Consider the following 144,179-nt stretch of genomic DNA (forward strand, 5'->3'; position numbering starts at 1 on the left):
ATTGGTTTGCGCAAAAGTTATAGTGTCTACAAAATAGGGGATAGATTTATAGCATTTTTATTATTTATTTATTTTTTACTAGTAATGGCGGCGATCTGCAATTTTTATTGTGACTACGATATTGCGGCGGACATATCGGACACTTTTGACACATTTTTGGGACCATTCACATTTATACAGCGATCAATGCTATAAAATTGCATTGATTACTGTGTAAATGTGACTGGCAGGGAAGGGGTTAACACTAGGGGGCGCTCGAGGGGTTAATGTATGACCTAAGGAGGTGATTCTAACTGTGGGGGGAGGGGACTGACTGGGGGAGGTGACCGATCGCTGTCCCTATGTACAAGGGACACGCCATCGGTCTCCTCTCCTCTCTGACAGGACGTGGATCTGTGTTTACATGCACAGATCCACGCTCCTGCTCTGTTACCCGGCAATCGCGGGTGCCCGGCGGACATCGCGGCCGCCGGGCACGCGCATCGGGTCCCGAGTGACGCAGCGGGCACGCGCGCGCCCCCTAGTGGCTCGGGAGGGCGAGGACGTCATATGACGTCCTCCCAGAACAACAGAAGCCTCGTCCAGCCGTCATATGACAGTGGGCGGTGGCTTAGCGGTTAATGGGATAATAATGAAGCTGCTTTGCTGGTGATACTGGTGGAGTTATGGCAAACGTATTTTAAAAGGCTTTTATTTTCTAGCGATATCAAGAGTAATATTATTATGCTTTTTTTTTTTTTTTTTTTGGGCAAGTTACCATAACACCATTATCCCATATATGTTGGTGTTCCTTGTCAATTTTACATTGTATTTTTTTTAATGTAACTGCCTACTTCCAAACTGTCATTTGAAGTAAAACACATAGCCAAGTATGACTCTACACATTTTTTTTATTGTGCATTAAAAAAAGAAAACAAATAAAATTAGACATGCTATGTGCCAATAGAAATTAACCAAAAAGTGCATTCTATGCATCCAAAAATATAGAAAATATACCAAATCAAATCATTATTCAACCAAAAAATAAAATAAAAGCCTCATGCATGTGTGTCCTGATTCTTAATATAGGGGGTCAATGCCAAGAATTGGTGAAAGCAGGGGTCCGTCATCTGGAGATAATTCCAAAAATCATCCGGATTATTCTCCTGGAGCTCCCGCAGCAAAGTATGACATAATTGGTCACGATTAATAAAGCAAGGTCCAAGAAATCCTCCTCCTTTGTTCCTGGACTGGACTTGGGTCAAAGCAATAACTCCAAGGCCAATAATAAATAACACATTATCTCCTCCCATTCCCCAAAAAAACACAAGGAAAGAGGCGCCTCTGGGTGTAGAAGGAAAAACAATTTAATCACAGAATAATGTTTACAGGCAACTCACATTATGGAAGTGATAGATAAGCCTTGAGTAAAGGGTAGTCCCAAACGTGGGGATGGTCATCAGATATGCCACATCCTCCTGCTAGCTGAAGCGCTGTTGCTGCTGGGTACAGAGAACTGCTTTAGGATGGAAAAAGGCCAGCCGCAGTGGAGCTGGATGCAGAGCGAGGTCTGAGGCGCAGATGTCATGCAGGCGGAGGATGATGACGTCACTGGTAAGCGACCAGTTTAACGAGTGTACAGGCTGGGATGTCGAGACAGCCGCGCTCCTTCATCAAGCTAGTGGTTGGTGTTTGAGGACTAGGCATATAGCATGGACAAGGGGGAGTGGCCGGGGCGGGGGAACAGCACTTTAATTAGTGAATATATGGTGTAGAATGCACAGTGGCCAATTAAACACTAAAAGGGGATGTAATGATGAAATAAACTAATGGGGACATGACAGCTTAAAATACACAAATGTTAAAAGACACAATACGCAATATGCAAAATGTGAAACCACTTAAAATAACAATGATAAAAACAATGATAAAAACAATGATAAAAACGAGATAAGATTACAAATAAATTGACAAATAAATTGATAGAGCAACAATCATGATCATAAACACGTTTATAAACACTATTGTGCCCTAATGAACAATGAGGTTGGTGGTAACCCTATCTGGAGAGAAAAAAAGAATATATGATATGTAAAAGGTATGTCGATCGAATACATCGATCAAAACAGGCTGGGGGGGGGGGATTGAAGGGGGGGTTATGTAGGGAAGGGAAGGAGGAAGGATATATTATTATTTCAGGAAGATGGGTCGATCAGTGAAAACGATCGACAGATTGGCAGGAAATAGATAAGTTTATTGATTGATTCATTGAAGTGTTGATTCTCCAACATGTCTGGTTGACGAATGGCCGTTCAGAAATGAACTGAAAGGCACGAAATGAAAAGCGCGAACTGAAAAGCACTAAATGAAAAGCGCAAAATGAAAAGCATGAATCAACACTCACCAAACTTCTACTAACACGAAATTAGCAGAAGGATCCCAAAGGGTGGCGCTAAAGAGCTGAAACCCACTTAGTACGTCACTACGTTCGTGTTTGTTGGCCGACAATTCCTTGCCGTTTGTATGCAAGACAAAATCCAGGCACACGCCTTCGGACAAAAGTCAGAGGTTTTGTCGGCGGAAAATCCGATCTTTAAAATCCGAGGCTTTAAGTGAGTAACGCCTGAACTAGGCTACATAAAAAAAAGAGAAACCAATATGTCCTTAATAATGAAAAAGACACCAAGAAAGAAAATACTATTCCAGAGCTGGACAATAAACTGCACCACTAAGGGGAGACTGCAACTTAAAATAATGATGGACCTCAACATAAATACGGAGGGCAATCAACCATGGAAAAAAACAGAGAAAACATACCAACAGTCAAAGTGAGCAACAAAACAATCATTTTCAGTCTGGGATACACCTAAGGCTGTAACGCTACTCTGAAAACTGATATAGTGCACTGTGACTACTGATAAGCATCCACACTTCCACAATGTTGAGTTGGATGTGCAGATACCACTTGCCAAGGCACAGGGCTTTTTTTCTTAGAGATTAGGTGCAGGAACTCAACCCTTCCCCCCCACCAAACAATATCAAATGGTGGGTGTTGCCAAATTGCACAGTGCAAGGCTCTTAAAGAGTCATTAGATACCAGGAGTGCATTATGCACAAAGTGCAGAGTTTAGGAGTGTGCTGCATACAGAGTGCAGAGTGTGGCGGTGCACTACATTTTAGAATACAGAATTGAGGAGTGTGTTACATACAGGGTGCAGGGTTCAGGAGTGCACTTCATACTGAGTGCAGGGTTCAAGAATGCACTTTATACAGAGTAAAGAACTGCGCTACGTACAGAGTTCAGAGTTTAGGAGTGAACTACATATAGAGCTCAGAATTCAGGGGTGCACTGCACACAGAGTGCAGAGTTCAGGGGTATGTTACGTACAGAGTGCAGATTTTAGTGGCGCACTATGTATAGAGTGCAAAGTAAGGCCTCGTGTACACTACAGATTCTAAACTGAAGTGTAGGAGCATTTGTTCAGCAGCCCCTGAACCCCCCTTTATGTTATCTTATGTGTACATGTACATTCAGTCGTTTATAGTAGTTTAGAGGCAGTTGAGGTTACAGGCATTTTTTTTAAAGCAGAAAAATTGCGTTCAGGACTGTAGTTTACTGGCATTTCAAAAGCCAAATGCTTGTAACCGCGGTAAACTGATTATGAGCATTTGTGTTTATAAGAATTTTTAAAAGGGAAAAAAATTCAGATAATTCCGATATAAAAATGTTGAAAAAAACACAAATTTCACCACATGCTGTTGCCTGCATCAATGGATGAGTCTAGTAGCGACAAACTCTGGTCCTCTTCTGCAATTTTCTACATCTTCTGAGCCTCAGCAACATCAGTAGCATTTCCTCATGCTCATGATGGGATCCATAGTGAAAACATAAAAATAAGACAGCTATCTATCTACAAGCACACTGCTCTGTCTGCTGTTGCTCTCTCTTCTCTCACATAATGACTGAAATAGGTTTTCTTTAAAAAGCGCTTCTAATCTCAAATGCTCATAACTGCTGCTAAACTCACATAAACTCTGTATTCAAAAGCTGTAAAATGGACGTTTTTTAACTGTCTGTTTCCAGCTGTCAGTTTCCAGCGTTCAAAAAAGGTTTTCAACTGCCCTGTGTACATGAGCCCTTAAAGTTCCAATTTTTTTTCACTTAAAAATAACAAACATGTTATACTTACCTGCTCTGTGTAGTGGGTTTGCACAGAACAGCCCAGATCCTCCTCATCTCGGGTCCCTGGCTGGCTCTCCTGGCCCCTCCCTCCTGCCGAGTGCCCCCCACAGCAAGCAGCTTGTTATAGGGGCACCCGAGCCGAGGTGCTGCTCTGTATGTCCATTCAGACACAGAGCCGTGGTTCGGCCCCACCCCCATCTCCCCTCATTGGCTCACTGACTTTGATTGACAGCAGCGTGAGCCAATGGCGCCGCTGTCTCAGCCAATCAGGAGGGAGAGTCCAACATCCCTGGATCGAGATTGGGGCTCAGATAAGCATCAGCGTGGCCAGGGGGGATACTGCACACAGAAGGTTTTTTCAGCTTAATGCATAGATTGCATTAAGATAAAAAAAACTTCTGACTTTACAACCACCTTAAGGTGTGCACTACGTATAAAGTACGAGTTCAGAAGTATGCTATGTACAGAGTTCTTCCACATGTCTTACATTTCTTGCTGTATGAAGCCAGTTCTAGTACCTCCCTGCACACTATAGGAGGCTCTGGCTCTGTGCAGTGAGATCATCCAGTGGGGGCCTCAGCATCCAGACATATGGCAACAGATTGGGATCACATAGGGGGCAGCCTACCAGGCAACACCATCTTTTCACTCATGACTGCACTGCACCCAGGGCACCTGTATCTCCCTTTTCAAAGCCCTGCACTCTGTGGGAGCTGCTCAGGAGATCAGATCTGTGGGAGCCCCTGGGAGACAAGCTGTCACTTGTAAACACAGAAGCTGGGCATCTGTTTTTATAAGTGACAGTGGTGAGCGGGGAGCAGAGGGAAGAACTGGAGGTGGTGAAATGCTGGTGATACTACTTTTTAAAGACTGAGTACAAGTACCGATACTTTTTTTCAAGTACCTGGCGATACCGATTACGATACTTTTTTTAATGTCTGTGACAGAGGCACTGATATGCAGCACTGTTGGGCACTGATGGGTGGCACTAATGGGCACTGATGAGGCATGGACTGTGTCAGTATTTTTTTATTTTATTTTATTTTTTACAATTTTTTTATTTTTATTTTTATTTTACAAGTTTATATTTTTTTGTTATTTTTTTTTTTACAATGCTTTCTCTTTTTTGGGGATTGGACGGTGTCAGTGTTTTTTTTTTATTTTCTATTTTATTTTTTTTACATTTTAGCTTTGAAATATTGATTACAATTTTTTATTTTTTTTATTATTATTATTATTTTTTTATCAGCCCCATTGGGGGGCCTTTGGTGAGATATCGAGGGTCTAAACAGACCCCCAATATCTCCACTTTGAGACTTGGAAAGGAACTGAGGATAGAGATTCCCCAATCCCTTTCTCTGCAGCCTCAGCTGCACTGAAGATGAATGGCTAGGAGACAGAGGCTCCTCTCCATTTATAAACTGAAGCATTGTAAACTGTGTTTACAATGCTCAGTGACAGTTATGAATGGACAGTCAGTGATCACTCACTCTGTGCATTTGGAGAATGAAGAAGCTGGTAAAGTAACAGATTAACCGGCTCCTTCCTCCACTCTCCTTCCTGAAGGATCCAGGACATGGGGAACCCGGAAGAGGACACGGAGAGCCGGGGAGGACGCAGGGGGACCCGGAGCATGACACAGAGGGGGACCCAGAGGATGACACAGAGGGGGACCCAGAGGATGACACAGAGAGGGATCTAGAGGAGGAAACCGATGGGGACCCGGAGGAGGACACAGGGAGCACAGAGGGGGAGCACAGAGGAGGAGAAGCGGCTGTTAGAAAAGCTATACAGGGAGATTGGTGCTTGTAACTCCCCCTCATTGCTGTACTGATCATCTCTGAGGCTGCCCAAGTATCGGGTCACGAATTGGAACATTTGCAGATGTCCAAGTACTCATGCAAATGCTCGGTATCGGCACCGATACGAGTATCGTATCAGTGCAACCCTATGAAACGCTGTTCTGCCATGTTCTGGCTGAAAAAAGTCTTAGTCCATAGGGTTCAATACTGGGTTGGCCCACCCTTTGCGGCTATAAGAGGTTCAGCTCTTCTGGGAAGGCTCTCCACAAGGATTAGGAGTGTGTCTATGGGAATGTTTGACCATTCTACCAGAAGCGCATTTGTGAGGTCAGGTAGTGATGTTGGAAGAGAAGGCCTGGTTTGCAGTCTCCGCTTTAATTCATCCCAAAGGTGTTCTATTAGGTTAAGGTCAGGACTCTGTGCAGGCCAGTCAAGGTCCTCCGCCCCAAACTTGCTCATCCATGTCTTTATGGACCTTGCTTTGTGCACTGGTTCAAATGAATTGGTGGAGGGGGGATTATGATGTGGGGTTGTTTTTCAGCGGTTGGCCCTTTAGTTCCAGTGAAGGGAAGTCTAAGGCATCAGCGTACCAAGACATTTTGGACAATTTCATGCTCCCAAATTTGTGGGAACAATTTGGGGATGGCCCCTTCCTGTTCCAACATGACTGCGCATCAGTGCACAAACCAAGGTCCATAAAGACATGGATGAGCGAGTTTGTGGTAAAGAAACTTGACTGACCTGCACCTCAACCCGACAAAACACCTTTGGGATGAATTCAAGCGGAGACTTGAGCCAGGCCTTCTTGATCAACATCAATGCCTGACCTGGCAAATGCCTTTCTGGAAGAATGGTCAAAGATTCCAATAGACACACTCCTAAACCTTGTCGACAGCCTTCCCAGGAGAGTTGAAGCTATCAGAGCTGCAAAGTGTGGGCCAGCTCAATATTGAACCCTACGGACTACGACTGGGATGCCATTAAAGTTCATGTGCGAGTAAAGGGAGGTGTCCCAATACTATTGACAATATAGTGTATCTGCATTACATACAAAGCTTGTACTAGTGCTTTGAACTTGGACAGCTCTGTGCAGGTAACTGATACAGTACTCACAGTTTGTGTTGGGCGAACGGTTCGGGCCGAGCAAAAGTTCGGCCCAAACATCACCTGTTCGCCCCTTCGGTGAACACCGAATTTGCGGATGAGCGCCCCCGCCGAGGGCCCAACGTTGCACTGCGCGCTGCACATAATTGAATGAAGGAGGGCCAATTAGGGCACAGAGCTCTGTCAGAGCCCTGATTGGACAAGGTGACGATGTCTTTGTCCAATCACGGCTCAGTGCTCATAGTCTCACCCCACACTATAAAAGGTTCCTTCCCATAGGAAGCTTTTGCAGTGTGTTGCTGGAGTGAAGATAGCTAGAGCAGGGCTCAGTTTGCTACTAGCAATTTAGTGTGTTCACTTGTGTGAGTGCAGAGTGTTAGTGTAGTGTGAGTATAGTGTGTCAATATGGTGTAGTGTGTCAGTATAGTGTAGTGCAGTGTTTCACACATTACATAACATTTAGTGCTGTATACAGAGCTGTATACTCTTTTTTTTTTTTGGTTGCTGCTTGTTTTTTTTTTTGTCCCCTGACTGCCTCCTTTTTTTTTAAATTGTCAGCCGCAGTTTTTCTGACTGCGACACTGGTGTTCCCCTTAATTTTTTTTATAGATTCTACATTTCTGTCAGTGTCAGTCCTCAATTTAAAGCACACCAAACACCACTTTTCATTCAATAAAGTGCATCCGATCACACATTTTCCAGTTTCTATTCAATTTGGGTAATAAGCCCCCCATCCTGGGAAGCCAACAAAGAGAGGCAGACGTTCGCATGCCACTATGAGGGGGCCAGCAGTGTCTGTGTCCACAGGCAAAGGTGGATGTGGGCACATTTGTCTTGTTTAGTGATGTTGCCCGTGCTATCCAGCCACTGCATTCAGAGGTGTTGGACTAGTTTACTAAACCATACACCATAGCCCCAGCATCATGCATGGAGGAGTCAGCTGAATTTTTTGAACACAGCATCAGCCACTTGCTTCTTGAGAATGCACAGCCATTACTTGATTCTGATGTTGGTTCTGACGTAGAGGAAGGGAGTAACATGAGCCTACGGAGAGGGAAGAACACTGATAAACAACAAATTGGCAGTCATGTTCCCCCAGCAGCAGTGTATTGCTAAGTTGGCTCCAGTGCTGATGAGGATGGAGGGGGTGATGATGAGCAGGTCACCGACGTGACTTGGGTGCCAGAAAGAGCAGAGGATGAAAGTGATGGGGAGAAACAACCCCAGTGAGGCAGGATGTCCCCCAGAGGCAGCCATCATGGAAGAGTAGAGAGCAGCCATCCTATTCCATTACATTGTGGAGCTGTTATCTCCCAGCCCACTTCCCACAGCTCAGCTGCCGCAAGCAAATCAAGCATGGCAAAAACACTAGCTATTTGGTTACCCCAAGAAGATGACAACTTTCAGGTAAGTAAAATGGGGGGCTGGGGGGCTGCAGCACTAAAGAAGGTTTTTCGCCTTAATGCATTCAAAGACCATGAGGGTTTACAACCCCTTTAACCTCCCCCCACTTAGCCCGTTGGCAAGAGCACATGAAAGCCACATACATCGCAAAAAATAAAAATACACTCCCTGCCACCCACATGCCCAGCGTCTAAATTCCAGCCTGTCCAAATAAAGAAAGCTTGCAGGGAAAATCAATCTAAATGTAATTTTTTTCTTCATAAGTGTCAGTTTTGCTGCAGCAGGTTCTATACATGTTATAGATGCGCTAATTTACAGACAGACTAAGGGGACCCCCGGGCACTATATTTAAATGAATTTTTCATTTTTATTGTTTCACTTTAAGCATCATTAAAATTGCTGCTCCTTTAAAAAATGATCTTTCTTGAAGTTTTTTTGTACATGTCCCCCAGGGCAGTACCCAGGCCCCCGTACCCTTTTTTTTGCCATTAACTTGCATATAAGTCTTCAAAATGGGGACTTTTGATTTTACAAGTTTGGGTCCCATAGACTTCAATAGGGTTCGCGGTTCGGGTTCAAACTTTTGCAATGTTTGAGAGTTCTGGTGCGAACCACACGGGGGGGGGGGGTGTTCGGCCTATCTCTACTTACAGTTCTTGAAAATTCAGAACTCAGAGCCTGAAGGTTGCCTTGCATGAATCTTCACTATCTCTATGGGCTAACGAAAAGAGTAAGTCATCAGAGATTGGGTCACAACAAAGGTTGCGCCACATCCCTATAGCTGGAGAGCGCATTGCTGCTAACAATACCCAAGGGTCCATGAAAGCACCACAGGTAGAGCCCAGTGCCAAAGGTCACATTAAGGACAGGGTCTGCAAACTTCAGTCCAGCAGGTTCTGCGTACAAAGAAAAGCTGATACAGGTATATGCTGTGCAAAGACAATTTTAGCAGTATTTTTGATGTAGAAGAAAAATAAAAAATAAAGGAAAACATTAGGGAGATTTTTTTTGTCAGCCAAGCTGAGGAAAATGCATTCAGAGGTTGATTTACTAAAGGCGAATAGATTGTGCCCTTTGCAAAGTGCAGTTGTACTCTGCAAGTGCAGTTGCTCCAGAGCTTAGTACATGAGCAGAAGCTCTGCTGACTTCCGTCATCCAAACATGTGCAAACAAAAATGTTTTTTTTTGTTTTTTTTTATTTCCCTTGCATGTGATTGGGTATTCTTTGCAAAGTAAAGGTTTATTTGACCTCATTTACTAAGCTGCACTTTGCACAGTGTCTGAGGCATTTACTAAGCTGCACTGGCAAAAAACTGAGGCATAACCATTAGGGACATAGTTATGGGGCTCTCCTTCTGAAGGCAGCGTCTACCTCCTGAAGGCAGCTGCATATAACCTATATATCCAAGAATTTCTACATTCCTCTGTCCTTCAATGGACAATAAAGAAATTAAAGAGATTATATAGACCTTCTGTAGACCTCTAAAAATTAAAATTAAAGAAGTAGTAAAAAAAAAAATTACAATTAAAGAAGTAGTGGGCAGCTGTAATCTAGACTGGAATTACACAGCAGTGTTGTCTAAAAATCAAGCGAACTGGAAGACTCTTTGCAAACTTTCAAAACCACAAGTTACAGGACAATGGAATAAGATGCGTAAATGCCAGAGACGTAATTAGAACCTTCAGGGCCCTGGTGCAAGAAATCATGAAAGAACCCCCTGACCCCCAACCAGAGCCCTTCCTACTGATCCCGGGGCCCTTTACTCCCATTATAGGGCCTTTTAATATGGTCCCGCAGTGGACCGCCTTCCTGCCACCTTGGGGTCCCCCCATGGTGGCAGAACGGCAGAGCCCAGTCGCAAGTGTGACCCTGGTAGTTCTGCCACTGGTGTCAGTCTTTTTTATCATTTTTTTTATCATTTTTTTACCATTTAATTTATTTATTTTGATTTACAATTTTATTTTATTTATTTTTTACGAATTTGGACAGATTCATCAGTCCCTTGATCTGCAGACTCAGCTGCACAGAATGAATGAACAGGAATAGCTCTGCACAGAGCTTCCTGATCATTCATAAACTGAGGCATAGCTATGAATGAATTAAAAAAAATAAAAATAAATAAAACAGAGTCCGTGATCGGTAACGGTAATCGGTATTCATTAAAACAAGAAAGGAGCCAGTAAATGACACATTTACCAGCTCCTTCCCCACTCTCCATCCTGACAGATGCCCTGCAGCAATTGGCAGGAGGTGGGAGGGGGAAACCAAACAGCACTGTGGGGGTCAAGGGGGGCCAGGGAAGGACACAGGAGCCCCAGAGCAGCAGGACAGGGATGGGGCGGCGGTGGGAGCGGCATGTGGAGGAGCCAATGCTCTCCATTTCCCTCCTGCAGCCACTGTATGTCTGCAGGAGAGAGGGGGGGGGTCCAGCGGCTGCATGGAGGGATCGGTTCCTCTACATTCTGCTGCCCTCCTATCCAGGTGTATGGGGGGTGGCACATGGGCCCCCTTAAGCAGGGGGCTGGGTTGCAATGGGGACCCCTGTGGCTCCTGTATGTATGCCCCTGGTAAATATAGAACTATATCTAAAATGTATATTTTAGTCATTGTCCTTGAAAAAAAGCCTGCTGAACAGCAACTGGCCTAAGAAAAGGGTAAAACTGTAGAATTTATTTTTCCAAATCACACTATTGAAAGCCATAGAGGAATGCAAAAGGCCAACACTGCCAAACAAGTAAAGCAAAAAAAGACAACATGATTTTTCACAAATGCTTATTTATTATAGTAACTTATATAGCACTGACAATTTATGCTGCACTTTACATATATATTGTGCATTCACATCAATCCCTACCCTAAAGGAGCTTACAGTCTAAGGTCCCTAACTCACATTCATACATACTAAGGCCAATTTAGACACCGTGTCCTTGAAATGTGGGAGGAAACTGGAGTATCCATGCAGACACAGAGACAGCATACAAACTCCAGGCAGGCGGTGCTGTCGTTGGGATTTGAACTGATGACCCCAGTGCTGCCAGGTGGGAATATTAAACACTTAGCCACTGCACTGCAGAGTCCCCCTCTTCTATGAGTGAGTGCATATTGGTATCATACACATAATGACATCCTGAATTATTCTTTTGGACTCCAAGATTATCTGTTTAGTGCTCTTTCTGGTGCAAATACAGAACATGACATGCTTATATGAAGGGAATGGATAGGAACTGCCTGATTTGCATCAAACTCTGATTCATGAGAATTGGTTTGTTCATTCATAGTGACCAATTTCTTTTAAAGTGGTCAAAATTTTAAATCATATACTTTTTTCCATATTGTATTTCAATTATTTTTAACCTATTCATTTTAATCTGAATGATCATGAAGTTTGAAATCGTACTTTGTGAAGATCGCCACACATTTACTTCCTTGAATACAGAGCTCTCTCAACTGTTCCTCTTTTGGGAGCACTATTTCTGTTTTGAGACCAAATCCCTCTGTCCCTCGTGCAGTTTTGGTTGTTTCTTTTTTTGGATTGTTGTGTACATCTCTTTAAAAAAACGTACTATTTTACCACCAAATGTGTTATGCTGCACTAAACATTTTATATTACTGCAATGGTTATTTTGAAAAAACAATATAAAGAAAAAAGTAGAGGTCAAAAAAGTGTGGCTTGGCCAATAATTTTCTGCATTTTAGATTTTTGTGGTCCATGTGACCTGGGCTGTGGCAGGGATTTGTCATTTGCCTACATACTGTGTGCTAAAAAGTGTCCCTCCATCTAATTTCAGAAAGTTGGGAGGATGGTTGAATACATTGACACACTTTCACTATGCCTTATGAATATGCACTGCTTGTGTCACATATTTCACAGAGCCTGCTGCTGTCTTAACTACAGAGATGATGAAAGGAAAGTTTGAGGAGGTCGAGTCAGTACAGAAATGTAGGAAGCAAGGTACCATGGGACAGTGGTTCTCAACCTCAGTCATCAAGTACCCCACAACAGGCCATGTATGCAGGGTTTTTTTTTACCTTGCACAGGATCAGAGTAAATGGCTTGGTATTTTGGACTGCTGTTTTATCTAAGGGAAATTCCTAAAACATGGCATGTTGGGGGTACTTGAAGACTGAGGTTGAGAACCACTGCCATGAGATATGTAGTCCTTAGAAATTGACAGGAAACAGGAGAGGAGGGAATCCCAGAAGTTGTGGAAAGAGATGGCCAGCAGACAGGCACAACATGAAAGGGAATTTTTCATTTAAGCTTATATTGATTTGTCAAAATTAACAATTTTTTGTACTAAACAAAAGTGTGTGCTGTGACCACAGATCTCCTTTAAAACTGAACACCAAACCAGTTTTTGCTGTAACGTTCAATTTCAATCCAGAAAGTTCCTGTACTTATTTCTAAGCCCAGGTCATCCTGGACCCCCCCCCCCCCCCCATCCTGTGACTGGACAATGAAAAGAGAAGTAGCACAGTAATTAGCCCATCTCTCAGCTGATTGGCTCCTTGTACTGTTTCTTCCTCTCATACCCCATCCCTGCTGTATAGGGAGGCTTCAGGTACTTACACTGCTTGCAAATAAAAGGTAAATGTAGAAAATGTTTAAATTATTACAGAGCTGCATTAATGTATGTCTTTTCTACCTTCCTGGAGTTCAGCTTTACAGTAGAAGCTGGCAGCTGACGTTACAATCATCAGTAATAGTTTTACTCATTTCTGGTGACTAAAACCCTTCAATACATATAGAAGCAGGTAGATAACATTATTTTTACTTGTAATATTCAAGCAAAATGCAATTCTTTGCAATACATGCCCTGTGGACTAAATCCTGTGAGAATTTGGTGCTTATAAATTCCTCCGTCAATGAGATGAATAGATCACATCAACCTTTCACTCTACCAGGGAAGGAATAATGAACAAACACTTGGCAGACAGATGTTTCCTGTTATTAAATGTATCAGCTGCTTCTTTTATACATTTTGCAGAGTTCTGTATTCTTTTTAGCAAGTATATTTATAGCTGAAAATCTCATGTTTCACAGGTGAATCAGAAATCCCTTTTAGTAAAGACAAACATTGCCAAAAAAAGAAAGCACAATGGAACTCGGTTAAATAGTAAAGATGATCTAGAGGACATAAGGACCCCCCTGAGAAATAGTTTTAGCAAAATAAACACAAATCGCTTTGGTATTAAATTATGACAGGCCTCACTGAAGCTAGTTAAAATGTGTTATAATACAAATAAATACAAGAATAAAATATATTTATTTTTATTCTACAGAGTAAAAATATTCATAGACATTAAAATGTGAACATGCAGAAATATAATTAGGAGCTCATAAAAATTGGTACCATAAAACATTAAAGTAAGAGTTAAGGCAAACTTTTTTTGGATAGAGAATAAGGTAGGTCTATTTTTTCTTAGCCATCTGTGTCCCATTGGGGAGATTTCCCTTCACTTCCCTTTTCATATCCAAAACAGGAGTTTAGCTTAAAACACAGATTTATGTGAAAAGTAAATTAATTTGTTGTTAAGAAATGTGATATTAACAAATTTATTTTACCTCTTTTCTTCTAATTTTAATGAGTGGCCATGTCTCTTGTTAAACTCCCTTCCGCAAAAAAGTTTTATCCCTATTGTGGGGTCACCAGTATGGTATTTGTAAATTGAAATCATATCCGCTCTCAAGCACCTCTTCTCCAGAGAGAATAAGTTCAGTGATCGTAATCTTTCCTCATAACTAATATCCTCAAGACCCTTTATTAGCTTTGTTGCCCTTCTTTGTACTCGCTCCATTTCCAGTACATCCTTCCTGAGGACTGGTGCCCAGAACTGGACAGCATACTCTAGGTGCGACCGGACCAGAGTCTTGTAGAGCGGGAGAATTATCATTTTATTTCTGGAGTTGATCTCCTTTTTAATGCATGCCAATATTCTATTTACTTTGTTAGCAGCAGCTTGGCATTGCATGCCATTGCTGAGCCTATCATCTACTAGGACCCCCCAGGTCCTTTTCCATCCTAGATTTGAAGTATGTCTTTTAGGTTTTTTAGTTTTGTACACTTTAGACAAAACCTTAGGTTTTTATGTATATCTTTTACATATATTTAGCCAAAATGTTTAGGTTTTATGGCTTTGCATGCACATACAGCATTTTTACCGAAATGTAAAAGCGCTGTGTTTGGGAAAATATGCCATACATGCATGTGCGGGTAAAAGTATGGCCACATACAGCCATTCATTTGTATTGACAGCTGTACACAGAAGGTGCGGCTCCCCGCACATAGAAATGTGCATGAGATTTTACACTTAAAGACTTGTACTGGAAGAAATATGTAGTTTGCTATTGCTAGCCTCCTAAAAAGTACAGTTATTTTGCTGTCTCTTGCATTAATAATTTGGGGTTAATTTACTAAGGCTTTTTGCTTTGCAAGTGAATTTTAACTGTGGAAGAGAATTTTCATTTTGCACATGCATTTTCCCTTATCTTAGTGAATGCAGTGAAAATTCACTTTGCAAAGAATACTCAGTCAGGGGCAATACAAAAAAAAATTTAAATAAATAAAAACAATAATGTTTGTTTGTACATAATTGGAAAATTGAAGTCAGCAGCACTTTACCTAGCTTTCACTAAGCTAAGCACAAGTTTCCTTGCAAAGAAAAAAATTCTGTTGCAAAGTAAACAGCCATTTTGCCTTTAGCAATTCAGCCTTACTGAGTCACTAACCAATCATAAGTAGCTTATGAAGTCAAGGCAAAGCCATATTTATTTATGTGCATATTTGTACTTCATTTGCATGGAAATCAGGCAATGATAATCTGTTGTTGTAAAAAAAAAAAAAAGAAGAAGAGATTAGCAAGAGTAATCTGCTTGTTTCCTTGTTACATATTTTCTTTAAGACTCAAAAAGCATTATTTTACCAGATTAAGGGAAAGTTAGAACGCCTGTCAAACTTGTTATTGCTGGTTGCATCCCCATTTGGGGAGTTTTTTTATTTCTTGTGTGGTAGCAAGACAGAAAGTAAAAGGAAATATCTCAAGCAGGGACACTAAAAATAAAAAAAAGATCTAACAACGGTTCTAACCCTTCCTCACTCTCCCCCAAAAAAATACCATTTGGGTGGAGCTGGTCCTTAAAGAGACACTGGGGTTTATTTACTAAAAATGGAGAGTGCAAAATATGTTGCAGCTGTGCATGGTAGTCAAACAGCTTCTAACTTTAGTATGTTCAATTAAGCTTTGACCAAAAACAAAAAAAATGGAAGCTGATGGGTTTCGATGTAGAGCTGCACCAGATTTTGCACTCTCTTGGCTGTAGTAAATTAACTCCACTGTAACTTTGCCCATGCTTGGGCTTGAGCAGCCAATCAGCAGGCCTGAACACTTTTGGGGGGGGTGGTAAAATTGTTATTTACAGGACTAGTCTCCTTCACAACATTAGAACTTTCCCAGGATGAACTCTTGCGGTGGGAAGCTTGGACCAGTGAGTAAATAATACATGGGCAAAGTGACAGTGTTTCCATAAAGGCTAAGTTTACTATTAGTAAAAAATATATATACCGTATTTATCGGCGTATAACACGCACCCCAATTTAAGGGGGAAGTTTCAGGAAAAAATACTTTTTTTTTTTTAAAATAAACCACTTTGAAGCAAAATAATGGTCAGTGAGCATCAATGCAGCCTGATTAGTGCCCATCTGCAGCCTCAATGCAGCCTGAACTGTGCCCATCTGCAGCCTGATCTGCTCCCATCTCCCCCATCAATGCAGTTGCCTGATTAAGCCTCACCATCTCTCGCAGGAAATCACTGAGCCGTCATCTCCTGTTTACTCGGCTCTCAGTCGGCAGTCACATACACAGTCCCACCTCCGCCATCGGCAATGGACTAGCTCCTGTGATAAACAGAACACTGGTCCAATGCCGGTGGTGGAGACGGGACTGTGTGTGTGATGTGAGAGCCGAGTTAGAACCGAGTGAGAGCTGAGTGGAGAGGAGATGATGGCTTGGTGAATTCCAGTGGCACTCGTCCCCCTCCTTCACCTCCGAGGTACGCTGTCGGCATATAACACGCACCCGTTATTTTTCCCCTATTTTCAAGGGAAAATAGTGCGTATTATACGCCGATAAATACGGTATATATATTTGCACATGACTTTTTAGGTGCAACATACATTTATTTATTTTTTATACACTGGATCCTGCAAAGCAATCTCAGGCTTTTGCGGAAACTGCTGACAGCTTTAAAGTGGTTCTTCATTCATCTTTGTAAAAATTAAAAGTCAACGGCTACAAAAACTGGAGCTGCTGACTTAACAGCCACTCACCTGTCCCAGGATCCAGCGCTGTCCTGGATAGCCCAGTTTTTTAGGTTCCCGGCACCCACATCTTAACTGTGGGCAACCAGCTGTGATTGCTTGTGGCTTAACAGCCGGATGCTCGCTGCTCCATGTGAATAATCCCACAGTCTTCTGGGACCTGTGAGATGTCTCAGAGGACTGCGAGCAGGGAGAGCTGCAGGAAGTGTCAGTGAACTGTAAGGGTGTTGATGAGTGGGCTTGTAGCTCATTAGGAACTACAATCCGTCTGCCTGGTGGCAAATGGGACTCATAGGGGTTGATTCAAAGAACGTGCAATTTGCAAAATGCAGTTGCACTTAGCAAGTGCAGTTGCTCCAGAGCTTAGTAAATTAGGTAAAGTTTCACTATATACAACGAATACCCAATCAAATGCAAGGAAAATTTAAAAAACAGCATTTTTTGCTTGCACATAATTGGATGATGGAAGTCAGCAAAGCGTCTACTGATTTGCTAAGCTCTGGAGTGCACAATCTATTTGCCTTTAGTAAATCAACCCCATAGTGGCTGTGCAGGTGGAGCCGTTTTTACAATGATACCATGGCTGTGGGGAGAAGAACCCCTGTAACAGGGAAGGGGGGTGAGGAGGGTTAGTGAACATGTTAAATGTTACATCATAAATATGACCAGAAGGATAACTTAGCCTTTAGATTTTGCGATTTGCTTTATTGTATAAACCCATTTCTGATAGTAACTAATAATATTTCATTTATTTCTCGGTCAAAGGAAATGTAAAACATTATGACTCCTGTGGATGAAATGAATTATGGAAACCACAGCAGGTTAATTGAATTTTTAATTATAGGTTTTTCTGACTTCCCAAGCCTGAAAACTCCCTTGCTATTGTGTTTCCTCTGTGTTTATATATTCACATTTGCTGGAAATTCAATTCTTACCATCTTAATAAGTTGGAGCCCCTCACTTAGCAGTCCCATGTACTTCTTCTTGTGTAACCTCTCATCCCTTGATGTTCTATATACATCTACTACTTGCCCACATCTGATTGGTATCTCCATCACCCAGGAAGGGCAAATTTCTTTTGTGGGATGTATGTTTCAGCTTTACTTCTTTATTGCCTTTGGAAGTACTGAATATTTCCTATTGACTGTGATGTCTTTTGATCGTTATGTGGCCATATGCAAACCTTTACATTACACCCTAATGATGAACAAGCAGGTATGTTTGTATGGAGCTATGGGTTCCTGGCTGGGTGGCTTAATTGCTTCAATCCCAATCACAACTGTTGCAAGCACCTTGGATTATTGTAACTCCAACATCGTCAATCACTTCTTTTGTGACATCACTGCCCTTATAACCCTGGCATGCAGCAATGCAACAATTATACATACTATTATACTTATTCAAGGAGTGTTGCTGGTAATGACATCATTTTTTCTCACTCTGGTATCTTATATTAATATTGTATGGACAATAATGATGATCCAGACATCAAAGGGAAAATACAAGACATTCTCTACTTGTGCTTCTCACCTCACCACTGTGAGCTTTTTCTATATTATTGTGTTTGTACTGTACATGAGACCATCAGCAGCAGTTTCACTGAGACAGGGCAAAATACTAACTGCACTCTATATGTATGCTATCCCAATGCTTAACCCCATAGTGTATAGTTTTCGAAATAAAAATGTCAAAATGGCTTTAAAACAATTCATCAAGATAGGCCATTATTAGTAGAAGATATATTATTAGTAATGTGTCTAATGTCTAAGTATGATAAAAATAAGAACTTTTTGGATTATTGTCGATTTTTTTATTATTGCCAAATATGACTCTAAAATGTTGTCTTTTGTTTTTCTAAAGACATGTGAGTCAAACACTGACAGCTTGAATATACAGTATATGAGTTTTGAAAAATATCAAAATATCAAAATATCAAAATAAACCAAAGAGTAGAAAAGTTAAAATATTTTTTTTTGGTTAATTTTGATAAGACATTGAGGGGTTATAACTCTTGTCAGGTTTTCATTGGTGTCTGTGCTCTCATTAGGGATATTCACTCTCTCTATGTGTAAGGGGAAACCAGCTTATTTCCACATGGCTGATACGCTCAGCTAGGCTCTGTCTATACATATAGGGTTGAAGGGTGTTACATGTAGATCAGACCAAACAACATACTGTCATGTGCATGGGTTGTTGATCCTAGACCTCTTCTCATCCTCCTGATCACTTTCACACCTGGAGTACTCGCAAACATAGGCCTATGTTTGACAAGTGGTCTAGACAGAAGCCAAACTGTTCACCCGGGGCCCATATAACATAGGGGCCTGCGCCACCTAACACATGGTTGCAATAACACTTCTATACTTGCTTTGACAGGCATAACAAAACAGTTTATATACGTGTTTTAGATATTCTAAATGATAGCTCTCAACGGGTACCTTCAATTATGTCAGTGTTATACAGAAAGTCTTGTAAGAACAGTGCAGCACTTGGACTCAAGATAAAGCTTATAATAAATTTCCACCCAACATAAGCCTGTAGTTTGCCAACCACGCCTTCCCTGGAGGGGAGAGGACACGGGAGTCTTCTCTAGAACCTCTCCTCAGAAATCCACTAAGCCCAGCCCTCTAAACTCTGGCTCCTCCCACCTTGTAAAGGGCAGTAAGCATCACTAACAGGAGAAGCAACCTATAAGAACAACTCTACCTGACTACGTATGTGTTTTGGTGACCACAGTCACAAGGACTGAAAGTAAGTGAAGATCCAAAAATTTGAGCAGCAGTAGAGGGGAAATCTGTCCATGGGGACAATTGTCCCAGAATACAAAAAAACTGTCTATGGGGACATCTCCCTCACTTTAAAGTTTTTTTTTCTTACTCCCTGTTATGTATAAAGAAAAAGGAAGTGTAGGGAAAAAATGACAGGTGTTTTAGGCATTATCTAATCTATTCAAAATAAAAGAAAGTGCTAGCTTTACATACTTTAACCATTCTGTTTACTGAAGAGTTACCTGCTACAAGATTGTAGGATTAGTTGGTAGTAAGGAAAATGAGGGATACCATCGTTATAAATAGTACTGCTAGGCATAATAACTGTTTGGTACATTCAGCAAGGAAATAATATGCCTCTATTTCAATAAAATTGTGAACTATGTGGATGATTGTATTCTGTTTTCTGGTAGGACAACCATGGGAGCAGTAGCTGTGCCCCTGGTCAAGGTATCAACTCAAAAGCTATACGAGATTGTACTTACAATAATTATTTATATATATATACAGTGGGGAGAACAAGTATTTGATACACTGCCGATTTTGCAGGTTTTCCTACTTACAAAGCATGTAGAGGTCTGTAATTTTTATCAGAGAGCTGTGTAAGGACATCAGGGATACAATTGTAGACCTGCACAAGGCTGGGATGGGCTACAGGACAATAGGCAAGCAGCTTTGTGAGAAGGCAACAACTGTTGGCGCAATTATTAGAAAATGGAAGAAGTTCAAGATGACGTTCAAACTCCCTCGGTCTGGGGCTCCATGCAAGGTCTGACCTCGTGGGGCATCAATGATCAAGAGGAAGGTGAGGGATCAGCCCAGAACTACATGGCAGGACCTGGTCAATGACCTGAAGAGAGCTGGGACCACAGTCTCAAAGAAAACCATTAGTAACACACTACTACGTCATGGATTAAAATCATGCAGCGCATGCAAGGTCCCCCTTCTTAAGCCAGCGCATGTCCAGGCCCACCTGAAGTTTGGCAATGACCATCTGGATGATCCAGGGGAGGTATGGGAGAAGGTCATGTGGTCTAATGAGACAAAAATAGAGTTTTTTTTTCTAAACTCAACTCGCCGTGTTTGAAGGAAGAAGAAGGATGAGTACAACCCCAAGAACACCATCCCAACCGTGAAGCATGGAGGTGGAAACATCATTCTTTGGGGCTGCTTTTCTGCAAAGGGGACAGGACGACTGCACCGTATTGAGGGGAGGATGGATGGGGCCATGTATCGCAAGATCTTGGCCAACAACCTCCTTCCCTCAGTAAGAGCACTGAAAATGGGTCGTGGCTGGGTCTTCTAACATGACAACGACCCGAAACACACAGCCAGGGCAACTAAGGAGTGGCTCTGTACGAAGCATCTCAAGGTCCTGGAGTGGCCTAGACAGTATTCAGACCTGAACCCATTAGAAAATCTTTGGAGGGAGCTGAAAGTCCGTATTGCCCAGCGACAGCCCCAAAACCTGAAGGATCTGGAGAAGGTCTGTATGGAGGAGTAGGCCAAAATCCCTGCTGAAGTGTGTGCAAACATGGTCAAGAACTACAGGAAACGTATGAACTCTGTAATTGCAAACAAAGGTTTCTGTACCAAATATTAAGTTCTGCTTTTCTGATGTATCAAATACTTATGTCATGAAATAAAATGCAAATTAATTACTTAAAAATCTTACAATGTGATTTTCTGGATTTTTGCTTTAGATTCCGTCTCTCATGCTGCATACACACGGTCGGAATTTCCATCAGAAAAAGTCAGATGGGAGCTTTTCATCGTATATTCTGACCGTGTGTATGCCCCATTGGACTTTTTCCATCAAAAATTCAGATGGACTTAGATAGAGAACATGTTCTATATTTTTCCGAACAAATTACTATCGGAAAAAACGTTCATCTGTATGCTCTTCCGTCGAGATTAGCAGGAGGAGCACAAAAGAGTGGTGCACTGGCTATTGAACTTCCTTTTTCTAGTGCCGTCGTACGTGTTGTATGTCACCGCGTTCTTAACGGTTGGAATTTGGTGTGACCGTGTGTATGCAAGATAGCTTGAGCGGATTTCCGTCGGAAAAACCTTCAGAGTTTATTCCGACGGCAAAACCGGTCGTGTGTACGCGGCATCACAGTTGAAGAGAACCTATGATAATAATTACAGACCTCTACATGCTTTTAAGTAGGAAAACCTGCAAAATCGGCAGTGCATCAAATACTTGTTCTCCCCACTGTATATACATCTAACAAAATACTTTTTATTCAAATAATTATTAACAAAAATTAAATTCATCCACTATAAATGATAAAGCTATAAAAAGTGTTTTGTCTCAAATGTCAACAGTACTAAAAAAATGCTATTAAAATGCATCATCTTGTGTCATTCAGAGTCACATCACTTATACATTGTGTGACATAATGTATATTGTTCATATTAAGTCCCGAGATATTCATTTGTCCATTTTCAGGTAAGTAAATATGATTTCTCTTTGCCAGAAAATCCACTTTGTCCTCTATCAGGGAAAAATGAAAATCAATTAAAAACCCAATTTCAGTTTAGAACTCATAAGCAGGACTTCATATTAACACTTACTAGTTAATCCAAAGTAGGTGAATAGGCCAGATTGCTGGGTGATTTGATTCCAAGATCTCAAAGTCTCCAGAAGTCTAAGCTTCTCCCGCATTTTCTCTCTGATAACCATAAGACGTTTTGTTGCCATTTTCAGGTTTTCCTCCCTCAAAATAATAAAAAAAAAGAAAATGGCAAGGAGTTGTGAAACATATTGTATTAACATTTTTTAATCACAGCTGCTTTTCACTTTATAAGGGTTTATAAAAACTGTTGATTTATTAGAGACGGTTGTAGGGGATATAAAGTAGTTTTATCACACTAGAACGTCACCTATTATTGCAAACTGTTCTATAATAGGGGAATTGGCGCTGTTCAACCACATGTGCAGTGGATATTAATCATAAATGTAAAGATAAATAAAAAGTAATAATAACTATATATAAGTGAAATTATCCCAAAACAATACACTATACAATAAAGTGCAAAGTGCTATACCATATGTAGCCTAACATATATCAATAAATAATAATCCACAAACAGTTTGGACAGTGGTAAAAAACAACATGTAGCAAAAAATCATTTAAAACCACTCTGAACCACTATGATAGAGTCCTGTAAATAAGCTGCGCTAAAAGTTAAATAATAATCCATATAGATAACATCAAAAAAGAAATCTTTATGAATCCTTCCAGAGTAAAAACACCACCACCGTGCACTTAAAAGCAATAGTGTCAATCCACCGTAGTAGTTGATCCTGCTTACCAGATGGCAAGCATAAAAGGGCGAGTGGCTTTAGCCCAGCCAAGGCCTTTTAGCTTGATGGCACTCCCGGTGTTCTGGTGGGGGAACGTTCCCCATTGACAAGGTCAGATGATGACGAAACGCGCCTGGGAGGGTACGCATTGACGTCACCACGCTTTCGGAGTGAGAGAACGGGCTCCGTTTTGTTTGTATGCCGGCCGGCTTTTCGTACACGCAACTCTGCAAATTTTAATGTAAGTGACTACTTGTTTTTTAAATAAAATATCTGGAGGATTTTACACTATGGCAAGTCTTTCATTCCTCCGAGTTATCCGGGTTTTCCTTTGCAAAATGGGGATACGTGGACATCTTATGTGAACCTGGAGTTTTACCCCCCCTCCGGAACACCGGGAGTGCCAGCAAGCTAAAAGGCCTTGGCTGGGCTAAAGCCACTCGCCCTTTTATGCTTGCCATCTGGTAAGCAGGATCAACTACTACGGTAGATTGACACTATTGCTTTTAAGTGCACGGTGGTGGTGTTTTTACTCTGGAAGGATTCATAAAGATTTCTTTTTTGATGTTATCTATATGGACTATTATTTAACTTTTAGCGCAGCTTATTTACAGGACTTTAGAATTTTGGTGTAATCGCACTATATGCTGCTGCTTATTTATATTTTCTGTTAGCGCGGTTCTCTCCATTTTTATACACTATGATAGAGTGTCCAACAGTGGCGTGCAAAGTGTCCAATTAGTGTACGAAGTGATAATGAAAAAAACAGTGTCCTAAAAAACTCAATATAGTTTGAAAAGACTGTGATGTATCAATCCAATGAAATGACAAGATTCTTGATGTGGCAAGTGCTCCCCGTCTTCCACTGCACCCCCAATTGTGCCCTCACTCACCAGAGTGCCCAACCCCTGCAGGGGTAACAGGCGCGTAGGTTAAGATCCAGCAAAGATGTTCCTTGGCGATAATCCTCAGCCTGGTTGCCGTACTTCCCTTCTCCAATGCCGCGATGTCCTCTTATTAATCCCCAATGTTAAGCATCCATTGACAATCTTCATTTGTTCTCTTCTAAGAGCAAACCCTTTGCATAGTACCATAGAGGATCATCTATGGTACTATGCAAAGGGTTTGCTCTTAGAAGAAAACAAATGAAGATTGTCAATGGATGCTTAACTTCGGGGATTAATAAGAGGACATTGCGGCATTGGAGAAGGGAAGTACGGCAACCGGGCTGAGGATTATCGCCAAGGAACATCATTGCTGGATCATAACCTACACGCCTGTTACCCCTGCAGGGGTTGGGCACTCTGGTGAGTGAGGGCACAATTGGGGGTGCAGTGGAAGACGGGGAGCACTTGCCACATCAAGAATCTTGTCATTTCATTGGATTGATACATCACAGTCTTTTCAGACTATATTGAGTTTTTTTAGGACATTGATTTTTTCATTATCACTTTGCACACTAATTGGACACTTTGCACGCCACTGTTGGACACTCTATCATAGTGGTTCAGAGTGGTTTTAAATGATTTTTTTGCTACATGTTGTTTTTTACCACTGTCCAAACTGTTTGTGGATTATTATTTATTGATATATGTTAGGCTACACATGGTATAGCACTTTGAACATTATTGTATAGTGTATTGTTTTGAGATAATTTCACTTATATATAGTTCTTATTACTTTTTATTTATTTTTACATTTATGATTAATATCCACTGCACATGTGGTTGAACAGCGCCAATTCCCCCATTATAGAATGTTGTTTGTTTTAATTTCACTCAGGTGATATTCTATGTCGGGGGGGCTGCAGTTCTTTTTATCCTCCTAAGCGCGGAACAATTGCTTTTCATTATTGCAAACTGTTGACTAACTAGGTTAGCTCCTCCTTTCATAATTTTCCTTCATAATAGAAACCCTTGTTACTCAATCAAAACAAGAAAAAAGTAGCTATCAACCAACCAAAAAGTAACAGCCCAACCATGAAAAAATTCTTTAACCAAAAAAAAAAAAATAAAAAAAATAAGAAAAAGCAATCTTCCAAAAAAAAAAAAAAAATCTATGTGTAAAAAAATAAAAATGATTACAGATAAAATAGTCATTGTTATGCGAGTGTGTCTTTATTGTTTAGCTGGATACAACAAGCAGGGCAAAGGACAGCCAACACATTTCAGGGCCACGCAATCCCCCTTCATACAGTAGCACCGATTTCCTAGTCTTCACAAAAGCTGAAGTCTTCTAAGGGCTGGGATAAGGTAAGAAACTTCTCTCATGCTCGAAGGCACCATACAAACTCACCATTCTTCATGAAGAGTTGGATTATTAAGAACTGTTGCTACCACTCGTGCTCCAGTAGATGGCGGTGAAGACCATTTTCTAAGCACAAGACATTCCAACTGGGAGCGAACACTGATCAAAGCTCCATTATTTCTCATAACCATTAGCAGGCACCCAACACTTTCACCTGCAGGAGAGACAAGAATCAGTAACAGAAACATACAAATGTAACATCTAGATCTAGGACAAGAATTGTTAAAGTCTATACAAAGCTAGAATTTTGTATTTTTTATTTATTTTTTTTAGTTTGTTGGGGGGAGGGGGGTTGTTTAGAACCCCTGTCAGCTTTTGTTGCTGTCTGTGTTCCCACTGAGGAGATTCATCCTTTCTGCACAGAAAGTGATGGCAAATCCAAAATAATATGGTTTTCTGCCAGATATCATTTTTAGTTTGAACCCTGATTCTAGTAACAACTGTCTAAAAGGAAATTTCTCCTCACTTTAGAAAAACTTCTATGTGACCTTCCATAGTGTCTCAAGGACAGGAAGTGAAGGCAAATTGCAATGGGACACAGCAAAGAGAAAACATTTTTAAAACTGTCCGTAGTGTCCCTAAAAATGTATAATGTCACATAAACAGACCATGTGGTTTTACTTTACACTCTAAACACCATCCAAAATGATATATAATATTAAATAAAATATAACCATGTATAGCATTAAAGGTAAAATTACTCAGCAGTTGCATATAGTGCAATATCACAATCCACATGGAAAAATAAACAGCATCAATCAAAAATGTAAAATTTTACATATAAAAAAAAGTATATATATATATATATATATATATATACACACACATACACAGTATCTCACAAAAGTGAGTACACCCCTCACATTTTTGTAAATATTTTATTATATCTTTTTTATGTGACAACACTAAAGAAATGACACTTTGCTACAATGTAAAGTAGTGAGTGTACAGCTTGTATAACAGTGTGAATTTGTTGTCCGCTCAAAATAACTCAGCACATAGCCATTAATGTCTAAACCGCTGGCAACAAAAGTGAGTACACCCCTAAGTGAAAATGTCCAAATTGGGCCCAAAGTGTTAATATTTTGTGTGGCCACCATTATTTTCCAGCACTGCCTTAACCTTTTTTGACATGGAGTTCACCAGAGCTTGACAGATTGCCACTGGAGTCCTCTTCCACTCCTGCATGAGGACATCACGGAGCTGGTGGATGTTAGAGACCTTGCGCTCCTCCATCTTCCATTTGAGAATGCCCCACAGATGCTCAATAGGGTTTAGGTTGTGGTGACATGCTTGGCCAGTTCATCACCTTTACCCTCAGCTTCTTTAGCAAGGCAGTGGTCGTCTTGCAGGTGTGTTTGGGGCCGTTATCATGTTGGAATACTGCCCTGCGGCCCAGTCTCCGAAGGGAGGGGATCATGCTCTGCCTCAGTAGATCATGCTCTGCCTCAGTATGTCACAGTACATGTTGACATTCATGGTTCAATGAACTGTAGCTCCCCAATGCCAGCAGCACTCATGCAGCCCCAGACCATGACTCCTACCACCATGCTTGACTGTAGGCAAGTTACACTTGTCTTTGTACTCCTCACCTGGTTGCTGCCACACACGCTTAACACCATCTGAACCAAATAAATTTATCTTGGTCTCATCAGACCACAGGACATGGTTCCAGTAATCCATGTCTTTAGTCTGCTTGTCTTCAACAAATTGTTTGCGGGCATTCTTGTGCATCAGCTTTAGAAGAGGCTTCCTTCTGGGACGACAGCCACGCTGACCAATTTGATGCAGTGTGCGACGTATGGTCTGAGCACTGACAGGCCGTTCCCCAACCCCTTCAACCTCTGCAGCAATACTGGCAGCACTCATACATATATTTTCCAAAGACAACCTCTGGATATGACGCTGAGCACGTGCACTCAACTCCCTTGGTCAACCACAGCGAGGCCTGTTCTGAGTGGAACCTGTCCTGTTAAACCGCTGTATGGTCTTGGCCACCATGCTGCAGCTCAGTTTCAGGGTCTTGGCAATCTTCTTATAGCCTAGGCCATCTTTATTTAGAGCAACATTTTTTTTCAGATCCTCAGAGATTTCTTTGCCATGAGGTGCCATGTTGAACTTCCAGTGAAATTCTTGCCTATGGAAAATATCGGGGACCAAAGTTTGTCGCTGTTTCACAGGTGCACGCAAGTTTAAATTTTGATATGTTATCTATTTACTTGGCACAATGTCATCTTTTATATTAGTATCATCATCAGAGCCTTCTAAACACTGGGCATCCTCCTGGAGCATGTACCCAACACTGTGGTCAAACAGTTCGAGGGACTCCTCAGGAGGACATGGTGAGGCTAGGGAAGGAGTCACTGATGCCATTGAGCCGAGGGAAGAGGCCGTGTTGGCAGCTGCTTTGCCAGACAAAGTACCCTGAGCATGGGTAAGAGAGGATGAGGAGGATGAGGACGGCTTGGTCATCCACTCGACCAAGTCTTCCGCATGTTGCGGCTCAACACGGCCAGCTGCCGAAAAAAAGGCCAAGTGTGTCCCACGGCCACGTGCTGATGAGGATGCACCGTCTCCACGACCAGCACTGTTGCCTCTAATCACAGATCCTGCTTGCCCTCTTTTATTGGCTTGTGACTGTCTGCCTCTCCTTGTTGGCCTTCCAGACATACTAATGGCCTGTAGCTACACTAAGCTGGGATATATATATATATATATATATATATATATATATATATATATATATATATATATATATATATATATATATATATATATATATATATATATATATATATATATATATATATATATATATACTCTGATACTGCAGCTAGCAAAATCAACTGCCTGCCTGTAGTATGAGAACACCACCAACCTTCTACAGGTAGCTTTAGGTGAACACTGTGCAGAGCTCGCAAAAAACTAACTTGTAGCTTATTTAGCTGCCTGCGTTAGTGATAAGATCAGGAAAACACCACCAACCTTCGACAGGTAGCTTTAGGTGAACACTGTGCAGAGCTCGCAAAAAACTAACTTGTAGCTTATTTAGCTGCCTGCGGTAGTGATAGGATCAGGAAAACACCACCAACCTTCTACAGGTAGCTTTAGCTGAACACTGTGCAGAGCTCGCAAAAAACTAACTTGTAGCTTATTTAGCTGCCTGCGGTAGTGATAGGATCAGGAAAACACCACCAACCTTCTACAGGTAGCTTTAGCTCAACACTGTGCAGAGCTCACAAAAAACTAACTTGTAGTTTTAGCTGAACACTGTGAGGAGGACGCACTACACTAACTTGTAGCTTTAGCTGAACACTGTGAGGAGGACGCACTACCCTAACTTGTAGCTTTAGCTGAACACTGTGCAGAGGTCACACTAAACTAACCTGTAGCTTTAGCTGAACACTGTGAGGAGGACGCACTACACTAACTTGTAGTTTTAGCTGAACACTGTGCAGAGGTCACACTAAACTAACCTGTAGCTTTAACTGAACACTGTGAGGAGGACGCACTACACTAACTGTAAATAGTCTATCTGCCTGACTGTGGTACTAATAGGATCAAAAGAACACCAGCAATTTTCTTCAGGTAGCTGTAAATACTGTAACAAAACAAGCCTGCCTGTCAGTAGGAAGATAACAGGAACGGATCTAGCTAAACTGAATACAGTGTATATATATATATATATATATATATATATATATATATATATATATATATATATATATATATATATATACATATACATATATACAACACCTGGGATGCATATATTCAGAAATAGATATTATTTTACATCTCCTGTTTACACACCGTATAGTCCAAAAGCGGCTGAAAATGATTGAGCACAAAACAGCTCAAAATCTTCTGAAACAAAGTGCCGCAGAGGCCAGGCATCGGTGTCTACATCTCCAGAGGACAGTCCTTGACCGTTGAGGTTGAAAAATGGGAAGATGTTCTTTTTCTAAAGTCAACATAAAGAATATATAACATGATAAAGCATAAGTTAAAGATATTGGAATAAAATTCAAACTGAACGTTCAGTTTGTCAGTTAAATACATTCCAGGTGCATTACAACACAAATGGGGTTGATTTACTAATCCAATCACCAAGAAAAAAATAAAACAGTATTTTTGTTTACACATGATTGGATGATGGGAGTCAGCAGAGCTTCTATACTACGCCATGTTTGGAGGAAGAAAAATGCTGACTATGACCCTAAGAACACCATCCCTGCAGTCAAGCATGAAGGTGGAAACATGATGCTTTGGGGCTGTTTCTCTGCTAAAGGTACAGACCGACTTTTCTGCATTGAGGGGCCAATGGACGAAGCCATGTATTGCAAAATCTTGGATGAAAACCTTCTTCCCTTAGCCAGAACACTGAAGATGGGTCATGGATGGGTCTTCTAGCATGACAGTGACCCAAAACATACCACCGAGGCAACAAAGGAGTGGCTCAAGAAGAAGCACATTAAGGTCATGGAGTGGCCTACTCAAGTCTCCAGACCTTAATACTATAGAAAATGTATGGAGGGAGCTAAAACAGTCATGTTTTCCTTGGGGATCAAATACTTATTTTAGTCACTGAACTGTAACTTAATTTATAACATTTGTATCATGTGTTTTTTCTGGATTTTTGGTTGATATGTTGTCTCTATCATTTAACGTACACCTATGATAAAAATTATAGGCGGGCAAACTTACAAATTGTGCAGGGAATCAAATAATTATTTTCCCCACTGTATATACTATATCTATCTATCTATCTATCTATCTATCTATCTATCTATCTATCTATCTATCTACACACACACACACACACACACACACATACACACGTGTGTTTGACTCCTTTGGGGTGCACATCCAAATGCAATAGGCTGCGCACACCTATGGCTATAATAGAGTCTAGGTGGGTGGGAGGAACTACTAAACACTGTAAGGGACACAGGATGACAAGGCTCCAGGTAGTTTGGTTTCTCTAAAGACCTCAGAACAAGATTTATTTTGATTGATTCTGTGATTGACTCTGTGTTCTGCAGGGTATGTAGCAGGATAGGTAAGTAGTTACAATCTTGTTTGCAAGGACAGCTTTGTGCAAACCTAAGTGGGTCCCTTTATACCAGCAAAAATGCTGGGAAAACAATAAAATATAATTATCTGTTGGCTGTATTAGAAGCAGAGAGTTTACAAAATGACCTCTTACCTTCAATAAAGTTGCAATTTGTTTCCACTCACTCTTGTTGAATTGTATTCCAGTCGCAGTACAGGATATTGGAAGCACAACAATGGAATAATCAGGAAAAGTCTGAAAAAGGACGAAGACAAAGAAAGGGAAGAATAAAGATGTGTCCTGACGGGTAAATCATTGTTTGACTCAAAGTCTACAATGTTCCTTAACTCATTCTTCTTTTAAAACCATTTTAGATCACTACCTATTCCTCTTCTATTTATATCAATAGTAGAAGTTTTCATAAGTAGTTGCTGGCATTTAAAAAAAATGCCATCTTATGTCATGCACAGATCTCATAAAATTATTGAGATGCCTCTGCAATAAATTCTTCCAAAGAACTAAGCATTCTCATAACAAGAGGCCTGGTTCTTTTTTATATTTTAGATTAAGGAAGCATTAAAAATGCTGTCAGTTTTTTTTCCATGTTTTCATTAGGAAGATCTCCTTTACTGCATGCCCTGTAGATTCATTAGGAAGCGAGAGGATATAGGGGTTGATTTTCTAAAACTGGATAGTGTGAAATCTGGTGCAGCTGTGCATGGTAGCCAATCAGCTTCTAACTTCAGCTTGTTCAATTAGGCTTTGACAAAAAGAACACTGGAAGCCGATTGGTTTCTATGTAGAGCTGCACCAGATTTTGCACTCTCCAGTTTTAGTAAATCAACCCCATATTTTCAATGTTAGGGAAAACTCGTCTAAGGCTCGATTCACACCTATGCATGTTGCTTTTGAGCGTTTTTGGAGGGTTTTTTTTCATGCTTGGCACGTTTTTGAGCAGCGTTTTTGTAGCGTTTTTGCCGCGTTTTTGCCGCGATTTGCGTTTTGCGGTTTTTTTTTTTTTTTTTTCATTTTTTTTACAGTCTTAAAAAAAAATTACAAAAAAAAAAAAACGGCAAAAACGCACCAAAAACGCACCAAAAACGCTGCAAAAACGCTGCAAAAACGGTGCACTTGCATTTTTGATGCTTGTCCATTGAAATCCATTACATGCAAAACGCTGCTTTTTGCATGAAAAAAAGTCCCCGACCCTTTCCAAAAACGCAGAGATACAAAAAAGCATTGATGTGAACATGTTCCATAGGAACCCATGTTAAAAAATTCCCATGCATTTCTGCAAAATGCAAAATGCATCAAAAAACGCGCTAGTGTGAATGGAGCCTTAGGCTCCATTCACACCTATGCATGTAGCTTTTGAGCGTTTTTGGAGGTTTTTTTTTCATGCTTGCCACGTTTTTGAGCAGCGTTTTTGCGGCGTTTTTGCGGCGTTTTTGCCGCGATTTGCGTTTTGCGTTTTGTTTTTTTTTTTTTACAGTTTTTTTTTACAGTCTAAAAAAAATTTAAAAAAAATAAAAAAAAAAAAAAACGGCAAAAACGCATCAAAAACGCATCAAAAACGCTGCAAAAACGGTGCACCTGCGTTTTTGATGCTTGTCCATTGAAATCCATTACATGCAAAACGCTGCTTTTTGCATGAAAAAAAGTCCCCGACCCTTTCCAAAAATGCAGAGAAACAAAAAGGCATTGATGTGAACATGTTCCATAGGAACCCATGTTAAAAAATTCCCGTGCATTTCTGCAAAATGCAAAATGCATCAAAAAACGCGCTAGTGTGAATGGAGCCTTAGACTGTTCTCATAGGAACAGATGCCCCCTATGTAAGATTTCCCCTCTATTCCTGTTCTGATGGCAACTCAAAATTGTGGATTTACCCTTCACTTTTATTTCCAGTGACATTGGTGATCAGGACAGTTAGACAAAGTGAATCTTCTTAATAGCAAAGACAGCAATAAAAACCTTGTGTAGTCCTACCAATAAAAGTACGAAACAACTGTCTTTAGAGTCTAAATGATTTTATAATATCCATATCCATGTATACATATATACATACATACATACACTGGGGGAGATTTAGTAAAATTGGTGCACTCAGAATCTGGTGCAGCTGTGCATGGTAGCCAATCAATAGGGATGAGCCGAACACCCCCTGGTTCGCATCCAGAACATGCGAACAGGCAAAAAATTTGTTTGAACACGCGAACACCGTTAAAGTCTATGGGACATGAACATGAATAATCAAAAGTGCTAATTTGAAAGGCTTATATGCAAGTTATTGTCAAAAAAAGTGTTTGGGGACCTGGGTCCTGCCCCAGGGGACATGTATCAATGCAAAAAGAAGTTTTAAAAATGGACGTTTTTTCGGGAGCAGTGATTTTATTAATGCTTAAAGTGAAACAATAAAAGTGTAATATTCCTTTAAATTTCGTACCTGGGGAGTGTCTATAGTATGCCTGTAAAGGGGCACATGTTTCCCATGTTTAGAACAGTCTGACAGTAAAATGACATTTCTAAAGGAAAAAAAGTAATGTAAAACTACTATCGCTAGCGCCAGCTATACAGGGGAACCCAGAACCAAAATTTAAAAAAAAATGTGTGGGGGTCCCCCTAAATTCCATGACAGGCCCTACAGGTCCGGTATGGATATTAAGGGGAACCCCGCACCAAAATTAAAAAAAAATTGGCGTGGGGTCCCCCCAAAAATCCATACCAGACCCTTATCCGAGCACGCAACCTGGCAGGCCACAGGAAAAGAGGGGGGGACGAGAGAGCGCCCCCCCTCCTGCACCATACCAGGCCACATGCCCTCAACATTTGGAGGGTGCTTTGGGGTAGCCCCCCAAAGCACCTTGTCCCCATGTTGATGGGGAGAAGGGCCTCATCCCCACAACCCTTGCCCGGTGGTTGTGTGGGTCTGCGGGCGGGGGGCTTATCGGACTCTGGAAGCCCCCTTTAACAAGGGGACCCCCAGATCCAGGCCCCCCCTGTGTGAATTGGTAATGGGGTACAAATGTTTTTGACAAGTCCTTTATTAATTTCTTCTTCTTCCATCTTCTTTCTTCTGGTCTTCCTTCGGTGTTCTTCTTTTTCCTCCATCTTCTTCTTCTCCATCTTCTTCTTCTCCATCTTCTTCTTCCGCTCTTCTCGTCCCGCATCTTCCTCCAACTTCTTCTTTGCTCCGTCTGCACGATCCGCCTCAGTGGGAGTCTTCCGCCATGTGACGCTTCGGTTCTTCTGACACTTCTTATATAACGGAGGGCGGGGCCATCCGGTGACCATAAAATTAGCACTTTTGATTTCTCCCATAGACTTTTAAAGGGTGTTCCGCGGCTTTCGAATTTGCCGCAAACACCCCAAATTGTTCGCTGTTCGGCGAACGGGCGAACAGCCAATGTTCGAGTCGAACTCATGTTCGACTCGAACATAAAGCCCATCCCTACCAATCAACTTTTAACTTCAGCTTGTTCAGTTAGGCTTTGTCAATAAAACCTGGAAGCTGATTGGTTTCTATGCAGAGATGCACCAGATTTTGCACTCCCCAGTTTTAATAAATAATCCCCCCCCCCCCCCCGGTTATATACACACACAGTATCTCACAAAAGGAAGTACACCCCTCACATTTTTGTAAATATTTTATTATATCTTTTCATGTGACAACACTGAAGAAATTACACTTTTCTACAATGCAAAGTAGTGAGTGTACAGCTTGTATAACAGTGTAAATTTGCTGTCCCCTCAAAATATCTCAACACACAGCCATTAATGTCTAAACCTCTGGCAACAAAAGTGAGTACACCCCTAATGCTGCGTACGCATAAGTAGACTTTTCGACTGGACTAGTCCGACGGACTTTAACGGACCTTCGACAGACTTTCCGACGGACTTTCCCAATGAACGGACTTGCCTACACACGATCACACCAAAGTCCGACGGATTTGTACGTGATGACGTACGACCGGACTAAAATAAGGAAGTTCATAGCCAGTAGCCAATAGTTGCCCTAGCGCCAGTTTTCGTCTGTCGGACTAGCATACAGACGAGCGGATTTTTCTATAGAAACTGGGTCCGACGGAGTTCCGACGTAAAGATTTGTTCCAAATCTAGAGTCCGTCAGATTTTCGACCGAAAAAGTCCGCTGCAAGTCCGATGAAGCCCACACACAGTAGAATTGTCCGCTGTACTCGGTCCGTCGGACCAGTGCGGTCGAAAAGTCCGCTCGTGTGTACGTGGCATAAGTGTAAATGTCCAAATTGGGCCAAATTAGCTATTTTCCCTCCCCGGTGTCTTGTGACTCGTTATTGTTATAAGGTCTCAGGTGTGAATGGGGATTAGGTGTGTTAAATTTGGTGTTATCACTCTCACTCTCTCATACTGGTCACTGGAAGTTCAACATGAAACCTCATGGCAAAGAACTCTCTTAGGATCTGAAGAAAATAATTTTTGCTCTACATAAAGATGGCCTAGGCTATGAGAAGATTACCAAGATCCTGAAACTGAGCTGCAGCATGGTGGCCAAGACCATACAGCGGTTTAACAGGACAGGTTCCACTCAGAACAGGCCTCGCTGTGGTTGACCAAGGGAGTTGAGTGCATGTGCTCAGCGTCATATCCAGAGGTTGTCTTTGGGAAATATATGTATGAGTGCTGCCAGTATTGCTGCAGAGGTTGAAGGGGTGGGGGAACGGCCTGTCAGTGCTCAGACCATACGTCGCACACTGCATCAAATTGGTCTGCGTGGCTGTCGTCCCAGAAGGAAGCCTCTTCTAAAGCTGATGCACAAGAATGCCCGCAAACAATTTGTTGAAGACAAGCAGACTAAGGACATGGATTACTGGAACCATGTTCTGTGGTCTGATGAGACCAAGCTAAACTGATTTGGTTCAGATGGTGTCACGCATGTGTGGCGGCAACCAGGTGAGGAGTACAAAGACAAATGTGTCTTGCCTACAGTCAAGCATGGTGGTGGGAGTGTTATGGTCTGGGGTTGCATGAGTGCTGCCGGCACTGGGGAGCTACAGTTCATTGAGGGGACCATGAATGCCAATATGTACTGTGACATACTGAAGCTGAGCATGATCCCCTCCCTTCGGAGACTGAGCCATAGGGCAGTATTCCAACATAACGACCCCAAATATACCTCCAAGACAACCACTGCCTTGCTAAAGAAGCTGAGGATAAAGGTGATGGACTGGCCAAGCATGTCTCCAGACCTAAACCCTATTGAGCATCTGTGGGGCATCCTCAAATGAAAGGTGGAGGAGTGCAAGGTCTCTAACATCCACCAGCTCCGAGATGTCGTCATGGAGGAGTGGAAGAGGACCCCAGTGGCAACCTGTGAAGCTCTGGTGAACTCCATGCCCAAGAGGGTTAAGGCAATGCTGGAAAATAATGGTGGCCACACAAAATATTGACACTTTGGGCCCAATTTGGACTTTTTCACTTAGGGGTGTACTCACTTTTGTTGCCAGCGGTTTAGACATTAATGGCTGTGTGTTGAGTTATTTTGAGGGGACAGCAAATTTACACTGTTATACAAGCTGTACACTCACTACTTTACATTGTAGCAACGTGTCATTTCTTCAGTTTTGTCACATGAAAAGATATAATGAAATATATAAAAAAATGTGAGGGGTGTTCTCACTTTTGCGAGATACTGTATATATATATATATATATATATATATATATATATATATATATATATATATATATATATATATATATATAGACAATTTCATTGTCTCTTTACCCTGATCGGGGTTGAGCTGTGTCAGAGGGACACACCTCATCTCCAATTGTCGCAGGACCAAAGAGAACCGGAGAACGTCACATGTCTATAGCTTGGTATGGAAACGTTTAATCCTGCCCATACTGTATAATCTGTGTGTGTGTGTGAGTGTGTGTGTGTGTAATATATATATATATATATATATATATATATATATATATATATATATATATATATATATATATATATATATATATATATATATATATATATTATTATTGTGTAATATATATATATATATATAAAAAAAAAAAAATATATATATATATATATATATATATATATATATATTACACACACACACACAGATTATACAGTATGGGCAGGATTAAACATTTCCATACCAAGCTATAGACATGTGACGTTCTCCGGTTCTCTTTGGTCCTGCGGCAATTGGGGATGAGGTGTGTCCCTCTGACACAGCTCAACCCCGATCACGGTAAAGAGACAATGAAATTGGCTCTTTACCATGTGACCGGCTATGTCCAATCACAGCCGGTCACAAATGTAAACAAACGGCTTTAGTGCCGTTTCCGGGTTCTCCTCATCAGTGTGTGAGGAGGAGACTTGGCTATAGTAAAGTACAGTGCCCGATTGCCCCCCCCTAAATAAAGATTACCTGTCACAGCCCATCAAAGTACCTGTCACTAGCCCCAGAGTACCTGTCACCAGCCCACTAAGTACCCGAGTACCTGTCACCAGCCCATCAAAGTATCTGAGTACCTGTCACCAGCCCATCAGAGTACCTGTCTCCAGCCCATCAGAGTACCCGAGTACCTGTCACAAGCCTATCAGAGTACCCGAGTACCTGTCACCAGCCCATCAGAGTACCTGTCACCAGTCCATCAGAGTAACCTAGTACCTGTCACCACCCCATCAGAGTACCTGAGTACCTGTCAGCAGCCCACCAGAGTACCCGAGTACCTGTCACCAGCCCATCAAAGTACCTGTCACCAGTCCATCAGATTAACCTAGTACCTGTCACCAGCCCATCAGAGTACCTGTCAGCAGCCCACCAGAGTACCCGAGTACCTGTCACCAGCCCATCAGAGCATTTGGCACCCAGGGCGGATCCTATATCTGGCACCCCCCAAACTGGCACCTCCCTTCACTGATCATGTCTGTACACACTCAGCCCCTCTCACACCTGTACACACTCAGCCCCTTCATAACACCTCTACGCACTCAGTCCCCCTCACACCTCTATATACTCAGTCCCCCTCACACCCCTATGTACTCAGCCCCCCTCACACCTCTACGCATTCAGTCCCCCTCACACCTCTATGCACTCAGTCCCCCTCACACCTCTACGCACTCAGTCCCCCTCACACCTCTACGCATTCAGTCCCCCTCACACCTCTATGCACTCAGTCCCCCTCACACCTCTATGCACTCAGTCCCCCTCACACCTCTACGCACTCAGTCCCCCTCACACCTCTATGCACTCAGCTGCCCCCCACACCTGTACACACTCAGCTTCTCCACCACACACACACAACCATACACACTCAGCTGCCCCCCCCCCACACACACCTGTACACACTCTGCTGCCCCCCCACACTTACACACCTGTACACACTCAGCTGCCCCCCCCACACACACCTGTACACACTCTGCTGCCCCCCCACACTTACACACCTGTACACACTCAGCTGCCCCCCCCCACACACACACCTGTACACACTCAGCTGCCCCCCCACACACACATGTACACACTCAGCTGCCCCCCCCCCCACACACACACACCTGTACACACTCAGCTCCCCCACACACACACACACACACACACCTGTACACACTCAGCTGCCCCCCCTACACACACACACATAAACACTCAGCTTCCCCCCACACACACACCTGTACACATTCAGCTGCCCCCCCAATGCACACACACACCTGTACACACTCAGCTGCCCCCCACACACACACCTGTATACACTCAGCTCCCCCCCCACACACACACACCTGTACACACTCAGCTGCCCCCCCTACACACACACACACACACACACCTGTACACACTCAGCTGCCCCCCCTACACACACACACACACACACACCTGTACACACTCAGCTGCCCCCCCACACACACACACACACACACACACCTGTACACACTCAGCTGCTCCCCCCACACACACACACGTAAACACTCAGCTGCCCCCCCACGCACACACACACACACCTGTACACACTCAGCTCCCCCTCCCACACACACACACACCTGTACACACTCAGCTCCCCCTCCCACACACACACACACCTGTACACACTCAGCTCCCCCTCCCACACACACACACCTGTACACACTCAGCTGCCCCCCCTACACACACACACACACACACACACACGTAAACACTCAGCTGCCCCCCCCACAGACACACCTGTACACACTCAGCTGCCCCCCCCACACACACACACACACCTGTACACACTCAGCTGCCCCCCCCCACACACCTGTACACATTCAGCTGCCCCCCCACACACACACCTGTACACACTCAGCTGCCCCCCCCACACACCTGTACACATTCAGCTGCCCCCCTGTAGACAAACCTTCCTTCACTTGTACTCACAGCCCCCACTTGAAAGGTGGTCTTCCTAGTCCCAGGTACTGTTTCTACATATCCCTGTGAGACACGAGAGGAGCTGTAATCCAAAATATAGTACTGGCAGAAAACACGAAGGGTACACATGCAGGAAGCAGCCAGAGGTGGCAGTAAAGAGCCCGACTGTGAGCTGAATAACACAGAGCAGCAGCTCCTGACTCGCACGAATATAGAGAGCCAACGCAGCTACAGAGCACCCGTCCTGCCTTGTCCTGTCCCTGATAGCTGGCCTGACACCCCCAATGTGTGGCTCCGGGGCTGGCCCACCCCCCCTGCCCCCCATAGGTACGCCACCAGCCCATGTCTCATAGAATATACATTGGGGTGTTTCCATTGTCCTGGTGCTCCAGGACCTTCAAAAGTGTGATAGGTAGTCAGGAAACTAAATGTGTAATTTATGCTCCTAGAGTGTCTGATGGCGCTCCCTGCATGTTGGGCTTCTCTATGTGGCCAGGTTGTGTAAAAATCTCACACATGTGGTATCGCCATACTCAGGAGGAGTAGCAGAATCTATTTTGGGGTGTAATTTTTGCTATGTACATGCTATGTGTTTTCATTTTCTTTCCACGTTTTCCAAAAACTTTTGGGAAAAAAATGACATGTTCAAAACACATATAATGCCTCATAGAATATATTCACTTATGGTTAGTGTTTGGCTGAAGCCATTTATCATCAATCAACTGTGTTTACTCTTTTTAAATCACAATGACATCAGAAACTACCCAAATGACCCTGGTCAAAAGTTTACATACCCTGGTGATTTTGGCCTGATAACATACACACAAGTTGACACAAAGGGGTTTGAATGGCTATTAAAGGTAACCATCCTCACCTGTGATCTGTTTGCTTGTAATTAGTGCGTGTTATAAAAGGTTAATGAGTTTCTAGACTCCTGACAGACTCTTGCATCTTTCATCCAGTGCTGCACTGATGTTTCTGGATTCTGAGTCATGGGGAAAGCAAAAGAATTGTCAAGGGGATCTGCGGGAAAAGGTAGTTGAACTGTATAAAACAGGAAAAGACCAACTAAACTTTCAGCCACAACTGCCAGGAAAATTGTTCGGGATGCAAATAAAAACCCACAAATATCTTCAGGTGAAATACAGGACTCTCTGAAAACATGTGGTGTGGCTGTTTCAAGATGCACAATAAGGAGGCACTTGAAGAATAAAGCCATTACTACGCAAATGCCACAAAGTATCCCGTTTACAATATGCCAAACAGCACAGAGACAAGCCTCAAACCTTCTGGCACAAAGTCATTTGGAGTGATGAGACCAAAATTTAGCTTTTTGGCCACAACCATAAACGCTACATTTGGAGAAGAGTCAACAAGACCTATGATGAAAGGTACGGAGGGGGATTGTTGATGTTTGGGGTTGTGTGAGCTACAAAGGCACAAGAAATTTGGTCAAAATTGATGGCAAGATGAATGCAGTATGTTATCAAAAAAATACAGGAGGAACATTTGCATTCATCAGCCAGGAAGCTGCGCATGGGACATACTTGGACATTCCAACATGACTATGATCCAAAAGACAAGGCCAAGTCGACCTGTCATTGGCTACAGCAGAATAAAGTGAAGGTTCTGGAGTGGCCATCTCAATCTCCTGACCTCAATATCATTGAGCCACTCTGGGGAGATCTCAAAACGTACAGTTCATGCAAGACAGCCCAAGAATTTACAGGAATTAGAGGCTTTTTGCCAAGAGGAATGGGCAGCTTTACCATCTGAGAAGATAAAGAGCCTCATTCACAAATACCACAAAAGACTTCAAGCTGTCATCGATGTTAAAGGGGGCAATACACGGTATTAGAACTGGAGCATATAAACTTTTGATCAGGGTCATTTGGGTTGTTTCTGTTGTCATTAAGACTTAAAAAGTGTAAACACAGTTGATTGATAATAAATGGTTTCAGCCAAACACTAACCATGAGTGAAAGAAAAGTTTTTGTGTTATCATTTATATTCTCTGAAAAATGGCCAAGAAATCATTAATTCTGCCAGGGTATGTAAACATATGAGCACAACTGTATGTGGCCAGGCTGTGTAAAAGTCTCACACATGTGGTATTGCCATACTCAGGACGAGTAGCAGAATATATTTTGGGGTGTAATTTTTGCTATGTACATGCAATGTGTTGGAAATATCTTATAAATTAACAACTTTGTGTAAGAAAAAATATGTTTTCTTTTTCTTTCCACATTTTCCAAAAACTTGTGGAAAAAAAATGACATTTTCAAAAGACTCACAATGCCTCATAGATTATACATTGGGGTGTGTCTGCTTTCCAAAATGGGGTCATTTTGTGGGTAATTCTATTGTCCTGGTCCTCCAGGACCTTCAAAAGTGTGATAGGTAGGAATGAAGTAATGCCCTGTACACACGATAGGATTTTCCGATGGAAAATGCGTGATAGGACCTTGTTGTCGGAAATTCCGACCGTGTGTAGGCTCCATCACACATTCCATAGGAATTTCCAGCACACAAAGTTTGAGAGCTTGCTATAAAATTTTCCGACAACAAAATCGGTTGTCGGAAATTCCGATCGTGTGTACACAATTCCGACTCACAAAGTTCCACGCATGCTCAGAATAAATTAAGAGACGAAAGCTATTGGCTACTGCCCCGTTTATAGTCCTGATGTATGTGTTTTACGTCACTGCGTTCAGAACGATCGGATTTTCCGACAACTTTGTGTGACCGTGTGTATGCAAGACAAGTTTGAGCCAACATCCGTTGGAAAAAATCCATGGATTTTGTTGTCGGAATGTCTGATCAATGTCCGACCGTGTGTACAGGGCATTAGATGTATAATTTATGCTCCTAGAACACCTGATGGCGCTCCCTGCTAAGGATGAGCTGAACACCCCCCCAGTTCAGTTCGCACCAGAACATGCGAACAGGCAAAAAATGCGGACGAACACGCGATCACTGTTAAAGTCTATGGGGCACGAACATGAAAAATAAAAATGCTCATTTTAAAAGCTTCTATGTAAGTTATTGTCATAAAAAGTGTTTAGGGACCCGGGTCCTGCCCCAGGGGACATGTATCAATGCAAAAAAAAAGTTTTAAAAACGGCCGTTTTTTTGGGAGCAGTGATTTTATTAATGCTTAAAGTGAAACAATAAAAATTAAATATTCCTTTAAATATCGTGCCTGGGGGGTGTCTATAGTATGCCTGTAAAGTAGCGCAGTTTTCCCATGTTTAGAACAGTACCCCAGCAAAATGACATTTCTAAAGGATAAAAGTCATTTAAAACTGATTGCGGCTGTAATGAATTGTCGGGTCTTGGCAATATAGATAAAACTCAATGAAAAAAAATGGCATGAGTTCTCCCTCAGTCCATTACCAGGCCCTTTGTGTCTGGTATGAATATTAAGGGGAACCTCGAACCAAAAATTTTAAAAAAAATTGCGTGGGGGTTCCCCCAAAATCCATACCAGACCCTTCAGGTCTGGTATGGATTTTAAGGGGAACCCTGCACCAAAATTTTAAAAAAATGGCACAGGGGTCCCCCCATAATCCATACCAGACCCTTATCCAAGCACGCAACCTGGCAGGCCGCAGGAAAAGGGGTGGACGAGAATACGCCCCCCTCCTGAACCGTACCAGGCCACATGCCCTCAATATGGGGAGGGTGCTTTGGAGTAGCCCCCCAAAGCACCTTGTCCCCATGTTGATGGGGACAAGGGCCTCATCCCCACAACCCTTGGGTCGGCGGGCGGGGGCCTTATCAGAATCTGGAAGCCCCCTTTAACAAGGAGACCCCCATATATATATATATATATATATATATATATATATATATATATATATATATATATCTTTGGGTTCTTCTTTACCTCTCTCACCAAGACTCTTCTCCCCCGATAGCTCAGTTTGGCCGGACGGCCAGCTCTTGGAAGGGTTCTGGTCGTCCCAAACGTCTTCCATTCAAGGATTATGGAGGCCACTGTGCTCTTAGGAACCTTAAGTGCAGCAGAAATGTTTTTGTAACCTTGGCCAGATCTGTGCCTTGCCACAATTCTGTCTCTGAGCTCTTCAGGCAGTTCCTTTGACCTCATGATTCTCATTTGCTCTGACATGCACTGTGAGCTGTAAGGTCTTATATAGACAGGTGTGTGGCTTTTCTAATCAAGTCCAATCAGTATAATCAAACACAGCTGGACTCAAATGAAGATGTAGAACCATCTCAAGGATGATCAGAAGAAATGGACAGCACCTGAGTTAAATATACGAGTGTCACAGGAAAGGGTCTGAATACTTTGGATTATGTGATATTTCAGTTTTTCTTTTTTAATAAATCTGCAAAAATGTCAACAATTCTGTGTTTTTCTGTCAATATGGGGTGCTGTGTATACATTAAAGCGGTTGTATACCCGCTGACATATTTGCCTGTAAGGCAAAAGGCATAATGAGCTAGTATGCACCGCATACTAGCTCATTATGAAATACTTACCTTAGAACGAGGCGTCGGTATCTTACCTGGTCCACGCCGAGGTAGCTGACAAGCTGCCTCGGCGTGTCTTCCGGGTATCGCAGCTCCAGCGCTGTGAGTGGCCGGAGCCACGATGTCGTCACATTTCTTTCCCGGCAAGGTCCGGCAGTTGCCGGGCCTTCAGCCGAGAATCCCCTGTGCGCATGCGCCACTGCAGTCAGCGGCTCATAGCAAGGGGAATATCTCCTAAACCGTACAGGTTTAGGAGATATTTTTTTTTACCTACAGGTAAGCCTTATTATAGACTTACCTGTAGGTAAAAGTTAAAAAAAAACTATACAACCGCTTTAAGGAGGAAAAAAATTAACTTAAATGATTTTAGCAAATAGCTGCAATATAACAAAGAGTGAAAAATTTAAGGAGGTCTGAATACTTTCCGCCCCCACTGTATATCTATATATATCTATATCTATATATATAGATATATATAGATATAGATATAGATATATCTATATCTACATCTATATCTATAGATATAGATATAGATATAGATATATATATATATATATATATAGATACAGTAGATATATAATGAAAGAGCTAGGTTTTTGTATTTTTGTATATAGATGTCCAGTGTATGTGTGTGTGTGTGTATGTATATATATTTATATGCACATACATACACACACACACACACACACATACACTGTATATCTATATACAAAAACCTAACTCTTTAGATAGATAGATAGATAGATAGATAGATAGATAGATAGATAGATAGATAGATAGTGAAAGGGCAAGGTTTTTGTATTAGTTGCAGGAATAATATTGAGTTTATTATGTTTTATAATGCAGACATATTAAAGTGTTACTAAACCCACAACAGTAAAATCAGTCTGTATATGCAGTAAAGCATGCTTGTTATACTAACTGTGAAACCTAATGTGTAAAAAGGCTAGTCGATCCTGTCTTCTCTGATCCTCCCCTTCTTCCACAGTCCCCAATACATCAGCTGATAGAACAGAGCCTCTGCACATGCTCAGTTTGGTGTGTATTGCTAGAGAGTTCTTTTTCTTGTGAGAGTGCATGTGATTGGCACAGGGCCAATCAGCATTGTCCAGACAGAAAGTCAGAGATCATGCAGCCAGTCAGGCCAGTCGGAGGAGAATGAGCGTTAACCAGTGCTCGGCCGGACACTGATAGAAGTCACAAGACTGCTATATACTGCTGATGAGAAAAGGTATTTAGCAGTTTATATTTCATTTGTTTATTCCTTGAAAAACCTTCATTGACACTGTGGAACCACAAGTCAGATAAAAATGATTTAATGCTTGCAGTCGGAGTGCCTGATTTGCCACCAATGGGTGGTAGAAGGAGCTTTTAGAAGGTATTGAGCTGGGGCTAGCAGTCCTGATTTTCAAAAGTACCCACCTTTGTTGACAGTTGAATCACACTACTCTAAAATATGTCATGTGACATAAACAGCCTCATTCTGGCCCACAAATATATAGCATTTTTTACAGGTGTCACTGAGCAGATACAAAAAAAATGTAATGTATTGCTATTAAGGAGTCAATATTAACATAACCAAAACATTTAAAAGATTACAATTGAAAGTGTAAAGGATGTAAGCATTAATGTGTTTATAAGTGTATAACACAAACACATACTGTACTGTATTTCATTGCAAAATATAATGTTACTGTGAATTTTCTACAGAAGAGCATTCCCTAAAATGCCAGGTTCTAATGTTAGCAGTCATCAGGAAATACCAGCACATCGGACCTTCAGCAACATTAGACATGGTGTTGACAGGCCTTTGGTGGTCTATATCAATTTTTTCACCTGAGATTCACCCCACGTTTGCCCAAGATTCACATGAGATTCTATAAGAACGTGTGAATCTCGGGAAAAAGTTTGGTAAAAAATATAATTATAATTATAATTATAAATGGACTTCTTAGTCTCTCTCTACCCAAAAGGTGGGGTATGTTCCCAGATAAAAGGTATACCTGTTTACTTCAACATATTAACGTATAGATAAAAACACACAGGTGTAAATAATAACCTAAATAAAAAACCCAAGCCCATTCTCCAGTTAAGGATAAAGATTCACTCATCCAAAAAAATGTTCTGTCTTCTGTTTCCACCTGACCAATGAATAAAGCTATGACCAAAACTCCAGCTTCTAAAGATGACATCTTCATGATTCAGTTTTCATGACACTGGGACTCCTAGAATGAAGATCTGGGAAGCTTTTGCTAAATGAAAGGTTCTCTCTCCTCCCCTCTAATCTTCACCCAGCTATCTCTTCACTTTGGTTCACCTGCCACCTTTTTCCTTAGGGAGCCTCGTGGTCCTGTGTCTCCTCGGGGGTGCCTGTGTTTGTCGCCGCGGCGGGGGTGCCCGCCTCAGCTCCCGGTCGCAGTGTTGTTGGACGGCTTGCCATTTCCGGCCTTTCACTATCTACCTATGCTTTTAGTGAGTATTCTTTATTGTCTGGGGGACTATCTGCCCTCCTGTACCCACTCTAACTGTTTACCCATTTTTGTATCTTTAAATTTCAGCAACATGACGTGTCCGCTCCTGATGAGTGGTCGTGAACCACGAAATGCGTCGAGCTACCAGTCCCTCCTATCTACATCTTGAGTATACACACGTTGTTTTTAACAGGATTTGGAGGCCAGAAATCAGGCAGACTTTACCCCAATACTAATTGTTTACCCACCCCGACACTGGTGGTCCTTTGTTTTTACTCAGCAAGGTTTGTTTGTACCATTGTTATTATCTACCTTATTTGATATAACAATGTATGTTAGTAACTACTATGCTGGTTTACGGTATCAGTGATATTTTACCCAGTGTTAACCATACATTGTTGGATACCCATGTTTGTATTCTTATTTTTAATAAAGTGTATTGAACCACCGCTCATGTGTCGGTTTGCAAACCATTGGCTTCATCTAAAGTCCCAACCTCTTTCCCTTTACTCACTCGCTCTCTGCTTGTGGGTTCTTTTAGCAAATTAAAGAATATGTTGTGGGAGGGAGAAGACTGAAGAACTCAATCATAAGGGGGCAATCAGCCCCCCTTAAAGCAGTAATCACTCTAGTATCCATGGCCAGATTTAAGTGATAAGACCCTCAGAAACATTTGTGTCATCTTTTGTTCCTGGTATTCAAATAAGTATATTCCACAAGCAACTAAAACAACAAAACATAATAATATTTGCAAGTTTATGTAATGAAGGTAATAAAAGTGACAGTAAAATATTTAGTTTTCCTACCTCCAGATCTTCCAGCATGTCAGATATTGCTAGGTTCCCTTGTTTGCTGTCCCATACCCGATAAGTATATATGTTTGTTATACCTGCAGCTTCCAATGTTTCTTTGTACCCATCTATCAAACAAATACACAATAAATAAAAAAAAGTGTAAATACTGAAAATAGAAATATTTAATTCACAAAAGGTTTATAAGTACATATATTTCAGAAGGGGACTCAAAGGGTAACGCTAATTTTGTGGAAAAAATATAGCAAATAAAAAAAAATATAGCATATACAATTGCTACACAAGCCATATTGTAAGGTAATGCTACACAGCCATATTGCTGTAATTTTATGTAAAATTCAATGCAACGTGGCAACCTGAAGCATCCTGTACACCTTTGGCATACAGAAAGGCTCCAAAATTGTAAATTCCTGCTTGTGTGATTGACTCACTGATTTTCCCAGAAGTCTGCACTAAGATACAAGTCAGATCTTAGGCTTCCTCTGCAACAGAAATTTCACTTTTGGTGACATACTCTCTACGGGTTAAAGAGATGCAGACACTACAACTTTTCTCTTTAGAACACTGAGAATGCACCAGCACTCTCTATTTATTCCCACCTTTATACATCCACAATTTGAGATTAATCAAAGTCCTATATAACCTGGAAAGATCTGTACATGAATTCAATCATTTGACTCTCACTTTCAGTGTAATGCCCCGTACACACGGTCGGATTTTCCCATGGAAAATGTCCGATCGGAGCATGTTGTCGGAAATTCCGACCGTGTGTGGGCTCCATCGGACATTTTCCATCGGATTTTCCGACACACAAAGTTGGAGAGCAGGAGATAAAATTTTCCGACAACAACATCCGTTGTCGGAAATTCCGATCGTGTGTACACAAATCCGACGGACAAAGTGCCACGCATGCTCAGAATAAATAAAGAGATGAAAGCTATTGGCTACTGCCCCGTTTATAGTCCCGACGTACGTGTTTTACGTCACCGCGTTCAGAACGATCGGATTTTCCGACAACTTTGTGTGACCGTGTGTATGCAAGACAAGTTTGAGCCAACATCCGTCGGAAAAAATCCTAGGATTTTGTTGTCGGAATGTCCGAACAAAGTCCGACCGTGTGTACGCCCTATAACACAAATGTCCAGGGCTCTACTCTGTATATAGGACTTACCCATTTATCAATGAATACCACACAGTCTCTATATTTCAAATATCAATTAAATATCCTAAAACACACACACATTGTACATATAGTTCACATATAGTAGGCGAGGTTGAAAAAAGACACAAGTCCGTCAAGTCCAACCTATGTGTGTGATTATATGTCAGTATTACATTGTATATTCCTGTATGTTGTGGTCGTTCAGGTACTTATCTAATCGTTTTTTGAAACTATCGATGCTCCCAGCTGAAACCACTGCCTGTGGAAGTGAATTCCACAACCTTATCACTCTCACAGTAAAGAACAGAACGTTAAGTGCCGGTTCACACAGGGGCGACTTGTCAGGCGACCTAGTCGTCTGACAAGTCGCCTCCCGTTCTGTACAATGGAACCGTTCTAATAGGAGCGAGGCAAGTCGCTCCGACTTAGAAAAAGGTTCCTGTACTTCTTTTGGGGCGACTTGAGGCGACTTGCATAGACTTCTATACAGAAGTCGTTTTGCAAGTCGCCGTGGATGTCGTGTGCAGGTCGCCTCGGTGAGGCGACCTGCAAGTCGTGCCGCCCCTAGTGTGAACCGAGCCTTAGGGTTAAACCGCTTTTCTTCTAATTTTAGTGACTTTTCCCTGAAAAGTTTTATCCCTATTGTGGGATCACCAGTACGGTATTTGTACATTGAAATCATATCCCCTCTCAAGCGTCTCTACTCCATATAGAATAAGTTCAGTGCTCGTAACCTTTCCTCATAACTAATATCTTCCAGACCCTTTATTAGTTTTGTTGCCCTTCTCTGGACTCTCTCCAGTTCCAGCACATCCTTCCTGAGGACTGGTGCCCAGAACTGAACAGCATACTCTAGGTGTGACCAGAGTCTTGTAGAGCGGGAGAATTATCATTTTATTTCTGGAGTTAATCCCCTTTTTAATGTATGACAATTTTCTGTTTGCTTTGCTTGCAGCAGCTTGGCATTGCATGCCATCGCTGAGCCTATCATCTACTAGGACCCCCAGGTCCTTTTCCATCCTAAATTCCCTAAGAGATTCTCCCCCTAGTGAGTAGATTGCATTCATATTTTAGCCAACCAAATGCATTATTTAAAAATTTTCTACATTAAACCTCATTTGTCATGTAGTTGCCCACCCCATTCATTTGTTCAGATCTTCTTGCAAAGTTTCCACATCCTGCGGAGAAGTTATTGCCCTGCTTAGCTTAGTATCGTCCACAAATACAGAGATTGAGCTGTTTATCCCATCCACCAGGTCGTGTATCAATAAATTAAACAGGATTGGTCCCAGCACAGAACCCTGGGAGACCCCACTTTCCACTCCTGACAATTCCGAGTACTCCCCATTTATCACTACCCTCTGAACTCGCCCTTGTAGCCAGTTTTTAATCCATGTACTCACCCTAGGGTCCATGCCAACTGACCTTACTTTGTACAGTAAACACTTATTGGGGAATTGTGTCAAATGCTTTTGCAAAAGCCAGATATGTCTACGGGCCTAGTAGGCTCTGAGGAAGAAGGTATCCCTTCGAAATGCGTCAACCAGCAGTGGTCCTCATGTCCTCTCCTCTATCACCTGGAGACTGTTGTCATCAGACCAATTGCCTCCAGTTAAAGGCCTTCACATTTTCTTTCACATGCTTGTGAGTAGTTTTTAATTCATTCTTTTAATAAAACTTATCAAAGGATAAAGCACAAGGCTGGTGCGCCTTCTTTTCTTTATTTCTTTTTTACTCACAATACTCAGGTTAGTCTTAGTTAGTGTTAGTTGTTAGTGGTCTTTGCATTCACAGTAGATAACAAGGGCATCAAAGGCCAGCATAAAAATTAGCTGCATGACAAAATTCAACATGAAAATGAATTGCTTGTCCCTGCGATGCGTGTGTTAAGTCCTGTAACATCTTCAAAGATCTACATACACTATATTGTCAAAAGTATTGGGGCGCCTGCCTTTCCATGCACATGACCATTAATGGCATCTCAGTCTTAGCCCGTAGGGTTCAATATTGCGGTGGCCCACCCTTTGCAGCTAGAACAGCTTCAACTCTTCTTGGGTAGGTCAACTCTTCCACAAGGTTTAGGAGTGTGTCTATGGGATTGTTTGACCATTCTTCCAGAAGTGCATTTGTAAGGGCAGGCACTGATATTGGACAAGAAGGCCTGGCTCACAGTCTCCGCTCTAATTCATCAGGTTGAGGTCAGGACTCTGTGCAGGCCAGTCAAGTACCTCCACCCCAAACTCGCTCATCTATGTCTTTATGGACCTTGCTTTGTGCACTGGTGCACAGTCATGTTGGAATAGAAAGGGGCCATCCCCAAACTGTTCGCACAAAGTTAGGAGCCAAAATTTCTTGGTATGCTGACGCCTTAGACAGGGATATGCAATTAGCGGACCTCCCGCTGTTGCAGAACTACAAGTCCCATGAGGCATAGCAAGACTCTGACAGCCACAAGCATGACAATCAGAGGCAGAGGCATGATGGGACTTGTAGTTTTGCAACAGCTGGAGGTCGGCTAATTGCATATCCCTGTCTTAGGAGATCCCTTCACTGGAACTAAGAAGCCAAGCTCAACCCCTGAAAAACAACCCCACACCATGATCCCCCCTCCACCAAATGATTTGGACCAGTGCACAAAGCAAGGTCCATAAAGACATGGATGAGCCAATTTGGGGTAGAAGAACTTGACTGACCTCAACCCAATAGAACACCTTTGGGATGAATTAGAGCAGAGACTGTGAGCCAGGCCTTGTCGTCCAACATCAGTGCCTGACCTCACAAATGCTCTTCTGGAAGAATGGTTGAACATTCCCATAGACACACTCCTAAACCTTGTGGACAGCCTTCCCAGAAGAGTTGAAGCTGTTGTAGCTGCAAAGGGTGGTCCAACTCAATATTGAACCCTACGGACTAAAACTGGGATAGCATTCAATTTTTTTGTGCATGTATAGGCATGTGTCCCATTACTTTTTGAAAAGTATATTACATGAAACCACAAATATGAGTAAACTCTAAGCGAATGTATTAAAGGCCCCTTTCACACGATCGGCCCGCTAGGATCATCCTGTCCATTTTTCAGGCGGATCCGACCAGGCCACCCATTGACTTCTACGGGCAGGCAGATGTCAGTGGAGATGTGTCCGCTGAAACGCGCCTGCCATCCGATCCGACGAGATCTGCTAAAACAGATGGATGGCGATACGTTCACCATCCGTCCAGCGGATCGGATGAAAAACGGATAGGCTGTCCGTTTTCATCCGATCTCCCCATAGAGAACAGTGGGGCTCTGACAGGTCTGTCCCTACACAGTGAGCAGAGACGGACCTGTCACCCGCCTGCTCAGCGGGGATTAACAGAGCGATCCCCCGCTGAACTAGCGGAGTCTGTCCAGTGGATCCACCCCGTGTGAAAGGGGCTTAAGCTCTTAATTTAACCCTTTGGTGTTTTACTGTATCAGGCTTACACATCTTGTTTTTCAATGACAAAATATTATTATTTAAGATTTATATAGCAACAACAGTTTGCACAGTACATACAAAGTACAGTTACAATACAATTTAATACAAGTGGAATCAGAGGGCCCTGCTCATTAGGGCTTACAATCTAAAAAAGAAGATCAAGTGATACCAAAAGGTAAAAATCGTGGGCAAAGAGCTGATGGAGAAAATTAAAAAAAAGTATTTATTTGTTAGGTGGAGGTAGGATAGGCTTCTCGAAAGAGGAGGTTTTTCAGGGATCGTCTAAAGGTGGATAGAGTAGAAGATAGTCGGAACGATTGGAGTAAGGGGTTCCAGAGGATGGAAGAAGCTCTGGAGAAGTCCTGGAGGAGAGCATGGTAGGGGGTGATGAGTAAGCTAGAGAGCAGGTCTTGGGAGGCGTGAATACAATGGTTTTGGTTGGTATTTTGAGACAAGGTTAGTGATGTAGCTGGGGGAAGAGCTGCAGGTGGCTTTGAAAGTTGTTGTTAGTATTTTGAATTTTATTTGTTGGCTGAGCCGAAGCCAGTGGAGGGATCAGCAGACAATGGTAGTAAACCTTGAACAGTTGATAAGATGGATGCAGAAGCATTCATGATCAGCTGAAAAGGGATAGCTTGTAAGCCTAAAGATAAGCCAATGAGGAGGAAGTTGCAGTAATCGTGGCGGGAGATTAAAAGAGGGTGAATTCAAGCTTTGTGGTGTTGTTGGTTAAGAAGGGGTGTATTTTGGAGATGTTACAGAGGTTGAGGCAGCAAGATTAATCTTTTTACTATCCTACTCTCTCAACCTTTGAGGTCTTGTCTTTCCTTTAGACATGTGTGGTTCGTTTCATTCCGAATTAAAATTTGAACGAATTTTCGTTATTTGGAAATTCAGATGTATCCGCATTTCCGAATTAGAATAGTACCGAATTTAAAACGTACCTGAAATAATGGAAAAAAATTTCGGACGAAATTCGAATAGTTTTCGAATTAGAATAGTTTCAAATTTGAATTTGAAAACTTTTCAAATTCAAATAGTTTTCCAATTTCCAAGGAGAATAAAATAGTATACAAAATAAAGGAATAAAATAGAAAAATAAAAATATTTTTTTTCTATTCTATTAATTTATTTGCTATTCTATTTTATTCTTTTTGGAAATTGGAATGCTATTCGAATTCGAAAACTATTTGAAATCGATTCGAAAACAAATAAACAAAATTAATTTAACTAAACAAATTAATGTTAATAACGAATTGAAACGAAACATGAAACATTTTTTTTTTTCGTTCTGCACATGTCTACATTCCTTTTATGAAACAATTAAAGAAGAATTCTCATTGTGTCAGGAACATGGTGCCAGCTGTCAGGGTAACACAGGGTCTCTGGCTAACACATCCAGGAGTGCCCAGCAGTTCCCCCCTTACATCCAGGAGTGCCTGGCTGGCTCGCAGTGGATGTGATCTATATTATGATATACAGACTGGTACATTCCTGCCAGCTAGGTGGGGTTTATTGCAGGCTGGATAAAATTTTGTAGTTAGCCGCATGTGGTCCATGTTTACATAAGAAAAAGTTTGAGACTTTAGATGAGGCCCACATTGACATGTGCCTCCATCCCTGTTCAATTGATAAAGGGGAGAGAGTTTGGGACTTTAGATGAGGCGTGTGCCCAGTAGCTGATGTAGTGAACATAAATATAGTATCAATGCATATACAAAGGTAAGAGTACATAAAGGACCATGTTTATTTAATTAACTATCGACAGTTAAGCCAATGTTGAAACATGATAAAACAATTCACTGAATCAGTAATCACAGCAATACTACAGTAGACAATAATGAATAAAAATCAAAACCAACATATAATATAAAATAAAAAAAAAAAAACAGAAGGAATGCAGCACAATATGCTCTATGCGTTTCGTGCAACATCACTTCTTCAGGAGCAGGCACAATCCAACTATCTAAAAAAAAAAAATATGTATATATCAAGAAAAGTCCATCTGGATAGTATTATCAAAGGGGTATAGTAAAGTGCCTCTGTGCATAGTGTGGGGGTAACTCTTACAAACATGGAACAATGTGAATCTAGTACCAATGTGTATGTGAAATGAGATAATATGCAATGAAACAAAAAATATAAGAACAATAATAATGTTCTGAGTATGAAAACCCATGTGGGAATGGTTCCACAGGGATAGGAATGGAGACTAATGTGTATAGACAAGGGAAGGGAGTGGATAAAAAGTGCATAATAGCTCATCTAGAGCCAATTACATTGTGTATGCTGTTGAAGTGCTTAGCCAGAAAAATATCATAAAGTTGGTCAAAAAAGAAACTTACCAGTAGTCCTCTGCAAGGGGAGTAGATGTAAGCCCCATCAGGCGTGCATGGAAAATGGCCCCCAGCATCACACTTATGAGGGAGTGCGTCGTCACCTGACCGGCAAAAGCCAATCAGGCGTATGGCGCCAAAAGAGCTCCCTCGTGGAAGAAGTGTCAATGGTAAATCAAGTGTCGGCACGCAGACGCCACGTCAGTGACGTTGCGGGAGGCGTGGTGCCGATGCGTTGCGGCCGAATCCTTGAGAACTGGGGAAAGGCAGCTGGGGCGCATCGCAGTTCCCAGAAGTGGTCAAAGAATGGGCAACCCAGCAATCAGTGCTGTGCGGGACATGAAACCAGCCATGAAACTGAAACACATGAATTGTAGTCAAAACATAAAGGAGTAAACAAATAACTTTACATGTATTACCGAACCCAACGTAAATGGGAACAGCTATTTACCCTGAATGCCTATATAGTAGAGACATAAAGGGGTATGTCACTTACGATCGACTGTGGTAACACACTTTCATCCCTGTATAGTTTGCATGAGAAAAAGTTTGGGACTTTAGATGAGGCCCACATAGACATATGCCTCCATCCCTGTTCAGTTGATAAAGGGGAGAGAGTTTGGGACTTTGGATTAGGCATGTGCCCAACAGCTGATATAGTGAACATAAATATAGTATCAATGCATATACAAAGGTAAGAGTAAATAAAGGACAATATATATTTAATTATCCATCGACAGTTAAGCCAATGTTGAAACATGTTAAAACAAATCAGTGTCAGTAATTACAGCAATATTACAATAGACAATAATGAATACAAATCAAAACCAATACATAATATATGATGAAAAACCAGAGGGATTACAGCACAATATTGCTCTACACGTTTTGTAAAACATCACTTCTTCAGGCGCAATCCAACTATCCACAAAGAAAATATGTATACATCAAGAACAGTCCATTAGGATAGTAATATCAGTCCAGATTAGAATGATGTCAGAACTTGATTATAACTCACAAGGTGGCTTCTATGTCAAACACGGCACCGACAGGCAGGGCTCTCCCCATGGGTCCACATGGTCCATAGGCCATAGCTTGGAGACCCCCGAGTTACCCAATATAGTGGGTAAAAAAGGTCTTAAACACGTCACCATTTTTTTAGGTAAATATATTTCTAAAGGTGCTATTGACATGAAATTGTCACCACATGCTGGTAACAAGCCATGCAATCCATGCATACAAAGAAACCAAAACAAATACGTTCATAAATTAAGTTATATGTAATAAAATGGAATGACACTCTGAAAAAAGTATTGAAGAAACAAAACATGAAGAAAAGGAGAGCCCTGCCTGTCGGCAAAAAGGCATGGAAAGCCAAGACACCAGCTGAAATCTATCAGTAATTATAAAGCAATCCTGTCCCTTGTCAGTGCAAATGAATATCAGCTGGTTCAGTCTCAACTGATGGTCTATAAAAAGGTGTCTCATTACCAAGGTGTCACAAAAGAAACATCTCATCATGGGTAAAAACAAAGAGCTCACTGAAGACCTTTGAAATCTTATTGTTGCAAAACATACTGATGGAATTGGTTACAGAAGGATTTCTAAACGTATGAATGTTCCAGTGAGCACTGTTGGGGTCTTAATCCAGAAGCAGAAAGAGCATCATTTCATCATAAACCGGCCATATCCAGGTTCTCCTTGCAAGAATTCTGACAGAGGAGTGAAAATAATTATCTGAAGAGTTGTCCAAGAGCCAAGGACCACTTGTGGAGAGCTTCAGAAAGACCTGGAATTAGCAGGTACAATTGTTTCAAAGAAAACAAGAAATAATGCACTCAACCACCATGGCCTGTATGCACACTCACCACACAAGACGCCATTGCTGAAGAAAAAGCATGTTGAAGCTTGTGTAAAGTTTGCTGCACAACATTTAGACATGCCTGTGATATACTGGGAGAATAAAGTCTGGTCAGATGAGACCAAAATTGAACTCTTTGGATGCCATAATACACACCATGTTTGGAGGTCACATGGCACTGCACATCACCCCAAAAAACACCCCCATACCAACAGTAAAGTTTGGAGGTGGGAACATCATGGTTTAAGGCTGTTTTTCAGCGTACAGTACTGGCAAACTTCATGTCATTGAAGGAAGCATGAATGGAAAAATGTACCAAGACATTCTTGATAAATGACTGCTGCCATCTACCAGGATGATGAAGATGAAACAAGGGTGGACATTTCAGCAAGACAATGATCCCAAACACAAAGCCAAGGAAACTCTCAATTGGTTTCAAATAAAGTTGCTAGAACGGCCCAGCCAATTACCTGACTTGAACCCAATAGACAATCCATGGAAAGACCTAAAGATCAGAGTTCATAAAAGAGGCCCACTGAACCTTCAAGATTTGAAAACTGTTTGTATAGAAGAATGGGCCAAAAATCACACCTGAGCAATGCATGCGCCTGGTTTCTCCATACAGGAGATGTCTGGAAGCTGTCATTACCAACAAAGGAAGTATTAAATACATTTTAGTTAGCGTGTTTAATACTTTTCCTTGTGTCATTCCATTTTTTTTTACACATAACCTAATTTCTGAACTATATTGTTTTGGTTTCTTTGTATGTATGGGTTGCTACTAACATGTGGTGAACATTTCATGTCAATATCACCTTTAGAAATATATTTACCTAGAAAAATAGTGATATGTTCCATAATTATTTTGCCCGCTGTAAGTATAAACTTTACTCTTTCATTGATGATTATAATGTGATAACACCACTAACACTAAAGAGAAAAAAAAAACGAAGCCAGTATACAGGTCACCAAAGTAAAGAATGTATGTAAAATATTGTATATCTTGATAGATTTGGCAGTGCTGTAGAGTGCTTTGTAGCTCCTTTGATGCCTGTCCGATAATCTAAACAAAGATTGCGTAAGTAGACAATAGAGATGCCATCCTATACAATAACATTGCGTGTGATCCTACCCAGCAAAGGGCCAAACAGCTGCTTTATTTGTATTTAGTCTGAATGCCATTGGTCTAGCTTGGCTTGTAAGCTATAGTCCAGCCAGGCTGTGTTTTTTCCTCTGGCTGCTGTAGCCACCCAGCTTTTCCTGTCATGAAATAAGAGATCTAAGTAGAGAAAGAAGAGCGGGAGTTTGAACTATCACAAGGAAATGAATAAAAATAGCAAGAAAGTGATTGATGGTGGTTGTGGGTAGTGCTCCCAGTGGGCATTTTACAGTCGGAAGAAACCAAAATACAATTCAAGCAGCAAGGGGGAAGTGAGCTGTATATGGGGCAATGAGAAACATGTCTCCCAAGAGCGGCTTTCATTGTTTTTAGCGTGCCAAGCAGCATTTGTTTACAGATGCCAAGTTTAAAGACCTCGCTGGGAATTCTGGGAAAGCAGGATACTCCAGTGTCATCACTTTGGGTCTTTTGTTTTTGTGATCTTTCCTGGTTCAAAGAAAAGCATTATGAGATAACTGCTCTGATTAGTCTTCTCATAGAACCTCTGTTATATAATAGTTATTTTTGCCTTTCAGTAGAGAATTCCAAGTATTTGAAAAGTATTAAAAGTCTGAAACAAAAGCATAAAAATGGCAGTAACAGGTAGTTTACACTTACAGATACAATTAATGTAACAGCTGTAATAATAATAAAAAAAAACAAGCATTCTACATTTATTATTAATACTATAGCAGCATGGCCTGCAAGATATAGAGTTAAAATAAAAGTCCAATTAAAAAAATTGCTCAGAAGTATTAAAATAAAAAAAAAGAAGCTTTCGCTTTGATGCAGACCTACTCTTTGCTGAAAGTTCTCTTTGTCATTAGAGAGTGTGGCTTTTCCTGTGGTCCCAGACTTTCATGGGCACATACTTGGGGGGGGGGGGGGGGGGCATCATCTAGCAGCCTAGGCTTACAGTACTATTGCACTGAACTGTAACCATACATTATTACCCGGGTAAAAACTGTTCACCACCGCCACAAGAGAAGAAGGACTCACAATGTCAATGGACCAGGCAGGATTAAAGGCATGTGTAGCACCCTGATGTTTAGACAGGGTTGCTCCTAAATTTACCTGCGAGGGATAGTTGCCTTGGCCAATTAAAAGGGGATCAATTGATTTCACCCTAAGTCTGGAATTGCTGCACCTCTCTCTTCTGTCGCTGGGTGGCCGGGTACCTGGTGACATTGGATAAGGCAAGGGCAATGCATGGACAGATTAGGAGTATATGGGGTGTCTCAGCCAATGGGCAGGGGTTTTCTTGGTCCCTTGGCCTGCTGGGAGAACCTATATATTTTGGTGGAGTCAGGTGATCAGGGTTCTGTGTCACCTGGACGGCTGTCTGGGTGGTTGTGTGTTGTGCTGCCTGGGCTGCTAGGCCAGAGTTTGGACCTATCCTGGGCACATCTGGCTGCTAGGCTGTCTGAGGCCCTATCCAGAAGCAAGAGAGCAGTGTAGGGTTGGGATTGCGGCTTGCAGTCCAACCAGGAGGAACAGTTCTGCTGGCCAGGGAACCTGTCGTGGTCTGAGGTAGAGGGGAAGTTGTCGCCACTAAGGGACCATCCACCTTGTTACCAGGGACCACAGTGAGTAGCTGAAGCAGGCACCGGAGCAATATTCTCACCAACCGGGGACAGTGAAGAATTGGCAAACTTCAGCAGGTGCCAAGCCAGGAACCCAGCCTTTGAGGTGATGCTTGATGAGTATCTGGAGTGCCAAGCCAGGGACCCAGCAGGGAAGCACAGGTGATGCTTGAGGAAGAAGATTTGAAAAGCTCAAGGGATTCAGTGGCAGTGAATCAGCAAGTCTAGTGAGAGAGACTGGGAGCTCAGTGGCCTGAGAGTCTACAAGAAGTGATTGTATTAAAGTAAAGGAGTTCATTACATTTTGTGTTAGGAACTGTTCTAAGACTTAATTGGGAGAGATGTAGGTGTGGTGTTGTTCATATAAGATCTGTGCCGTGCAATGTGATTTAGAATAAACTTGGATGTACTATAAGGATTGGAGTGATCTAAGGTGACTGATGCTAACAATTGACATCATAAATAGAGAATAAATGATATGCAAAGCTAGAAATGATTAGCAAACATCTGAAGTGATGAGTGTTTGTTTTTCTGGTGTGCTGCAACTTTTAAATAAAACCTTAAAGTGATAGGTGCTTTAAAAACATATGTGTTACAACCCCTCCATTAAATATATAGCAATCAAAATTGTGCAGTACATATATGTAGTTGCAGTCTTTCAGACAGTTTACTAGAAAATTTGTTGCAAAAAAATAATAAACAAAATATATTAAATATATATTCCCAAATAAAGTGACTGGTGCTCTTCAAAAAAGTGACCTTTCATGTTCTCTTTCGCCTATAGTGCTGATGCTCTTTATGGTGCCCCTTTTGGAATTGCACTCACCAAATTTCCTCACCCCACACAAGGGTATTGCACGTTCACAGTATATGCCACTGTGCAGCACTCTATGGATCATCTGTGTATTTAATTGTGATACAATCCTCTGTGTTTCTCATATATGGAAGAAGAAAGTGCCCATAGCATAATACCACTTTAAAAAATGTTATTGTATCAAAAAAAAAAAAAAACAGCCCTCTGTAGGTTAATAATTTTCATTTCCATTAAACAATGTGGCATCCTTTTGTTCCTAACCCGTTACCCAGTCCATATAAGTATAAGTATCCAGCATGATATTTTTCCCCATTGAGATCTTATGTGCTTTCAAAGTGTTCCTTTAATTTTTTTGAGCAGTGTATATGCTGCGGGATGAAGTGTTTATAAAGAGTGAAGATCGCTGGAAACTATTGCTAGGATTATATTGAATTGTAGGACATTTTGATTAACAACTAAACTGAATTTACATATTACGGATATTGCATGCCTTTTTCTATATACTGTATGTATTATAGTTTAGGCAATATGATAAAATACATCCAACATCCCATAATTAAGTGTTATTTACTTGGACAGTAAAGAACTCTGATTTGAAGAGAAGTCTAGGGATCTCTCCAGTAGCTGTTTTAGAATGAACCCATCACACTTTAAAGCGATCTTCAAATGAGCGTTCTTCGTAGCCTAAGCATTTCTATCTCCTGAAAGTCTGAATCCCTTATAAAGAGGCTCCCATAAAGGCATATTTGTTTTTTTTACATAGACTTTACCATTGGTCTCGCACTTTGTTCTATACAGTAGAGTGGAAGTAGAGTTGGACTGGCAGGATCACCAGGTATTTCACACAAAGGAAGAAATACAAAGAGAGCTAGATACTTTTTAACACAAGTACATGGTACAACAGGCACATATCAGGAATATGAAATGTTGGGGTAATATATTCTTTAACTGTCCACAGTAATGAGCCCAACAATTGCACAAGTAAACAGCATCACAGAACAAAGTATAAATACTATATATTGCCCACAAGGTGCATGCATTCCATATAAGGACCACAGATCATAAGCCAACTTATAATATTCCTATTTTTACTTTCTGAAAGAAACACTTGAAGAAGAAATCTGCGTTTGTTAAAGTCAAGTGATCTTGTGCCTAGATACTATAATTAGAAATGTAATGAATTTTCTCGTAAAAGTAGGATTTCCTAGGTTACTTCCTAAGTCAGTACATTTCAGCTAAAACCTGCAGAGAAACAATTAGTAATGACAGCAGCTCAAAGACAAGAGCGCAAATATCGGTTTCTGCAGGACGCAGTTAGTTGAGGTCACAGACAAAACTGTCATTGATATGAGATAAGAGATGAAGTGATACCTTCCCCATATACATTCCTACTAAAATCTGAATAGAAAATCTGCTAGTAGTATTTAAAGTGTAACTAAATGCAATAATATAGTACAGCTTACCAGTCCTTAGATGTAGTGACTGCCTTAGTTACTTTTTAAGCTAAGTACATTTTCTGTAAGTTCATAAATACTTAATAATCCTGACAGAAATTTAGTGTGTTAGTAACTTCCTGTGCATTGAACTGAAATCACGAACATTATTATTAGCTCTCACTAGTTCTCTTCTGTAAACAAGAATACCTCCCCTCTATGTTATAAAGATAAGGATATGAGGAGATATTTGTAGTTGAAATCCGTAGAGCAGTTAAAAGGTGACAGTGCTGCTCTTCCACAGATACGTAGGAATGAATTGGAGGAAAAGACCAACTCTAATATGAACCCACATCCCAAAATAGCAATACCAAAAGGAAATCGACCCCTAGGGATTTTGTGGGTAAACAGAGAATGTGTAACAAGAGTATTACAGAGTAAAAAATATCAAATTTTACTAATCATATACAAAATCCAAAAATATAAAAGTAGCATAAAAACAATGCCTATAACATACAGAGACCATGTATCACCTATAGCCACATTGGGTGGACAGTCTAGTGAATGACTCGTTCTACAGAGTATGAAACCATGGGAAGGTGAACCCAATGTGTTTTGAGGGGGAAAAAATGTCATCCTCTACTTCAGGGGATTAGCACTGTATCAAACTGATCATATAGGGAAATTTTATTTAAGCTAGGCAGAGAAGGTTCCACCGTTCCACCGCCGAAAGGCTAACAACATCCTTCAAGAGGAGAGTCCCAGGTGCTGGCTGATGCGAGGTAAGGCAGAAAAAAGCGAAGGGACCTGGAAGCCGCACACAGGTCTGATGATAAGTGCCTTTATTAGTAAAAAAGTTGGATCATGGAGGTATACAAAAACACTACAGCAGAAGTGTACAGGGATCAGCTGACGCGTTTCGCACTCACAGCGCATGCTTACTCATAGCTATGAGTAAGCACGCGCTGTGAGTGCGAAACGCGTCAGTGATCCCTGTACACTTCTGCTGTAGTGTTTTTGTATACCTCCATGATCCAACTCTTTTACTAATAAAGGCACTTATCATCAGACTGGAAATTTTATTTAACTGCTTCAGCCCCGGAAGATTTTACTCCCTTCCTGACCAAAGCATTTTTTGCAATTTGGCACTGCGTCACTTTGACTGACAATTGCGCGGTCGTGCGACGTTGCACCCAAAGAAAATTGACGTCCTTTTTTTCCCACAGTTTTTTATTGTTTGCGCTATAAACAAAAATAGCGACAATTTTGAAAAAACACAATATTTTTTTACTTTTTGCTATAATAAATATCCCCCAAAAATATATATAAAAAACAATTTTTTTCCTCAGTTTAGGCCGATATGTATTCTTCTACATATTTTTGGTAAAAAAAATTGCAATAAGCGTATATTGATTGGTTTGTGCAAAAGTCATAGCGTCTACAAAATAGGGGATAGTTTTATGGCATTTTTATTATTAATTTTTTTTTATTATTTATGGCGGCGACCTGCGATTTTTATTGGGACTGCGACATTATGGCAGACACATTGGACATTTTTGACACTATTTTAGGACCACTGTCATTTATACAGCGATCAGTGCTATAAAAATGAATTGATTATTGTGTAAATGACACTGGCAGTGAAACGAGTTAACCACTAGGGGGGCGATGAAGGGGTTAAGTGTGTCCTAGAGAGTGATTCTAACTGTGGGGGGATGGGCTTCAAGTCACATGATAGCTATCACTGCTCTCGATGACATAGAGCAGTGATCTCTGTCATGACACAAGCCAGAACGGGGAAATGTCTTGTTTACTTCCCCATTCTGAGGATCCGTGACACGATCACCAGGAGACTGGCAGACATCGAGTCCGCCCGTCCAGCGGGCCGGTCACGCTGCATGCGGCGGCGCGCGCGCCTGCTATCCCCATCTCTTAAAGGGGATGTACAGGTACAGCCATTTGCCCACCACTGACATTGTGCCGACGTATATCGGCGTGCGGCGGTCGGCAACTGGTTAAACATCCTGTATCTTTATACAATGGCATACAGGTGCGTCTCATAAAATTAGAATATTATTAAAAAGTTAATTTAATTCAGTAATTTAATTCAAAAAGTGAAACTCACATTTTTATATAGATGCGTTACACAGAGTGATATATTTCAAGCCTTTCTTTCTTTTAATTTTGATGATTGTGGCTTACAGCTAGGGAAAACCCAAAATTCAGTATCTCAGTAAGACCAATAAAAAAAGGATTATTAATACAGAAATGTTGACTTATTGAAAAGTATATCTATGTATAGTATAGTATGCACTGAATACTTGGTCAGGGCTCCTTTTGCATGAATTACTGCGGCGTGGCATGGAGGCGATGAGCCTGTGGCACTGCTGAGGTGTTATGGAAAGCCAAGTTGCTTTGATAGCGGCCTTCAGCTCGTCTGCATTGTTGGCTCTGGTGTCTCTCATCTTCTAGATTCTCTATGGGGTTTAGGTCAGGCGAGTATGGTGGCCAAACAGGCACAGTGATACCATGATCATTAAACCAGATATTGGTACTTTTGACAGTGTGGGCAGGTACCAAGTCCTGCTGGAAAATGAAATCAGCATCTCCATAAAGCTCAGCAGAGGGAAGCGTAAAGTGTTCTAGAATTTTTGGTAGAGGGCTGCGCGTACTTTGGACTTGATAAAACACAGTGGACCAACAGCAGATGACTTTGCTCCCCAAATCATCATGGACTATGGAAAATGTTGCATTTCATTTGGTAATCAACGTTCCCAAGTCTGGGGGGAGAGTGGAGAGGTAGAGAATCCAAGTTGCATGAAGTCCAGTGTGAAGTTTCCACAGTCAGTGATGATTTTGGGAGCCATGTCATCTGCTGGTGTTGGTCCACTGTGTTTTATCAAGTCCAAAATCAGCACAGCCCTCTATCATGAAATTCTAGAGAACTTAATGCTTCCCTCTGCTGACCAGTTTTATGGAGATGCGGATTTCATTTTCCAGCAGGACTTAGCACCTGCCCACACTGCCAAAAGTACCAATACCTGGTTTAATGATCATTGTATCACTGTGCTTGACTGGCCAGCAAACTCGCCTGACCTAAACCCCATAGAGAATCTGTGGGTTATTGTCAAGAGGAAGATGAGAGACACCAGACCCAACAATGGAGATGAGCTGAAGACCACTATCCATAACACCTCAGCAGTGCCATAGGCTCATCGCCTCCATGCCATGTTGCATTGATGCAGTAGTTCATGAAAAAGGAGCTCCGGCCAAGTATTGAGTGCATACTATACTGTACATGAATATACTTTTCAGTAAGCCAACATTTCTCTATTAATAATCCTTTTTTTATTGTTGTTATGTAATATTCTAATCTTCTGAGATACTGATTTTTGAGTTTTCACTAGCTGTAAGCCATAAGAAATGCTTGAAATATATCACTCCGTGTGTAAATCATCTATATAAAAAATATGAGTTTCACTTTTTGAATTGAATTACTGAAATAAATAAACTTTTTGATGATATTCTAATTTGATGAGATGCACCTGTATGCCATTGTATAAAGATACAGGATGTTTAGCCAGTTGCCGACTGCCGCACGCCGATATACGGAGACACAATGACAGAGGTGGGCAAATGGCCGTACCTGTACGTCCCCTTTAAGAGCCAGGGATAGCAGGCACGCACGTGCCGCCGCGTGCAGCGCGACCGTGTCCACTGGACCGGCGGACTCTATGTATGTATGTGTGTCCAGCCAGTCATCATATAGGGCAGAGGATGAGCCTCAAATCGGACTACGCCACATTCACAGAGGGTGAAGAGCCCTAAATCAAAACTCTCTCATATCCATATATCCAGCCAGCACAAGACGATGCATGGACCTCCTGCAACCAAAAACTTGTAAAGCAAGTGATCCAGCCAGCAGATCAGAAAGTCAATTTTGTGTGGAAAAAAGACCAGCCAAACTGACATTCACATCATAAGCAGAGTCATCAAAATGGCTGATGTGCCATGCAGCATACACTCCTTTTACAAGATCAGATTATAGATTAGAGTAAAAGAAAATGTACTATTTTTAAAAAAAGTGACACCAGCAGAGGTTAGCTGCTTTGGCCATCAAAAGTTGTGTGACTACAGGCCCCAGTGGCCCCGATTGTACCTTATTTATAATTAATCAGGGCTTTTTTTCTGCCGGAACTTGCTGGAACACAGTTCCGCCACCTCAGGCAGCCCTCTTCCCTGCAGTCTGTCACATAAAACAGAAGCCGGTAGAGGAAGCTTTCTATACCATTCACTTCCTCCACCAGCTTAAAGTGCTCCACAGGTGCCCGCAACTATCGGCATTAATGGGGGATTTCAGAGGCAGCTATCCTCACCTGCTGTCTGTCAGATCAGTGTAGCACGGAGCCGAGTAAAGCTCTCTAAAACTCCTCCTCAGTTCTGTGCTACACTGATCTGACAGGAGGAGCTGCATGGAGAAGACTGCACAGTAAGCTGAGGGTAAAAAAACCCTGATTTGACTGAACGTAAGTCTGCTGCACGGCTCTAATACCAATGAAGGTGAGATAGCTGTGGAGGGAAAGGGAGAGGAAGGGGGCTGGTTGTGCAGAGAGAGTAGAGACTGAAGTTGTGGGATGTTCTGCAAAGGTCAGAGCTTGGGGGGTTAAATTGGGGGTTAAATTGTGCAAAGTGAGAGTTGTGAGCAGGGGAAATGTGTACAGGGTCAGGAGTGCTGGGGGGGCTTGGGGTGCAGAGGTGGAAGATGGGGGTTGTAGAGGGTTAGAGCTGTAGATGGGGGCACAGAAGTGAAATGTGGAGGGGGGATAGGCTGTGGATGGGAGTGCAGAGGTGATTGTGGACTGGGGGTGTAAGCCATAGATGGGGGGTGTGCAGAGGTTACATATTGACAGAGGTTAAAAGTGAAATTTTGGATGGGGGAGGGGGCTGTGCATGGTAATGTGAATTGCGAAATGTGGGGGCGGAGGGGTGAGCTGGCTGTAGATGGAGGGAGAGTGATTGGTGGAGAGGGGGGGTGGGTGAGCTGTGAGGGGGGAGGGGGAGGTGAACTGGGGAGAGGGTGTGCTGTGAGGGGGGAGGGGAACTTTGGAGAGGGGGGAGAGGGTGAGCTGTGAGGGGGGAGGTGAATTGTGGAGAGGGGTGAGAGGGTAAGCTGTGAGGGGGAGGGGGTGAACTGTGGAGAGGGGGGAGAGGGTGAGCTTTGAAGGGGGAGGTGAATTGTGGAGAGGGGTGAGAGGGTGAGCTGTGAGGGGGGAGGGGGGTGAACTGTGGAGAGGGGGGAATAGGATGAGCTGTGAGGGGGGAGGTGAACTGTGGAGAGGGGGGAGAGGGTGAGCTGTGAGGGGGGAGGTGAACTGTGGAGAGGGGGGAGAGGGTGAGCTGTGAGAGGGGAGGTGTACTGTGGAGAGGGGGGAGAGGGTGAGCTGTGAGGGGGGAGGTGAACTTTGGAGAGGGGGAGAGGGTAAGCTGTGAGGGGGAGGGGGTGAACTGTGGAGAGGGGGGAGAGGGTGAACTGTGAGGGGGGAGGTGAACTGTGGAGAGGGGGGAGAGGGTGAGCTGTGAGGGGGGAGGGGGGGTGAACTGTGGAGAGGGGGATAGGATGAGCTGTGAGGGGGGAGGTGAACTGTGGAGAGGGCAGAGAGGGTGAGCTGTGAGGGGGGAGGTGAACTGTGGAGAGGGGGGAGAGGATGAGCTGTGGGGGGGGGGGGTAGGTGAACTGTGAACAAGATAAGAGAAGGTAACCTGTGGGTGGAGGGAGGGGGTGAGCTGTAGAGAGAGGGGGAGAGGGTGAGCTGTGGGGGGGAGGTGAACTGTGGAGAGGGGGGAGAGGGTGAGCTGTGGGGGGGGGGTAGGTGAACTGTGAACAAGATAAGAGAAGGTAACCTGTGGTGGAGGGAGGGGGTGAGCTGTAGAGAGAGGGGGAGAGGTGAGCTGTGGGGGGAGGTGAACTGTGGAGAGGGGGGAGAGGGTGAGCTGTGAGGGGGAGGTGAACTGTGGAGAGGGGGGAGAGGGTGAGATGTGGGGGGGTGAACTGTGAACAAGAGAAGAGAAGGTAACCTGTGGGTGGAGGGAGGGGGTGAGCTGTAGAGAGAGGGGGAGAGGGTGAGCTGTGGGGGGGTAGGTGAACTGTGAACAAGATAAGAGAAGGTAACCTGTGGGTGGAGGGAGGGGTGAGCTGTAGAGAGAGGGGGAGAGGGTGAGCTGTGGGGGGAGGTGAACTGTGGAGAGGGGGGAGAGGGTGAGCTGTGAGGGGGAGGTGAACTGTGGAGAGGGGGAGAGGGTGAGCTGTGGGGGGGAGGTGAACTGTGAACAAGAGAAGAGAAGGTAACCTGTGGGTGGAGGGAGGGGGTGAGCTGTAGAGAGAGGGGGAGAGGGTGAGCTGTGGGGGGGGGACTGTGGAAAGGAGGGAGAGTGCGAGCTGTGGGGGGGACTGTGAAAGGAGGGAGAGGGTGAGCTGTGGGGGGAGGTGAACTGTGAGAGGGTGAGCTGTGGGGGGAGGTGAACTGTGGAGAGGGTGAGCTGTGGGGGAGGTGAACTGTGGAGAGGGTGAGCTGTGGGGGGAGGTGAACTGTGGAGAGGGTGAGCTGTGGGGAGGTGAACTGTGGAGGGGGTGAGCTGTGGGGGGAGGTGAACTGTGGAGAGGGTGAGCTGTGGGGAGGTGAACTGCAGAGAGGGTGGGCTTTGGGGGGGAGGGAGGTGAACTGTGAACGAGAGAAGAGAAGGTAACCTGTGGGTGGAGGGAGGAGGGAGTGAGCTGTGGAGAGGGGGGTGAGCTGTGGGCAGGAGGGGGTGAACTGAGAAGAGAAGGTAACCTGTGCATGGAGGGGAAGGTAACCTGTGTGTGTGTGTTGAGGGGTGGGGGGTGGGGAGGTGAGCTGGGGACAGGAGGAAGAAGTAAAGATCACTTTACTTCTCTTTCCCAAGGAATGGTGGTATTGGGAGTGGGAATAGGGGTGGGGTTGAGGGGTGGGGTCCTGCACCTATTCTCTAAGAAAAAAGCCCTGTAATTAATAACAGATTCTTAATGATGTCTGTCCTCACTTACAGACATACATGACATTAGTCATAAAGTAAGTGAGATTTTTAACCAAGCCCTTCAGATCCATATCATTCATCAAACAATAAAATATTTTTTATATCCTTCTGTGATACAGGTTGATGCCTTTAAAATGAGGATAAAACACCATTCTATAAAAACTGAAACATACCACAGTCAGGATGAGGAATACAGATTGACATCTTTGGGTTCATGCTGTACCACTGACTGAGGAATTCTATGCCAAGCATAAAAGCGCCTGTGCTTCCTGGGGTTTGTATCCCACCAGCCTGGAGTTAAAAACAGAACAGAGAATACAAATAATTTTAGAAACACGGGGAACGCTTTGGATCAACTACTGTACAGTAAAAATGACAATACGTATAAGGCTAATCCTTATTCAATATGATGCTAATCCGGAAGATGAAAAATATATTTTAAAAAATATGCTGTATATATGTATATACAAACTAATATAAAAACAGGATAAACAATACATTAACCTATAAATATGTTAGACCACCTATGTGTGTAAAAACATAGAAATGTACCAAGTAACAATTTCTTCATAAACATCCACACAGTGTCCAGGTGGGTGGGAGAAATAGCTTTGGAAGTTGACGGTGTCATGCTGTATAGAATCTTAACTTGTTCTATAATGCTCTGTTTTTTGGTCCTGTGTCCTGAGATCGTGGCAGCATTGTACTGTCAACAGAGTCCTAAGTGGAAAAAAAGAACTCCAGAAGGAATAATTCTAAAGCTAGAAGGAAGGTGCTTCATGGGTTGGATCTGAGAAAGAAACTAGGTGAAAGCCTGAAAGAGGATATGCTGGGAGACTTCTGTTTTTTCCATCTATTCATCTGTATGGGATCTTATGCTGTTTTAGCCCAAACTGGTTGTTTGGGCAACTGTAGCTGGTGAGTGTATGTCCATAAGGGTGGTGGGAGGCTGCACTCTACAACCTCAAGTCGTGGTGGTGTATAAATGGATATAAGAAGTATGATTAAATGTGTGTAAACCAAGGACTAAAGAATATGTGGACTGGGTTTACTGTGTGAATGTTTTTTTAGGTGGCCTAACATATTTTTAGGTTAATGTATTGTTCTTTCTGTTTTTATTTTATTTTGTACATACATACTGTACACACACACACACACATATATATATATATATATATATATATATATATATATATATATATATATTTTTTTTTTTTTATCTTATAGATTAGCGCAGTATTACATAAGGATTAGCCATATACTTATTATTGGTAAGGGTTTTCTTTTAGGGATGTACCGAAATTTTGGCCGCCAAAACATATAGACCGAAAATGGTGTTTTCGGCGCATTGCCGAAAGAAAAATCTTGACGATAATGGGGCTGAAAATGGGGACAGGCCTGTGCGGGCCCCTGACCCCTGGTGCCGCCCATTGAGGGGGCGTCTTCCTGGCTCGCTCCAGTCCTCCCTCCTCCTCTCCTCCCTCCCCACAGATCGGCATCTCCGTGTGTCACGGAGCTGATTTACCCGGGCGGCTGCAGTAACAATGTCCCGCCTCCTGTGACAGACGGCACACTGATCCAATGGCGGGACATTGAATCAGCGTGATGTGATTACAGGAGGCAGAACATTGTTACTGCAGCCGCCCGGGCAATTCAATTCACAGCTCCAGGACAGGACACACAGAGATGCCGCTCTGATCCGGGGATGGGTGACTCTGCATCCAGACACTGGCAAGCTGCATATGATGAGAACTGGCAAGCTGCATGAGGGGAACAGGCAGGCTGCATGAGGATATAGGCAGGCTGCATGAGGGGAATGGACAGGCTGCATGAGGGGAACTGGCAGGCTGCATGAAGGGAACTGACGGGCACTGGTGAGGCTGCATTGGTCTCTTGTATCATGTCTGCAGTCTGACCATCTCCTGTACCAAGTCTGCATTCTCTGACCGTCTCCTCTACTATGTCTGCAGTCTCTGACCATCTCCTGTTGTATGTCTGCAGTCTCTGACCATCTCCTGTTGTATGTCCGCAGTCTCTGACCATCTCCTGTGGTATGTCCGCAGTCACTGACCATCTCCTGTGGTATGTCCGCAATCAATGACCGTCTCCTGTTGTATGCCCGCAGTCTCTGACCATCTCCTGATGTATATCTGCAGTCTCTGACCATCTGCTGTAGCATGTCCGCAGTCTTTGACCATCTCCTGTTGTATGTCCTCAGTCTCTGACCATCTTCTGTAGCATGTCCGCAGTCTCTGACCATCTCCTGTTGTATGTCCGCAGTCTCTGACCATCTCCTGTGGTATGTCCGCAGTCTCTGACCATCTCCTGTGGTATGTCCGCAGTCTCTGACCATCTCCTGTGGTATGTCCGCAGTCTCTGACCATCTCCTGTGGTATGTCCGCAGTTTCTGACCATCTCCTGTGGTATGTCCGCAGTCTCTGACCAACTCCTGTTGTATGTTCGCAGTCTCTGACTGTCTCCTGTAGCATGTCCGCAGTCTCTGACCGTCTGCTGTAGCATGTCCGCAGTCTTTGACCATCTCCTGTTGTATGTCCTCAGTCTCTGACCGTCTCCTGTAGCATGTCCACAGTCTCTGACCATCTCCTGTTGTATGTCCGCAGTCTCTGACCATCTCCTGTGGTATGTCCGCAGTCTCTGACCAACTCTTGTTGTTTGTTAGCAGTTTCTGACTGTCTCCTGTAGCATGTCCGCAGTCTCTGACCATCTCCTGTAGCATGTCTGCAGTCTCTGACCATCTCCTGTAGCATGTCTGCAGTCTCTGACCATCTCCTGTAGCATGTCCGCAGTCTCTGACCATCTCCTGTAGCATGTCTGCAGTCTCTGACCATCTCCTGTAGCATGTCTGCAGTCTCTGACCATCTCCTGTAGCATGTCTGCAGTCTCTGACCATCTCCTGTAGCATGTCTGCAGTCTCCGACCATCTCCTGTAGCATGTCTGCAGTCTCTGACCATCTCCTGTATCAGATAGTTAGAGACTGGGGACATGATACAAGAGATGGTTGGTGACTGTGGACTGAATTTTCTTGAACTTTTCTTGCACCAAAGGTTCCAATAATGGCCAACAATAAATTCATATTAATTTAAATTGAAGATATTAATTAAAAAGTCGAATATAATACAAATTGTATATAAAAATATAAATATTTTTTAAAAACTGTTTATTTTCGGTATTGGTTTCGGTTTCGGCCTAGTGTATTTTTCATTTTTGGTATTGTTTTGGCACCAAAAAACCCATTCGGTGCACCCCTAGTTTCTTTTATTTATGGCAGCTTTCACTTATATTAATTTGGGTTTGATATTCAATATTCACTTTTATCATGGAGTGGGGTTTGACATATGGTATTATTTTTTTATATATTTTTCATCTTGTAGATTAGCGCAGTATTACATAAGGATTAGCTTTATACTTATTATTGGTGAAGGATTTCTTTTACTTATGGCAGCTTTCACTTATATTAATTTGGGTTCGATATTCAATATTCACTTTTATCATGGAGTGGGGTTTGACATATAGTAAAAAAAAGGTTTTACCCACAGGGTATCTGTCATTTTTTGAGTGCAAACTTAAAAATAATAAAAGGGTCTGGTTAATCTAAGAAAACCGTTCATGTAAGATGGCTAAATATTTTTTTATAAGATTTAATTTAATGACAAGCACATTGTTATCTTATATCATAGTATAAGAAGACTGGTTAAAGGACAACTTTATTTAAAGTGAAGTTTTTTCAAATCTTTCCCGCTGAGTGGCAGCCACCTACCAAAGTACATGACCTTAGCCCCATTTGTTGCAAAGACTTGCGCCATATACTCCTCTGGATGGCTGTGGGCCATCAAAAGTACAGACCAGCAATAGGAATGAATGGGTGAGCTGTAAGCACATGCCGAGGACTTCTTTCTGCAAAGACAGTAATGTAGCAGACAAGGCCAAACAGTAATGATTTCAGGAGCAGGGCTGAAGGTAAGTCCAAGGATTCTGGATTTTTTTCACAGGAAATGGCCTCAATTGCTTTTTGGATATTGCAATAATTTTGTACACCATTATGATCAAGATTGCACTGAGAGCTGTCACTTTGTCACATATAACACAGTTTAATATTCCTAAGGAAGCCATGAAGTTAATGGCAAAACATGTTGCGTGTTGGTTGTAGAAGTAATGAAATTAGTTAGGGGGTGACTTCAAAAGACATCTTGAAAGAGGAAATCTAGTAGAGGCAAGAAGAAAGATAGTAATTAAGATCAAAAGAGAGATGGAGATTGAGAGAAAAATCTTGGTAGGATAGAAAATAGAAATAATGTGTAAAGATCAGAAATAATGAAGAAACTGAACTTTAGAAAAATGATGAGGATGGTGTATAAGAAATATGAAAAAAGTTGAGATGGAATAAAGAAAATAACTCTACTATGAAAGATCTGAGATGTCCCTCCAAATTTTCATGGACGAAAATATACAGTCAGGTCCATAAATATTGGGACATTGACACAATTCTAATCTTTTTGTCTCTATACACCACCACAATGGATTTGAAATTAAACAAACAAGATGTCCTTTAACTGCAGACTTTCAGCTTTAATTTGAGGGTATTTACATCCAAATCAGGTGAATGGTGTAGGAATTACAACAGTTTGTATATGTGCCTCCCACTTTTTAAGGGACCAAAAGTAATGGGACAAAATAACAATCATCCATCAAACTTTCACTTTTTAATTCTTGGATGCAAATCCTTTGCAGTCAATTACAGCCTGAAGTATGGAACGCATAGACCTCACCAGACGCTGGGTTTCATCCCTGGTGATGCTCTGCCAGGCCTTTACTGCAACTGTCTTCAGTTCCTGCTTGTTCTTGGGGTGTTTTCCCTTCAGTTTTGTCTTAAGCAAATGAAATGCATGCTCAATCAGATTCAGACCAGGTGATTGACTTGGCCATTGCATAACATTCCACTTCTTTCCCTTAAAAAACTCTTTGGTTGCTTTTGTCAGCAGTCACATCATCAATAAATACAAAAGAACCAGTTCCATTGGCAGCCATACATGCCCACGCCATGACACTACCACCATACTTCACTGATGAGGTGGTATGCTTTGGATCATGAGCAGTTCCTTTCCTTCTCCATACTCTTCTCTTCCCATCACTCTGGTACAAGTTGATCTTGGTCTCATCTGTCCATAGGATGTTGTTGCAGAACTGTTAAGGCTTTTTTAGATGTTGTTTGGCAAACTCTAATCTGACATTCCTGTTTTTGAGGCTCACCAATGGTTTACATCTTGTGGTGAACCCTCTGTATTCACTCTGGTGAAGTCTTCTCTTGATTGTTGACTTTGACACACATACACCTACCTCCTGGAGAGTGTTCTTGATTTGGCCAACTGTTGTCAAGGGTGTTTTCTTCACCAGGGAAAGAATTCTTCGTCATCCACCACAGTTGTTTTCCGTGGTCTTCCGGGTCTTTTGGTGTTGCTGAGCTCACCGGTGCGTGCTTTCTTTTTAGGGCTGTTCCAAACAGTTGATTTGGCCACACCTAATGTTTTTGCTATCTCTCTGATTTGGTTTGTTTTGTTTTTTTCAGCCTAATGATGGCTTGCTTCACTGATAGTGACAGCTCTTTGGATCTCATATTGAGAGTTGACAGCAACAGATTCCAAATGCAAATAGCACACTTGAAATGAACTCTGGACCTTTTATCGGCTCCTTGTAAATGGGATAATGAGGGAATAACACACACTTGGCCATGGAACAGCTGAGCAGCCAATTGTCCCATTACTTTTGGTCCCTTAAAAAGTGGGAGACACATATACAAACTGTTGTAATTCCTACACCGTTCACTTGATTTGGATGTAAATACCCTCTAATTAAAGCTGAAAGTCTGCAGTTAAAGCACATCTTTTAGTTACATTTCAAATCCATTGTGGTGGTGTATAGAGCCAAAAAGAGTAGAATTGTGTCGATGTCCCAATATTTATGGACCTGACTGTATGTAAAAAAAAAAAAAGTAGCATTAATTTATTGTAAATTTAATAAAGATTACATTTTAGCGACTCTAATGAGGCTGACATACAACCAGTAATGTACTGAATATTATATCCTTAATCTGGAATTTAATAAAACCCCAAGTACAGAGTAAAATAGTTGGTGAAAAATAATCCAGAGATAGTAATAGATAGCAGAATAAGTAAGTTCTAGCTCAGTAACGATCTTTGGTACACAACTTCAACACTGAAATGTACCTGAAAAAAAGATCTGATATTTTGTTTCCTGTTGAAAAGCTACCACTTACCCTATTTTCCAGGATAGCCTTGTTGTTCTTTCCCAAAGCCAGTTCCGTCACTCCTCTGAGAAATTCTTGATTTCCACCTACTGGCAAATCTTCATAATTTCTTGTCGGATCATTGAGTATCTGCAAATATACCTTCTTCACTGGCAAAGGAACCCATGGCAGACCATCATCAGACAAAAACACTATGGAACAAAAAGGAACACCTAACATTTTCATTCTGTGCATAAGAGTCTAGCACAGGTAAAGTTATTGTAAACATTCAAAAAACTAAATATGGAAAAAGATTGTGAAACCAGTTTAATGCAACTGAAACTCTATAACCATAGACTGGTAATACCAATGATTGCATATGCAGTGCAGCTGATCTGAAAATCCAGAATGTCACTCCTTTTGATTGCTCCAGAATAAAATATGAATTTGGGGTCAATTCACTAATGTTTACCGCATGCAATAACACAGTTGCATGTCTCATTTGCATAAATTATTGCATGCGGTTAAAAAAAACCTCAATTGACAAATAATAACAAAAACGATTATGCAGTATTTACCCCCTCCTCCGGAACCATACCAGGCCACATGCCTTGGCCCAAAGCACCTTGTACCCATGTTGATGGGGACAAGGGTCTCTTCCCCATAACCCTGGGCTGTGGTTGTGGGGGTCTGTGGGCTGGGGGGCTTATCACAATCTGAAAGCCCCCTTTAACAAGGGGGCCCCCAGATCCCAACCCCTCCCTATGTGAATGAGTATGGGGTACATAGTACCCCTACCCATTCACCAAAAAAAAAGTGTACCAGTGACTAAAGACAGTACAAGAGTTTTTAATAAGTCCTTTATTAAAGAAAATAAAAGAACAATGTCCCCCGATGTAGATCCATCACCGCCGGACCCGAAAAAAGAAAAAAAAAAGTTTTGCTCGCAATCAACGCTCCCGCAGTCTGTCTGCCCTGCCATGTGACATTTCTTAAAAAGCTAAGATGCAGGGCCACCCGGCAACATCACTGGGTGGCCCGCACTGTGTGATGTCACCAGCCAGGAGTATGCTGGGGCGGTGGCGTTACATGGGGCGGGGCTAAGCAGTGACGTCACCGGCTGACTCCTCCCCTTAGCTATTTAAGAACTGTCAGATGGAGGAGCAGGCAACATCACTGGGTGGCCCCGCCCCATGTGACATCACCAGCCAGGAGCATGCTGGGGCGGTGGCATCGCATGGGGCAGGGCCAACCAGTGACATCACCGGCTGACCCCCCCCTTAGCTATTTAAGAACTGTCAGACAGAGGAGCAGACAGTCGGTAGGAACCTTCGTCTGGGCCGGTGAGTTTTTTCTCTTCTCTTTCAAGTCTGACAGTGGCAGCGGACGTCATGATTGACGTTGGATTTACTTTGGGGACATTCTTTTTTTTTAAATAAAGGAATTGTCAAAAGCTGTGTGTGTGTTTCTGTTTCTTTTTGACACTTTTTTTGCTGAATGAGTAGGGGTACAATGTACCCCATACTCATTCACATAGGGTGGGCAGAATCTGGGGGCCCCCTTGTTAAAGGGGGCTCCAGATTCTGTTAACCCCTTCATCTGCAGACCCCCACAACCACAGCCCAGGGTTGTGGGGAAGAGGCCCCTGTCCCTATCAACATGGGGACAAGGTCCTTTGGGGTAGGGGGCAGTCCCCCACCCCACAGCCCCCCCTGTTGAGGGTATGCGGCCTGGTATGGTTCAGGAGGGGCGGGGGCGCTCATTTATCCCCTACCTTTCCTATAGTACGGCTATAGCCGTACTCGTGGATCCACTACCACAATGGAATGATATCCTCATCTTCCAGATTCCATGTAGTTGATAACCGGTTATAATACAGTCGCTTTATTTCAAATAGTATTTGATTTATGAATGTAGATTTTAATATAAATTTTCTATGTCTATAATAAAAATATATTTTTGTATAATTTGTCTGGTCGTGCCTTAAAAGTCCATGTCCTTCTTCTTTAAATCTTCTCATAATTAAATGGGACACGGCACTGTTTACCTCCATTGTATCCACAGTACCACTCTGTGTTGATACCATTACTATTTATTTATTGATCCAAACATTAGTCCTAACCTTTGGTTAGCACTTCTGCCTTGCAGCACTAGGGTCCTTCTAACCACGGCACTACCTGCCTGGAGTTTGCATGTTCTCCCTGTGCCTGCATGGGTTTCCTCCGGTTACTCCGGTTTCCTCCCACACTCCAAAGACATGCTAGTAGGTTAATTGGCTCCTGTCTAAATTGTGTATGTATGTGAGATTGATTGTAAGCTCCTTGAGCGCAGAGACTGATGTGAATGTACAATATTTAATATGTAAAGCGGTGTATAAATTGACAGCGCTATATAGGTACTTTTAATAAATAAATAAAAATGAATAAACCTTTTTGCCCCAGAAATATCTTCCTCCGGTCTCTGTCCTTGAGAAAAGCCTCTTCCTGTTGCTCATCTCTTAACTTAGATGCTTTTGGAACATCAATAAACACAGACAGACTTGTCATCTTTCTTCACTCTGCTTCTTCACTAAGCACCGGTTAGAAACCTGCTTCACTGCTGAAAAAAATATAATTTGTTACATAGGAAGGTTAGTTTGATAATTACTCTAAAATTGGGGTTTATGAGGCAGTTGATGTCTCTCCAAGTTACATACAATAGCTTCCAACTGTCCCTCATTTTGAGGGAAAGCCCATCTTTTGGAATTAAATTCCTCTGTCCCTCTCTCTTCCTCAGTTGTCCCTCTTTTTGGTCTGATGTAAGGATCTCAATATGAAAAAAATTTATTGTTTAACTGTCAAAAGTGTTTTACTGCACTAAATCCAACCTTTAAATATTATCTGTAATTTTGAGTCAAAATGATTTAATCCAACATGAAGGGAAAGTAGTGATAAAAAAATTGGTTTGAATCATCATTTTTATATGCATTATTCCTCGTGGTCCGTGTGCCAAGGGCTTGTCAGACAAACAAAGACACTCTAACTATGCATTACAATAAAGATGATGCTGTATAAGACCATACAAACAGAACAAAAGATTATAGCGCAAACAAAAATGTCATTAAAATCTTACAAGGCTATTTAAAGCACCTGAACATAATAAGCAAATATAGGGATTTGGTCACACCATATGGCCGCACAAGGGCTTGTCATTTGCATATATGCATTGTCCAATAATGCATTCCTCCTTCCCATCACATATAGTTGGGAGGTATGAAGTTGCAGGGAAAGAAAGTCAAAGCAGCCCATGCTGTGTTTTACATTTGAAAGCATAGCATTCATAAAAGACCTCTACAAAAGTACTTATGGTCAAGGGCAAGAAGCAGAACTTAAAGTGGAGCTCCACCCAAAAAGCGAAGCTCCGCTTGTCTGCCCCTGAATTTAGCCGGCAGTTTGGCCTTTGCTGCAGCCAGCCCTTTGAGAAAGTGCAGTGTAAATCGCACATGCGCAGTAGGAAACTGGCTGTGAAGCCTCAAGGCTTCACTGCCGGTTTCCCCTACCCAAGATGGCGGCACCAGCACCCGAGAGCCGATTCAAGAATTGGCTTGGGTGAGGACATCGCGGAATCCCTGGACAGATAAGTGCCCTAATAGTAAAAGTCTACAGCTACAGAAATTGTAGCTGTAGACTTTAAATTTTTTGGTGGGGAGCTGGAGCTCCTTTTTAACTGTATCAAAGCACCTCAAACCAAAACACTATTTAATTAATTTTTAATATACAAAGCAACTCACCCATCCATCCATGTCTCCAATGTTTCTTGTTGCTGAGAAATAACTTTGAACCCCCCCAGCATATAGCTGCAGCCATCTTGAGTAAGGTCAGATGAATCATGTAGCATTTACTTCCTGGAATCCTTCTGCCCTTAGCTCAGGCATGCAGACAGGAAGGTGTGCTTGGGTAAAGTCTTTCCTCCAGATGAAAGAAAAAATGTCCATAAGGACTTCTGGGATGTATGACATCACGTTGGCCTAGGCCAGAAACCAGGAAGCGACTGAATGCCTCTCCTTGCCCATCAGTGTTAATGTAATCTGAGGTGTGCATGTCTCAAACCATGCTTATGGCACCCACTCTGAAGTCACATGCATGCGCGTGGAACTTCTGTCATCATGGCCTGGCCATTCATGCAGCCAGAGAGAGCAAAACCCACAGAAAAACCAGGTAAAGGTGGAAGACCAGCTGGAAGGCTATGTTTGGCAGGTAAGTCTAGCATAATTTGCTAATATGCTGTGTATAGCAGCACATTATGGTACACCACCAAGGGCCCAATTTAATAAATAAAAAAAGCTGAGTTTAAAGTAGAACTTCACTCTTCCAATCAGTATTGATTATTTGTAATCCTCATACTGATAGCACCAATAAATACATAGTCAAGTATATCCTATTTGACCCCTTGATAACGTCTTATTGGACAAAATGGATCAGTGAGGAGACACTAGTGCTGACGTCAGGCCACTGTCCATCGGCAGTGGCACCCATTGTCATATGTTTTTATGATTTTTTTTGTTTTGTCTTTTATCCAATAAACACTACACTATGGAGATTTCATCTGGCTCCTGGTGAGCTTTATTTACCACAGCTACACCTAGATGCTGCGAGTTGCTGAAATGCCTTCCCCACAACAGATAGGGGATCTACACTTAGTGCATGTTTGCTGCTGTAAAGTCAGCCAGCTTTTCTGGTGAGTGTTCATTTCACAGGGGTGCAGTGGATGATTCTGGAGCATAGTACTGGATCACCTCTTCACTTTTCAAGATACCACCAATTTGTTTGGGCACATCTTTTCACTGAACTTTGTGCTTTTACCAATACGTTTATATTGCTGATCCTATCATAGGACTGTGCATTTAAATCTATATTTTTCATTACATTTATTTTTTAGTGTAGTTTTTTATTCAAGATTGGGCTTACATAAATAGATTTTTTTTCACTTTAGCATTTTTTGGGACTTTATTTTAAAGCGGAGTTCCAGTCATTTTTAAGTTTATTAAAAGACAGCAGCTACAAAGAGTGCAGCTGCTGAATTAAAATAAACAGACACTCACCTGTCCCACCATCCAGTGATGTGGCCGCCCGAAGACTCGCTGCTCTTCCTCTCCTTTGTGCAGTGCCAGCATTGCAAGTGTGGGCACCCGGCTGTGACAGCTTGCGGTTCCACAGCCAGGTGCGCACCTTCTCAGTGGTCGGGCAATCTTCTGGGACCTGTGACGTGTCCCAGAAGATTGCAGGGAGGGAGGGGGGAGAGGAGGAGTAACGTAGGCAGCAGAAGTGGGAGCTGAGTACCTGTCAAAACTAGGAACCCTCCCCCCCCCCCCCCAAAAAAAAAATTGACATGCCAAAATGTGGCATGTAAGGGGGCGTGGAGTGCTTAAAGTTTAAGTTCCACTTTTGTGTGAAACTCTGCTTTAATGTGCTGTTCATTTATAACACAGTATTCACATTTCATTGTCTTAATATCATATTTGGTTGTTGTATACTTTTTTTTTTTACATTTCTTCAGTTTCTTTCTGGTTTCCTGTCTAGGCAAATGATGTTGTACATCCTAAGAGTCTCCAGAAGGGGGGGGGGGAGAGGATGAGGGGTTTTCTCAGCTCAGCACGCTGAGGGCAGATGAATTCCAGGAAGTAAATGATACATGAATCATTTGCCCTTACTCAAGATGGCCACAGCCAAAAATGCTAGTGATTTTTTAACAAAATAAAGTATAGAGACATGGATGGATGGGCGAGTTTGCTTTGAATATTAAAAATGAATGAAAATTCTGTTTTTGGTTTATGGCGCTCAGATACAATGAAGATCTGTTTTAATACAGCTTTACAGAGATACAAGGGAAAATGTGCATGTATTGCAGAGATGTACTGAATATTTATGTTTTTAGTTCTGACATACACTCCCAGTCACAATGTATGGCTGTATAGTATTGTTTTTGTTAAGATTCTTCTTTCTATTCTAAAAAATAGTTTTAAAAAAATTGTATTTACATTTTTTTTTTGCAATAACCAAGTACAAAGCAGCTGCAAAAGCTGCAAACTCCATTATATAGCCTCCTCCTATGGAGTAAAAATTTGGGAAATTGATATTATATTCCGATATCATTTAGTGGCAACATGTAGTTAAAGAATACCAGCAATTTAAAAATAATGAATCAACAACAAAAACAAATTATTTAATTGAATAAAATACTACATTTAATTAAAAATTAAATTAAATTAAAAATTACAGAAAACAACAATTATTTTGTTTGCAAATGTTTTCCCCGCAGACAGTAAAAGAATTGGAAATCAGTGCGTTAGAGAGATCCAAAGAAAGATTTAGAATGGTGCCTACCTGCCAAAATCAGATTATTCATTCATGACGTCCATGATCAGAGAAGTTTCTAGAGCATTCCTAAAGCTTCTGTTTTCCTAGAGATGAGAGGTAACGCAGACATGTTTCTCATTTTTACACCCAGCACTATAATAATAGTAGGAGATCATTCCACAAGCTCACCTATCAGACAGGTTTACACGGTACTGGTCACGTGACTATTGTGTGCACATAGCCTGTGGGCACCTGTCAGTATCCTGGGCTTTGTATCTACAGAGTCTTATGTTCGGACAGAAAAAGTGTTTCCTTTTTCTTGGTTGTTGGCTGGCAACAGAATCTGAATGACTCTTGTTACCACGGCAGTCAGTCAACACAGCCGCAGCTACCCTGAGTCTTCCTTTTATTAAAGAGAACGAAGACTGGCTTATTAACCAGTTCCCCTCTACAGCAATCTTTTCATTTTTTGCAGACATTAAAATCTGCATATTTTTGGCTATAAACTTACATTATATATTTGATGTGAGCCAGTTCATACCATGAATTATACAGGAACTACAAATACTAGTACTACAAAAAACTTTAAATACAAAGGGTATTATGTGTATTTGATGTAATAAAATGGCAGAGACTCCCAGTGGTGGCTGGTGGTAATTTTTTTTTTGGGGGGGGGGGGGGGGGGGGCGGCAAACAGTGCCCCCAACACCCCTTCCTGGTCGTGTTGGTCGGTGTACTTAACCCATCCATGGCGGGCAATCACAGCCTCACCTGTGCCCATCATTGCAGCCTCACCTGTGCCCATCATTGCAGCCTCACCTGTGCAGAGGAAGAGAGAGGGCGGCTAGATCATCACAGGGGCAGAGAGAGGGGAGGAAGAGGATTGCCGGCCGGATCACAGAGCGGTGATTGCCCGCTGTAAAAGCTTACATTAGAATTGCCTCCGCTCGCCATCACACACAGCCCCGCCCCCTGACCTGGAACCTGCGAGAGACAGAACACATCCCAGTATTGGACCGGCATTCTGTCCATCATGGCCGCTGGGTCAGGAGGCAGGGCTGTGTGTGATGGCGAGCGGAGGCAATTCTAATGTAAGCTGTTACAGCAGGAAATCCCCGCTCTGTGATCCGACCGGCTCTCCTCTTCCTCCCCTCTCTCTTCCCCCGGGGCGATCGCCATTCAACCCTACCTGCCGGTGGTGCTCGCTCACCCCCCCCCCCCCGCTCCCAGGCAGCCGATGCTCGCCAGCCCTCGTTTTCCACTGGAGTAGGCGAGTGGAGAATTTGAGGGCTGTTGAATATTCATTCTCACACACCTGGGTGGGCTCCGAGCGCATTCTCTGCGCCCCATGCCCACCCTTTTTTGAAGCCTATTAGAGCCTCTGGCTCTAATTGGTGCTTCAAAAAACAACCACCCCACATTGGAATCCATGCAGCCTGTGTCCTGAAAGGGGCCAGACACATGGATTGGGGGGGCGGCGCCCATGTACCCTTAATGAATGGGGTGCCGCTGGAGAGTCCACTGTTTTTAATCATACAGACCCTATCTAGTCCACTTGCTGTATAAGAAGATCATCAGCAAAGGACTAGTAAAATATCCTCCACTCCCACCATATAAACAAATGAATATTTGATTTGTGACTGTAAAATAATGCATGTCAAAGTTTTCCTTTTTTAGGCTCGATTCACATCTATGCATGTTGCTTTTGAGCGTTTCTGCAGTGCTTTTTGCGGTGCTTGCCACGTTTTTGAACTTGTGTTTTTGCCGCGTTTTTTTTTTTTACAGTGTTTTTTTATACTGTATACAGTGTAAAAAAAAAAAGAAAGAAAAAAAAAACCCAAAACGCGCCAAAAATACGGTACTTGCGTTTTGCATGCGGGTCCATTGAATTCTATTACATGCAAAATGCTGCATTTTGCATGAAAAGAAGTCCCTGACCCTTTCCAAAAATGCAGAGGCACAAAAATGCATTGATGTGAACATGTTCCATGGGAACCCATGTTAAAAAATTCCCATGCATTTCTGCAAAATGCAAAATGCATCAAAAAAAGCATTAGTGTGAATAGAGCCTAAGGCTCTGTCAGTGTTCTGTCCCACCTATTTGTATTTTTTCTTTTGCTGTATTGAACTAGTTCAGGTTACTATTGTTTGATGTATGCTGACATCTAGAGGTGGTTTTGGGCTACTACAACATATTTATTTATGTGATTTGGTGTCTTCCTGTGTCCTCCCCTTTTGTTTAGGGCTAGTTAGTTCATTCCTAGCTAGACCCTCCCTGTTTCTTCAATCAGTGTTTGTGCTTAGCAGAGATAGGACTTAGGGCTCTTTCACACGGGGCGGATCAGTGATGATCCGCCCCGTGAACACCCGCTTGCTCAGCGGGGATCGCTCCGCCGATCCCCGCTGAGCAGGAAGATGACAGGTCCGTCGCTGCACACTGTGCAGCGACGGACCTGTCAGAGCGCCACTCTCCCCTATGGGGGATCGGATGATGACGGACCGTAGAGTCCGTCGTCACCCGATCCGATCCGAAAACGGATGGAAAAGTAGGGTTTTCCTCCGTTACACTTTTCGGATCGGAGCAGGACGGATGTCAGCGGACATGTCACAGCTGACATCCGACGCTCCATAGGGATACATGTATGTCCATTTTTCATCCGAAAACGGAAGGATGAAAAACGGACATACGGATCCCTCGTGTGAAAGAGGCCTTAGTAAAGTCATTAGGGTTGATTTAGTAAAACTGGACAGTGCAAAATCTGGTGCAGCTCTACATAGAAACCAATCAGCTTCCAGGTTTTATTGCTAAAACTTAATTGAACAAGCTGAAGTTAGGAGCTGATTGGCTACCATGCATAGCTGCAGCAGTCTCTGAGTGCTCTAGTTTTAGTAAATCTCCCCCAGTGTCTTCTTACAGTTAAAAAAAAAACTAAGTAAAATTGCGTTGGATTCAGTGTTAGGCTACTTTCACACTGAGGCGCTTTACAGGCGCTACAGCACTAAAAATAGCGACTGTATAGTGCCTGTAAAGCGCCTCTCCTGTGTCTCCAGTGTGAAAGCCCGAGGGCTTTCACACTGGAGCAGTGCGCTTGCAGGATGGTCAAAAAACTCCTGCAAGCCGCATCTTTACAGCGCTATAGGAGCGGTGTATTCACTGCTCCTAAAGCACCCCTTCCCATTGCAAAAAGTGGGACAGCGCCGCTGTAGCTGCGTTTTGCGAGCAGTTTTAACCCTTTTTCGGCTGCTAGCGGGGCGGTTTTAACCCCCGCTAGCGGCTGAAAAAGCCACTAAAACGTCTGTAAAGCGGTGTTAAACTTTTACCTCTGGCGCCCGCCGCTCGCCCGCCCCAGTCTGAAAGTAGCCTTAAACTGCTTGCGGTCGGGGCCAAGTCAGTAAGTGACCTTATTGTCTGGATAAACTGATTCTATGGAGCTATTTCAATGGATAAAGCAGCATTTTAAACAGGACACCCATGACTGCTGAGAAGCATAGGCTCATTTATGACCAACTAATAAACCAATACCTTGCCCCCCCCCCCCCCCCCCCCCCAAAAAGACACAGAAGCTGATTAAGTTGGAAATTGGGCAAGGCCACAGCTTTATTGAACTTTTCAAAAGTACAACTTTCCAAATGTATCAAACAATGCCAGTCAGAGTATACCATGAGCACCCATAAATATAAACTCACATAGTCTAAGAGGGACAGGCCTCTACCATCAGTGCCAGACAGGCATTAGACTGACCCCAGAATTTAACTTGAGGGCATAGGCCATAAAGCAACATCAATTGCTGGCAAGGTCAAAACCGCCAATAAAGCTGTGACAAAACATCACAACGGGCAGGAGGGTGGGCAACTCTTGTGACAGCTGAATCTCCTCAGAGCAGTTGGATGTGCCTCAGCATAGCCTTTTCTTAGAGTTCAGGCTCCACCCAGTCACCTCAGGTCTTGTAGCCAATCCTAAGGGAGCTACTTAACTTCCCTTTTAGGTTCACACCCACAATGATGCCATGCTTCCAGCAGTCAAGGCTCCCTTTCCCTAAAGGCGGTTCAATGGGCCTTCATTCTGCTACTTGGACAATAAAATAAATCAGCACATTGATGAGGAAGACTGAATGGAGCCTTACAAACTCATAATATGACCCATAATTTTCTGTCTTTGTATACTTAAGATTATAGGATACAAATTTTAAGTAGAGGTTTAGATTTTTTTTTGCCAAAAGCATATAAGCATTTTTTTTATTTTTATTTTATTCAATAAAAATATTTTGTGGAGTGAAGCCTTAAGCCTCATGCACACTGGACATTTTTACAGCTGCTGTTTTTGGCTTTTTTCTGCAGTCAATAAATTCCCCAGCATGTTATCCTATGCATCCATGCACACATAGGCTGTTATCAGTAGTTTTTGGCAGGGGCGTTTTCTAACTGGAAAAAACCCCCCAGAACTATTGGGGTTTGAGAGGAGTTTTTCAGCTGTAAAAATGCCAAAGAACGTCGCTATTCTGTGTTTATCAGCATTTTTGAGCCATAAGCCTTTATGGGAGTATAGTTTTGCTAAAAAAAAGCTAAAAAATAACGCTAAAAAATGCTGAAAAACGCTACTACAAAAAACGCTGAAAAACTCACTCTACAGCTAACGTTACTGCCTTTTTTTATAACGTCCAGTGTGCATGAGGCCTTAGGCTGCATTCACGCTACAGCGTTTTGAATGGCGGACAGATTTGCCCGCGATTTGACAGTGCCGAGGTGTGAATGACAAAACGTGGAACTCACATTCAAGATGCCATTCATTTGAATGATACCTCAAATCGCGGTGCGTGTCTGCCGCGATTGTCGCATTATAAAATGTGATGCAATCGCGACAACCCGCATCGCGAGACGCATGTCACCCAAACGTAGCTCCTGAACTATTTTTGGGCGACATGCGTCCTGCGATGCGGGCAGACCCACACTACGATTTGAGGTGTCATTCAAATGAATGGCATCTCGAATGCGAGTCCCGCGTTTTGTCATTCGCACCTCAGTACTGTCAAATCACGGGCAGATCCACGGCAAATCTGCCCGCTATTCAAAACACTGTAGTGTGAATGCAGCCTTAAGGCTGGGTTCACACTGCTGCGGTGCGGGAACGCAGCGAATTTACTGCGGGTTCCCGCATCGCACCAACTCGCACGGCAGTTCACACTGCCATATGCGAACTGCTGGGGAGTGTCATACAATGTTAATGACACCCCCAGTTCAGCCCGCATATCGCAATGCGAACTGACAATTCGGACATTTTCGGATCGCATAGGTGTGAACACCCATGCGATCCGATTTTGGTCCGAACAAAAAAAAGGGTCCTGTGCGAGTTTGGACCGAATGCGGTGCGATATCAGCCATACTATCTGTATGGCTGATATCGCACAGCACAGACATCGCATGTGATGTGAACAGCAGTGCGCTGCGAATCACATGCGATGTCTGCCACCGCAGCAGTGTGAACCCAGCCTTAAGTGGTTGTAAAGTCTCCATAATAAACTCCCATGATAGGATCTCTTAGGGGGCAATAGTAATGGCAGTGTGTTTGTTTTTAGTAATATAATCTCTAAGGCCCCATTCACACCTGAGCGTAGCGTTTTTGAGCGTTTCTTCCGGCATTTTGTGACGCGTTTTGTCTCATGTTTACATACAGCGTTTTCCGGTGTTTTTGAGCTTTGGCGGGTTTTTTTTTAGCCAATAGGAAAAATGATCATCTCTTTCATCATTTGTTGCTATGTTTTTAGATTTTTTCATCTGCTTCCTGGGTGAATATTCTTCTTTCAGTTCATCATTGTGCTTCCTGCTCCATGTGTTTGTATTGTCCTCTGCAAAGATGAGTGATGATGAGATGGTGTGTTTTGTGGTGGCAGCAGCCACTGTTACGTCATATTTTCTGCATGAAAGAGAGAAGAAAGAAGAGGGCACACAGATACTGGATTCACCCCGTAATTGCTGATCGAGAAGAAAGAGGCCAATTTTGGGTCATGTACAGTGACCTACGTTATCATGAGGATACATTTTTTGGACTACACTAGGATGTCCATAAAAAGGTTGAACTGGATGGACTTGTGTCTTTTTTCAACCTGACTAACTATGTAACTATGTAGTGGAACATATTGCTCAAATGCCAGACCGGATTGCAAAAGTCATGCCCATTGTTAAATCCCACTTGCAACAGGCTCAGCAGGCTCAGGCTAAAGTCTATAACCGTTCAACCAAAATCCGAACCTTTAACCCCGGTGACAGAGTTCTTATGCCGGTACTTACTGCGGAGAGCAAATTTCTGTTGAAATGGCAAGGACCATACGGGGTTGTAGAACAGATGGGGCAACTTAACTATAGAGTACATCAGCCTGGCAAAAGGAAGCCCTACCAAATCTATCATGTCAATCTATTGAAGCCCTGGAAAGACAGAGAATTTCTACTAAGAAACAGGGAGTTCTTCTCTGATCTTTCAGGGGTAAATTCAGTAATAAGGCATGATATTGTGACCGAGCCAGGGCTGAAAGTTAACTTAAAACAATATCGCATCCCAGAAGCTCAGCGCCAAGTAGTCTCAGAGGAAATGAGGAGGGTGTTGGAGCTTGATGTAATAGAAGAATCCCATAGTGAGTGGTTTAGTCCAATCGTCCTTATTCCCAAGCCGGGTGGAAGCATCCGATTTTGTAATGACTTCCGAAAGCTCAATGAGGTGTCAAAACTTGATGCTTATCCAATGCCCAGGGTGGATGAGCTAATTGAGCGTTTAGGACATGCTCGATATATCACCACCCTGGACCTTACGAAGGGGTATTGGCAAATACAACTTACAGAACGTGCAAAAGAGAAGACAGCCTTTTCCACTCCTGAAGGGCACTGGCAGTACAGTATAAGAGGATGCCATTTGGCCTACATGGGGCCCCAGCCACTTTTCAGTGGATGATGGATCGCATCCTTAAACCCCACCAAGCCTATGCATCTGCATATTTAGATGACGTGGTAATTTTTAGTGCAGACTGGGAGAGCCACTTACCTAAAGTGCAGGCGGTTGTTAACACTCTCCATTGTGAGGGTCTGACAGCCAATCCTAAGAAGTGTGCTGTGGGATTAGAGGAGGCCCAGTATTTAGGGTACGTTATTGGAAGGAGGGTAGTAAAACCCCAAATCACAAAAGTCCAGGCAATCCAAAGTTGGCCAAGACCCCTTAATAAAAAACGGGTCAGGGCTTTTTTGGGGTTAGTAGGCTACTACCGAAGGTTTGTCCCCAATTTTGCTACATTGGCCGCTCCTCTTACAGATCTTACCAAGGGGGAGGAAGTCCACAGGGGTAACTTGGTCCCCAGAAGCTGAGAAAGCTTTACAGAACCTAAAGACAGCCCTGTGTAATAGCCCTGTCTTAATCACCCCAGATTTCACACAGGAATTTGTAGTGCAGATGGATGCTTCAGAAGAGGGATTGGGTGCAGTGTTGTCCCAAGAGGTGAATGGGGAGGAACACCCCCATAGCATTCTTAAGCAGAAAATTTACCCCTACTGAAAAAAGATACGCCATTATAGAAAGGAAATGTCTAGCCATCAAATGGGCTCTTGAAAGTTTTAAATTTTATCTGTTAGGGCGACAGTTTAAGCCCCTAACTGGCCATGCCCCACTCAAATGGATGGCCCAAAATAAGGATAAAAATGCAAGAGTTACCAGATGGTTCTTGGCTCTACAGAATTTTACATTTTTAGTAGAACATAGACCAGGTAGCCAACAAGCTAATGTGGATGCTCTCTCCAGAGTTTACAGTCTGTTTGCCCAAGTTGCTCAACCCCTGAGCAGGTTAAAATTTCAGGAAAAGTGATTGATGGGATATATGTTCCTCCACGAATTCTTAGATTTTCAATCTAAGATAATACCAGGAAAGACTTTAGGGTAAAGAAGGATAGTTCTTTACCCTGTATTGGTAAAGGCCGTTCCGGGGCTGGTTTTATTGGGAGTGTGATAGAGATCTGGGTGGGACAGACTCCTGAGTCCATGGACCACAGTTTAATGTTTTCTTTTCAGGTCTTGATTAAAGCGGAGCGGCACCGAAAAAAAATTTTTTAAAAGTCAGCAGCTACAAATACTGCAGCTGCTGACTTTTAAAACATGGACACTTACCTGTCCAGGGCGCCCGCGATGTCGGCACCCGAGGCCGAAGCGTCTCTCCGTCCTCGGGTGCTGCCGCCTCCATCTTCGGTAAGGGAATCAGGAAGTGAAGCCGTGCGGCTTCACTTCCCGGTTCCCTACTGCGCATGCGCGAGTCGTGCAGCGCAATACGAATGGTCCCTGCTGCCTCTGGGACCCGTGTGTTTCCCAGCAGGCAGCGGGGGGGGAACAGGAGGTGGCGTAAATACCCGCAGATTCTGCGGCTATCTACGCCGGAAGTGGGTACAGATACCTGTAATATACAGGTATCTGTACCCCCCTCCCCCCTGAAAGGTGCCAACTGTGTCACCGGAGGGGGGGAGGAATCTAATGAGTGGAAGTTCCACTTTTGGGTGGAACTCCACTTTAAGGTCCTAGCTCTCAGAGAGAGAGAGAGTGTGTGTGTCTCCATGTGAGAAGGTAACTAGGAGCATGGCTGCGTATTCCTTGACTTTGGATACAAAGTATTTGCGTTTGTAAAGACACTTACTACAAAACCAAGGACTGGTCAGACTATGGACACAGTAAGACTTAGTAGAGCAGAAGTTTATTTTGTTTGATTAAGGACAAGATGCCCCTTTTTTCTTCTGTTTAGGAAAACATGTTTAATCCACAGGATATTCCCAAAGAAACTGTGAGTTTGTCCCTGCATTGAGTCTGGTCCCCTACTATATACAGTGGGGACGGAAAGTATTCAGACCCCCTTAAATTTTTCATTCTTTGTTATATTGCAGCCATTTGCTAAAATCATTTAAGTTAATTTTTTTGCTCATTAAATGTACACAGAGCACCCTATATTGACAGAAACACACAGAATTGTTGACATTTTTGCAGATTTATTTTAAAAAGAAAAACTGAAATATCACATGGTCCTAAGCATTCAGACCCTTTGCTGTGACACTCATATTTAGCTCAGGTGCTGTCCATTTCTTCTGATCATCCTTGAGATGGTTCTACACCTTCATTTGAGTCCAGCTCTGTTTGATTATACTGATTGGACTTGGACACCTGTCTATAAGACTTTACAGCTCACAGTGCATGTCAGAGCAAATGAGAATCATGAGGTCAAAGGAACTGGCTGAAGAGCTCAGAGACAGAATTGTGGCAAGGCACAGATCTGGCCAAGGTTACAAAAAATTTCTGCTGCACTTAAGGTTCCTAAGAGCACAGTGGCCTCCATAATCCTTACATGGAAGACGTTTGGGATGACCAGAACCCTTCCTAGAGCTGGCCGTCCAGCCAAACTGAGCGGGGGAGAAGAGCCTTGGTGAAAAGAACCCAAAGATCACTGCGGCTGAGCTCCAGAGATGCAGTCGGGAGATGGGAGAAAGTTGTAGAAAGTCAACCATCACTGCAGCCCTCCACCAGTCGGGGCTTTATGGCAGAGTGGCCCAACAGAAGCCTCTCCTCAGTGCAAGACACATGAAAGCCCGCATGGAGTTTGCTAAAAAAAAAAACACCTGCAGGACTCCAAGATGGTGAGAAATAAGATTCTCTGGTCTGATGAGACCAAGATAGAATTTTTTGGCCTTAATTCTAAGCGTTATGTGTGGAGAAAACCAGGCACTGCTCATCGCCTGTCCCATACACTCCCAACAGTGAAGCGTGGTGGTGGCAGCATCATGCTGTGGGGGTGTTTTTCAGCTGCAGGGACAGGACGACTGGTTGCAATCGAGCGAAAGATGAATGCAGCCAAGTACAGGGATATCCTGGACGAAAACCTTCTCCAGAGTGCTCAGGACCTCAAACTGGGCCGAAGGTTTACCTTCCAACAAGACAATGACCCTAAGCACACAGCTAAAATAACGAAGGGGTGGCTTCACAACAACTCTGTGACTGTTCTTGAATGACCCAGCCAGAGCCCTGACTTAAACCCAATTGAGCTCTCTGGAGAGACCTAAAAATGGCTGTCCACCAACGTTTACCATCCAACCTGACAGAACTGGAGAGGATCTGCAATGAGGAATGGCAGAGGATCCCCAAATCCATGTGTGAAAAACTTGTTGCATCTTTCCCAAAAAGACTCATGGCTGTATTAGATCAAAAGGGTGCTTCTACTAAATACTGAGCAAAGGGTCTGAATACTTAGGACCATGAGATATTTCAGTTTTTCTTTTTTAATAAATCTGTAAAAATGTCAAAAATTCTGTGTTTTTCTGTCAATATGGGGTGCTGTGTGTACATTAATGAGGAGAAAAATGAACTTAAATGATTTTAGCAAATGGCTGCAATTTAACAAAGAGTGAAAAATGTAAGGGGGTCTGAATACTTTCCGTCCCCACTGTACACACACACACATTATATACATACACACACACACACACACTCACAAGTTTGCATACCCTTGTAGAAATTGTGAAATTTTGGCATTAATATTGAAAATATGACTGATCATGCCAAAACGTTATTATTTAAGGATAGCAATCACATGAAGCCACTTATTATCACAGTTTGTTGGATCCTTTTTAAATCATAACAGAAATCACGCAAATGGCCCTGATAAAAAGGCCTTGAATATGCCAGTCAGTACTGTTCAATCACTTAATAAGAGATCCCCAAATTTTCCACTTGATATCAAGCCAAGGTCAGGTAGATCAAGAAAGGTTTCAGCCACAAATGCCACAGGAACTGTTCAGGATACAAAGAAAAACCCACAAGTAACCTCAGGAGAAATACAGGCTGCTCTGGAAAAAGATGGTGTGGTTGTTTTTAAAGGAGCACAATACAATGACACCTGAACAACAAAAAAAAAAGCTGCACGGTAAAGTTGCCAGAAAGAAGCCTTTACTGTACAAGTTCCACAAAAAAGCCTGGTTACAATATGCCCAAAAACACCTTGACATGCTTCATTGGCTTTTTTGTGGCATTGGCGCAGTAAAGGCTTCCTTCTGGCAGCTCAACCATGCAGCCCTTTTTTATTCAAGTATTGTTGAATTGTGCCCCTTAAAAACAACCACACCGTTTTTTTGGAGAGCAGCCTGCATTTTTCCTGTGGTTACCTGTGGTTTTTTCTTTGTATCCTGAGCAATTCTTCTCCCAGTTGTGGCTGCAATCTTTCTTGGTTTACCTGACCTTGGCTTGGTATCAAAAGAGCCCATAATTTTCCTTTTCTTACAAAGTAATTAAACAGTACTGACTGGCATATGTCGGGGCTGCATGTGACGGCGAGCAGCAGGAACCTACTGCAATTGAAATGAAAGCTGTGATGTTCCTCAGCGCTCTGATCATCCGGCCTGCAATTCCTCTCCTCTGCACAGGGAGGCTGCATTGTTAAGCACAGACTGCATTGTTGGGCACAGGTGAGGCTGCATTGATGGGCACAGATAAAGTTGTTGTTTATATTTATTTTTATAACTTAATTCTCCATAAAACATTTTAGTGTCATTTCATGAGATAATTTAGGAGGGAGTGTTTAAAGGGGCAACTGGTTGTGAGTAACCCTTGAGGCCTGGCTAGTAGCTCAGGACTTGAAATTTTGAGCCCTGCCATGAGGCATTTTGATGCTGACAGTTACAAGCATAGGCATGATGGGACTTGTAGTTCTGCAACAGCTGGAGGGCTGCCAGTTTGACACCCCTGCATTATGCTATAGCACGTGGCTTAAAAAGTGACAGGAGCATGATTTTTATGTAGGATTACAACCTCTTTAATATGAATGCAGTGCATGTCTCCTGCTGATCTAATACAGTGTACAAATAGGATGAATGAAGATAACCTTATACTTGCAATAGAGTGGCGGACAGTGATCACCTTCCACAAAAGTTCCATATCATAGTTTAGGCAAAAATAACACTCCTCAATTGCTATTCTGGGTAATGAGCCATATTTTCTTCATTTTTATCACGTACCAACTTAAGAGCAATTTTATTAAAGTGGAAGTAAACCCATCGATTTAAAAAAAAAACAGTTAAATTCACGGCTGAAACGTAACTGCCACATTGGTTGTGCTCTCAACCAAAAACTGTCAAATCATTCAGTGGCTGGGGTCATAATTGATCACATGTGCAGCATCATGGCAGTTGAAGATTAAACAGAAGCCAAGATGGCAACTTCCTTGGCAGAAAACGATAGGAGGGTTTACTTCCACCTTAAGAAAGGCTCAATGTATAATATTAACCTAATTGCTACATTGAAATAAAAAAAAAAAAAATAGTGTATAGACTGAGGTCATATAATTATACAATAAGAATTTTGCAAGGTATGGATCATGTTAGTACAATCGCAGTCCCGGGACAACCGCTACATGCAAGGAGTTGAATCAACAAGATCAGGTGACCAGCACTGCTGTTGGAATTCAGTAGATTTAAACAATATTGATAAAGCAGCGATATCTGTATTGCTCCAATGGTTGACAGAAGGCTTTACTGCTAAGCTGATGAAGATTGAGAGGATGCCACCAAGCTATAGAAAAAGTGAGGAATTGTAACAGCGGTAGTTCATATCTCTGGATCTACTGATTTTTTTTTTATAATGTGCTGTGCTCATGTGAAGACACCAGAAACAGCCCACCACGGTTTACTTAGAAAGCGATGGTTTGGCCAAGTAAAAGGGTTTCTTCTCAATCCCAGACAAAAAACGAGTATTTAACCCATGTAACGGGAGCACAGTCCTACTGCAAAGAATTTTTTTTTGATGCCTGGGGTTGGGTTTTAAGACCTGTCAGTGGACTTGGACACTAATCTGTTATAAGCACTTTGTACTTTATTTTCCAAATAAAACCTAATCAGTACAGTACGACTTTAAACTCTATGTTCCACAACAGATGAAACATGTACACAAGTGTTTTTTTATTTATGCTTCCACTGCCCACTTATTTTTATTCAATGCCCCCCCAGTTGCACCTGAGCCTACAATCACCCCCTGCATAATTTCAGCACCACAGTATCGCCTACTTTGGGAAGCACTGTTCTTGATCATATTGCTGATTTTAGTGAAAATAAATGAATGACTAAATAAAACAAACAGAGGCTCCCGAGCCTCTGCTCTGGGTGTCCATTCACGCACAGAACCGCTGCTAGGCCCTGCCCCCTCTTTCCTCATTGGCTCACCGTCTGATTGTCAGCAGTGGGAACCCATGGCTCCTCCTGCTGTCTCAGTCAATGAGGAGGGAAAGTCCCTAGAGAGCCTGAGGCTCTCGTGCACATCGCTGGATCGTGATGTGGCTCAGGTAAGAATGAGGGGAGCTGCTGCTGCTGCACAGAGAAGGTTTTTTACCTTCATGCATAGAATGGGGGGGGGGGGTCAGACTCCAATAGTTCAGCTGGGAGATCTCTGCACTAATATTGCTCAGTTAGTAACCCTTCACGTCACATTGAGGTCTTTAGCTTGCCACATACAGTGTCATAAAATGACCATAAAGGTTTATTCAATACCCAAACAGTTAAAAGGTAACCGGTTGTTAGAGGGCGGTTATATTGCACACTGGACACTTTCACCACTTTTACTCCTGAAGAAATACTAGCTTGATGGCACAACATGCCTGTGCAGCATTAGGTCTCAACTCTGTTTGGAAAAAGTCCTTCTGACAGGTTGCCTTTAAGGATCCCAATAGAGCAAATCTATATTTATAAAGCAATGTAAAAGTGGCCATAACCACTATAGGTTGGCTGGTTGTACCCAGACACCCATGTCACCTAGTGGTCACAAATACTTGGGTTTATGTCACTGTATGGGGGAGGTGGAAGGACATGCTGCTTGTACCATAGTACTCAAAGTAGAATAAGAAGATCGATAAGGTTCTCCAACCTCTCCCATAATGATAGTCCTTTCTGAGAACTAGTGGGCAGTACACATAAGCTGCATCATTGGTGCATGGCAATGCATGTAAAATACCGCAAAACATGAAAACTAGAATACATGCCAAGCCATACTACAGCATATGTCAAAATGTGCCAGAAAGCACTTCTGAAGTTATACCAAATAGATTTTCTTTACAAATTAGGTATTACATGAGCAAGGTCTGACACTATTGCCAATCGATCACAATTTATTTTGAAAGCATGCAGAGTGCTATGTTAGCAAGTGGTCCAGTTGTTCAGAATCTCAAAGATGCTTTCTTGCATTTCAGGATCACGTTTTGAAAGCTAAAAAATAAACAAAAGTTAAATCAGTAAAATGTTAAGAAAATAGAATCTATTCAGAACAGAGAGATTATGACAAACAAAAAAACAAAAAGGGGAAAGAGGATGATTTCACTATCTCAATAATGAAAAGTCTAGGTCTGAGCATGTAGGCCCCTTATATGAGAAGACAAAGAAAAAAGTAAAATCCATACATTTATCAGCTCTGTGTGGGGATACTATAACCACAGCCTCAAAATGGTTATGGTCCAGGAACAGAAAAAATAAAGTCAGTAAAGCAGATGGCTTATACCCACGTGTCCTCAAAAGAATTGAGCTATTGGTTTTAAAAGTGGTTGTAAAGCCATGAAAAATAAAATGAATGAATGAAGCACATCTTCATATATCATGTACCTACCACAATCAATAGCACCTAATACGGAGCATGGCCACTCTATCCTTACTCTGCATTTTGCACGTCATTTTGTCAGTGCTCTGACACTGGGCCTTTTATGGTCCCCAGATATGCTTACTGAACAGGGGCAGTGGCATGCAAGCGCAATTTTTTATAACCCCCACAAATTGGGCTTCTATGGGGGTGGAGCAGAGAAGCTGGAAAGCAAGGAATAGGAAAGGGATTTTCATTACAATTTCATTGTAGTGGCTAATACAGGTATGTGAATATATAGACCTGTATATTTTAAAGGACATGACAGTTCAAGGTCTGCTGATTTAGAAAATGTACTCTTTAATTGGATCATTATTGAGGGATTTTTTTTAACTGAACATATGCTCCCTTGAGAAGAGGCAGTTAGGGGGGATTGTATCACCTTGTCTAAATACAAAAAATAGTCTCTATAATAAGCTTTATGCAAATTTGTTCACTTTAGGCTGGGTTCACACTGGAGAATGCAGCGGCTCATAGCAGGAGTCCGGTGAGTCCCCATTCACCGTTTCAGGTCCGATTTCAGCCCAAATTTTTGTCTGAAGTTGGACCAAAAGCCACCCAGGGCTCCTGCGCAATTCGCATTGATGCCGCTGCAGAAAAAAGTGTGAACCAGCTTCATAGAGAGGCAGTCACGATCTCTTGGATGTGGAAAAACCCACATCTAATTCGCAATAGTGTGAACCCAGCCTTAAAGGGGTTGTAAATCCTCGTTTAATGCATCCTATGCATTAGGGTGAAAAAACTTCTGTCACCGACGGCCTCCCAGCCCCCCCGCCCCATTTTACTCACCTGAGCCTCGTAATTCCCACACCGGAGATGCGTTCACCCTCTGCCCGTCGTCTCGGCTCTTGATTGGATAGATCGATAGCAGCGGGAGCCAATGGCTGCGCTGCTGTCAATCAAATCCAATGACACGGGCGCAGGGGCTGAGTCCTACATTCTGCATCTATGGACGCAAATGCAGGACTCGGGAGCGCACCCGCAAGGTAATGCTTCTCCTAGGGCAGTGGTTCTCAACTCCTGTCCTCAGGGCCCACTAACAAGCCAGGTTTGCAAGATAACTGAAATACATCACAGGTGATATCATTTGCTGCTCAGTGATTGCAGTATTCTTGTCTGCATCTCCCCAAGGTAATACTTAAAATCTGGCCTGTTAGTGGGTCCTGAGGACTGGAGTTGAGAACCACTGTCCTGGGGGTTATGCGATGTGGGGAGGAGCTACCAGCTCCTCTGGGGGACCCCAAAAGTCGAAGCATTACAATCACTTTAAGGTTGCATATGAGGAGGAGGTCTTTTTTTTTCTCCTGTATGTAAAAAGTATAACCTCAGCATATGGAAAGGATTCTTCACAGTAAGAGCTGTGAAAATATGAAAAGACTCTTTTAGGAGCTAGTTCTAGCCAGGTCAGCAGAGTTGATGTGTTTCTAATTACTGGCTATTCAATTGATGATCCAGGGTCTGTCTGATTAGCCTAGGTTCCCACTGGTGCTGCTGCATAATCATGCTTCATGCAGTTTGTCAAAAACACATACATGCGCTTTTCATGCTCTCCGATTAAAGTCTATAGGGCCTAAAAAATGCTACACCTTTTTATTCTACTTTTGAGATAATTTAATTTTGCATGTCATATTAAATCCTCCATGTAAAATACTTTAAATCACAGACTTAAAACACTTTATTAGGTTAGAAACCTGTGCAAGCAAAAACATCTGTTTTTTTATTCCTTGCATGTGATTGGGTATTCCAAAGTGAACATTCACTAAGGTAAAAAGGGAACACACGGGGGTGCCAAAGTGTAGCAATAGAAAACCTTTAATAGAGAAGACCATTGGCAACTCAATCAAAAGGATGGCTTAAGGCAAGTAAATATGTTCTACTGCTTCAGTAAATCAGCTGATAGTTTGCATGAGTATCAACTTTCTACACAATAAAGCCCAACACTGGCCACAAAAAATACAAAAACAAAAAAAAAACACCCGACATCCACGGCTGGGTTTTGACCTTCTTTTCATCTTCTCCCCTTCCCCTCACACCCCCACCCCCACCCAGCAAGGATCACATAGTTGCCCTAGTAGGGGTAGGCAACCTAGGCCCTCCAGCTATGGTGAAACTACAAGTCCCATGGGACATTGCAAGACCCTGACAATCACAGGCATGACTCCTAGAGGCAGAGGCATGATGGGATTTGTAGTTTCACCACAGCTGGAGTGCAGAGGTTGTCTACCCCTGGCCTAGGGGGGTAGCAGAATATGGACTAATACTGATTCCTCACTTTAGCAGGGTCCTCCAACCTGTGCAATCAACCCCACAAAGCCCTCTAAGGTACTCCAAGTTAATAACCCTACATTGTATAAGAGACGGCACCAAGCCCGGAGTGCCAGAGAGAGAAGAGTACTAGAGCCTACCGGAGTGGGGGTAAAGGAAAAAAAGCCTTAGTCTCCCCTTACACTTAAGGGGCATTTAACTATTGCAGTGCATGGGGCCCCGGTGCAAGGATTTTGTCCTTCCAGCCCAGAATTGGTCTTTATTACCTCATTAGGCATACCAAATTTTAGCAAAATATCCTGAGAACATGATAAAAAAACTGTTATAAAATTCAAGAGATTCACAAATTAGGACAAGGGTACAAAGTGATATTCAAGCTTCATCACCAAGAAATGGAAGGTACTATAGCAAGAGAGGTGGGAGGATCATCTGACTGGTTACTTTGCACCTTTTAGATTAAGCTAAATATTTTCCATCCAATTTCACAATGATGGAGGTTACCGCAATGCCCATCACTGGTCAATCATACACCTCTGAAGACAACCCTTAAAGATCTATAGTAATCCAGCCAAAGGATTACTTGTTTCTGATAAAATTAGCTCTGTAGTTTTGTACTGCTGTACGTACACAACGCTATCCCGATTAGCTGTGTGAGGTCACTGGCTTTAAATTAGACATGACAAGTGGCTAAGGCATAATTAATAAAATGACTAATTGTTTAAACACACAAAGTGTAATAGTGTTAATATTCTTTTGATCTGTGCTCTGAGAAGTCTGAAAATTGGTGCATTTGACAAGTACAAACATGAAAAGTAAACATTACGTAGCCAAGATCAGGGCCCAGCGGGGAAGAACAAAACAGCCCTGAAACATAAATCACACCAGATCACATCTGGGTACGGGTCAAATAGTCAGCCTAATGAAGTCATATAAGGCCCCACCATTCATTCAGTGATTATATTTATCTTTGGTAAACACTGCCAAGCCTGTGCAAAGTGAGGGGGCATCCACAGAAAGAACAATAAAAATTAAAAGCAGATTTAGGAGAAGGACTAGGATGCACCAGCCATTGAATTACAGGAGGAACCCATTATTATCCTAATGCCATCAGCAACTGATACCACACCTGCACACGAATGTCAATTAACTCAACCTAGGCTTAAAGTAGAACTAAATGGGGAAAAAACAAACAAAAAAAAAACAACTTTTCCCATTTTGGATAGAGTAAGGGAGGGTTATAACCCTTGTCAATTTTTGCCATCTGTGTGCCATTGTGAAGATTTCCCTTCCTGTCCCATAGCCAAAAGCAGAAGTAAGAGGAGATCTCTCGTTTTTATTACCAGGATCAGCAGAACTAGTGTTGTCATTGGAGGATTTCTCCTCTATTACTGGTCTGGTGGCAACCCAAAATTTGGGATTTTCCTTTCCTGTGATGAACAGGACAAAGGAGGTGGGTAAATCTCCATGATTAAAAAAAAAAAAAAAAAAAAAAAAAAAAAAATCTTATTACCCACAACCTACCCATCAATGTGACAATAGGGCCCATTCACTCTGTTGCATTGTGTTAATGCCTTTTTTATTCTGTTTGCATTAATGCCTATCGCATTAGGGGGCTATATTACCAAAAGTATTAGGACGCCTGCCTTTACACACATGAACATTAATGCCATCCCAGTCTTAGCCTGTAGGGTTCAATATTGAGTTGGCCCGACTCTTTGCAGCCATTACAGCTTCAACTCTTCTGGGAAGGCTGTCCTCAAGGTTTAGGGGTGTGTCTATGGGAATGTTTGACCAATAATTTTGGCAATATAGTGTGTGTGTGTGTGTGTGTGTGTGTATACACACACACACACAAACATGCATCAGTTTTAACACAGTATGCTGTACGACATGGTAGTGCACTGCAACACATTTGGTTCCCTTAGTGTGTTGGGATGCCATTTAAAATGAATGGTACTAAAATGCACCAATGCATTTAACTTGCGTTACCACAGTTCAACAGTGTGAACGGATCCTTGTACCATAGGGACACTAACCTAACACAGCTCACTTTACCTTAGAAGAATACTATAAAAACCATTTAGAGGGTTAGTCTTGCAGTTTTCCAAGTGCCAATACTCTAGTTTAGCGCTGGTAGATTTTCAATCTACCGCTTATAGGTAAATTTAGTGGGTTATCTGTTCATACATAGTCAGATTTGCCTCTGTTCCAGCTTGGCTGAGTTGCATGTAGTTTCGCACTGTGCCTGTGGGTGTCATTGTCACCATGGGTTGGTGTTGGAAAGGCAACACGCTAAAGTGTATGAGTGCTCCTCTGTCCCGGAGATAACTCGGTGGAGGAGGTCCTCCGAGTTGCATTCCTGGAGAGGGTATTTATGGGACAGACACCATGTTTTAGGGTTTTTTGTTCCACCTGCTGGCCCTCCTGGCCGACAGGTATATGCTAGGAGTACTACCTCGTGGTCCTCCGTCCGGGAGGCCCACGTAGCTGCAGCGTGTGGGTGGGCCCAGAAGCCTGTCTGGGGCCTACCACGGCAGCAGAGGAATGGTCCTGGGCTGTCTGTCCTAGAGGGAAGAAGCTGGACAACTGAGAAGATCCCAGGGGAGGACCCGTTATGGAAGGATCATGCAGAGTGCTGGTCTGGAGAGGGGCCTGGTGACTCAGTTGTAGGACGTATCCTAAAGTAACCCTACTGCATAGTACTGCCGGGTCGGCTTAAGGGTTCTAGTGCTGTGTTTGCTATTCATCGTAAACCATTACATCCTGTGGCAGAGGATCGTACGGGTTTTGTTCCAATCAAGTCTGTGGCAGAGACTTTTGTTCGTGCTGCGTACTGGCTGCTAGGTTAGTGAGAGAAACCTATCCAGGCGAGCAAAGATTCAACTCTAAAGAGATAGTATATTTATCTACAAGTCTAAATTCCAAATACTACACCAAGAAAAAGGTATTTGAACTTCCCTGCAACTCTCCTTCCTCTTCCCTGCTACTTCCTTCAACTTTTGTTTATTAAAGCATTGGAAAAGATACTAAAGTTTCCGGTGCCTACATCGTGTGGTGATAAACTCAACGGGACCCTAGACCCGGTTCTGGTGAAACAGAGGTAGCGAAGGTGACGGGAACAGCCGCTCCACCGCAATAAACCAGCAGCTCCACTGAGAGTTAGTGCTACACTAGCTATATTCACAAACTGTAGGAACCCTGCCATAAGCTGGGATAGCCCTAGTCTCAGTAGCTGTAGTCAGTCTGAGCTCAGATGGTTAGTTCTACTTTTGTTGGGTTTTCCCATATGTCTAGGTTATAGTTTGCATGTCGGAGGTGTTGCAGTATTGGAGGTTGATACCTCCTAGGCCCACCACCTGAGAAGGGCCTTTGTTAGAAGAAAGGCCCGGGTATAGAATTTGCTCTACCCTGCTGGAGCATCTGGGAAAGATGCAGCCCGCTGAATAGTGCCCTGAAGAGCTGGGTACAAACTGCAGCTCGTGGACATTGGGGGAGAGGGATGTTCTGTCTTACAAAAAAGAGAATTGCGTTTGCTTAAAGGTTTGGTTTGTAAAGGTTTGTATTGATCAATGCAAGACACCTGGAGTTGCATTTTATTGGGGGCATCCTGTGCCCCAACCCTATTTTCTTTTTTTTCTAGGGTCCTCAACTATGTACCAGTGGTAAGGAAGTGCTGCATAGCTCTTCTGGGGGTCACAATTGCCAGACAAGTTAACAAGGTACATTGGGAAGTAAACATGATCACAAAAAAAAAAAAAAAAAAAGAGAAAAAAAATTACACACTCACCTTAGGTCTTCTTCAGGTGCTAAATTGTCCAAACGGTCATCCACTAAACACAAACAAAAACTCACTTTTATAGCAATGTCACAAAAATTAAAACATTTCTAAAAGTAGCATTACATTCAGTAGCACTGCATATGGTAAAAAAAAAAACAAACAATCATTAAAAGCAGAGGTCTGCTGCAAAAATTAAGAAGCCAGCAGCTGCACATACTGCAGCTGCTGACTTAATAAAATCGGACACTTACCTGTCCTGGAGTCCAGCGATGTCGGCACTACAGCTGATGTTGGGTGCTGCCGCCTCCATTGCGAGTAAGGGAAACCGGCAGGGGAGGGGGTTGTTGGAGTTTCCCTTTAGCCCTCTCTTTCCTTCCCTCCTTCCGCCCCTGCAATATGTGTATGGCTAAATCCATTGTATCCTTTCATCAGCTATCTTTGTGGCCCCCTACTCACGCTATGCTTTTCATTTAGAGGGCTCTACATTATCCCCCTTGTCCGCCGCGGGGGAGAGTTTTTAGGCGGCCCGGTGCCGCACACGATCACCTAATTATAGGGTAAGCCGAACTAGTAATTATGTTTTTTCTTTCCTTTTCCTACATGCTGTTTTTACGATCACTACTTGTAGTGTACTGTATAATGCCTTTGCTTGTATTGCATTATATTATTTGTCTTATAGATTGGTCCTCCTGAGGAAGCGATAATATCGCGAAACTAGTCGAGAACCAGACCAGTCAATACTTTGTAATTTACAGATATTCTTTGGTGAACCCTGAATTTCTGTTTTTGCATTTTAATTTGTATACCATGTATTTGCTTTTTGTAATAAATTTCTTTTATACATTGTTTATCATCGTTTATCTGTACCGGTATAGTCCAGCCATTTTGGGGTGCGAACATTATGGGGCCAACATCAGCCACTGTCCCCTATGTCCCACTCCTTTTCCCTCATTCATACACAGAGCTCGATGACACGACCATGTGGGCGGAGCCACGCTGCTTTCTCAAACCGACAGCTAATACAGGGGACTTCTCCCTCTACTGCTGCCATGGGGGGGGGGGGGGGGCACTGGGAACATGTTACACGGTCCACCTTAAAATCAGGTGGAACATGGAATGTGTTCCCCAAGGTGAACTTGTGCTTTAACATTGATTATCTTGTTACAATAGAATCTGAAAGTGGCTGGGATATATTGAACAGCAAGTGAACATGTTGTCCTTAAAGTTGGTGTGTTGAGAGTAGAAAAAAAAAAATATATGTATAAGGATTTGAGCATCTTTGACAAGGACCGAATTGTAATGACTAGACAACTTCCAAGCAACTTCCAAACTGCAGCTCTTGTGGGATGTTCCCCATCTGTGATGGTCAGGGTCTACCAACGTGGTCCAAAGAAGCAAAAACCAGCAAACCAGTGACAGGGCCAAGGCTCATTGAACCACGCGGGGAGCAAAGGTTGGCCCGTGTTTTCTGATTCATTAGAAAAGTTATGGTTGCTCAAATTGCTGAAAAACTGGAGTTAGACTTACCGGTAACTCCTTTTCCGGTGGTTTTCCAGGACAGCCCTTGAGAGATAGAGTCCCTCCCATCGACCCAGGAAACACATTGCCAAACAGTTCAAAAGGCGGTCCCTCAGGTCCCTGGTCAGTCATTCACCAAGAACCGAAGGATGGAACTGTAAAAACATAACAGGTAATAGTGTTAGTACAGTCACATAATCAAAAAAGGGTGGGATCGTGCTGTCCTGGAAGACCACCGGAAAAGGAGTTACTGGTAAGTCTAACTCCAGTTTTCCCCAGTTGTCTTCCAGGACAGCCCTTGAGAGGATCCACAAGTACTCACCAGATTGGGGGGGGGGGGGGGGGGGGGGGGAACCACGGCTTGGAGAACTTTTCTCCCAAAAGCCTGATCCTGACTGGACATTAAGTCCAGTCGATAATGCCTTGTAAAAGGTGGAAAAGCTTGACCACGTGGCTGCTTTACATATTTGCTCCCGGGTGGCTCCAGCTCTTTCTGCCCAGAATGCTGATAATGCCCTTGTGGAGTGGGCTTTAATACCCCCAGGAGGATCTTTGTTTACTGTCTTATAGCCCTCTGCTATAGCTAGCCTAATCCACCTAGCTATGGTGACTTTTGAAGCATTTTGCCCCTTGCGTTGTCCGGAAAAAAGAACAAAAAGTGAATCCGAGATTCTGAATGGATTGGTTACCCTAAGATACTCTAGGATACACCTCCTCACATCTAATAAATGAAAACGCTTTTCTTTCTCGTTTGAAGCCTTCTGACAGAAAGAAGGGAGGACAGTATCTTGTGACTTATGGAAATTAGATGCCACCTTTGGTAAGAACCCAGGGTCTGTCTTTAGGATGACTCTGTCTTCCAGAATTTGGAGGAAGGGCTCTCTGACAGAGGGCTTGGATTTCACTAACTCTGCGTGCTGAAGTGATTGCCACAAGCAGTACTGTCTTGAGAGTGACCAGTCTTAGAGAGGCCTCTGAGATAGGTTCAAAAGGTGACCCCAAAAATGCCTTTAGAACGACTGATAGATCCCAGGATGGGGCGATGTTAACTCTAACTGGTTTGCGTCTGGAGATTGCTTTACAGAACCTAGCAATGAAAGGATCTTCTAGCAACCTTTTCTCTAAGTATACACTTAAGGCCCCTATCTGGACCTTAATAGTACTAGGAGTTAGCCCTTTGTCTATCCCCTCCTGGAGAAACTGCAGGATATTTGCTGTATCCATGTTTACCTCACCTCGGCTGTTCAACCAGCTGTTAAATTTTCTCCAGACCTTCCTGTAAATGGCCTGAGTGACAGGTTTTCTACTCTGTCAGTCAGGCCCTTGCTCCTCAAAATTTCCTCCTTGGTAACCACGCTGAGAGGTTCAGCATGGATACTTGTGGATGAAAGAGAGGTCCCTGCGACAGAAGGTCTGGTCTGCAGGGAAGCCTCAGAGGAGGTTGGTCTGTTAACCGTAGCAACGTTGTGAACCATGGTCTCTTGGGCCAAAACGGTGCCACTAAGATTAAACACGTTTCCTCTACTAGAAACTTTGCTAAAACCCTCGGGATGAGGTGAAGCGGAGGAAACGCATACGCTAAACTGAAGGTCCATGGGGTCTGTAAGACGTCTACTGCCCAGGGCTGATCTCCTGGGCGTAGCGAGCAAAAATTTTGAACTTTTGCATTCTCCTTGTTTGCAAACAGGTCCACTACTGGTTTTCCCCAGTAAGCTGCTATGTAGTTGAACACTTCTGGGTGTAGAGACCATTCTTGATTCGACACTCGTTGTCGACTCAAGAAATCTGCAGTGTTGTTGAGCTCCCGTTTCAGGTGAACTGCAGAGATGGATGCCAGATTAGATTCTGCCCATTGAAACATGAGACTGGCCACCAGCATTAGTCGATGACTTCTGGTGCCCCCTTGCTTGTTTATATAGGCTACAGCCGTCATATTGTCTGAACGGACCTGTAGATGATGACCTTGTATTGTATTCTGAAAGAATAACAGAGCCCTGAGGACAGCTGTTAGCTCCTTCCAATTGGACGAGAGGAGCTTCTCCTCTGCCGTCCACCTGCCTTGTGCCCAGTCCGAGTTGAGGTGGGCTCCCCAGCTGCTCGCATCCGTAGTTAGTATGGATGTGACGGGAGAGATCCAGAGAACCCCTTCGCTCAAATTCTCTGACTCTTTCCACCATCAGAGGGAGCGCTTTACTCTGGAGGGGATTGAAATCTCTTCTTCCAGATCTCTGTTTAATTGTTCCAACAGAAACCTCTGGAGGTTTCTTTGGTGGAACCTGGCCCATTGTACAGCTGGAATGGCTGCTGTCATCAGTCCTAAGACCGACATCACCTCCCTCACTGTACACTTGGCGCTGCTTTGAAGAAAATACATTTTCTGGTGCAGATTCAATATCTTTTCTTCCGGCAGGACTATCCTCTGCTCTACCGACAGGATCTTGTACCCAAAGTACAAAATTTCCTGTGTTGGGGTAGTCTTGGACTTTTCCAGACTGACTATCCACCCCAACTGCCTCAGGCTGAGCTGTGTCAACTCTAGGTCCCGACGAAGTTGGTTCTCCGAATGGGCCGTGAGGAGTAAGTCGTCTAGATAAGGAATAATCGTGACTGACTGTAGTCTTAACGGAACTAATGCCTCCCTGAGAACCTTGGTAAAGATTCTCGGGGAGGACGGCGGTCCGAAAGGAAGTGCTCTGCACTGGAAATGATAAACTTTGGTGTCTATTTGGATCGCCATCCGAAAGAAATTTCTGGCATTCCTTCCTTATTGGGATATGCAGATAGGCGTCCCTTAAATCCAGGGTAGCCATGAAGACCTCTTTTTGGAGAAGATTCCTTATCAAGTAGATGGACTCCATCTGGAATTTTTTGTATCGGATGGAGCGGTTCAGAGGTCGGAGGTTCAGGATTAGTCTGAACTTCTCGGACAGCTTTTTTACCACAAAAATGTGCGAGTAAAAACCGTCCCCCTGTTCCTCAATAGGGACTGGTGTCAATACCTCTTGATCCACCATTTCCCCTATTAACAGAGGTAAGGCCTTGGCCTTTTCTGAGTGCCTTGGAAGCTGTCAGGAGACTAATAGACCAGAATGTGTGGACTGCACAGAGATAACCCAAAACACATGTAAGTGAATAGTGATATTTATTAAAATAGGTGATAATTAGAAAATACAAACAGTAAACAACCAACCCAACAAACCCACTACAAACAACAATATCTACAGCAAGGGGCAATACCGGAATCACAGATGTCAGCCAGGCCAGGGTCATACACAGCAGGTCAGCAAGAACAAGGGATATACCAGAGACATAAACGTTTAGCCAAGCCAAGGTCATACACAGGAAGATCAGTAAATGAGGGACAGGGAACCAACAGGACAGAGAGGGGATGGCTCGGGCTGAAGGGTACAGGAACACTGAAGGGATCGGGTCAGGATAAGCTCGGGCATAAGGTCAGATGCAGGTTCAGGATCGGGTAACAGGTGAACAAGGTCAGGGCTCAAGGAGAGAGATACCAAGGCAAGCATATGAGGGCTTGCCGGGTATTTATAGGACTGACTATGATTGACTTCAAGTCACACCTGAGCGCAGGGAATGTTGTCTGCTCCATACTGCCAGGATCCATCCGCTGGTGGACGTCAGTACTGCGGCCAAAAGATGAAATGACACCAGCAAGGAAATATTCTCCTGACAGTTCAACACTGCCAGGAGACACCTGCTGGTGGACCCCAGTACTGCATGCCAAACGATATATCTTGCCAGCGGACGGATCCTTTCCTGACAGTTCCCCCCCTTAAAGGAGCGGCCTCCGGACGCTCCAACTAGTCTTAATTGTCCATAGTCTATGGCATCAGGCAGAATGGTGGAAGAAGGCTGGTCATCAGGCCCATCCAGGCAGACAGCTGGCACATCAGGGCCATCGAGCTGGGCAGCCGGCTCCGGGCCATCGAGCTGGGCAGCCGGCTCCGGGCCATCGAGCTGGGCAGCCGGCTCCGGGCCATCGAGCTGGGCAGCCGGCTCCGGGCCATCGAGCTGGGCAGCCGGCTCCGGGCCATCGAGCTGGGCAGCGGGCACCGATTCAACAGGCTGGGTAACGGGCACCGATTCAACAGGCTGGGTAACGGGCACCGATTCAACAGGCTGAGACACGGGCACCGATTCAACAGGCTGAGATACCAACATCACGACATCAGGCTGGAAGATAGGTACCAGGATATCAGGCTGGAGGATGGGCACATCAGACCGGAAAGCAGGCTCATCAGGCTGAACAGTGGGCACATCAGGCTGGAAAGTGGGTACCAAGACATCAGACCGGGCAGCAGGTGCTGGAACTTCAGGCTGGACAGCAAAGACAGGCGCTGACACATCAGGCAGAACAGCAGGTACTGGCACAACAGGCTGAACAGGTTCATCGGACTGGTCAGTAGACGCTGGAGCGTCAGACTGGAACATGGACACTGGGATTTCGGGCTGAGCAGCAGGCACTGGGACCTCAAACTGGGCAGCGGACACAGGCATTGGCACAACTGGCTGAGTAGCAGACACTGGCACATCAGGCTGGAAAGCGGACTGAAAAGCCGGCACCGAGACATCAGACCAGGCAGCGGGTACTGGAACTTTAGACTGGGCAGCAGACACAGGCACTGGCACATCGGGCAGAACAGCAGGTGCTGGCATACCAGGCTGAACAATAGGTACATCGGACTGGACAGTAGTCACTGAAGCGTCAGACTGGAACATGGGCACTGAGATGTCAGTCTGAGCAGCAGGCACTGGGACCTCAAACTGGACAGCGGGCACAGGCATTGGCACAACAGGCTGAGTAGAAGACACTGGCGCATCAGGCTGGACAGCAAACAGAAGGTCATCAAACTGGGAAGCGGGCACATCAGACTGGAACACTGGTAGCAAAACTTTAGGCTGGAACATGGACACAAGGTCATCAGACCGGTCAGCAGGCACTGGACCGTCAGGCTGGGTAGCAGGCACTGGACCGTCAGGCTGGGTAGCAGGCACTGGACCGTCAGGCTGGGTAGCAGGCAGAGGTTTGGCAGAATCAGGTGGGTTAGTTGGTGTGGAAGCAAGTTGGGTTACTGGCAGGATCGTGTGGGTAGGAAAGAATTTTTGTTTCTTTTTTGGTTTAGCCCGTGCAGTTTTGTATGTAGGTGCAGGGCTGTAAGAAAAGAAAGTAGCTGGATCGAAGGAAAACTAAGGAACAGTGGCTGGAGGAGGGTTTTGTGGGATTGTTACAGGTGGGGGAGAAGAGGCAGGTGGATTGAAAGCAGGATAGGTGCAGTGAGTAGAGACTGGGTAATAATACTTGGTGGGAAGCTGTGTATACTGGACTGTCGTTGAGGTTGCCATGAGTGATGGGGGAATAGATTCTTGGGAAGGCAGGTGATTAATGGCAGGGCTGGAATGTTGTGGTTTGGCTAAATGCAGGAGATCTGACCATGTCTGTAGCACAGGTTGAACAAACATTGATTCGCACACAGCCTGACTAACCAGCGATTGCACTGAATGGATGCAATCAGACAACACCTGCTGTGAACAAGAGGCATAACGTTCCATGAAAAAGGCTGGATCATCCTCTAATAACCACACCAGAGACTCAACCTGATCTAAACTGAAGGGGGGAGAAAAATCATCCTTGCCCTCTGGAGTACTGGACAAGGCTAGCTCTGCACACAGCTGAATCAGAGGCTGAACATTTTCAAATAGCATACCGCCCTGATCCACCAGAGAATAGGCCAGACGGATACACTCTAATAGTTGATCCCTGGCCCACTCCTTCAATACCAGACGGCAATAACTATTATCCTCAGTTACCAATGAGGAAAGATAAAATCACTATTTCTGCCTGCATTTTCAAAAAGGCTCCTCAGTGCAGCCACGTCTAGTCAGGGATGGCCTTGGTATACTGTCAGGAGACTAATAGACCAGACTGTGTGGACTGCACAGAGATAACCCAAAACACATGTAAGTGAATAGTGATATTAAAATAGGTGATAATTAGAAAATACAAACAGTAAACAACCAACCCAACAAACAACAAATATCTACAGCAAGGGGCAATACCGGAATCACAGATATCAGCCAGGCCCATACACAGCAGGTCAGCAAGAACAAGGGATATACCAGAGACATAAACGTTTAGCCAAGCCAAGGTCATACACAGGAAGATCAGTAAATGAGGGACAGGGAACCAACAGGACAGAGAGGGGATGGCTCGGGCTGAAGGGTACAGGAACACTGAAGGGATCGGGTCAGGATAAGCTCGGGCATAAGGTCAGATGCAGGTTCAGGATCGGGTAACAGGTGAACAAGGTCAGGGCTCAAGGAGAGAGATACCAAGGCAAGCATATGAGGGCTTGCCGGGTATTTATAGGACTGACTATGATTGACTTCAAGTCACACCTGAGCGCAGGGAATGTTGTCTGCTCCATACTGCCAGGATCCATCCGCTGGTGGACGTCAGTACTGCGGCCAAAAGATGAAATGACACCAGCAAGGAAATATTCTCCTGACAGTTCAACACTGCCAGGAGACACCTGCTGGTGGACCCCAGTACTGCATGCCAAATGATATATCTTGCCAGCGGACGGATCCTTTCCTGACAGAAGCTTTGTCACAAGAAACTTTGAGGGTGGATCGCTGTGGAACTCCAGCGCATACCCTCTTTTTATAATGTTCAAGACAAACTCGTTTGAGGTTATCTTTTCCCACTGTGGGAGAAAATTCACTAACCTTCCTCCCACCGGGACCCTGATGTCACTGGGGTTTAGGGTTTGCATTGGGGCAGTTAAAAAGTATGCCCCCTTTCCCTTTCCCTTTTTGTCCTGTCCAGTGCTTTTTGGGTTTGAACTCCTTCTCTGATTTGGAGGGTTCCTTTGAGGGACGAAAAAATTTTCTTTGAAAATTTTTCTTTTTAATAGGAAAGGTTTTCTTTTTATCCGCCGTTCTTTCCAAGGCGGTATCTAGTTCAGGCCCGAAGACTAGGTCTCCTGTAAAGGGGACACTGCACAAGCGTGTTTTAGACGCCGTGTCTCCCCCCAAGTTTTCATCCAGACTGACCTCCTGGCTGCGACAGAAAGCGCCGCTGTTTGAGACGTAAATTTTATGGCATCAGTGGAAGCATCAGAGATGAAACTTGTCGCCTTAAAAAGCATAGGGAAGGTTTTTAAGAGCTCCCCCTTAGGGGTGCCCGCCTTTAGATGCTCTTCTAGTTGGGATAACCAGAACTCCAGATTCCTGGCAACACAAGAAGTGGCCAGAGCTGGTTTTAAACCTGCCATAGAAGCATCCCAGGCCCTTTTTAAGACTGTCTGTTTTCCTGTCCATTGGGTCCTTTAAATGACCCATATCCTCAAAAGCAAGGTCAGACTGTTTTGAGACTTTGGACAGAGGGGCGTCTAGTTTAGGATTTTTATTCCAGACCGCCTCTGGGCTCTCATCAAAGGGGAATCTCCTTTTAAGGGAATTTGGGAAGAAGACCTTTTTATCTGGCTCGGCCCATTCCTTGCGGACATAGTCAGAAAGCACACTATGTATAGGGAATACCTTAGCTTTCTTTTTCCCCAGAGCCTCATACATTTTATCATGTCTGGTCAATTGAGTTTCTTCCTCATCAATTTCCAGCGTATCATAAATAGCGCTCAACAGCTCGTCTACATCCTCCAGAGACAGCTTGTATTTTGCGGCTTTGTTAGCTACAGCCTGATCCTCATCTTAATCTGCGTCAGAGGATTCAGGGCTAACTAACACGGGGCTATGCTCCCTGACTGTACGGGGCTCCCAGAACTGGGTGTTGTAAGGCATGGTGAGGAGGAAATCGCAGCTGCTCTACTGGTGGAAGCAGACGTGCCTACATCTGCGATTAACTCGCGGAGAGATTTAAAGGTTGATGCCATCTCATCCTTAAAGGAGCCAAGAAATTTCACCAAGGGAGAGTCTGCCTCTGTTTTAAGTAAGCCTGCAATACACTGCTTGCATAAGGCTTTGTTAGAGCCTGAGGACAACTTATTTCCACAATTAGGGCATTTTTTGCAGCCTGACTTGTCTTCCCTTGGAGCTTCCTTACCCTAAGATAAAGAATAAACTATTTTAGCATCAGAGAACCTTTTTAACTCATTAAAAGCACCTGTGCTGCAACCACCACTGCATACACCCGGGACTGTGAGGTAACCACCACCATGGGGTACTACAAATCCCAGCCTTACAACAAAACCCCAGAAAAAAACCACAGTAAGGGCTTGCCCAGCAGCCTACCTGGGTTTGGCTGGTGCCTGCATCCACCGGAGTGTCCTGGGAAGTAGCCTCCATGGTCCCCCTCATGAGCTCCGGGTCCCGCCGCTTGTCCGGTATAGCTGGACGCTGGTCGGGACTTGTAGGCCTCAGCGTGGGCTTTCCCCTCCTCCTTGTGCCTCTAGAGACCCGGAACCGGAAGTCTCGGCACACAGGATGACGCGGTTCTGCCGGAAATGATGCTCAGCGTCTCCGACCCCCACCGCTATTGTAGCAAGGAGCTGTGATGGAAGGATCCATCTGTCACTGCTCCTGGGGGGAACCTGCACCAACCTACCCCTGGCACACCTCGGCACTGGAAAGAGGGGGGTAACGGGTCTGCTCCTGTCAGCTGGACGGTACCCGAGCCCCAAGCATTTTAAGGTAGGACTAAATTGGAGCCGCTGGATAGGACCCGGTCCCCCTGTGCGGCTCCGCTCCCCTCAGGCAGCCCCTGAGAGATAGAGTCCTTCTCCTGGCAACATGTTCCTCCAACGGAGGAAACACAAATGACTGACCAGGGACCTGAGGGACCGCCTTTTGAACTGTTTGGCAATGTGTTTCCTGGGTCGATGGGAGGGATTCTATCTCTCAAGGGCTGTCCTGGAAGACAACTGGGGAAAAGTTAATGCTGGTTCCAATGGAATAAGCTTGTTATAAATTCACTTTAAAAAGTAAAATGTCAAAGCCACTAAAGCTTTGAGTAGAGTAGAGAGGGATTAAAGCCCCCTGTAGGCTTTAATCCCTCATCTTTATTAAAAGATTTACTATCACATTTTTTTTTCAGGAGACTATAAAATGTGGGTTTTACATTACTCTGTCTTGATGACAAGGGTCACCAGGACAAAATGAGGTATAACCAACCTTGTGCAGATACACAGCAACAAAATTGACAGGGACTCTAATACTTTCCTTACATAATAATAATAAAGTTTTTTTTATCTTACGTACAGTTTGATTTTAACAGGGTCATTATCTCCTTGAATAAAAAAAAGATCAGTATAGGAATCCTCTGGATTGAATAGACCTTTATAACTGAACAGCAGGACTTCCTCTAGAGCAGTGGTTCACAACCTGGGGGTAGGGACCCCTCGGGGGTCATATGATGATTTGCCAGGGGTCACCGTATCCTGAGCTGTTCCTGAAGCCCATGCTGCTCTCCCAGCCTTTTCGCGGCCGTCCAGCAGGGCTGTTCCTGGAGCCTGCAGCCACCTACTCAGCCTCTTCGCAACCACCCATTCAGTTCACGGCGTGGCTGGGGGGCACAGACTAGAGGTCAGCTGACTGGTGAGGAATGTGAAGTGGGAGGAGCTGGAGGAGACCCTATTTCCTGATTTTAGGCATAGGTGTCACTGCTACGAGACACCACAAAGTCGGAGACACAGTGAGTAACACTACCTGTGATTATACCGTAGTTGCCATTAAAAGTCCCCACAACAGTTCTCAGATCAGCAGATGACCTTGATCAAGAGCACCTAAGTTGGCTGATCAAAAAACTCCCCCCAGCACTGCCACTCATCCCCCCCCCCCACACACACCACCACCAAGGAGTAAGAGAAGGAATAAAAATAGAGAATACATGGAAGGGAGAGGAAAAGAGGGGGAGGAACAAAGAAAAGGGGGGAGAAAGAATAAGAGAAAGAACAAGAAAGGCAGCTAGAGGAAGGGATGGGGGGAAAAACAAAACAAAAAAAACAAGAAATTAGGAGAGAGAGAGATAAAAAGAGAAGAGAAAGAGTGGTATATCCTAAAATGTACCATAAGGGGTTTTAATACTGTATGAGTGGAAGGGACTCCACAACTTGGGAAATTTTATCAAGGGGTCATGGCAGTAGAAAGGTTGAGAACCACTGCTCTAGAGAGATTTTTTTTTGTGTTTTTATATGAGCATGTCCAGCTGGCTCCCTGACCAGTAGAATGCAGATCAGAGTAGGGCTTCAAAAAAAAAAAAAAAAAACACAACACACAATTAATCAGCCTCTAAGCTGTTCTAACAGTATCTGCTAAGCAAATAATCTTACAACCATCCACTTGCAGACAGTGGATTGCAAAGTCTGCACGGAGCTTAAAGGTTAACCTCTAGGAAAACAGCTTTAAATGTACAGTTTAACCTACCACAGGATTTGTAATGTTGTTGAGCTAATTTTGTGATTTACACACATCGCACACTGTATAGCTAGGCAGTTGACAGTGTTATCTCCTAGATCAAAAATGTAGCTCAAGTGGCCATCTCTCCCCATTCACTTATATTAATTGGACGACAGCATCATCATTTGTCAAATTAAAAAAAAAAAGCACATAATATAGAAACCAGTGATGCTGACCCAGGAGGTAGTGAAGTTAAACTAGGAGGAAACTGTGATCTTTCAGGCTGTGCAGGGGTGTGCGAATCACAGTACTAGCTGTACAGAAAATACTTTTGTGTAAAAAAAAAAAAAAAATCCCACAGAGCAAATATACACATGTATTTCAACCAGGGCTTTTTTTTCCCCAACGCGAACACTGGGGGGTGGTTCTGGGATCTCCAGTACTGAATGTACATAAATGCCAAATAGCGTGCTGGTGGTGGTGGTGGGGGGGGGGGGGGGGGGTTGTCTATAGATGTTGGCTTCTGGGGGAACCATCGCTGCTGGTGAGGAGAACCTATTGTTGCTTGGAGGGGCGGCATTTTGTTATGGGGTAGGGAGTGTGCTGCTTGCTTCAGGGGACATATTTTACTTTGTTTCATTAGCAATTTCCACACAAACTACTTTTGTATGAAAAAAAAAAAAAAAAAAAAAAAAAAAAACACTTGGTTGTGCATTTTCTAAAAGGGGCAACACTGGGGGGGGGGTTGGAACCAAGGGATGGTGTGGAGACAAGGGGTGACTCGGGAGGGTGGTGGGGGTGGAGTACCTGCACCTAGTCTCTGAAGTCTCTAAAAAAAAAAAAAAAAAAAAAAAAAAAAAAAAAAAAGGGGGGGGGGGGGGGGATCAAATTATAGCAAGCCGGATGCCTTTGAAATATTAAATAGCTTCATCTTGATTACAATGGAATTAAATGGCTGGAGGGCGAAGTGTGTATACATAGTTATGCTCAGACTGCAATGCTTCTCATTACAAACACCAAGCCTTGTGATTACATTAAATATGGAACCTTTCCCAACATAAACAAGTTCAGCAAGGGCATCATAATGGACTACATGTACAAAACAGAGACATGCAAGGAACTGCATTAAAACTCATTAGAAAAATTATACACAAAATAGTTTCAGCACGGGCATTAGAATGGACTACTTTGATAGCGACAAAACAGAGGCTTGCAAGGACATCTTTACATTTCATTAGAAACCTCTGCACTTTAGAGAATCCATAGCCAGAAGTTCACACATTTCTAAATAACCCTGATATTTGCAGTAGTTAAAGCCATACAAGTCCATAAGTCACACTGACCTATTATATCCTGTCCTGATATGTACACCGGTCCACTTCCACACATTAGAATGAATGTAACAGGAGGAGCGATTTCTATATCATGTAGATTAACCTGCAAATACAGCAAAAATGATTATATGTGTCCAACAGTTCCTTACAAAATACATACTGTATCACTTCTAATGGTTCGAGTACCTTTACTAGCTTCCTAGTCCAAAAGATCTAGTGCCATTTGCGCATTCCAGTTAAGGACTTGCACCACTTACAAACAAAAAACCCTGTAAGTCCTATATGTCTTCAGCATGCCATCCACCAATAACCTCCACATTGTAATAATTTTAACTACTCTTTCATTACTTTATACATACCTAACATATACCCATCACATCTTCAAGCCTTCCCACCCCACTACAAAATAAAATACATTATTCCTCCACTACATTATAATCATTTGTGCCAAAAAAGCACATTTTTCCCTTCTCAACAGGTCTACGATGATCCTCCACACCCCAAAATACTCCCAGATTATCTTATAATCACGTGATACATACCCATTACCCCTGCATCAGGCCATCACATTCCTTTACCCCAACACAGCTAACACTTTTGCATTCCATTTACCCCCTGTACACATTATACTAGATTTTTTTTAGACAAGAACACCCACTAATTATTGTCCCTTCCCAACATGTGTACAATGACACTACACCTTATTTCCTGCAACCAATATACATTTTCCTCCTGTAATCCCACCAGTACAAAGACTAATGGTAAACCTATAAACAATTTAATTAAGAGAAGAGATAGGAATGTAACAAATGGCAGTGTAGAAAGGAGTTGATACTAGGCCATTGCTCCTGGTGGAATCTACAGTCTGTTTTTCATTATACATAAAACAATGTTAGTTTGTTTTTTTGTTTTTTTAAGATATTTGATTACAATGAAAGGTTAGTGTATGAGTGGTAATGGCACAATTCCAGTGTCCACTAGTAGAAGTGACGTGGACTCCTTCTGTTGGGTGGAAGGATGGGGTTATGTGGATAAGGGGTTACCATTCAGAGCTCTAATAATTATGGTTCATAGAGTTACCATTGGCTGCAGTGAAGGCTGTAGAGAAGCAATGACAACTTCTTTTCTTGGGTTTGTTCGGCCTCCACTGCAATAACATGCATTTCATCCTTCATTGTACCTCCAAGGCAAATCTACTGAATACATAAAACATAACATGTAAAATATAAATAAGCCAATCCTGAAAAATGGCCCTGAAAAATTATCCAGCTATATAACCCCAGCCTCTTGCCTTATTCTATGCTATATAGCTACTTTTCGGTGTGAATGAAGGTGGGGGTAAACTTATTATAAATTATAACTCATGCGGAGGCACCATCCCTAGTGAGAACAAAAATTGGAAAAGACATGGGGTGGGACTTTGCATATGCCTCGGAGTGTGAATAAAGATTTGTAACACAATTAAAAAAAAAAAAAAGATATACACATACTTTAATTTACCAGATGGGAATATTTAAAACATTACAATCTAAATGAAGATACAATTTGCTGTTAGGTTGAGCGAGTCCTGGTATAGAATATGAACCCGCTTCGTCAGGTCCTTTTAGAACAGCACAAAACAGCATATAAAATATTAAAGATGTCCTAAAAGATACAAGATTACGAAATTAGCTATGTCATAAAATGATGTTAGGTAAAATGTTAGTGATACAAAAAACATGGAAAACTCCTACACCATTGTAGGATATTTTATAATTACCCTTTGGTACCAAATACTGATATAACATGAAGATATTCTTTTTAAAAATGCAGTTACAAGTTGTTTACATGTTTATGTCCAGTGGTGTCCTATAAACAAAGGGATACTCCCCCCCCCCCCCCCCCCCCGAAGAGGGTATTCAAGTTTTACATACCAGGATTAAACATTGATGCCAAATATAACCGCTTGTAGCCTACCTTCGGGTAGTGGGTGCGGTATGTCAGTCCGGGAGGGACAGTACAGTAAGCCTGGGGAGCCCGTGGGAATACTTCACCAAGCCCCACCGAGAGAAACACAGGGCGTACCCCTCTGTGTATAAAGCGATATAGTATGGTATAGTATAGTATGGTATAGTATAGTATGATGGTGATCATACTAGATCACTATTTCCATGTTTTTTTTTTTTTTTTTTTATATATACAGTCAGGTCTATAAATATTGGGACATCGACACAATTCTAATCTTTTTGGCTCTATACACCACCACAATGGATTTGAAATGAAACGAAAAAGATCTGCTTTAACTACAGACTTTCAGCTTTAAATTTGAGGGTATTTACATCCAAATCAGGTGAACGGTGTAGGAATTACAACAGTTTGTATATGTGCCTCCCACTTTTTAAGGGACCAAAAGTAATGGGACAATTAGCTGCTCAGCTGTTCCATGGCCAGGTGTGTGTTATTCCCTCATTATCCCATTTACAAGGAGCAGATAAAAGGTCCAGAGTTCATTTCAAGTGTGCCATTTGAATTTGGAATCTGTTGCTGTCAACTCTCAATATGAGATCCAAAGAGCTGTCACTATCAGTGAAGCAAGCCATCATTAGGTTAAAAAAACAAAACAAACCCATCAGAGAGATAGCAAAAACATTAGGTGTGGCCAAATCAACTGTTTGGAACATCCTTAAAAAGAAAGAACGCACCGGTGAGCTCAGCAACCGGAAGACCACGGAAAACAACTGTGGTGGATGACCAAAGAATTGTTTCCCTGGTGAAGAAAACATCCTTCACAACAGTTGGCCAGATCAAGCACACTCTCCAGGAGGTAGGTGTATGGGTGTCAAAGTCAAGAATCAAGAGAAGACTTTACCAGAGTGAATACAGACGGTTCACCACAAGATGTAAACTATTGACGAGCCTCAAAAACAGGAAGGCCAGATTAGAGTTTTCAAAACATCTAAAAAAGCCTTCACAGTTCTGGAACAACATCCTATGGACAGATGAGACCAAGATCAACTTGTACCAGAGTGAAGGGAAGAGAAGAGTATGGAGAAGGAAAGGAACTGCTCATGCATGATCCAAAGCATCCCACCACATCAGTGTAGCATGGTGGTGGTAGTGTCATGGCGTGGGCATGCATGGCTGCCAGTGGAACTGGCTCTCTTGTATTTATCGATGTGACTGCTGGCAAAAGCAGCAGGATGAATTCTGAAGTGTTTCGGGCATTATTATCTGCTCATATTCATCAAAATGCTTCAGAACTCATTGGACGGTGCTTCACAGTGCAAATGGACAATGACCCGAAGCATACTACGAAAGCAACCAAAGAGTTTAAGGGAAAGAAGTGGAATGTTTTGCAATGGCCAAGTCAATCACCTGACCTGAATCCGAATGGAGCATGCATTTCACTTGCTGAAGACAAAACTGAAAGGAAAATGTCCCAAGAACAAGCAGGAACTGAAGACAGTAGCAGTAGAGGCCTGGCAGAGCATTACCAGTGATGAAACCCAGCATCTGGTGATGTCTATGCGTTCCAGACTTCAGGCTGTAATTGACTGCAAAGGATTTGCAACCAAGTATTAAAAAGTAAAAAAGTTTGATGGATGATTATTAATCTGTTCCATTGCTTTTGGTCCCTTAAAAAAAAAAAAAAAAAAAAAAAAAAAAAAAAGTGGGAGGCACATATACAAACTGTTGTAATTCCTACGTCGTTCACCTGATTTGGATGTAAATACCCTCAAATTTAAAGCTGAAAGTCTGTAGTTAAAGCAGATCTTTTTCGTTTCATTTCAAATCCATTGTGGTGGTGTATAGAGCCAAAAAGATTAGAATTGTGTCGATGTCCCAATATTTATGGACCTGACTGTATGTATCACTAACATTTTACCGAACATACTTTTATGACAGTTAATTTCGTAATCTTGTATCTTTAGGACATCTAATATTTACATGCGGTTTGTGCTGTTCTAAAAGGCCCTGACGAAGCGGGTTTCTGCGAAACGCGTAGGCCACACCCTCGACATTCTATACCAGGTCTCGCACAACCTGGGTCAACCTAACAGTAAATTGTATCTTCATTTAGATTGTAATGTTTTAAATATTCCCATCCAAGGATGGTAAATGAAGTTTGTGTATATCTTTTTTTAAAAAAACATTGTGTTATAAATCATTATTCACACTCCGAGGCATATGCAAAGTCCCACCCCATGTCTTCCAATTTTTTACTTTTGAGTGTGAGTGACACCCAAAAGAGAACCTTCTCAATCTGGGTCTGTTAACATGTAGCATAAAAAAATAAATGACTTATGCTACATGTTGTTAACAGGCCCAGATTGAGAACCATTTTAAAAGAGAAGGATATTGGTCATCATGGAGATCTTTATGGAGGGGGATAACCAGATGTGAAAGATGAATGGCAGAATGAAAATAAGACATTTAACATGCGAGCTGGGTCAGAAAATCAATGAAAGGGCTAGTTCACATCACAAATCCTGATGCATTTTGCCACATTCCAGAGGCGTTACAGAAAAAAAAAAAACTAAAAAAAAAAAAAAAAAAATTACCAGTTACCAGTAATTGTAACGGGTTTTCTAGGAAATCTTCCAGGACGGCACACCTGAGATGACGAGTTCCACCTGGCAGAAAACACAAACAAAGTTTAAAAGGCCCCTCCTTTCCGTCTGTCCCTCAGTTATGACAAAGTATAAGCCCACACCGATGCCAGAGGGTACATTCTGTGAGAATAAAGACACCATCAACAATTAGGAGGTAGGGAAGTAGGCCTGCCGTCCTGGAAGATTTCCTAGAAAACCTGTTACCAGTAAGTATAACTGGTAATTTTCTCCAGTCATCTTCCAGGATGGCACACCTGAGATGATGAACAAGAAATTCAGGCCTAACTTAGAGTGAGACCACCGTCTGTAGGACCTTCCTGCCAAATGCCAAGTCCTGAGAGGACAACAGCTCCACTCTGTAGTGCCTCAGTAAGGTATTTTGGCTCATCCAAGTTGCTGCCCTGCAGATCTGATCAATCGAAGCGCCTGCCCTCTCTGCCCAGGAGGTCGCCAGAGATCTAGTTGAGTGAGCTTTTAAATGAGTTGGGATAAGTTTTCCTGAAAGCGCATAGGCTACAGTGATAGTCTGCTTAATCCACCTGGCTATCGTTGGCTCGAGGGCATGAAGACCTTTCTTTTGGCCCAAAAAAACTAGTTAGTAAATGGTTTGATCTCCTGAACTCTCGCACTCTTTAGGGCATCTAGTACTAGGGATAAGGCCCAAGGTGGAAACCTGTTAGTTTTCACTGGGGTAACTCTTTCCCTAGCTATCAAAAATCTTTATGGAGCGGGTTCAGGGCCAGCTTGCTATCCAGAAATACTGAGAAGGCTGCAACCTGAACTCTGAGGGTATTGACTGCAAAACCCTGGTCAGCTCCCTCCTGGAGAAAATCCAGGAATGCTGGGATTGTTTGAAGAAATGCTTCTCTAGACTGAGCTGAACTTTTGCGTAAATCTGTCTAGTGACTGGTTTCTTACTTAACAAAAGCGTATCACTTTTTCAGAACAGCCCTTACATCTGAGGATCTTCTCTCAAACACCAGGCCGACAGGGAAAGAAACCCGGGATCGGGGTGTAAAACTGGTCCCTGGTGGAAGAGATCGCGACTGGAGGGAAGATGCAATGGAGGGGCCATTGACCATCTCTTCAGGGTGGGGAACCATGCCCGCCTCGGAAGCCAGGGTGCAATTAGAAAAGGCACCCGTCTGACCAAGAAAGTTTCTGTAAAACCCGGGGGATGAACACCAGGTTAGGAAATGCGTACGCTAGGCCAAAATCCAGCTCTCGGCTAGTGCATCCACTCCCCAGGAGCGCTGCTCCCCAGCAAGAGAAGAATTTGTGAACTTTTCTGTTCTTCTTGCAAGCAAACAAGTCTATCTCCGGTTTGCCAAAGCGTTGACACACCAGAGAAAACACCTCGTTGTTCAGCTCCCACTCTCCCTGATGAATGGGTTGCCTGCTGAGAAAATCAGCCTGCGCATTGAGGGGCCCTCTTATGTGGACTGCCGAGATTGAAAGAACTGTTTTCTCTGCTTCCCCCAGGATTTCCTGGGTCAGCTTCATTAACTTGCTGGACCTTGTTCCTCCCTGGTGGTTCAGATATGACACAGCTACTACATTGTCCGAGAAGATCTGTACTTCTTGTCCCCAGACTTGGTCCCTGAAAAAGCTTAATGCTTTTCCGACCACTAGCAGCTCTCTGAAATTGGAGGAAGCCAAGCTCTGCTCCTGGTCCAAAGGACTCTGGGTGAAGAGATCTCCTAGATGAGCTCACTAGCCCCAGGTACTTGCGTCCATGGTCACGTTCAGCGGGTCAGGTTGTCTGACTAGAGCCACCAGTCCAGGGAGTTTTTTACCTCCCCCGAGAGGGATACCCTTATGTCCAGGGACTCCCTTCTCCCGTCCCAGGAAGAGATAAGGAATCCCTGGAGCCCCCGAGAGTGGAACTGGGACCAGTGGACCGCTGGGATGCAAGATGGCATCAGCCCCAGAATACTCATAATGGTCCTTAAAGAGGCCTCCCCTCTTTCGTGAAGAGTGGACACAGCCCTCTGCACTTTTGTAAATTTTTCTTGGGGAAGGAAGATCCTCTGAGTCACAGGGTCTACCCGGTAACCCAGAAAGATCTTGGATTGTGCAGGATCCAAGGAGGACTTCTCCTGGCCGACCATCCAACCCAGAGATTTTAGAGTGGGCAGCACCCTGTCTCGGTCTGACCGGAGCTGTTCTCGGGTTGGGCTGTAAATTAGCATGTCGTCCAAGTATGGGATCAAGGCTATCCCTTGGAGGTGTAGGAAAGACACCACTTCTGCAAGGACCTTTGTAAAGATCCTTGGGCTGGCTGCTGGGCCGAAGGGGAGTGCCCTGAACTGCCAGTGTCGGGGTCTGTCTAAACCCCGAAACGCAGGAATTTCTGGTGTTTCAGGGCAATGGGTACATGCAAATAAGCATCTTTTAAGTCTAATGTGATCATGAAGACACCTTCTTGGAGGTGTCTGACCGTGTAAATGCTTTCCATACGGAACTTTTTGTACAGCAAGTACCGGTTTAGCTTCCTTAAATTTATAAATCGGTCGAAATTTGTCTGAGGGCTTCGGCACCACAAATATGTGGGGATAAAACCCCAGCCAATCTGACCAACAGGAATAATGACATCCTGTTCTGCCAGATCGCTGATACTCCCCAAAAGGCCCTTTGCCTTCAGTGGAGATGGGTAAGGATAAAGTTTGGAGGGGGGGGTGGGTGGACAGAAATTCTAGTCTGCAACCCTCTATTACAAGACTTAGAATGTAAGGGCTCTATATGATCCCTTCCCATTGGGGGAGGAACCACGAGAGCCTTACATAAAATTTTATGTTGGCGTCATTAGGGTTCCTTGTTGGAAGGTCCGGGCCCAGAAAAAAGGATTCCACCCTTTCCCTTGCCTTTACCAAATCCCCACTTCTTCCTAGGCTCCTGCTTAAAGCGGTCTTTTGACTGAGGGCCTCGAAAAAATGTTTTCCCCTTATTCCTCTTGGGTTTTGTTAGGAATTTTTTGCCTTTATCTGATGATTGGGACAGGACTTGTTCTAGGCCTGAACCGAAGAGCAAAGAGCCCACAAAGGGTATCCTGCAGAGATGTGACTTAGAAGTAAAACCTCTATCCCATATTTTTACCCAAAGGGCTCTTCTAGCAGAGTTTAGAAGAGCTGCTGATTTGGCAGTTCTGTTTCTACCGCAGCGTCTGCCAGGTAGGCTACTGCTTTACCAATAACTTCCAAAGATTCTAACACCTCCCTAACTTTGTTTTCACGTGCAACATGGTCCAACAACCTGACCCATGCATCTACATTCCTGGCGAAACAAGCGGAAGCCACTGCTGGATCCATCGCTGCAGCGTTGGCTTCCCAGGCTCTGCGTAATAAGGTTTCTGATCTCTTATCCATCTGGTCCCGGATATTTCCAGAATCTTCAAAAAGGAGAGATCCGAACGTTTGGATACTTGTGCAAAAAAAGCATCCAGACGTGGTATTTTAAAGAATTTTTCTTCTTCCTCTGCCTTAAAAAGGACATCCACTCTTACAGGCCTTAAGTTTTAAAAAATTTTACACTCCAGTTCTTTCCATTCTCTTAAGATAATATCTTTAAGAGATTGGTGCACTGGAAAAGACTTGGCCTGAGGTTTGCCGAGTCCCCTGTATAGTTTATCCTGTACCGAGACTTGAGTAGCTGGCGTCTGAATACCCTCAGAGGTATAGATTGCTTTGAGGAGACCATCCATGTCTTCGGCTGCGAAGAGATGTCCTCCAGGTCTAGTCTCAGGCTGACTATCTAGGTCCGAATCCTTTCCTTCATGAGAGTTCTGGTCCAAGACCTCTGCCTCTTCCTCATCAGAATAATAGGGGGCCAGTGCCTGGGACTCTCCAGTATAATTTGCCGAGGTCCCATCCTGAGAGGGGGAGCTCTCCCTAGTGGAAGGGTCTTCTTGCGGCTTCTCCATGGTAGCTCTGAAGGACTGAAGGGTCACCGGCATCTCAGCTTGTAGCACACAGCAATCCTTCATAGGTTGCGCAGACTCCTTGCCAGCTAACCTATAAATGCATCAGAAGCAAAAGGGTTTATCGTGGTCTGGCGGGAGTTTCTCATTACAGTTACCACAACGTTTAGATTTGTCTGTGACTGGCCGTCCCCTGAGCAGGGCATTCGGTCTCTGAAAAGACAAAAAAAAAAAAAAAAAAAAAAAAAAAAAAAAAACACCCTGTATCAGCCTTTACCCCTTGGATATCCTGTGGGGGGAGAGGGAAATAGAGCCCAAATCTTCTCCCCCCACCAGCCAAGTCACTCACCCCCTGTGGTGATCTGATGCTGCCAAGTTCAGTCCTTCCTCCTTCTCCATCCCTCTAGCGGACCGACCAACCATGTAGGATCGCTCCAGGTAGATGGGGGGGGGGGGGGGGAGACACAGGACCGCAGACCCCCGCTCCATTACCGCTTTTATGTAAGCCTGCCATGCTGTTAGTCGCCTTTTTGCCAAAGCCCGAGGTTGGCGAAAATTACGTCATCCGAGCACGCCGTACTCACGTCCGGACATGCGCAATCGCAGCCGGGCTACGCCGACTCCTTACAGCGTCAGGCATGGGATCCCCTGGCGGCACGCCATCCAGACCTAGAACGCCATGCATAAGGGACTCCCACCCCAAAAAAATGGGAGATATTCAAGTGGCCCCTCCTAGGAGGAGAGAGTGGGATGCAAGGTCCCTGAGGCTGTGGTCACCCTCAGTGTCCACAGCCACCAGTATCTTGGGGGGGGTTTCTTGCCAAGCCATCCCCCACCACTGTACATACCTGAGAATTTCTATGAAAGGGAAAGATCCCCTTTGGAAGGAGCAGAGCTCTGTCAGACCCTGCAGCCACCACTGACTGCCTTAGATTTGACCTCAATCTTAGACCTTGGTCTAAGATGGAAAATAACAAACGGTTTTGCTGCCATCCTGTGGGAAACGCAATCAATAACTGAGGGAAGGGAGGGGCCTTTTAAACTTTGTTGTTGATTGCGTTTCCTGTCAGGTGGGACTCGTCATCTCAGGTGTGCCAAGCATTGTTGGTGCAAATTAAAAATGCACTGGATTGCATCTGGTGTGAATCAGCCCTAAAATGAATAAAAATCGTTACTGATTTTTGTGTACCTTAACCGCTTGCATCAATTCCTGGGACCAATTGGAAATTTTATAGACCAATATAGAAAACACCTTTGGACTTTTGCATTATTTATATATGGAAACACGTGTCTGTTGGACTGTCCCTGGGGGAAGGAGAGCAAAGCTGTCACCGATGACAACATTTCAGTACTTTGACCGTTTAAAGCTTGGCTGCCCCTTTCTGCCTCTAGAGCAGTGGTCATCAACCCTGTCCTCAGGGCCCACTAATAGGCCAGATTTTATGTATTACCTTGGGGAGATGCAGACTAGAATACTGCAATCACTGAGCAGCAACTTATATCACCTGTGATGTATTTCAGTTATCTTGAAAACCTGGCCTGTTAGTGGGCACTGAGGACAGGGTTGATGACCACTGCTCTAGAGCATTCCTATGGGCCAGCAAGCCCACCATAGCAACTGACCAATAGTGTGGATGATCCTACTACCACCTCAGAATAGCCTGGCATTTAGCCATGAAAAGAGAGGAGTGTGTGTGGGCAGTACTTTGCCATACCATGCGTTGTGTGCCATGTTAAAAATGTTGGTCCATTAGGCAGCCAATTCAAATGAACACACTACCTTAACTAACATGCACTACAACAGTGTGAATGAGCCATTGTAGCCATGGGGTCAATTTGAGAGCAATGTAACTAGTTTCTATAGAATGAGGCACAGCAGTTGAATTCTCTGTATTTCATTTAGTAGAGGTTTCCTTTAAAGGATGACTACAGCCAAGAACCAAAATTTAATATATTGCACTGTACCGGTCCCTAGATGTGGTGGCTTCATTAGCTTTCATTTTTCAGTCTCAAAACATTTCAGCAAGTACAGAAAATACGTGATCTTGCCAGAAATTCACTCCCTGTAAAATTAAATAAAAAGGTTACCTTTACTTTCCAACACTGTACTAATCCATTCCACCTTCCTTGTAATGCAGACAAAGACAGACATTTGTAGTGCACGTGGGTGGAGTGCGGTGACAAAAATTTCCTAGTGGGGTGCAATGTAAAACTTGTATTGAAGTAATGCAGCAACAGTTAAAAAGCCAATGGGAAGGCTACCCAACCAGGTTCACTCACAGTTTCCAACAGCGTGAAGAAGCAGTTTCCAACCAGACTGTCATCTGTAAAGAAGGGGTAGAATGCAGCCTGACTGTCTCACGCCCAATCAGCAAAGTGTCCAGAAGAGATGCGAACCTACACTTTCTGTCCTAGTCAGGAACCTTTCCCTAATGCTAGCACGGTCCTTACTCTACCAACTCGCGAAAAGCGTGCCACATAATAAGTCTGTCTGATACAAGATAGTCACACGGGGCAGCAGCATCCAATGAGATCGCTTCTCCAGGAAACTATAGGAGGAACCATGTTCCTCCTGACTTCCTCCCCAACTTCAGTGCTGCTGAGGATAGCATCACCTGCAGTGGAGAAAGTAGACTGTACCTGCCTACATGCAGCCTGGGTGGCAATCATGCTCCCTCAATAAATGCAGTTGGGGAGTGAGCATAGCCTTTCAGGGGCAGGAAGTGTGTTACATACAGGAATAATTGGTTGGAAGGAGAAAAAAAAAAAAAAATACAGTCAGCCATCACATGTGAAGACCAATCAACTATAATATATTATGTTTAGATATGCTTGAAGTTATTTTGTGGTTGCTCGGCTTAGATATACTAATAATGTAATAAATAGTATAGTATGAGTTCTTACTAGCCCACAGCACCCATACATGCAAGGTTACAGCCCACTATAATTTGTCTACTCTTTTTGAACACACAATACCCATAAATTAGAGCACCCATTCACTCAAATGTCACCATTTTGAGAACCTCTTGGTATATAGAAGTTTTGGGAAGGACCCTTGTTTGCAATAAACTTATTATAATTTAAAAAGGTTAAAACAAGATCAGATTACCGTCCACAGGCTTAGTAAGTGTATCATGTTGTCCTCTTCAGACTCAAACCTGCATGTCTTCCTTGATGCACTCAGTTCACCGCCTGAAAATTTAGATCTAGTCAGTTACCTGCTATGTGTTTAATACATGTCCTATTTTTTTTTGACAGGACAAACTTTAAAATGATCTGCTGTTGAACGGTTTTGGAAGCAGGTCATGATATAATAAAATAGAGCTCCTATAGAATGTTGGGCATTCTTTAAAAAAAAAAAAAAAAAAAAAAAAAAGAAGGAGTAGGCACAAAAACAGTCATCTTTCACATGAAAAAAAAAAAAAGTACAAAAAGTATAAACAGATGTCTCCTAGATCACTCTCTGGCAGAAATGTTTCTCATCTGTTGCTAGCCTAAGACATCCTGCAGCAATGCAAGATCCCTAGTAATCCAGGTATAACTTGCAGTGCCACTCTAACCTCTGTGACCAAGCCCTGGTGAGCGGGGCAAAACATGTCAGAGGGCGTAGCTGGAGCGGCAGTGGCTGAGGCCATACTCCTTTACATTCATGCACTGGGTATGTAAGCGGTGTTCCTTCCTTTCTCTGATAATGCTAGAGCCCTAGCTTAATTCTCTATCTCCATTAGTCTTCTGATTCCGAGCTACAGGTGAGACGGAGGGCAGTCCAGATTCATATGGGTGAGAGGGAGAGCAGTCCAGAGATTAATGAATATTCTTAATATATTGTGTCATTGTACTGGCTCAACTGGTAGCAGTAAAGCAGTAGTAGCAGGTAACAGTAGTGTCAAAGCAGGTTTGTCCTACACCTTTATCAATTAAGGTGGCAACACATAGTTCTGTACAGCAAGTCAATAGCAAAACCAACGGGTGATGGATGTTTTCAATGTACCTCTAGCTTTGGTAGGGCTGTTGAACAAAATGAATAGAATGTGATCCAAAAAAGCCACCTGGGTGGATACCTGATCCCTAACGGAGGAGGAGGATTCTGTCCCCACAGACCGTATCCGCATTGTCATTTGGTATATGACAGCCTAAGCTTTGATGACTCACCGCCCTTGGCCTGTGAGTCCACCAATGCTGGTAAGAGTACCTCATCTTTTCTCTATGTTGGGGATCACCACTGGGAAGAACAATATTTCATCTTGTGTCCATCATCTTTTGTTTGAGCAGCATATGAGGCATTATGGGACTGCCACTTTATAATTGATGAACCCATTTTGAGAATCAGATCACTACATCTGATTTTTATACATGCTTTTGATGTTAGCACTGTTTCACTTGGTACACTGTGCATATTGTATATTTCACTCTATTGACCATTTTTGTCACAGCCAGATTTGATTATTTATTTATGCTCACCTGCATAAGGGGGTTGTTTTATGCTCATTTTTAATGTGATCTACATACACACACACACTCACTTTGGATATGCCATATTGACATATGTGATACAACTTTTATTATTTTTTTTTTTTTGGGCAAGATTTTGGGTTATCACCCTTATTGTATAGTGTGAATATTGATAGTTTTAAACACGGATACCCCCTTTTTTTTTTTCTTTCGGGGTTACTGCCCTAGGTAGTTTTGACACTGTATTAGCACTACACTTTATTTTTGTTTATCAAAATGAATAGAATGTTTGTTTTACTGAGAGTATTCCCAATGTATCAGAGTACATCTACATAATGGCAATAAGGCAAATTCTTTTTTTTTATTTTTTTATTTTTTTTAATTTTTTTAAGGGGTTATGTCATTCTAGCAGAACAATGGCAAGACTTCATTCAGGGTTTTATGGACTACTTGAGTAAGAAAAGCTGTATCACTTCTGAGGATGACCGTATCCTGTATGCCCATGTGCATTGACCTCACAGATTTAAAGGGTGGGCTTAACTAGATATTGAACCCTATGGACCAAGACACCATGAAAGTTCATACGCGTGTAAAGGCAGGTGTCCCAATACTTTTGACAATATAGTGTATGTACAGCTTCGAGGAAAGAGGGACATGACTGAAAGCTTTAAAAACCATTAAGGGTGTTCATTTACTGAAAGCATAGTTGATGCTTGGAACAGACTTCCAGCAGAAGTAGGAAGTTCGGAAGCATTAAGTAAATTTACACGTTTGTGATAAACATAGGTTTATCCAATGGCTTCAGTCATTTTTGATTTGCTCATTAAAAAACAAAACAAAAAAAAAAAAAACAGAAGAAGTGTAACTCAGGACAAGTTCGAGTTGTCTGCATGTTACTGGTCAGGGACATAGAAGTGTTGATGTCAAAAACTGTGCCATGAGTGCCAAGCAACTAGTCTTTTAGGAAGGAGGTCATGGCAGACAGACTCATTTCTCTTAGCACTGGTTTCCTTTAAAATTTTCTTAGTATAGCTGTAGCAGAGACTTGGGAGATTTAGGTCTAATTTAATACAGACTGTTTTAGGTAGCTGTGGTCCAGAAGTTTCTTAAGAAGACTGTAGGGAAATGGAGACCTTATCAGGATCAGATGGATTTGTGGATTTTGAGTCCCTGTAAAATGGGTCAAAAATCACTTGACGGCTTGTGGATGGAAAATTAGAGTCCAGGAAGATTGCCTAATATATACCCAGATGCTATGTGAACGATTTTAAGTGAAACAACACTTGAAATGATTACGGAATGCCGAGACAGATGGAAAGATTGGGATGTACAGAAGAATTTTATTCAGACATCAAAGACTAGTGCTACAACTAATTTGCTAGGTAAGCCAAGAGTATTGGTCACAAACACACATTACAGTCTGGTTGTATGGTCTACTAATAGCTATGCAATGTCAGAGTCTAGCAGACTGCAAATAAATTAGTTGGATTATTTAGTAAGCTCTTGTACTATACATTTGCTGGTAAACCTAAAATAGATTTCACCAATTGCAATATGTGGACAGTTTTACTTTACATCTGTGTGATTGATCTGTGCAGAATTCTATGGATGTTAATAAACTCAATAAAAATATATTCTAGTAAGTAGTATCTAGTAAGTAGTAGTAAGTTTTAGTATGAAAAATACATATATTTTGCAATTAAATAACATTTCTAATCAAATGAAGTTAATCACAAGAGTCCCCCTTTACATCAGAGTCCACAGAGTTCCCCCTTTTACTTCTGAACTTGCAGAGTTACCTTTCACTGTAAGGGGGGGACTCTGCAGACTCTGATGTAAAGGGAACTCTGATCCAAGGGGGGGGAACACTGAGAACTCCGATCTAAGGGGGGGGGGGGGACACTGAGAACTCCGATCTAAGAGGGGGGGGACACTGAGAACTCCGATCTAAGAGGGGGGGGACACTGAGAACTCCGATCGATCTAAGGGGGGGGGAACACTGAGAACTCCGATCGATCTAAGGGGGGGGAACACTGAGAACTCCGATCGATCTAAGGGGGGGGGGAACACTGAGAACTCCGATCGATCTAAGGGGGGGGGGGAACACTGAGAACTCCGATCGATCTAAGGGGGGGGGGGGGGAACACTGAGAACTCCGATCGATCTAAGGGGGGGGGGGAACACTGAGAACTCCGATCGATCTAAGGGGGGGGGGGGGGGAACACTGAGAACTCCGATCGATCTAAGGGGGGGGGGGAACACTGAGAACTCCGATCGATCTAAGGGGGGGGGAACACTGAGAACTCCGATCGATCTGGGGGGGGGGGAACACTGAGAACTCCGATCGATCTAAGGGGGGGGGGGGAACACTGAGAACTCCGATCGATCTAAGGGGGGTGGAACACTGAGAACTCCGATCTAAGGGGGGGGGGGGAACACTGAGAACTCCGATCTAAGGGGGGGAGAACACTGAGAACTCCGATCTAAGGGGGGGGGGGGGAACACTGAGAACTCCGATCTAAGGGGGGGGGGAACACTGAGAACTCCGATCTAAGGGGGGGGGGGAACACTGAGAACTCCGATCTAAGGGGGGGGGGGGAACACTGAGAACGCCGATCTAAGGGGGGGGGAACACTGAGAACGCCGATCTAAGGGGGGGGGGGAACACTGAGAACTCCGATCTAAGGGGGGGGGGGGAACACTGAGAACTCCGATCTAGGGGGGGGGGGGAACACTGAGAACTCCGATCTAAGGGGGGGGGGGGAACACTGAGAACTCCGATCTAAGGGGGGGGGGGGAACACTGAGAACTCCGATCTAAGGGGGGGGGGGGAACACTGAGAACGCCGATCTAAGGGGGGGGGGGAACACTGAGAACTCCGATCTAAGGGGGGGGGAACACTGAGAACTCCGATCTAAGGGGGGGGGGGGAAACACTGAGAACTCCGATCTAAGGGGGGGGGGGAACACTGAGAACTCCGATCTAAGGGGGGGGGGAACACTGAGAACTCCGATCTAAGGGGGGGGGGGAACACTGAGAACTCCGATCTAAGGGGGGGGAACACTGAGAACCCCGATTTACCTTCGTGTACTCGCTCAGAGACAGGAGAGAGATGGGGGTAGACTTCAGTCACAGACAGGGATGGATGGTGAGCTCACTCACCCCTTGGCAGTCAGCACCTCTCATCCAGATGTAGCGGAGGCTGCTGGGGTGTGGGTAGACACAGGGCAGGAGGAAGAGGAGCAGATTGCGCCCTTTCTCCTCTCCCATCTGTGTGGGGGGAGGGGTAATTGTTAGTGCTGGCTTTGGGCAGTGTGAAAGAATGTAACAGACACTCTCGGCTTACACAACTGCAACCCCATAGTCTGGTCTGAATAATGTGTCCGGGTTTCAGGAGGTCTGAAACCCTAACGCATGATTCCAAACCCGAACTGTCCGGGTGAATCCCAGACAGGTGGCAACCCTACTCCCAAGTCTTGCTCCAGCAGCTTCCCCTCTGCACAGTGGGTCACTCACTCGGTACTGCCACCATTCAGAGAACACCTGATTGAATAAGGTGGAGAAGAGGGGCACATTAAGTCACATCATCCAAATTCAGAGAACACCTTGGGGTTGATTTACTAAAACTGGAGAGTGCAAAATCTGGTGCAGCTGTGCATGATAGCCAATCAGCTTCTAACTTCAGCTTGTTCAGTTAGGCCCCTTTCACACTGGGGCGGTTTGCAGGCGTTATTGCGCTAAAAATACCGCCTGCAAACCGCCCCTAAACAGCCTCCGCTGTTTGTTCAGTGTGAAAGCCCGAGGGCTTTCACACTGAAGCGGTGTGCTGGCAGGAGAAGAAAAAAAAATCTCCTGTCAGCCGCATCTTTGGAACGGTGAAGGAGCGGTGTATTCACCACTCCTAAACCGCTCCTGCCCATTGAAATCAATGGGACAGCGCAGTTATACCGCGGCTATAGCCACGCTATACGAGGGGTTTTAACCCTTTTTCGGGGGGGTTAAAACCGCACTGCTAGCGGCCGAATATCGCGGTAAAACAGCCCTAAAAATAGTGCTGTTTTACCGCCGACGCCCCCTACCGACCCAGTGTGAAAGGGGTCTTAAGCTTTCATGAAACAACCTGGAAGTTGCACCAGATTTTGCACTGTACAGTTTTAGTAAATCAACCCCCTTGTATTTACTGGGAAAAAAAAAATAAAAAAGCATTCTCTAAATGGCGGAGGTGCCAAGCAAGCAACCCTCTCCCCGTGATCAGTGTGCACATGGAAAGTTTCTGGAGCAGCACTTGGAAGATCACAGCTTTCAGTGTGTAGGACAATCTACTACGGAGCTTTTCAGCATCCCCCAGTGTTCAAGTATCAGATATGAATACTAAGGGTCCATTCACACCAATGCGTTTTTTCATGCTTTTTGCAGAAACGCAGAACTTTAAAGACTGCAAAACACAAATCACGGTAAAAAAAAAAAAAAAAAAAAAAAAAAAAAAAAACACACCAGTCCCTCTGAAAAGTTAATGGCATAATGTGCTAGTATTCATACTAGCACATTATAACAGTTAGCTGTAAAAGGGATACCTCCAGAGGCACGCCATCACTGCTAACAAGGCTTTCCTCCTCACCCGGTCTTCTTTCTGGGTTTGCAGGCTCTGGCTGCTTGATTGGCCGTGCCGTAATGACATCACTACCACACTTGTGCATGGGAGTCACAAAGTACAACAGCGCTCAGGATTGACGGCACATTCCGTGTGCCCTTCATGCAGAGCACCGGTGATGTCAACGTCTGCAGAACTTGTGAATATCTCCTAAACAGTGCACACTTAGGAGATTTTCATTGTACCTATAGGTCAACTTTTAGTATAACCTTACCTGTAGGTACAAGTGACCAAGCGGGGTTTACTACTGCTTAGGCCTTAAAGCTTTTGTTACACACTGGTCTCGCACAAACTAAAGGGCTACGTGTACAGTATATGGGCATGTTATGCTCCATTGCAGAATTTTATTATAAATTGTAATATGTGGCTCTAAGGCTGGATTCACACCTATGCAGTTTTAGTGCTTTTTGCATATTTGCACTACAATCCATTTAACATGGTTTCCTATGGAACATGGTCTGTAGTGGAAATCTGCAAAATGCACAAAAAAATGCATAGGTGTGAATCCAGCCTAAGGGTCAGTTCACATCTGTGAGGTGCATTTCAGGTATTGGAAAGGATAGCTTAGAAAAAAGTACCACATCCAAAAACCACTAACAATACCAACAAAAGTTGTTTGTATGGTCAAATAATGGTGGACTTTAAAAAGTTACCAACAAGAGACATACAAATTTGTATAAAAAGAGAATATTTTATTAAACATCTTTGTTATCTAGCTATCATATTATTATTATTATGGATTTATATAGCGCCAAATATATATATATATATAAATTTTTTTTTTTTTTTTTTATTAGCTAGATAGCAAACATGATAAAACCTTGTATAAAAAAAAAATCTGACACTACTTTTTAATATACAAGTTAACATGTTTAATAAAATATTCTCTTTTTATACAAATTTGTATGTGTCTTATTGGTAACTTTTTAAAGTCCACCATTATTTGGCCACACAATCTTTGTCTGCATTTTTTGCATTTCAGGTATGTAACCATTGAACTGTATATCAAATTTGCATTTTCATGAAAGCGCATGCAAGATGCAGCAAGCAGGATATCTATCTATCTATATTTTTTTTTTTTAAATGCGTCACATTTAAGTTTCACAGGTGCAAATGGGGCCTAAATTACCATGTAGTTTAAAATATAAGTATCACATGTAATCCATATAGGCAATCACTTGTTCAAGAAGGTCTCTCAACTGATTTCCTTGATAAATAGCCCCCACGAAGTTGTAACATGCACATAAAAAAAAAATAGATAACTTACCCCATATTTTACATGCTTGTCCAGCAGTGTCTGAGTGGATACTGGATAGGCTGTAAGACTGGTATTTGTCACTAGACATTGTAATTTACAACTGTGACGATTTCATTGATTAATTTCATAATTAGACATTCATCTGGGCGCATACAAATCTTCTCATTGTCAATATTTTTTTCAGTTTCTTCAGTACTTTTAAAGGCATTCACATAAGACTTCTCAGGGCTGACAATCACTGACTCCCTGGGTCACCTGACCTAACCTCACCTGCTAATGCTGATTGATGTTAATTAGGCAAACAGACAAGACTGCTGTGTTGTGTGGTGGATTTTGGCCACGTACGCATTGCCTGCCTTGATAATATTTATTTACGTTCCATGAAGCCATAGGCGTGTGCAGTGTATTGCATTAGGGTGCGCACCCCAAAATGCTTGTATATGTATATGTGTATATATATATAATACACTATATTGTCAAAAGTATTGGGGTGCCTGCCTTTACATGCACATGTGCTTCAATGGCATCCCAGTCTTAGTCCGTAGGGTTCAATATTAAGTTGGCCCACTGTAGAATAGCTTTAACTCTTCTGGGAAGGCTGTCCACAAGGTTTAGGAGTGTGTCTATGGAAAAGTTTGACAATTCTTCCAGAAGCGCATTTGTGAGGTCAGACACTGATGTTGGACGAGAAGGCCTGGCTCGCAGTCTCCGCTCTAATTCACCCCAAAGGTGTTCTATCGGGTTGGGGTCAGGACTCTGTGCAGGCCAGTCAAGTTCCTCCACCCCAACCTTGCTCATCCATGTCTTTATGGACCTAGCTTTGTGCACTGGTCCCAATCATTTGGTGGAGGGGGATAATGGTATGGGGTTGTTTTTCCACTGCCACTGATTGGCACTGGCAGGTGGCACTGACTGGAAGCACTGATTGGCACTGATAGGTGGCACTGATTGGAGGCACTGTCATGTGGCACTGATTTGAACTGGCAGGTGGCACTGATTGGAAGCACTGATTGGCACTGGCAGGTGGCACTGATTGGATGCACTGATTGGCACTGATAGGTGGCACTGATTGGTACTGATTGGTACTGACAGGTGGCACTGATTGGAAGCACTGATTGGCACTGGCATGTGGCACTGATTGGCACTGGCAGGTGGCACTGATTGGGGGAGAGGGGGAGTTTCACATTGAGCAGATCATGAGGCTTGTAAGAGCCGCTCAGATTGTGACACTGTCATGTAATATAACTGCATGCAGGGAGAGAGAGGAGCTGTCACAACTCTGCGGTGATGTCGGGGATGGGTGGGACCAAACAGCTATCAGCCAATGATTGGGCTGCTTTATAAAGTGGGCGGATCCACATACATGTAGTGGCCCACCCAGACCCCATCCCATTGGCTGGTGTTTGATAGCAGTTCGGTCCTGCCCATCCCCGACATCACGGCTGAATTTTGACAGCTCCTCTCTCTCCCTGCATGCAGTTACATTACATGACAGTTTAACACTCTGAGCTTATCTTACAACCCTCAGGATCTGCTAAATGTTATATAATTACATAGTACATAGTAGGTGAGGTTGAAAAAAGTTTTTGAAACTGTCTATGCCCCCCGCTGAAACCACTGCCTGTGGAAGGGAATTCCACATCCTTGCCGCTCTCAGAGTAAAGAACCCCCTACGCAATTTAAGGTTAAACCTCTTTTCTTCTAATTGGCCATGTGTCTTATTAAACTTCCTTCCGCAAAAAAGTTTTTTCCCTATTGTGGGGTTTCTAGTATGGTATTTGTAAATTAAAATCATATCCCCTCTCAAGTGTCTCTTCTCCAGAGAGAATAAGTTCAGTGCTCGCAACCTTTCTTCATAACTAATATGCTCCAGACCCTTTATTAGCTTTGTTGCCCTTCTTTGTACTCGCTCCATTTCCAGTACATCTTTCCTGAGCACTGGTGCCCAGAACTGGACAGCATACTCTAGGTGAGTCTTGTAGAGCGGGAGAATTATCGTTTTATCTCTGGAGTTAATCTCCTTTTTAATGCATGACAATATTCTGTTTGCTTTGTTAGCAGCAGCTTGGCATTGCATGCCATCACAGAGCCTATCGCCTACTAGGACACCCAGGTCCTTTTCCATCCTAGATTCCCCCAGAGGTTCTCCCCCCAGTGAGTAGATTGCATTCATATTTTTGCCACCCAAATGCATTATTTTACATTTTTCTACACTAAACCTCATTTGCCATGTAGTTGCCCACCCATTAATTTGTTCAGATCTCCTTGCAAGGTTTCCACATCCTGCGGGAAGTTACTGCCCTGCTTAGCTTAGTATCGTCCGCAAATAACGGAAAATTGTATACTCACCTTTCCGTAATTTTCCTTTCCTGTCGCATCTTCATGGCAGCATACACTTTGGGTTGTGACTCTGTCCTCACAACCTGATAGGACCACATAGCTATAAATTGATGAGAAGGCACCTGCCCCAGTATTCTCTGTATATATAAATCACCTCAGAAGGGTGGGCGATTGTATGCTGCCATGAAGATGTGACAGGAAAGGAAAATTACGGAAAGGTGAGTATACAATTTTCCATTTTCCTGTCGCATCATGGCAGCATACACTTTGGGGAGTAAATCGCCAGACTGGGTGGGAATGCAAAGTAAGTTTATTGACAAGGAATAGAAGAGTTGGCCTGTATAACGGCCTTCCCGAAATCTACTGCTGATAGGCGTGCAGCATCCACTTTATAATGGGATATAAAGGTGTTTCTGGAGGACCAGGTGGCCGCTCTAAAAATGGTTTCCGCTGAGACTCTACAGTAAGCTGCCCATGAAGTAGCCACTGCCCTGGTAGAATGCGCCCTTAAGCCCTCCGGAATCTGCAAGGTGCTCAAGGAGTAGGCCTTCTTGATAGTTTTCACCAATCATGAGGCGATGGTACGATGATGCCGCTTGGCCTTTTTTAAACCCGTGTGGGATGATTAGGAGGTTATCAGACTTTCTGAACAGCTTGGTTACTGAGAGATACTGCAAAACGTTGCCCTTGACATCCAGTGGATGAGGAGCGCCCTGATCTGTGACAAGGGCCGGAAGATTAATCTCCTGGTTAAAGTGGAATGAAGAGGAGACGTACGGGAAGGCTTCAGGGTTAGCCTGTCCGGGTAGATCATTAGGTATGGCTCTTTGGCTAGCAGGGCTTGCATCTCTGAGACTCTCTTTGCTGATGTTATAGCAGTTAGAAATGCGACCTTTAGTGTCAGATCCCAAAGGGAGATGTTTTCAAGTGGAAAGAATGGCTCCTTGGATAAGACTTCCAAGACAGTTGAGAGATCCCAGGACGGAAATGAAGGCTTTCTAGGAGTCCTTAGTTTTAGACAAGCCCTTTGGAATTGAACAACAAGTGGACTGAGGGCCCACTTAACTCCTGTCAAGGCAGAGAAGGCTGACACTTGCACCTTTAGGGTACTGGACCCAAGACCTTTTTCCAGGCCTGACTGGAGGAACTCGAGCACTTGGGACACTGATGGAGAAGAAGAGTACCAACCTTGCTCCTGGGCAAAGGAAATAAACTTTTCCCAGATCCTTCTGTAGGTGTTATTCATGGTAGACTTCCTAGCCTGAAGTAGAGTATCCACTACCTTCTGAGAGCAGCCTTGGTCTAGGAATCTAGACCTCTCAGCCTCCAGGCCGTTGGATGTAGCTTCTCCGGGCTCGGGTGGAGTAGCTGGCCCTGAGCCGGTAAATCTGCCGATACCGGGAGGGGAAGTGGGTCCGCTGTGTTCAACTGTAGGAGGGTAGTGAACCAAGGCATCCGCGGCCAAAAGGGAATCACAGCCAGCACTAGAGCTGCAGAATGCTTGAGCCTCAGAAGGAACTTGGCTATGAGAGGAGTTGGTGGAAAAATGTAACCTAGGCGGAAGTTCCAGGGGTGTTGGAGACAATCCGTTCCCTCCGCTGAAGGAAAGGGGACCCTCAAAAAAATCTCTAACACTTCGTGTTCGCTGGCGTTGCTGTGAGGTCTATGTTCGGAGGACCCCAGGTCTGGGATATGAGGGTGAATGCTTGGGAGCTCAGAGACCACTCGTTGTTGGAAATAAAGGTTCTGCTGAGTGAATCCGCTAGGAGATTCTGAACACCTGGAATATAAGCCGCCCTCAGATCCAGAAGGTTCAGTTGGGCCCATTGCATCACCGGGCAGACCTCCTGCATCATAGAGACACTCCTGGTACCCTCCTGCCTGTTGATGTAGGCTACTGCCACTTTGTTGTCCATCTTTAGGAGAACTTGTATCCCTCTCAGAAAGGTGCTGAATGCCAAGAGGGCCTGAAAGAGTCCTGGGTTTTGAAATGCCAGCGGCCCTGAGCCACGTAATGTAGATAGTGCGCTCCCCAGCCCTCCAGGCTGGCATCCGAAGTCACTACTTCCTGATGGGGGGTGACTATCTGTTTGCATCCCCTTCGGTTGCAAGGACGCGTCCACCACTGCAGTGATAGACTGGCCTCCTCCGAGATGTAAAACCGTCCCACTGGCACAGGAAGGAGGTTTGAAGGGGTCTCGAATTCCATTGCGCCCACCGGACCATTGGAATGGTTGCTGATAGAGAGCCTAGAAGACTGAGACATGCTCTGGCTGGTAAGAACGGTGCCGAGATTGATTTTTTTACTCTCTGAATTAATAGAGGTATTTTCTCTAGCGGCAGCTCCACTGTATTTGCTCGGGTATCTAGTTCGGCCCCTAGGAAGACCATCCTTTGGGTAGGCTGGGTGTTGCTCTTTCCCCAATTTATTATCCATTCCAAACTCTTTAGTGTGGAGACTAGGATCTTGCGGTGTTGCACAAGGGATTCCCGGCTGTTTGAGAGGAGGAGGATGTCGTCCAGGTAGTGGTGGACCCTTAGACCTTTTTCTCTTAAGGAGGCTATCGCTGGTAATAAGACCTTTGTGAATGTTCTGGGGGCTGTCGAGATTCCGAAGGGAAGACTCTGAAATTGAAAGTGCCCGTGATCCACCGAGAATCGCAGAAATCTTTGGAATGCAGCATGAATCGGGATATGCATGTAGGCATCCTGGAGGTCTATGAAAAGCATCCAGTCTCCCAGGTTTATGGCCTGGAGGATAGACTGTAAGCTTTCCATCTTGAATGACTCCACCCGGATGGATCTGTTGAGATTCTTTAAATCTAGAACCGGACGCAGATCCCCCGATTTCTTTTTGATGAGGAATAGCGGAGAATAAAATCCCTTGCCCCTCTGTGCTGGCGGAACCTTTACTATTGCCCGTTTTCAGAGAAGATCCTGAACATAATTCAGCAGTGACATCCTTTTTTCCCGAGATGGAGGAAGATGAGTTGGACAAAATTGATCCTTTGGGGGTCGATTTTTGAAGGACCACCTGTGGCCGAAACTGATGGTGGCCAGAGTCCAGGTATCCTTTATAGTTTCCGCCCAGGCCAGCCTGAATCTGGAGAGTCTGGCTCCCACTACTGCTGGCTGGACGGACGCACCTTCAAAAGGACTTCTGGTCACTGGAAGCGGAAGTCTTGGGCTTTTGAAATTTCATGAAGGATAACTGAGGATTTTTCCAGCTCCTTCGGTACTCCTTCCCAGGCCTGTACGCTTTTGCGTCTCTATACCTCTCCGGAAGGTTTCGTTTAAAGGGAGGAGGTCTCTGCTGTTTGGGCCTTCTATCCGAAGGGATGAGTCCAGACTTGCCACCAGTCACCTTAGAAATGGCTGAGTCCAATTTCGTCCCAAAAAGGTTCTCCCCGTCAAACGGGATGCGACACCAATTGGACTTGGAGGCGGTATCCGCCGTCCAGGGCTTCAGCCATAGCGCTCTTCTGGCCGTTACCGAGGCCAACATAGACTTCGATGCAGACCTGATTGTATCGACGGAGGCCTCTGCCACAAAGTCGCCCGCCAGACTTAGTTCTTGCAAAGCTTTAACTATTTTTTCCTGGTCTGCACCCTCCAGTACGAGCTTCTCAGTGTTTGCGGACCAGCTGGAGATGGCTCTTCCCACCGCTGCAAGCGCTATCGCTGGCCTGCAGGCGCCTCCTGCCGACAGGTAGGCCCTCTTAAGGTCCATGTCGATTTTCCTATCGAGCACATCCCTAAATGTTACCGCGTCCTCTATAGGAAGTGTAACATGCCTGGCTAGGCGCATCAAAGATGCGTCCACCACAGGAGGAGACACCAGGGGGGTTACTTTAGACTCCTTGAGCGGATACAGTTTAAGAAGTCTGTTATTTAGACTAGATTTCTTCTCGGGTCTCTACCATTCCTCCTTAATTAGGTCATCCAGTTCCTCAATAAACGGGAAAGCTTCTGGATCCTTCTTAAGGTGAGGGAAATATTTCCTTTGTTTTTGTTGAACCTCCTGGCGTTCCTCCCAGTTTATTGCCTCCTTAACCGACTTGACAAACGGCTCTATTAGAGAGAAGTCAAAGCCGGCCGATACCTCCAATCCCTCATTATCGGACAGAGAGTCTTGCTCTCTTGATGTACTGGCCAGAGCGGGAGAGGCACTGTGGATAGAAAATTCAGTTTCCGTCATCAAGTCCTGCGGAGCTGAAATTCCAGCGGATTCTCCAGCATCTGAGACTCTTTCTTTGGTGGCCTCCTCTACGCACTTTTGACAGGCCAGTTTATCCGGGAGGGCCACCGCACCGCAAATCCAGCAGGCATTCCCAGAGGGACGGGAGTGGCGCGCAGGAGACCGGGGTCTGCGCGAAGGAGATCTTCTATGGTGGGAGCGACTGTGTCTTGAGTATGATCTAGACCGGCTCCTTCTGCGACTCCCTCTGTGTCCCGAGCGGCTTCTCCTGCGGTATGAATGGCTCCGTCTGTGCCTGGAGCGACTCCTTCTATGCGAGGTCTCTCTATGTCTTGAAGCAGACGTTCCTGAGGACCTGATAGGGCTGACCAATTTAGGTAGCATTAGTAGTGCTCTCTTTTTCAATCTTCACTACTTACCATGTCTTCCCCCCCTTACCTATTAGGCTGGTGGTGATCTGCTGGGGCAGCGGTCTCCATAGTGGAGGAGTGGTGAAACCTGCAGATACAGTAAGATTAAGGCATGCAGAAGAGATTAAGGCAGAGGATAGTTAGTCAAATAGTATAGGTACCTACCTTTGCAGAGCGTTTTTTTTGCTAAAAAAAACGTCTCAAGTCAGTCACACAGCAAAAACAGGGCAAAACTGACACTGGGGCTTTTTAAAATTGTCGCCATGAGCGCCAAGCGCTTGCGCATGCGCAGTAGCGCCGCAGGACACCCGGCGCCATCTTGGAACCTGGCTTAGGCAGAGAATGCCCTGATACTGCGCACTGCGCATGCGCAAGAATGCCGAGAACGCTCAGCGTCCACAGGGAAGGCTATAGGAGGACAACAGAGCCCAGAAAACCAAGTAGGTGGGAGAGAGTGTGGGGGGGGGGGGAGACCGCTACGCACAACTAAGCCTATTTAAGGCTTATATCTTTGAGGCCAAGATGAGTCTTCCGAGGCCATTCCACCGGCAAGCCTATTTAATGCGTATATGGGCTGCTGTTTAAGGCTTATATTATGGTCAGCAGAGACAATGAAAAAAGTGCCCCTGAGATCACCAGTGTGGGGCTCCTTCCATCTAGCTCGTTTAGAGGCTGTACAGGAAGGACTTCCACCCAGGAGAGGCTAGAACCTGGCTGGGGCGAAGTGGTAAGGGGGTGCTGATCCGTGCGGTCCTGACAGGTGAGGAAAAATAAGAGAATACTGGGGCATGTGCTTTTTCATCAATTTATAGCTATGTGGTCCTATCAGGTTGTGGGGGCGGAGTCACAACCCAAAGTGTATGCTGCCATAATGCAACAGGAAACAGAGATTGAACTGTTTACCCCATCCTCCAGGTCTTTTAAGAACAAATTAAATAGGTTTGGTCCCAGCACAGAACCCGGGGGGACCCCACTACCCACCCCTGACCATTTCGAGTACTCCCCATTTTTCACCACCCTCTGAATTTGCCCCTGTAGCCAGTTTTCAATCCATGTACTCACCCTGTGGTCCATGCCAACGGACCTTACTTTGTACATTAAACGTTTGTGGGGAACTGCGTCAAATTGCTTTTGCAAAGTCCATGCTTTTGCAATGTGATAACTGTTTTACAGGCAGCGGGGGCTACTCACTGCTTGGATGCAGCCTTTTACAGCAGCCCAGGCAGATCTCAAGACACTAACACACAAAGGATGATTAGGGTGTGCTTGTTGCTTTATCCTTGCTTCGCTACTTAGGGTGGACACGTACAGTATATATCCATTGCAGTAGTGCATGTTAATGCATGGTAATGCATGGTGTTATATGTGTTGTGGATTGCACAGTCGACCCCAATTCATGTGCACAGCATACAGGTGTAAACCAGGTGTCAAAAGATGCAGGTGTCATAAAACCTGCACTGTAATGCATCGAAAGCCAATTTAAGCTGGCCATACATTATACAACTCTCTTATTCATTTTCCTTTAGATTAACATTCAACTAGGGCCTGTTGAAGGGCCTGCCTGATTGCATACAAATTGCATACAAATTGAAAATGTTTAGGTTTAGGTTTTGGTAAATCCAAAGGAAAATTGTATAATGTATGGCCAGCCTTAGGCCTAATGCGCACTGTATGTTTTTAATGTTGCTCCTAGAGGCATCTGGCTTTTTTTTTGTTTTTGCACCAAAAAGCCCTTCATTTTAGCCTATGTGCTCATACACACAGGGAAGGGGTGTTTGAGACAGGAAAACAAAGCCCACTGCCAGCATATCCAGGAGCAGCAACGTTTTGGCAGAAAAAACACTTGATGCGTGTAAATGCATCTAAATAGGTATTTAGGCTCAGTTTACACTAGTGCGGGCCATGTGTCCCACACTTGCTCGGGCACAGAAGACCATTTCGTTGAATGGGCTTCTGTGCCGTGCTAAATTCACAAAAAAAGGTGCATGTACCTTTTTAAAATTGCTCCCATCTGGTTTCCCTGCGGTTCCTGCACCTGTGATTACGCTGCGGGCTGAGATGCCTGGGGGGTGCCACTAAAAATGTAATACCAGCCCTGTGCATCTCGCAAGAGCAGTTAAATTTGGTTGCGGGAATCGATGCGATACCCGCAACCAGAAGCCAGCACTATTGTGAATCGAGCCTTAGTGCTTGAGTGTTAATTTATTTCTATGGCCAGAAATAAATGATCTCAGACACAAGCTTATTGTACCTGAAGGAAACGTTGCACTTGCCCATCTATGCGAGCACAATTTTTTTTATTCTGGAAGGGTTCTTTTACATTGGTGGGGGTTGGAATGTGGTAAAAACTGTTGGCTGAACTGCTGCCCCTGAGTTGGACAAGCGGCACTTGCGATCAATGGGAGCACACCTCAACTGCAAGCCAAATGTGGTGTAGTACCGCAACGTAAAACTGCTGCTCCGCAAATCAAAAAAAAAGTAAAAAAAAAAAAAAAGGCACCATGTGTTACTAGCAGCTTCTGAGCACCTGCCAGCCGTTGCTTTACTGCCCTGTAAAACACAGATCACTTTTCAGAGAGCAATAAGCACTATCGCCAGGGTGAAGGAACCTGTAGTATCTAACAAGTTTTACAATTCCTAAACAAATCTGGGTTTATCCAATAGATGGCAGTGTTTTATACAGTTTCTGTTTAAACTCTAACCGTTTTAACAGAAAACCTGTCGCTTGACAAAAGTACAGGAACATCTTTTCAGGCAGATTGGGAGATTTTTGGCCTCATAGACTTTAATTGATGGGCCTGAAAAAAAAAAAAAAAATTATGAAAACTCGTGTTCTACATGTTTTTTCCGACACTCCCACAACAGTCTAAATACATGCAATCCTCCCCAAAAAAAAGCTAATGTACAGCACATTGTTCCAAAAAACATGCAGAAAAAAAAAAAAAAACTTTTGAGAACAAAAAAAGCCTTTAAAGTGGGAGTCCGGCGACCAATCTTTTTTTTTTTATTTAGGTCATTGAGACACTTTGCTAATCCCAAAATAATACTCACAGTTTGGGTGTAATATTTCTGCATCTGTCTGTTTTCGTACTGAAGAATAACTTAAAAAATGTGATGCTGGCTGTTTCCATCTTGCTTGTGGGCATGTGAAGCCCACAAGCATTGATTTCCTGGATGCGGTGAATGCTGTTCATTCACAGCTTGTGGAAGCCTGACACTAAGCTCCCAGGAGACAGAGCGGCGCTGGGGAAAGGCAATAAACACGCCTACTCCCATGGGAGGAGAGACAGGAAGTGCCACAATAAAGTACAATATAAAGGTAATTACAGCGATAAAAAAAATTTTCGTGTGGCATTTGAACATCTATGCAATTAACTGAAGGGGGTAAGATTAAGTTAAAAATTTGAGTGGAACCCCGCTTTAAAATCACCTATACACTCAGGTGTAAATGTAGTAGTCTAAGTTGACCGGATTTTTCAAATTAATTCAAGGAACGTTTTGGTGTAATAGTAATGGTGATACTTGGGAATATTTGAAAATCACTAGGCATGACTGTGAGGTAAAGTTCAGAGTAGGGGGCGGGTCCAGTGGTGCACCACACTGAAATGTATTTAATGGTTGCAGCATGTGCCAAAATAGTGAAACAAGTTTAACGTAGGTGCACAATATGGACCAACAGTGCAAAAAAAGAAGAAATGCCACAATATCAGTGTATGGAAAAATTGTCTGTGCATCTGTGGTGTCACTAGAAGGAAAAAAATGCCCCTGTATTGATGTCAGTGGGAGAAAAAAATGCAGCCATGATGGTAAAAGGAAACATTGGTGTTAATATGTCATCTATACCAGTGCCATCCTAATAGCATCATGGGCCTTGGGCTGGGACCCCTACCAGCCTGCATCAGATGCCCCCATCACAGTGCCACATACATCAGGTTACCCCATCACAGTGCCCATATACAGTACATCAAGTGTCCCCATCAGTGTCCCCTTAGGTCAGGTTCCCCCATCACAGTGTGCCCATACATTAGGTGTCCCCCATCACAGTGCACCCTTACATCAGGTGTCCCCCATCACAGTGTCCCCTTACATGAGGTGTCCCCATCACAGTACCTCCCTACATCAGGTGTCCCCATCACAGTGCCCCCTTACATCAGGTGCCCCGATCACAGTGCCCCTTTACATCAGGTGTGCCCCATCACAGTGCCCTCATACATCAGGTGTCCCTTTACATCAGGTTCCTCCATCACAGTGTTCTCATATATCAGCTGTCCCCATACATTAGGTGTCCTCCATCACAGTGTCCCCAGAGGGTGAGTTCTCAGTCCCAGTGTTGGCTCTCTTTGGTCCCCTGCAGGAGGGAGGAGAAAGCTGAATCATCTCTCCAGCAGAAGCCAGCTGCTCCTTCTGACAGGAGTGACATTGCAGTTACTCCTGTCATAGAAGAGCGACACAATCAAACAAATCGCCAGTACATCCCCCAACACAGTGCCCACCTCCCCTCCCCTTTTCCTGGGCCTGATCATGAGCCCCCATTCACCTGAGGCCCCTGGGCAGTACCCAGGTGTGCCCATTCATTAAGATG

General features: G+C 43.5%; 3 protein-coding genes across 4 annotated transcripts; 1 reads left to right on the forward strand and 2 right to left on the reverse strand.

Annotated features, from left to right (window-relative positions):
* Positions 1–17,589: 17,589 nt before the first annotated feature.
* On the forward strand, positions 17,590–18,522 carry LOC141134028 (olfactory receptor 5AR1-like). Its single transcript, XM_073623618.1, has one exon. The coding sequence runs from the start codon at positions 17,590–17,592 to the stop codon at positions 18,520–18,522; it is 933 nt and encodes a 310-aa protein (XP_073479719.1).
* Positions 18,523–20,119: 1,597 nt separating this feature from the next.
* LOC141133104 (aspartate aminotransferase, cytoplasmic-like) lies at positions 20,120–80,237 on the reverse strand. 2 transcript variants are annotated; one of them, XM_073622249.1, is made up of 11 exons: positions 80,030–80,237; positions 79,868–79,944; positions 75,934–76,103; positions 73,536–73,717; positions 67,416–67,533; positions 46,378–46,490; positions 30,389–30,490; positions 28,993–29,143; positions 25,168–25,333; positions 22,140–22,282; positions 20,120–22,059 (listed from the first exon to the last, which is right to left on the reverse strand). In XM_073622249.1, exons 3-11 carry the CDS (start codon positions 76,049–76,051, stop codon positions 21,917–21,919), a joined length of 1,236 nt encoding a protein of 411 aa, XP_073478350.1. In that variant the 5' UTR covers positions 76,052–76,103; positions 79,868–79,944; positions 80,030–80,237; the 3' UTR covers positions 20,120–21,916. The 2 variants fall into 2 exon arrangements, with proteins under 2 accessions (XP_073478350.1, XP_073478349.1); XM_073622248.1 differs by having other exon boundaries at positions 79,868–80,237.
* A 13,784-nt stretch (positions 80,238–94,021) lies between these two features.
* Positions 94,022–132,816, reverse strand: LOC141134029 (nucleoplasmin-2-like). The gene is given in 7 exon segments (XM_073623619.1): positions 94,022–94,090; positions 104,417–104,661; positions 113,790–113,883; positions 114,861–114,907; positions 114,910–114,973; positions 125,398–125,480; positions 132,659–132,816. Coding segments are annotated over 7 exon segments (681 nt in total). The 5' UTR covers positions 132,738–132,816.
* Between the last annotated feature and the right edge of the window lie 11,363 nt (positions 132,817–144,179).

The sequence above is a fragment of the Aquarana catesbeiana genome, linkage group LG03 (assembly GCF_042186555.1).
Source record: "Aquarana catesbeiana isolate 2022-GZ linkage group LG03, ASM4218655v1, whole genome shotgun sequence".
Taxonomy (NCBI): Eukaryota; Metazoa; Chordata; class Amphibia; order Anura; family Ranidae; genus Aquarana; species Aquarana catesbeiana.

Bases quoted from the DNA above. Each gene is read 5' to 3' on its own strand.
- LOC141134028 (XM_073623618.1), top strand. From the start codon at position 17,590: ATGAATTATGGAAACCACAGCAGGTTAATTGAATTTTTAATTATAGGT.
- LOC141133104 (XM_073622249.1), bottom strand. From the start codon at position 76,051: ATGACAAGTCTGTCTGTGTTTATTGATGTTCCAAAAGCATCTAAGTTA. The intron at 73,718-75,933 runs GTTTATTCATTT...TTTGTTCCATAG, and splicing joins GATATTTCTGGGGCAAAAAG to TGTTTTTGTCTGATGATGGT. The intron at 29,144-30,388 runs GTAAGAGGTCAT...TGTTGACTTTAG, and splicing joins AAATTGCAACTTTATTGAAG to AAAAAGAACATCTTCCCATT.